The sequence below is a fragment of the Musa acuminata genome, chromosome BXJ1-11 (assembly GCF_036884655.1).
Source record: "Musa acuminata AAA Group cultivar baxijiao chromosome BXJ1-11, Cavendish_Baxijiao_AAA, whole genome shotgun sequence".
NCBI classification, from domain to species: Eukaryota; Viridiplantae; Streptophyta; class Magnoliopsida; order Zingiberales; family Musaceae; genus Musa; species Musa acuminata.
This window is the reverse complement of record NC_088337.1, coordinates 18,084,723-18,228,901: the sequence shown is the minus strand read 5'-3', so window position 1 is coordinate 18,228,901 and position 144,179 is coordinate 18,084,723.

Sequence of the window (144,179 nt, the reverse complement as noted above, 5' to 3'; positions counted from 1 at the left end):
AATAGCCATGTATTTCTCCTCTTTTGATAGGTAATAGATGAATCTTTTCTGTAGCATTTGAGCAGTAACTTTGAGGGAGGAACCCCTATAGAGTTCCAAGGAGGTCGATCCCCTAAAGAGATCAACCCCAAGTTTAGAATCTGCAAGGGTTCTAATACCTAGTATCAGAGCAGCGTTTTTGGCGTCTCGCTGCCCTTCCATAGCCATCCATCAACCCTCCACAACCGCCCAAAGCAATTCCTACAATTGCTTAAGAGATCGTTGCCAAATTCCGCCGTCATCTCCACCACCACGGATTATCCTTTGATCTCCCCGTTGTCAAAGGGACCAGTAGGAGGAGATTGATTACCCCTAAATATTGGTATTTTAGGTTTTGGTTCAGGTAGAAGGGGATTAGTCCTTCTAGGTAATCTAGTCCATATCTCATTTCTAAATATACACCTTAATCTTCAAAGTAGGTTTCTATTTATGACATTAAATTTATCTAGTTTCATAACTTCTTCGTCAAGTAGGATAACTATGTCATAAGCATGGATTAGTTTTATGATCAGGCCACCATATGGAAGCATCATATCCTTTTTTGATAGTTCAATCATATTTTGTTGAATTAGGTAGCCAAAACAAATTTTATATCCTTTCATAATCCAATACATCGTTCCTACTTCCATTTGGTTAACTTTATCATAATGATATTATTTTGGAATTATAATGCTTATTAAGATGCGATGAAGTAGTTTGGTGTTAAAAGGTAATAAATGTTCACAGCTTTTAGGAAGAATAGATAAGTTAGGATTACCAAAAATGGTTCCTAAGGCATCAGTATAAGTAGTCCCAACTAATTCTTCATCCTATTGTCCTCTAAAACAATAATCTTTTTCTTTCTCCGTAATTCCTATGAGGTTACAAATTATGCTATCTGAAATGAGTATATGATGTCCTAAAAGATAGGTAGATACCATTTTGTTTTCATCTACATGTAAATTATTGTAAAATAGCCTAACAATTCTAGGGTAGATAGGTTCACTTATTTGAAGGATTGGGAGAATGTCTAAATTAACAAACCATTGAATGAGTTTCAAATCACTTAATTCCTCTAAATCAACATATTTACCCTTTTGAATATTTCTATACTCTATAGATGAAAATTTAAGGGTATATTGATGAGAATAAAAAAGTAGGGAGTCATAGTTTTCATCTAATCTCCTCTTCCCTTTGTCCCTAGAGGATCTTCTAGAACTCATGGAGACTACAATTATGAAGACAAATAAGTGGCAAAAATAAGTAATACAAAGGGGAAATCAATTTGGTTTAATGATTACCTTAGTAGTTTTTCCTTGTGATTTCCAAAAGGATGTTGGAGATTGATCCTTGATTTAGTAGAAAGTGGGGAATTTTTTATTTTTAGTTGCTAGAGGGAGAGCAAGAGATTCAAGAGTTTTGGGCCACTTATAATGGGTTAGGGTCGGTTCTACGATCGGCCCTAACTTGAGCACTACTCCAATTGTGATGTTGTGGTGCTGACATTGAGTGGTTCCATCTTGCAGAATTTTTATCATTGTAAAGTGCACACACACTCATTTACACATTATAAGCTCATCATGTAAAGATTTGCAACACGTAAAAATTTGCACCTACATTCATGATTCATGATATCAAATTTTTATGCAAACATCGTAAAAAAAATGCGTATGATAAGATTCATATGACTTATTGCGCAATTCATGATTCAAGTGAATGATAAAAAATCGAGAAAGTTTGAAATTCAACAAATTCATGCATTCGGACAATTCAACATCCCTAATTCCCTTCTAATAAAATCAAATTATTCTTCATTTAAAGGTTTTATAAATATATCGACTAATTGATGTTTTATATCAATAAACTCTAAAATTACATCATGATTATTAACAATATCTCATATAAAGTGATGCCTAATGTCAATGCATTTAGTTCTAGAGTGTTGAATAGAATTTTTTGTTAAACATATTGCACTTGTATTATCACATTTTATAAGAATATTCTTAATGTAAATTTTATAATCTTCTAATGTATTTTTCATCCATATAACTTGCGCACAGCATGCACCTACTGTAATATACTCAGCTTCGGTTGTGGATAATGTAATCAAGTTTTGTTTCTTAGAAGACCAAGAGACAAGTGAGTGTCCTAAAAATTGACATGTTTCGGATGTGCTTTTTCTATCTATTTGACAGCTAGGGAAATCAGCATCGGCATAAACGAGCAATTCAAAATTTTTAGATTTTGGATACCATAGTCCTAGCTTAATAGTTCTTTTTAGGTATCTAAAAATCCTTTTAACAACTTTTAAATGAGATTTCTTGGGGTTAGATTGAAACCTAGCATAAAGTCCTATGCTAAACATGATGTCTGGTCTAGTTGCGGTGAGATATAGTAAACAACCTATCATATCCCTATAAGCATTTTGATTAAAGCTATCTCCACTTTCGTCAATGTCTAACTTAGTGGAGGTACTCATAGGAGTATTGATAGCCTTCAAACTATCCATATTAAATAATTTTAGCAAGTCTAATGCATATTTTGTTTGACTAATGAAAATACCATCATTAAGTTATTTGATTTGTAAGCCTAAAATGAAGGTTAGTTCCCTCAGCAAACTCATTTCAAATTCTAGACTCATACTCTTTGCAAACGATTCACATAAAAATTCATTAGTAGACCCAAAAATAATATCATCAATATAAATTTGAATAATAAAAAAATTATTTTTAGAATTTTTAATAAATAATGTGGTATTGACCTTATCTTTAGAGAAATTATTTTGAAAAAGAAATGAGCTAAGTCTCTCATACCAAGCCCTTGGGGCTTTTTTCAATCCACAGAGAGCTTTAGTCAATTTAAACACATGATTAGGAAACTTATCATTCTCAAATCTGGGAGGTTATTCAACATAAACTTTTTCAAAAATAAAGCAATTAAGAAAAGCACTTTTAAAATTAATTTGAAATAACTTAAAATTATTACTACTATCATAGGTAAAGAGCATCCTTATAGCTTCTAATCGTGCCACAAGAGCGAATGTTTCTTCATAATCGATACCTTCTTCTTGGTTGAAACCCTTGGCCACTAATCTAGCGTTGTTTCTAACTACGATACCAAATTCATCTTGCTTGTTTCTAAAGACCCATTTAGTACTAATAACTAAATAGTCATTTGGCCTCGGAACAAGCTTCCACATCTCATTTCTCTCAAATTAATTCAACTCTTCTTACATTGGGATAAGCCATGAATCATCTTTCAAGGCCTCGTCAATGCATTTAGGTTCAATTTGGGAGAGAAAAGCGGTGTTTACATAAAAATTCTTAAGAGAAGAATGAGTTTAAACCCCTTTTAATGTGTCTCCTATGATTAGCTCCTTAGGGTAAGGATGTTTTGGAAGAAGATGCATCCAAGTTGCTAGATGGAGAAAGAGTTTCATTTAAATTCAAAGTATCAAAATTAAGATCATCATCAAAATTATTTTTCTTAACTCCGAAAACTTCAGTAAAAACAACATGAATAGATTCTTCTATAACCAAAGTTCTTTTGTTAAAAATACGAAATGCTTTAGAAATAAAAGAATAGTTAAGAAAAATTCCTTCATCAAATTTTGCATCAAACTTTCCTAAGGCATCTTTTTCATTCTAGATAAAACATTTACACCAAAAAACTTTAAAATATGAAACATTAGGTTTTTTGTTGTTCCACAACTCATAAGGAGTTTTGAAGAGTAATGGTCTTATTAGAACCCCATTCATGACATAGCATACCATATTTACAGCTTCGGCCTAAAAATATTTGGGTAAGCTATGTTCGTTTAACACAGTTCTAGTCATTTCTTGTAACTTTCTATTTTTTCTTTCTACTATATTTTGTTGAGGATTTCTTGGAGTAGTGAAATTGTGGTTGTATCCATTAGATACATAAAATTCATAGAAATCACGGTTTTGAAATTTACCACCGTGATCACTTCAAATTGATGAAATCATAAAGCCCTTTTCATTTTGAATAAGTTTACAAAACTTAGAAAAATACCTAAAGCAATCACTTATGTATGCCAAGAAGTATGTCCAAGTGTATCTACTATAATCATCCACGATGACAAAGGCGTACTTGCTACCCCTAGGCTTGATGTATCAATTGATGAATATCAGATTTTGATGATGAAGTCAATTATAATTTATTTGATCTAATCTATATACTAAGAAAAGTGTGTAGGATTAACTATGATAGCAGTAAGACATAAAGCAAGTATTGTGCCGGAGTCAAGATCGAGATCTCATTGGGAGTTCGAGAGTTCGACGGAAGTCCGGACATTTGTCGGAAATTCTGCCGGAACCAACCAAGAAGTCCAAGAGCTTGCCAAAGAAGCTCATCAGAACTCACCAAGAAGATCGTCATAAAGTCCAGGAGCTTGCCGGGAGTCTGTTGGAACATTGTCGAGAGTTTGTCGGATGTTCGCCGGAAGTATGCCGGAAGCTCGCAGGAAGAGCAATTGACGCACCGAAACAAGCAGCACTATAATCATGACTTAATTATTATAGTTAGAGTGTAAATTAAGTTAGGATTGGAAGGTGATCCCACTAACTTAATTAGGGGCCAATTGGGCCCTTAATAGGACTGAATTGGGTCGAATTGAGCACTGGTGCAATTCAGCCCCTAAAAACATAGTCGGCGGTGGCACCGCTTGGAAAGTAGTGCCCCTGGTTTTTTAGGCGGTGGTACCACCCAGACTGGGCAGTGGTACCACTAGCAACAGTGCCGCCAGCGGTGGTACCGTCTAGTGTCAGATAAGTGGTGGTAGTACCGCCTAGTAACAACGGTGGTACCGCCAATACCCCGGATTCTGGGGATGTGATACTTTTTGTCTCCAATTTTGAAGCTATTGGGGCCTATAAAAACCCCACCCTTTTCTACATGAAAGACATGAAAATATTGGCTTAATATTGAATTCTTGAGTCATAAAAGTGTTGTAAAAGTCAGAGTTCTCCTCCTTTATCTCTTAGCCTTGTAACCATCTAAGAAAGAGGAGTAAGACTTGTAAGGGTTATCTCCTAAACCCGGGAAAAGGAGAAAGTGCTGTAAAGAGGTGTTCGTTCTTCACCTATTGAAGGAAGGCTATTAGTGGACGCCAGTGATCTCGTTAGAGGAGGAATCCAAAAGTGGATGTAGGTCACCTTGACCGAACCGCTCTAAATTCAAGTTTGCTTTTCATTTGTGCAATTTACTTTACTACAAACCTCCTTAATCTTCTCTTGCACTTTTACAAAAGCTTTCAAGTTCAACTTCTCTCCAAAACAAATTGAATCAAAATCATTTTCGTCGGAATCGATTTTAAATGAAACGAATAATTTTCTGAAATCGTGAAAGTTTTCCTCTGCACTAATTCACCCCCCTCTTAGTGCCGCTCTTGATCCAACAATTGGTATCAGAGCAAGGTTCAATCTCATTTGGTTTTAAACCTAAGAGAGTGTTAGGATCGGAGCGGCACTAAGAGGGGGGGGTGAATTAGTGTAGTAGATTAAAACTTGTAAGTTCAAAAATGATTCCGTAAAATGTAAGGAGATTTCACTTTGATTGTAACTTGAGTAAAGTAAGAAACCAGAAACGATTGCAGAAAGGTAAGTACTCACAGATTCAATGAACACGCCAATTTAAAGTGGTTTGGTCAAATGACCTACATCCACTTACGAAGCTTTCTTCAATGAGGCTTCCAACTTTCACTAGCAAATCACTTTGTAGGGGAAGGACTATGTTAGAACCCTTGCAGATTCTAAACTTGGGGTTGATCTCTTTAGGGGATCGGCCTCCTTGGAACTCTATAGGGGTTCCTCCCTCCAAGTTGCTGCTCAAAGGCTGCAGAAAAGATTCATCTATTGCTTAAGAAAAGAGAAGGAATACATGGCTATTTATAAGGCTTCTAAACCCTAACTCCTAATAGGACTCCTACTTAAGACTCTTACTTCTAACCAACTCCTAATAGGACTCCTACTCAAGACTCCTATTCCTTTACAACTCCTAATTCTTCTCTAAGAAAAAACCTCCTACATGAATGCCCCTCACAATTAGGACTCTCCTAGCTAGAGTCCTAACAGAATGTCCCTCTCAATTAGGACTCTCCTAGCTAGAGTCCTAACATTTTTACATGAATATCCCTCTCAATTAGGACTCTCCAAGCTAGAGTCCTAACAGACCTGCCCTCTTCAAATCAGCCTTGTCCTCGAGGCTGATGATTCATAAATTCTGGGAATTTGATCTTCAAGTCGTCATAATTCTCCCAAGTGGCATCTTCTTTTGGTAGGTTCGCCCACTGTATTAGCACTTAATTAGTGGGTCGTCGTCGTCGAGTCACGATCCGTCGATCAATAATGGCACTTGGCTGGGTCTGGAGTTCTCTTTGGGTAGTCATATTTGGTGGGTGGCTTTGGGCTGTCTCCAAGCACTTGTTTAAAACTTCCGGTTGGCTGTTGGTTTGTGGGTGATATGTCGTACTCCTTTTCAATTTAGTACCCTGCATATAGAATAACTTTGTCCAAAATCTGCTATTGAAGATGCAAGTAGAATTTATCACAAGCACAATGCGTCCCTTATAGTGTAATTCTTTTGAGTCCCAATTGTAATGAGCCATGGGGCTTGGTGCTTCCTCCAATTTTTTTATAATCTTACTAGTATCTGAATCTTCCTGCCATTCCATCTTAATATCCTCAAGGAAGTCGCTGGTCGGAAGTGAAACGGTCGAAACTTCAACTTGCTCGGGTAGCCGCGAAAGCGCATCTACAAGAACATTCTCTTTCCCCTTTTTGTAAATTATTTCAAAATCAAATCCAAGAAGTTTTGTTACCCATTTTTGCTGCTCGGGGGAAGATATCTTCTGCTCCAAGAGATATTTTAGGCTTTTATGGTCGGTCTTGATTTGAAAGTATCGCCTGATCAAGTACAATCTCCACCTCGTTGCTGCGCGCACAATGGCGAGCATCTCCTTATCATATGTTGACATATTTTGATCAGAGGGAGATAATGCCTTGCTAGTGTATGCGAGTGGTCGACCATCTTGCATGAGAATGGCTCCAATTCTGACTCTAGATGTGTCGGCCTCAATAATGAAGGGTCGGTTGAAATCTGGTAGTGTTAGCACCAGCGTCGTCGTCATGGCTGCCTTAAGTTTGTCGAAGGCAGCGGAGGCTCTGTCCAACCATTGGAAGACATCTTTTTCTAGTAAGGAAGTAAGTGGTGCACTGATCTTTCCATAGTTTTTCACGAACTTGCGGTCGTAGCCTGTTAAACCCAGAAAGCCATGTAGCAATTTTATGTTTCTCGAGGTCGGCCAGTTTTGCATTGCTCCAATTTTGATGGGGTCCACTGCCACACCTTCATCTGATATGATATGCCCAAGATATTCCACCTTTTGTTGAAGAAAGCAAAAATTCGTGGTTGTTGTGTGTTCAAAAGGTGGTTTTCCGTATGTCTTCTTCGCATGCTCGTATTTGATGATACCCGGATCAAAGGTCCAGCTTTGTAAAGATTTGTGCTCCCTTTCATCTAGCAATTCATGTACTATTGGAATAAAGTATTTGTCCTTGATGATTATTCCATTGAGAGCTCGGTAATCAACACATATTCGCCTTGTTCTGTCCTTCTTGCGTACAAGTAGCACCGGCGAAGAGTAGAGGTTGCAACTTGGCCGAATAACTCCTGTTTCGAGCATCTCTTTTATAATCCTTTCTATTTCATCCTTCTGGAGATGTGGATATTGATATGGCTGAGCATTTGCTGAAGATTTGCCTGGAAGAATCATTATACAATGATCATGCCGACAGGTAAGAGGTAGGTTGCGCGGTTCGTCAAATATATTTGAAAATTCAGCAAGCAAAGGAAGTAGATTTGGATCTTCAAATTCTGTTGGCTCTCCCTTAGTTTGCTGCTCAAGTTGTACCAAAAAGCCGCTGCATGCTTTATGCAAAACATTCTCCATTTGTTGTGTGCAAATCATTGTTATGTCGCCCCCACGTTTCCCGTGCAATGTCACCTGTTTCTCCTTACTGTAAAATTTCATAATTAGTTTCATAAAATTCCAAGAAATATCACCTAATGTCGTTAACCATTTAATTCTGAGCATGGCCTCATGATTGTTAAGAGGGAGAAGGAAGAAATCTACAATTATCTCTTGGTCCTGCAGCAATAGTTTCTCCTGCAAGCGCCTATGATCACAATTCAAAATCCGTCCGTCGGTGACCTTAACATCAAACCTGCAGCGATTCTCTATAGGTAATGATATCCGAACAGCAAGCTTACTATTTAAGAAGTTAGTAGTCCTGCCCGTGTCGATGAGAACAGTGATTGGCTGTTGTTTGAGAAGGCCTCCAATTTTCATCGTTTGCGGGTTTGAGTAGCTAGCTAGTGTATGTACCGTAACTTCGGTCGGTTGTGGCTCTTCTTCTGCATCTTCTTCTTCATGTTCAAGGCTCTCTTTTGGATGTTCAATGACCTCTTCTTCTATCGGTTCATTCATAAGAAGTCCCCCTTTACTACAGCGATGCTCACGGCTCCACGGCTCGTCACAATGCCAACATAACCCCTTCGCATATCGCTCCCGAAGCTCTTCTCTTGTTAACCTCATTAGTGTAGGGACTTGGTCGATAGTAGGGGGGGCTAAGGGCTTCGATATTGCTGGTCGAGGAGAGACCCTAGTCCTTCGAGCTTCATGGTTCAATTGCTCCTCTTGATGTCGTGCGAAAGAGATGGCTGCCATAAGCGTATACGGTTGTCGCGCTTTAACTTCTCCTCGGATCTCCGGCTTCAAGCCCTCAATGAAGGTCCGCAATAGCTGTTTTTGAGACCAATCATGAGTTTGATTAGATAACCTTTCAAACCTAGTTTGGTACTCCTGAATGGTGGAGGTTTGTTGGATCTTTGCTAGTTGTTCGTTAATATTCTCGTAATCGGTTGGTCTGAAGCGAATCAGCAGTCCTTCTTTGAATTGTCGCCATGAAAGGACTCCATAAGTATGTTCAAACTAGTCAAACCACTGTATAGCATCCCCTTCAAGATGTATAGCTGCAATTTTCACCATAGATACATCCGCGGTTTTGTGGTACCGAAAATATCGCTCCGCGCGCGAGATCCAACCAATCGGGTCTCCTTCTTCCCATCTAGGGAAGTCCACTCTCATGCATGGATAGTTGGGGTTGGTCATAGAGCCTACCCTCCCTTGGAAGTCATCTCTTCGGGCTTGGTGTGATTGGGCAAAGCTCTCTCCTTGATATGATTTCTTCGGGCTTAGTGGTCGGCCCAATCTGAGTTCGGCAAAGAGCGTCCGAATCTTATCCTCCATTCGTGCCTCCAAGGCTTCGAATTTAGCATTGATTGCCTCCTTAGATATCATAGTATATGGCCCCAAATCAATGATGTTAAGATCTCTCTTTTGCTGTTGGGTTAAAGGCATGTATAGGTTGAGAGAAGTGATGGTCGAAAGTGTTGGTGGATTGGTGGATGTAGGCTGCGGTTTAGGCTTATTTTGTGGCTGTTTTGGGTGCAGTTTGAGGGTGTGGTTTGGTAGAGTTTTAGGGCTGTGGATGAAAGTTTTGGATCTGTGATAGATGGTAGCAAAGGTTTGACAGAAATCCGTGGAAGTTGCAGCAAGTATGTGCTGTCTTGTAAGAGTAGAATTGTCGTCGAAGAAATAACGGTTTCTCGACATAATTTCCACCAAAAATTTGAGAGAATTGAGGAGGGAATTGATAGCAAAATCACAGTTTATATGACAACAAGGATATCTAATTTAATCAAGAAAATTTCGGTAGTATAACAGCAAGGAAATTGGTGCAAGTTGCAATTGCAGAATTATCGTCGAAAAATTTCAGCGGGCTACGATGAAAATTTACAGCAACATAAAATCATTTTTAGAGATGAATTTCTTAATAGATCAATCTTAGATGGAAGCCATGATGATCTATGAAGTGTATAAGAAATTTCATTCAAAAAAGATTGCAAATAGATGGGTTAAGGCAACGATATGCAGCTGAAATTTTCTGCAGCATAGATTTTCAAGTGCAGCAGATTGGACATAAAAGATCAGTAGTTTATATTGAGAATTTTTCGATGAAACCAAAGGGAAATCTACTGTTAGGAAGTGTCAAAGATGTCATAAAAATTTCGTAGAAATTTGGATAGAAAAAGCACAGTAGCAAGATCAAATAGATGGTGCTATGCGGCTTGAATTCTGCAATTCAAGTGCAACAGATTGGATATAAAAGATCAGTAGTTTATATTGAGAATTTTTCGATGAAACCAAAGGTAAATCTACTTTTAAGAAGTGTCAAAGATGTCATAAAAAATTCGTAGAAATTTGGATAGAAAAAGCACAGTAGCAAGATCAAACAGATGGTGCTATGCGGCTAGAATTCTGCAATGTATCTTTCGTCGTAGAGATGAAAACTTTGTGACGAAAAGTTTATGCAGCAATATAGGAACGATTTTTTTTTTTGGATTTTCGAATAAGGATAACTAAATTGCAGCAGCAGTAAGGTAGGAAACCAGAACCTGTTGCAATTCACGGGGAGATCAAAGGATGATCCGTGGTGGTGGAGATGATGACGGAATTCGGTGACGATCTTTTAAGCAATTGTGGGAATTGCTTTAGATGGTTGTAGAGGGTTGATGGATGGCTGTGGAAGGGCAGCGAGACGCCAAGAACGCTGCTCTGATACCAGGTGTTAGAACCCTTGCAGATTCTAAACTTGGGGTTGATCTCTTTAGGGGATCGGCCTCCTTGGAACTCTATAGGGGTTCCTCCCTCCAAGTTGCTGCTCAAAGGCTGCAGAAAAGATTCATCTATTGCTTAAGAAAAGAGAAGGAATACATGGCTATTTATAGGGCTTCTAAACCCTAACTCCTAATAGGACTCCTACTTAAGACTCTTACTTCTAACCAACTCCTAATAGGACTCCTACTCAAGACTCCTATTCCCTTACAACTCCTAATTCTTCTCTAAGAAAAAACCTCCTACATGAATGCCCCTCACAATTAGGACTCTCCTAGCTAGAGTCCTAACAGAATGTCCCTCTCAATTAGGACTCTCCTAGCTAGAGTCCTAACATTTTTACATGAATATCCCTCTCAATTAGGACTCTCCAAGCTAGAGTCCTAACAGACTAATACCCCTCTTTCAACTTTTACAAGTGGTTCACACTTTTACAATTTTTCAACAAGAAGAAAGAAGGTGAACACTCAAGCAATTTGAAAACAAGACTTGCTAAGACTTTGCTAAGGCTCTTATCTCAAACTAATGCTTTGCAAAAGTTGTATTCTCTACTGAGAATTGAGGGGTATTTATAGGCCCCAAGAGGATTCAAATTTGGGCTCCAAACATTGAATTCTCTTGGGTTTCTGAGACTAGCGGTGGCACCGCCACCGAGCGGTGCCACTGCCTGTCGGTGGCGGTGCCACCGCCTGATCTCGGGTGCTGGGCGGTGCCACCGCTTGACACTTCGGGCTCTAGGCGGTGCCACCGCCCAGTCCGGCAGTTCCACCGCCCATCCCTATAGATTTCTAGTTGGGCATTAATTCCGTCCCAAACTAGGTCACTTTTGGGCCCAGTTGGCCCCTAACCAAGATATAGGATCGTCCCTTAATCCTAACCCTAATTACATGTGAACTACATACCCAAAAACATAATCCTAAGCAAGTTTTCAACTAGCAAATGTCGAGTTTTGTTTTGGCGAGCTTTCCTGCGACCTTCCGGCGAACTCCCAGCAGGCTCCCGATCTTGTGACGAATTCAAGATCTTGTGACGGGCTCCCGATCTTGTGACGAATTCAAGATCTTGTGACGAATTCAACGAGTAGCTGAGCCTTCTCGGTGATCTCTGCGAACCAAAATACTTAAGCGGGAGTTAACGTAGTGGGTAGCCCTTTCCTACTCGAGCCCTCTCACCCTACCCAAATGCTAGGTCGGCTTTGATACCAAATGTCACGACCCGAGTCTAATGAGCCAACTGGCCAATAACTCCATTTTGGTCCTTCAACCATGGACCAAAATGCTTAAGTGGGAGTTAACATAGTACACTCATCAGGCCCATATAAGCCAATCATACACATTGCCCACTTCTGATATGGGACTAATGGGATGTTACATCAAACATCCATCGAACTTGACTCCGGTATCCTTGCTTTATGTTTTTAGGCTATCGTAGTTAATCCTACACACTTAACTTAAATAATATGGATTAGATCAATTAACCCATCAATTGATTTCATTATCAAAATCCGAGATTCAACAATCTCCCCCTTTTTGATGATGACAATCAATTGATGACGGAGTTAAACATAACTCCCCCTATCTATATGCCATATTGGGAGCAGATAAAACCACTTGAATTCCATCCCTTTGAATTCAAGTATAAATCGATAAGTTCTAACCGTTGAACTTATCGTTGTCTTATTAAGCATGAGCAAATACAAAATTTCGTATTTCTCATAATTTTCAGCTATTGAAAATTATTTTTAAGTCAAATGATGAGAGACAATTTTTATTACTACAAGAGATAAAAAAATTTCAAAATGATAAAGATTTTCAACATGAATTTCATGACATAAATGTGAGAAATAATTTCATATGATCAACCAATCTTGCAATATACTCAAAGATTTTGCAAGGCATATAAGACAAGCTTTTATAATTCATATAAGTCATGCTATCGATGCACATAAGTTATTTTTATTCATGATACGTACAAGTCATCACTTCTCCCCCTTTGTCATCAACAAAAAATAAGGAGATGAGATTTGAAACACATAGTTTGTGATCATATCATACAAAATTCGAATTCATCATATAAAGTTAATCTCGCAAGAAATATTTATCCAGATTCCAAAACAAATTAGCAATTATCTAGAATTTAACAATACATCTCAACAAAGGTTCAGTTTTTGTTCAAAAGAAGATGACAAACTTCTAACTCGATATTAAGAGTAATCAGAACAGAATAAGAAACTACATCGATTAATCCTTAGGAGGTAATCCACAGTGCTGATATATGACATCTATTTTTTGATTCATTTGTCGTAGTTCCTTCAAAATTTCAATTAGTTGGATTTGAATTTATTCTTGCTGTGATTTGATCTGAGACAATTCTGCCATAATGAGTTCTTCGGAGGATGAAACAGGAGCTGAAGATGCTGCGCTAAAGGGACTAGGAGGAGGAGATTGATTTCCCCTAAGAATTGGTGTTTTAGGGTGTTCTACTGGTGGGGGAATTGGATCAGTCCTTCTAGGTTGCCTAACCCATATATCGTTGCTAAATGTGCACCTAAGTCTTTTCAGCAGATTTCTATTGATGATGTTATACCGATCATTTTGAATTGTTTCTTCATCGGGTGGGATACAAATGTCATGGGCAAGTAGGAATCGAGTGATTAACCCTCCATATGGCAACATAGTGTCTTTAGCTATAATATCCTTCATGTGTTGCCGTATTGAGTATCCAAAACAGTTATGTTGACCGATCATAATCCAATACATGGTGCTTATTTCTACTAGACTCATTTCATCAAGATGAAATTGCTTAGGGAATAGTATGCTTGTTATGATATGATGAAGGATTTTAGAGTTAAAGGACAGTAAGTGCTCACAACTCTTGGGTATTATGCCGAGGTCCGGATTTGCAAAAATGGTTTCGACGGCTTCGGAGTAAGTTGCTCCGATTATATTGATATCCCATTTACCTCTAAAATAGCATCCCCTATCTTTTTCAGTGATTCCAATTAGTTCACAAATAGTACTATCAAAAATTCTAATTTGTGTTCCTAGTAGGTAAGTACTTAAGCTATCATTATCCACATATAAGTTTACATAAAATAGCCTAACTAACCTAGGATAAATTGGTTCATTTATTTGTAGCAGAGGTAGGGCATCTAGATGTGCAAACTACCTAATGGGTTCTAGGTTTCCTAGTTCATTGAGATCAACGTGTTTACCCTTATGGATACATCTTGTTTCGAAGTTTGGAAACATAAGAGCTACTTCTTTGGATCTAAAAAGGTCTTGGTCATATGAATCTCCTTCAACCCTTTTCCCTTTTGATCTCTTAGGAGCCATTATCTAGACAAGATGATAGATGAAACTGTAAAGAGTAGGTAAAATAATGAGAAGAGAGGAAGGATTTTAGATTTTACCTTATTGAGGATTTCTTGGAAGATGGAGAGCTTGGACCAACAAGAATCCCTCTCCAAGGCTTCTAAATGCTGGAATGAAGGTTTAGAGAGGTTGTGGGAGAGTTTGAAGCAGGTTCTCACGGGTTGGGGGCGGTGTCACCGTCGGCCCTAACCCTTCGGCTTATAAAGGGGCTCTCGGGCGGTGCCACCGCCAAAACGAGCGGTGCCACCGCCTAGTGCCCGAGCGCTCAAGCAGTGCTACTACCGATTCTGGCGGTGCCACCGTTGGCTTGCCGCGGAAGAGAACAAAAAAAAAATTCTTTCTTCCCCCCTTTTGTTTTTCGGAGGTGTTTGACTCAAGATATGTTGAGATATTGAGTTGTACTTTAATATATCATTTGGAATCGAAAGAGAAGGATGAAATCAACTCCACAAAAGAACGGAACAAGGATAATACATTTTTTGAAAAATACATTCAAACAAGCTTATTTTCAGGGACAATTTAACATGCCTAGTTCCCTTCTAATGAATTCAAATTGGTCTTCATTTAAGGCTTTTATGAAAATGTCGACTAATTGATGCTTTGTGTCAATAAATTCTAGAACGACATTATTGTTAAGGACATAATCGCGTATGAAATGATGCCTAATATCAATATGCTTAGTTCTAGAGTGCTGAATTAGATTTTTGGTAAGACATATGACACTTGTATTATCACATTTTATGGGAATGTTTTTCAAGTGAATTCCATAGTCTTCTAATGTATTTTTCATCTAAACAACTTGTGCACAGCATGCACTTGCAGTAATGTATTCGGCTTCCGCCGTAGATAGTGCAACTGAATTTTGTTTCTTGGAAGTCCAAGAAACAAGTGCATGTCCTAAAAATTGACATGTTCCAGATGTACTTTTTCTATCTATCCTGCATCCGCCAAAATCGGCATCTGCATAAGCTATTAAATCGAATTTATCAGATTTTGGATACTACAATCCTAAATTTGGAGTTCCTTTAAGATATCTAAATATTCTTTTAACACTCTTAAGATGAGATAATTTAGGATTGGATTGAAATCTAGCGCAAAGTCCTACGCTGAACATGATATCCGGTCTAGTCGCGGTGAGGTAGAGTAGACTACCTATCATTCCCTTATATGTTTTTTGATCAAAATTTTCACTATTTTCATCCATATCTAACTTAGTCGAAGTACTCATAGGGGTGTTTATCGCTTTTAAATTATTCATGTTAAATCATTTTAACAATTCTAATGTATATTTAGATTGGTTAAGAAATATACCATCACTAAGTTGTTTGATTTGTAACCCTAAAAAGAAGGTTAATTCACCCATTAAACTCATTTCAAATTCATGACTCATACATTTGGCAAATGATTCACATAGTGATTCATCCGAAGAACTAAAAATAATATCGTCAACATAAATTTGCACAATAAGAAAATTATTTTTAAAATGTTCGATAAATAATGTAGTATCAACCTTGCCTTTGGTAAAATTATTTAAAATAAGAAAGAAACTAAGCCTTTTGTACTAAGCTCTAGGAGCTTGTTTCAAGCCATAGAGAGCCTTAGTCAATTTGAATACATGATTAGGAAGAAGAGAGTTTTCAAATCCAGGAGGTTGTTCGACATATACTTTTTCGGAAATAAAGCCATTCAAGAAGGCACTTTGACATCCATTTGAAATAGTTTAAAATTATTACTACTAGCATAGACAAGGAGCATCCTTATGGCTTCTAATCTTGCCACAGGAGCGAAGGTTTCTTCGTAGTCGATACATTCTTCTTGGTTGAAACCTTTAGCCTTGTTTCTAACCACGATACCGCATTCGTCTTGCTTGTTTCTAAAGACCTATTTAGTACTAATGACTAAATGGTCACTAGGAACAAGCTTCCATACCTCATTCCTCTTAAATTGGTTCAATTCCTCTTGCATTGCAATGACCCAAAAATCATCTTTTAAGGCATTGTCAATGCATTTAGGTTCGATTTGAGAAAGGAAGGCGGCGTTAGCACAAAAATTCTTGAAAGAAGAACGAGTTTGAACCCCTTTTGATGTATCTCCTATAATTAGCTCCTTTGGATTAGCATCTATATACTTCCATTCCTTGGGTAAGGAAATTTCGAAAGAAGATGCCTCCAAGTTGCCATTTTTAGGAGGGGGTTCATTTAAATTCAAATTATCAAAGCCAAAATCATTTTTCTTTAAATTAGAAATTTTATTAAAAACTATATGAATAGACTCTTCTATAACTAAGGTTCTCTTGTTGAAAACACGAAAAGCCTTAGAAATGGAAGAATAACCAAGAAAGATGCCTTCATCGAATTTAGTATCAAATTTTCCTAAGGCATCCTTTTCATTCAAAATAAAGCATTTGTAACCGAAAATTTTAAAATAAGAAACATTTGGTTTTTTGTTATTCTATAATTCATAGGGAGTTTTTGATGAAGACGGTCTTATTAGAACCCTATTCATGATATAACAAGCCATATTCACGGCTTCGGCCCAAAAATACTTGGGTAGACTATGTTCATTTAACATAGTCCTTGCCATTTCTTTTAGGTTTTTATTTTTTCTTTCAACTACTCCATTTTGTTGAGGATTTCTTGGAGTGCAGAAGTTATGATTGTATCTATTAACTTCACAAAGATTTGGAAATCATGGTTTTGAAATTCACCACCGTGATCACTCCGAATTGATGAAATTATAAAGTCTTTTTCATTTTGAGTGAGTTTACAAAATTTGGAGAAACACTTGAAACAATCACTTTTGTGAACTAAGAAATAGGTCCAAGTGTACCTAGTATATAGTCATCCACAATTACAAAAGCATATTTGCTTCCTCCTAAACTTGTCGTGTCAATTGGTCCAAATAAGTCCAAATGGATCAATTGTAATGGTCTAGTGGTGCTAATTTTATTTTTTAGTTTGAAACTAGTTTTTATTTGTTTACCTAGTTAACATGCATCGCATACTTTGTCCTTATTAAACTTCATATATGGAATCCCTCGTACTAATTCTCTAGATGAGATCTTAGATATCAGTTTCATGCTTGCATGGCCTAATCTCCTATGCCAAAGCCAAGCATCATCATTTAGAGCAGAGAAGCACATCTCATTACTTAGTTCATCAAGGTTGATGGTGTAGACATTATTTTATTTTAATGCAATCATAGTCATGTTATTATTTGGTTTTTCAATAATACACATATTTGATTCGAATATAATGATATAACCTTTATCGCATAATTGACTAATACTCAAGAGATTATGTTTCAATCCATCAACTAGTAAAACATCATCAATAGAAAAACTTAATTTGTTACCTATAGTTTCCTTGCCAATGATTTTGCCTTTGTTGTTATCTCCGAAGGTGACGTACCCTTCTTCTTTGCTAGTGAGCATAGAGAAATGAGATGGATCTCCAGTCATGTGTCTTGAGCATCCACTATCGAGATACCATCTCTTGCTCATAGCTTGTGGGTTTGTCTACAAAAGATGATGATTTTTAGGTACCCATTTGATTTTGGGTCCCTCAAAAATTGATCCACTAATTTTGTTATTCATTATTGAATTATTTATAGTTCCTTTAGGAACCCATATTAATTTATGTGGACTAATTTTCCTAAATGGACATTTGTAGGCAATATGTCCGGATTTGCAACAAAAGTTGCATTTCATATAAGATGAAACATGTAATATAAGTCCTTTTATGAAAGTGGTAGGATTTTGATGTGATCCTTTTACAAATCCAATTCCACTTCTATTTGCAATGTGACCCTTGTTTGCAAGGATCAGGTCTAATCCTTTGCTACTGACCTTAAACTTGTTTAAGGTTTCTTTAAGAAGCAAATTTTCATTTTTTATTACTTCTAAATGCTCACACTTAGAGTATGGAGGAGTTTGAAGACTATCAAACTTATTTTGTAGTAAAACATGCTCTTTCTTTAAGATATTTAACTTCTTACTAATAGTTCTACATTCATCAAATAATTCATGAAAAGCGATAGAGAGTTCTTCAAAAGATAAATCTTCATTAATTAAATCACATACCTCTTCTCCTAAAGCCATTAGCGTGAATTTTGCCTCCTCTTTGTTGCTAGCTTCTTCACTTTCGGAATCACTTGAATCGTCCCAAGTTGCCTTTAGAGCTTTCTTCTTCTTTGGTTGCTTCTTCTTGGCTTGGGGGCATTCATTTTTGAAATGCCCTAGCTTCTTGCATTCATAGTATATCACTTGATCCTTTTTATATTCAAGTCTGTTTTTGGTGTTATTTTTAAATTTGTTCTTTCTTAAATTTTTTTTAAATTTTTAAGTCAAGAGTGCAATGTCATTTTCACTGTCCTCATCACTTGATGTTCCTTTTAAGTGATCTTCTTGTGATGTGAGTGCCATATCCTTCCTGTTCTTTGGAAGGGGGTTCTCAAGTTCGTCATGATCTTGACACGTCATTTCGTAGGTCATTAGAGACCCAATAAGTTCTTCAAGAGGGAATGTTTTAAGGTCCTTGGCCTCTTGAATGGCCGTAACTTTTGGATCCCAACTTTTAGGAAGGGATCTTAAGATTTTATTTACTAGTTCGAAGTTAGAGAAATCTTTACCAAGAGCTTTGAGTCCATTGATGACATCCGTGAAATGGGTGTACATGTCTCCGATGGACTCACTTGGTTTCATTCGGAAGAGTTCATAAGAGTGCACAAGGATGTTGATTTTGGACTCTTTCACTCGGCTAGTGCCTTCATGAGTGACCTCAAGAGTTCTCCAAATATCAAAAGCCGAATCACAAATTGAAACACGATTAAACTCATTTTTGTCTAGTGCACAAACAAGGCATTCATAGCCTTTGCGTTTAAAGCAAAAACCTTCTTCTCTGATTCATTCCATTCGCTCATCGGAAGAGAAGATTTTTGAAATCCGTTTTCGACAATAGTCCAAAGCTCGAAATCCATGGAAATGAGGAAGATCCTCATACGAGTCTTCCAATACGTGTAATCCGACCCATTAAACATAGGTGGACGTATGATAAAATGACCCTCATGCATGCCGGAGTAAGCCATCTCTCTTGGGTATTAAACCAAATATGAGAGTGAGCCTTGCTCTGATACCAACTGTTAGGATCGGAGCGGCACTAAGAGGAGGGGTGAATTAGTGCAGCGGATTAAAACTTGTAAGTTCGAAAATGATTCCGTAAAATGCAAGGAGATTTCACTTTGATTGTAACTTGAGAAAAGTAAGAAATCGGAAACGATTGCAGAAAAGTAAGTACTCACAGATTCAATGAACACGCCAATTTAAAGTGGTTCGATCAAATGACCTACATCCACTTGCGAAGCCTTCTTTAATGAGGCTTCCAACTTCCACTAGCAAATCACTTTGTAGGGGAAGAACTAATACCCCTCTTACAACTATTACAAGTGGTTCACACTCTTACAAATTTTCAACAAAAAGAAAGGAGGTGAACACTCAAGCAATTTGAAAACAAGACTTGCTAAGACTTTGCTAAGGCTCTTATCTCAAACTAATGCTTTGCAAAAGTTGTATTCTCTGCTGAGAATTGAGGGGTATTTATAGGCCCCAAGAGGATTCAAATTTGGGCTCCAAACTTTGAATTCTCTTGGGTTTCTGAGACTGTCGGTGCTACCTATCGGTGGCGGTGAGTTAGAACCCTTGCAGATTCTAAACTTAGGGTTGATCTCTTTAGGGGATCGGCCTCCTTGGAACTCTATGGGGGTTCCTCCCTCCAAGTTGCTGCTCAAAGGCTATAGAAAAGATTTATCTATTGCTTATGAAAAGAGGAGGAATACATGATAATTTATAGGGCTTCTAAACACTAACTCCTAATAGGACTCCTACTCAAGACTCCTACTTCTAACCAACACCTAATAGGACTCATACTCAAGACTCCTATTCCTTTACAACTCCTTATTCTTTTCTAAGAAAAAACCTCCTAACCCTAGCTGGCTGTTAGAACCCTTGCAGATTCTAAACTTGGGGTTGATCTCTTTAGGGGATCGACCTCCTTGGAACTCTATAGGGGTTCCTTCCTCCAAGTTGCTGCTCAAAGGCTGCAGAAAAGATTCATCTATTGCTTATCAAAAGAGGAGGAATACATGGCTATTTATAGGATTTCTAAACCCTAACTCCTAATAGGACTCCTACTCAAGACTCCTACTTCTAACCAACTCCTAATATGACTTCTACTCAAGACTCCTACTTCTAACCAACTCCTAATAGGACTTCTACTTAAGACTCATATTCCTTTAAAACTCCTAATTTTTCTCCAAGAAACTACCTCATAACCCTAGCCGGCCTCTTCACCTCTTTAATAGGGGTCGGCCTAGGTAGGTTTTACATGAATGTCCCTCTCAATTAGGACACTCCTAGCTAGAGTCCTAATAGACCCGCCCTCTTCAAATCAGCCTTGTCCTCGAGGCTGACAATTCATGTATTTTGGGAATTTGATCTTCAAGTCCTCATAGTTCTCCCAAGTGGCATCTTCTGTTAGTAGGTTCATCCATTGTATTAGCACTTTAGTAGTGGGTCGTCGTCGTCGAGTCACTATCCATCGATCAATAATGGCACTTGGCTGAGTCTGGAGTTCTCCTTGGATAGTCATATTTGGTGGGTGGCTTTGGGCTGTCTCCAAGCACCTATTTACAACTTCTGTCTGGTCGTCGATTTGTGGGTGATATGCCATACTCCTTTTCAATTTAGTACCCTTATAGTATAATTCTTTTGAGTCCCAATTGTAATGAGCCATGGAGCTTGGTGCTTCCTCCAATTTTTTTTTGATCTTACTAGTCTCCGAATCTTCCTGCAATTTCATCTTAATATCCTCAAGGAAGTCGTTGGTTGGAAGTAAAACGACCAAAAATTCAGCTTGCTCAGGTAGCTGTGAAAGTGCATCTGCAACAACATTCTCTTTCCACTTTTTGTAAGTTATTTCATAATCAAATCCAAGAAGTTTTGTTACCTATTTTTGCTGCTCGGGGGAAGATATCTTCTGCTCCAAAAGATATTTTAGACTTTTATGGTCAGTCTTGATTTGAAAGTATCGCCTGATCAAGTACGATCTCAAACTCGTTGTTGCGTGCACAATGGCGAGCATCTCCTTATCATATGTTAACATGTTTTGATAGGGGGGAGACAATGTCTTGCTAATATATGTGAGTGGTCGACCATCTTGCATGAGAACGTCTCCCATTTTGTCTCCAGATGCATCGGCCTTAATGATGAAGGGTCGGTTGAAATCTGGTAGCGCTAGCACCGGCATCGTCGTTATGGTTGCCTTAAGTTTGTCGAAGGCAGTGGAGGCTCTGTCCGACCATTGGAAGACATCTTTTTCTAGTAACGAAGTAAGTGGTGCACTGATCTTTCCATAGTTTTTCATGAACTTACGGTAGTAGCCTGTTAAACCTAGAAAGCCATGTAGCAATTTTATGTTCCTTGGGGTAGGCCAGCTTTGCATTGCTTCAATTTTGAAGGGGTCCACCATCACACCTTCCTCTGATATAATATGCCCAAGATATTTCACCTTTTGTTGAAGAAAGTAAAAATTCGTAGTGGCCGTTGTGTGTTCGAAAGACGGTTTTCGGTATGTTTTCTTCGCACGCTCGTATTTGATGATACCTGGATCAAAGGTCCAGCTTTGTAAAGATTTGTGCTCCCTTTCATCTAGCAATTCATCTACTATTGGAATAAGGTATTTGTCCTAGATGGTTATGCCATTGAGAGCTCGGTAATCAACACATATTCGCCTTGTTCCGTCCTTCTTGCGTACAAGTAGCACCGGTGAAGAGTAGAGGTTGCAACTTGGCCGAATAACTCCTGTTTCAAGCATCTCTTTTACAATCCTTTCTATTTCATCCTTCTGAAGATGTGGATACTGATATGGCTGAGTATTTGCTGGAGATTTGACTAAAAAAATCATTATACAATGATCATGCCGACGAGTAAGAGGTAGGTTGTGCGGCTCATCAAATATATCTAAAAATTCAGCAAGCAAAGGAAATAGGTTTGGATCTTCAAATTCTATTGGCTCTCCTTTAATTTGCTGCTCAAGTTGTACCAAAAAGCCCCTGCATGCTTTATGCAAAACCTTCTCCATTTGTTGTGTGCAAATTGTCGTTACGTCGCACTCACGTTTCCCGTGCAGTATCACCTATTTCTCCTTACTGTAAAATTTTATAATTAGTTGCATAAAATTCTAAGAAATATCACATAATATCATCAACCATTTAATTCTGAGTATGGCCTCATGATCATCAAGAGGGAGGAGGAATAAATCTACAATTATCTCTTCGTCCTGCAGTCACAGTTTCACCTGCGGGCACCTATGATCACACTTCAAAATCCGTCCGTTGGCGACCTTAACGACAAACCTGCTGCAATTCTCAATAGGTAAGTTCATATGGACAGCAACCTTACTATTTAGGAAGTTATTAGTGCTGCCCGTGTCGATGAGAACAGTGATCGGTTGTTGTTTGAGAAGGCCTCCAACTTTCATCGTTTGTGGGTTTGAGTAGCCAGCTAGTGTATGTACCGTAACTTCGGTCAGTTGTGACTCTTCTTCTGCATCTTCTTCTTCATGTTCAAGGCTCTCTTTTGGATATTCAATGACCTCTTCTTCTATCGGTTCAATTATAAGAAGTCCCCCTTTACTACAGCAATGCTCACGACTCCACGGCTCGTTACAATGCCAACATAACCCCTTCGCATATCGTTCCCGAAGCTCTTCTCTTGTTAACCCCTTTGGTGTATGGACTTGGTCGACAGTAGGGGGGGCTGAGGGCTTCAATATTATTGGTTGAGGAGTGACCCTAGTCCTCCGTGCTTCATGGTTCAATTGCTCCTCTTGATGTCGTGCGAAAGAGATGGCTGCCATAAGCGTATACGGTTGTCGCGCTTTAACTTCTCCTCGGATCTCCGACTTCAAGCCCTCAATGAAGGTCCTCAATAGCTATTTTTGAGACCAATCACGAGTTTGATTAGATAACCTTTCAAACCTGGTTTGGTACTCCTGAATGGTAGAGGTTTGTCGGATCTTTGCTAGTTGTCCGTCAATATTCTCGTAATCGGTTGGTCTGAAGCAGATCAACAGTCCTTCTTTGAATTTTTACCATGAAATGACTCCATAAGTATGTTCAAACTAGTCAAACCATTGTATAGCATCCTCTTCAAGATGTATAGCTGTAATTTTTACCATAGATGCATCCGCGATTTTATGGTACCGAAAATATCGCTCCGCGCGCGAGATCCAACCAATTGGGTCTCCTTCTTCTATCTAGGGAAGTCCACTCTCATGCATGGATAGTTGGGGTTGGTCATAGAGCTTTCCCTCTCTTGGAAGTCATATCTTCAGGCTTAGTGTGATTGGGCAAAGCTCTCTCCTTGATGTGATTTCTTCGGGCTTAGTGGTCGGCCCAATCTGAGTTCGGTAAAGAGCATCCGAATCTTATCCTCCATTCGCACCTCGAAGGCTTCAAATTTAGCATTGATTACCTCCTTAGATACCATCGTATATGCCGCCAAATCTGTGATGTTAAGATATCTCTTTTGTTGTCGGGTTAAAGGCATGTATTGGTTGAGAGAGGTGATGGTCGAAAGGGTTAGTGGATTGGTGGATGTAGGCTACAGTTTAGGATTGTTTTGTGACTATTTTGGGTGCAGTTTGAGGGTGTGGTTTGGTGGAGTTTTAGGGCTGTGGATGAATATTTTGGATCTATGGTAGATGGTAGCAAAGGTTTGATAGAAATCAGTGGAAGTTGCAGCAAGTATGTGCTGTCTTGTAAGAGTAGAATTATCGTCGAAGAAACAACGGTTTCTCAACGTAATTTCCACCAAAAACTTGAGAGAATTGAGGAGAGAATTGATAGCAAAATCACAGTTTATATGACAGCAAGGATATCTAATTTAACCAAGAAAATTTTGGTAGTATAACAGCAAGGAAATTGGTGCAAGTTGCGATTGTAGAATTCTCGTCGAAAAATTTCAGCTGGTTACGACGAAAATTTACAACAACATAAAATCATTTTTAGAGATGAATTTCTTAATAGATCAATCTTCGATAGAAGCCAAGATGTTCTATGAAGTGTATAAGAAATTTTATTCAAAAAAGATTGCAAATAGATGGGTTAAGGCAACAATATGCGGCTGAAATTTTCTGCAGCACAGAATTTTAGGTATAGCAAATTGGTCGTAAAAGATCAGTGGTTTATATTGAGAATTTTTTGATGAAATCAAAGGTTAATCCACTGTTAGGAAGCGTCAAAGCTATCATAAAAATTTCATAGAGATTTGGATAGAAACAACGTAGTATCAAGATAAAAAAACAGTGCTATGCGGCTGAAATTTTACAGTGCAGATTTTCAAGTATAACAGATTAGATGTAAAATATCAATGGTTTATTTTGAGAATTTTTTGACAAAATCAAAGGAAATCTGCTGTTAGGAAATGTCAAAGATGTCATAAAAAATTTGTAGGGATTTGAATAGAAAAAACATAGTAGCAAGATCAAACAGACGGTGTTATACGGTTGGAATTCTACAATGTATCTTTCGTCGTAGAGAAGAAAACTTTATGATGAAAAGTTTATGCAAAAATATAGGAACAATTTTTTTGAGATTTTCAAATAAGGATAACGAAATTGCAGCAGCAGTAAGGTAGAAAACCAGAACCTGTTGTAATTCACGGGGAGATCAAAGGATGATCCGTGTTGGTGGAGATGACGGCGGAATTTGGCAACGATCTCTTAAGCAATTGTGGGAATTGATTTGGGCGGTTGTGGAGGGTTGATGGATGGCTGTGGAAGGACAGCAAGACGCCAAGAACGCTGCTCTTATACCAAGTGTTAGAACCCTTATAGATTCTAAACTTAGGGTTGATCTCTTTAGGGGATCAGCCTCCTTAGAACTCTATAGGGGTTTCTCCCTCCAAGTTGCTACTCAAAGGCTACACAAAAGATTTATCTATTGCTTATCAAAAGAGGAGGAATACATGGCTATTTATAGGGTTTCTAAACCCTAACTCCTAATAGGACTCATACTCAAGACTCCTACTTCTAACCAACTCCTAATAGGACTTCTACTCAAGACTCCTACTTCTAACCAACTCCTAATAGGACTTCTACTCAAGACTCTTATTCCTTTACAACTCCTAATTTTTCTCTAAGAAACAACCTCCTAACCCTAGCCGGCCTCTTCAACTCTTTAATAGGGGTCGGCTTAGGTAGGTTTTACATGAATGTCCCTCTCAATTATGACTCTCCTAGCTAGAGTCCTAACACCGGCCTCTTCACATCTTTAATAGGGGTCGGCTTAGGTAGGTTTTACATGAATGTCCCTCTCAATTAGAACTCTCCTATCTAGAGTCCTAACAGACCTGCCCTCTTCAAATCAGCCTTGTCCTCGAGGCTGATGATTCATAAATTTTGGGAATTTGATCTTTAAGTCGTCATAGTTCTCCCAAGTGGCATCTTCTGTTAGTAGGTTTACCCACTGTATTAGCACTTCAGTAGTGGATTGTCGTCGTCAAGTCACGATCCGTCGATCAATAATGGCACTTGGCTGGGTCTGAAGTTCTCCTTGGGTAGTCATATTTGGTGGGTGGCTTTGGATTGTCTCCAAGTACCTATTTACAACTTTCGTCTGACCGACAGTTTGTGGGTGAAATTTCGTACTCCTTTTCAATTTAGTACCCTGCATATGGAATAACTTCGTCTAAAATCTACTCATGAAGATGCAAGTAGAATTTATTATAAGCACAATGCATCCCTTATAGTATAATTTTTTTGAGTCCCAATTGTAATGAGCCACGGAGCTTGGTGCTTCCTCCAATTTTTTTATGATCTTACTAGTCTTCGAATCTTCCTGCCATTCCATCTTAATATCCTCAAGGAAGTCACTAGTCGAAAGTGAAATGGCTGAAAATTCAGCATGCTTAGGTAGCCGTAAAAGCGCATCTGCAACAACATTCTCTTTCCAGTTTTTGTAAGTTATTTCATAATCATATCCAAGAACCTTTGTTACCCATTTTTGCTGCTCGGGGGAAGATATCTTCTGCTCCAAGAGATATTTTAGGCTTTTATGATCGGTCTTGATTTTAAAGCATCGCCTGATCAAGTACGATCTCCACCTCGTTACTGCGTGCATAATGGCGAGCATCTCCTTATCATATGTTAATATGTTTTGATCGGGGGGAGACAATGCCTTGCTAATGTATATGAGTGGTCGACCATCTTGCATGAGAATATCTTCCATTCTATCTCCAGATGCATCGGCCTCAATGATGAAGGGTCGGTTGAAATCTGGTAGCGCTAGCACCGGCGTCGTCGTTATGGCTGCCTTTAGTTTGTCGAAGGCAGTGGAGGCTCTGTCCGACCATTGGAAGACATCTTTTTCCAGTAAGGAAGTAAGTGGTGCACTGATCTTTCCATAGTTTTTCATGAACTTACGGTAGTAGCCTGTTAAACCCAGAAAGCCATGTAGCAATTTTATGTTCCTCGAGGTAGGACAGTTTTGCATTGCTTCAATTTTGAAGGGGTCCACCGTCACACCTTCCTGTGATATGATATGCCCAAGATATTTCACCTTTTGTTATAGAAAGTAAAATTCGTAGTGGCCGTTGTGTGTTCGAAAGACGGTTTTTGGTATGACTTCTTCACACACTCGTATTTGATAATACCCAGATCGAAGGTCCAGCTTTATGAAGATTTGTGCTCCCTTTCATCTAGCAATTCATATACTACAGGAATAGGGTATTTATCCTTGATGGTTATGCCATTGAGAGCTCGGTAATCAACGCATATTCGTCATGTTCCGTCCTTTTTGCGTACAAGTAGCACCGGTGAAGAGTAGAGGTTGCAACTTGGCCGAATAACTCCTGTTTCAAGCATCTCTTTTACAATCCTTTCTATTTCATCCTTCTGGAGATGTGGATACCGATATAGCTGAGTATTTGCTGGGGATTTGATTGGAAAAATCATTATACAATGATCATGCCAACGAGTAAGAGGTAGGTTGTGCGGCTAGTCAAATATATCTGAAAATTCAACAAGCAAAGGAAATAGGTTTGGATCTTCAAATTCTATTGGCTCTCCTTTAATTTGTTGCTCAAGTTGTACCAAAAAGCCCTAGCATGCTTTATGCAAAACCTTCTCCATTTGTTGTGTGCAAATCATCGTTACATCGCCCTCACGTTTCCCGTGCAGTATCACCTGTTTCTTCTTACTGTAAAATTTTATAATTAGTTGCATAAAATTCCAAGAAATATCACCTACTGTCATCAACCATTTAATTCTGAGTATTGGCCTCATGATCATCAAGAGGGAGAAGGAAGAAATATGTAATTATCTCTTGGTAAGGCCTCATGATCAACAATAGTTTCCCCTACGGGCACCTATGATCACACTTCAAAATCTGTCCGTTGGCGACCTTAATGACAAACCTGCTGTAATTCTCAATAGGTAAGTTCATATGGATAGCAACCTTACTGTTTAGGAAGTTATTAGTGCTGCCTGTGTCGATGAGAACAGTGATCGGCTATTGTTTGAGAAGGCCTCCAACTTTCATCGTTTGCGGGTTTGAGTAGCCAGCTAGTGTATGTATCGTAACTTCGGTCGGTTGTGGCCCTTCTTCTGCATCTTCTTCTTCATGTTCAAGGCTCTCTTCTGGATGTTAATGACCTCTTCTTCTATCGGTTCAATCATAAGAAGTCCCCCTTTACTACAGCGATGCTCACGGCTTCACGGCTCATCACAATGCCAACATAACCCCTTCGCATATCGCTCCCGAAGCTCTTCTCTTATTAACCTCTTTGGTGTAGGGACTTGGTCGATAGTAGGGGGGGCTGAGGGCTTCAATATTACTGGTTGAGGAGCGACCCTAGTCCTTTGAGCTTCATGGTTCAATTGCTTCTCTTGATATCGTGCGAAAGAGATGGCTACCATAAGCGTATACGGTTATCGTGCTTTAACTTCTCCTCGGATCTCCGGCTTCAGGCCCTCAATGAATGGTGGAGGTTTGAGACCAATCACGAGTTTGATTAGATAACCTTTCAAACCTAGTTTGGTACTCCTGAATGGTGGAGGTTTGTCGGATCTTTGCTAGTTGTCCGTTAATATTCTTGTAATCTATTAGTCTGAAGCGGATCAATAGTCCTTCTTTGAATTGTTGCCATGAAAGGACTCCATAAGTATATTCAAACTAGTCAAACCATTCTATAGCATCCCCTTCAAGATGTATAGCTGTAATTTTCACCATAGATGCATCCGCGGTTTTGTGGTACCGAAAATATCGCTCCGCGCGCGAGATCCAACCAATCGGATCTCCTTCTTCCCATCTAGGGAAGTCCACTCTCATGCATGGATAGTTTGGGTCGGTCATAGAGCTTCCCCTCTCTTGGAAGTCATATCTTCGAGCTTGGTGTGATTGGGCAAAGCTCTCTCCTTGATGTGATTTCTTCGGGCTTAGTGGTCGGCCCAATCTGAGTTCGATAAAGAGCGTCCGAATCTTATCCTCCATTTGTGCCTCGAAGGCTTTGAATTGATTATCTCCTCAGATGCCATAGTATATGCCGCCAAATCTATGATATTAAGATCTCTCTTTTGTTATCGGGTTAAAGACATGTATTGGTTGAGAGAGGTGATGGTCGAAAGGGTTGGTGGATTGGTAGATGTAGGCCACGGTTTAGGCTTGTTTTGTGGCTATTTTGGATGCATTTTGCGGGTGTGGTTTGGTGGAGTTTTAGGGCTGTGGATGAAAGTTTTGGATCTGTGGTAGATGGCAGCAAAGGTTTGATAGAAATCAGTGGAAGTTGCAGCAAGTATGTGCTATCTTGTAAGAGCAGAATTATCGTCGAAGAAACAACAGTTTCTCGACGTAATTTCCACCAAAAACTTGAGATAATTAAGGAGGGAATTGATAGCAAAATCATAGATTATATGATAGCAAGGATGACTAATTTAATCAAGAAAATTTAGGCAGTATAATAGCAAGGAAGTTGGTGCAAGTTGCGATAGCAGAATTCTCGTCGAAAAATTTCAGCGGTTTACGATGAAAATTTGCAGCAACACAAAATCATTTTTAGAGATGAATTTCTTAACAGATCAATCTTAGATAGAAGCCAAGATGATCTATGAAGTGTATAAAAATTTTGTTCAAAAAAGATTGCAAATAGATGGGTTAAGGCAACAATATGCGGCTCAAATTTTCTGCAGCACAGATGTTTAAATATAGCAGATTGGACGTAAAAGATCAGTAGTTCATATTGAGAATTTTTTGATGAAACCAAAGGAAAATCTACTGTTAGGAAGTGTCAAAGCTATCATAAAAATTTCGTAGAGATTTGAATAGAAACAATGTAGTATCAAGATCAAACAAACAGTGCTATGCGGCTGAAATTTTACAGTGCAGATTTTCAAGTATAGCAGATTAGACGTAAAATATCAATGGTTTATATTGAGAATTTTTTGACAAAATCAAAGGAAAATCTGATTTTAGGAAGTGTCAAAGATGTCATAAAAATTTCGTAAAAATTTAGATAGAAAAAACATAGTAGCAAGATCAAACAGATAGTGCTATGCGGTTGGAATTCTGCAATGTATCTTTCATTGTAGAGATGAAAACTTTGTGACGAAAAGTTTATGTAGCAATATAGGAATAATTTTTTTGGGATTTTTGAATAAGGATAACTAAATTACAGTAGCAGTAAGGTAGGAAACTAGAACCTGTTGCAATTGATGGGGAGATCAAAGGATAATCCACGGTGGTGGAGATGACGATAGAATTTGACGACGATCTTCTAAGCAATTATGGGAATTGCTTTGGGTGGTTGTGGAGGGTTGATGGATGGCTGTGGAAGGGTAGCGAGATTCCAAGAACGCTGCTCTGATACCTGATGTTAGAACCCTTGCAGATTCTAAACTTGGGGTTGATCTCTTTAGGAGATCGGCCTCCTTAGAACTCTATAGGGGTTCCTCCCTCCAAGTTGCTGCTCAAAGGCTGCAGAAAAGATTCATCTATTGCTTATGAAAAGAGGAGGAATACATGACTATTTATAGGGCTTCTAAACCCTAACTCCTAATAGGACTCATACTCAAGATTCCTACTTCTAACCAACTCCTAATAGGACTCCTACTCAAGACTCCTATTCCTTTACAACTCCTTATTCTTTTCTAAGAAACAACCTCCTAACCCTAGCCGGCCTCTTCACCTCTTTAATTGGGGTCGGCTTAGGTAGGTTTTACATGAATGTCCCTCTCAATTAGAACTCTCCTATCTAGAGTCCTAACACGGTGCCACCGCCTGTCAATGTTTGTCAGACGGTGTACTGCGGTGCCACCGCCTGTCGGTGGCTGTGCCACCGCTTGATCTCGGGTGCTGGGCGGTGCCACCGCCTAGTCTGGCGATGCCACCACCTGACACTTCAGGCTCTGGGTGGTGCCACCGCCCAGTCCGGCGGTTCCACCGCCCATCCCTACAGATTTCTGGTTGGGTTTTAATTCTGTCCCAAACCAGGTCGCTTTTGGGCCCAGTTGGCCTCTAACCAAGATATAGGATTGTCCCTTAATCCTAACCCTAATTACATGTGAACTACATACCCAAAAACATAATCCTAAGCAAGTTTTCAACCGGCAAATTTCGAGTTTTGTTTCGGCGAGCTTTCCTGCGATCTTCCGGCGGACTTCCGATACGCCCTCGGGTTTCTTTCGGCGGACTCCCAGCAGGCTCCTGATCTTGTGACGAATTCAACGAGTAGCCGAGCCTTCTCGGTGATCTCTGCGAACCTCTGACGATCTCTTCGGCAGACTTCCAAAAGTTCCGATATGTCTTCGATCTTTCTTGGTTGGTTCCGACAGCATCACCGACGAATCTTCGGACTCTCAAACGTCTATCGAACTTGACTCCGGTATCCTTGCTTTATGTTTTTAGGCTATCATAGTTAATCCTGCACACTTAACTTCAATAATATGGATTAGATCAATTAATCCATCAATTGATTTCATTATCAAAATCCGAGATTCAACAGAGAGATGGCATTTGCCGGCAATCTAGTGGGCCATTCAATTATACGTCTATGTTAGGACCCTTGCAGATTCTAAACTTGGGGTTGATCTCTATAGGGGATCGGCCTCCTTGAAACTCTATAGGGGTTCCTCCCTCCAAGTTGCTGCTTAAAGGCTGCAGAAAAGATTCATCTATTGCTTAAGAAAAGAGAAGGAATACATGGCTATTTATAGGGCTTCTAAACCCTAACTCATAATAGGACTCCTACTTAAGACTCTTACTTCTAACCAACTCCTAATAGGACTCCTAGTCAAGACTCCTATTCCCTTACAACTCCTAATTCTTCTCTAAGAAAACACCTCCTACATGAATGCCCCTCTCAATTAGGACTCTCCTAGCTAGAGTCCTAACATAATGTCCCTCTCAATTAGGACTCTCCTAGCTAGAGTCCTAACAGTTTTACATGAATATCCCTCTCAATTAGGACTCTCTTAGCTAAAGACCTAACAGTTTTACATGAATGTCCCTCTCAATTAGGACTCTCCAAGCTAGAGTCCTAACAGACCCGTCCTCTTCAAATCAGCCTTGTCCACGAGGCTGATGATTCGTGAATTCTGGGAATTTGATCTTTAAGTTGTCATAGTTCTCTCAAGTGGCATCTTCTATTGGTAGGTTCGCCCACTGTATTAGTACTTCATTAGTGGGTCGTCGTCGTCGAGTCATGATCCGTCGATCAATAATGGCACTTGGCTGGGTCTGGAGTTCTCTTTGGGTAGTCATATTTGGTGGGTGGCTTTGGGCTGTCTCCAAGCACCTATTTAAAACTTCTGTCTGGCTGTTGGTTTGTGGGTGATATGTCGTACTCCTTTTCAATTTAGTACCCTGCATATGGAATAACTTTGTCCAAAATCTGCTCTTGAAGATGCAAGTAGAATTTGTCACAAGCACAATGCGTCCCTTATAGCATAATTCTTTTGAGTCCCGATTGTAATGAGCCACGGAGCTTGGTGCTTCCTCTAATTTTTTTTGTATCTTACTGGTCTCCGAATCTTCCTGCCATTCCATCTTAATATCCTCAAGGAAGTCGCTGGTTGGAAGTAAAATGACCGAAAATTCAGCTTGCTCAAGTAGCTACGAAAGCGCATCTGCAACAACATTCTCTTTCCACCTTTTGTAAGTTATTTCATAATCAAATCCAAGAAGTTTTGTTACCCATTTTTGCTGCTCGGGGGAAGATATCTTCTGCTCCAAGAGATATTTTAGGCTTTTATGGTCGGTCATGATTTGAAAGTATCGCTTGATCAAGTACGATCTCCACCTCGTTGCTGCGTGCATAATGGCGAGTATCTCCTTATCATATGTTAATATGTTTTGATAGGGGGGAGATAATGTCTTGCTAATGTATATGAGTGGTCGACCATCTTGCATGAGAACGTCTTGCTAGTCATTGGTGCCCAGCAAGCCAATCACGTGAGTGATGGCACGTGTGACTTGATACAGAATCTTTTTGCTTATTATATTTTGGCGTATATCACTTTATAACTATTGCATAAATGCATATATATATTGTGATGTCCTTGGATTTGTGCAATGGGAATCGAATCGTGATGAGATCACGATAATGAGATCGATTCACCTTTAAACACTTATCCTAAATAATCCCGGTCATAGGTTACTCGAGAGGGACATCATGATAACCGGATAGACTGGTGTGCTGTATACCCGTCCATATGATGGATGCAGTTGGTCTCATAGCTGCTCGTGTAGGGACACTAGGGATACAGTACAGGTGCTCATTAGAGAATGAGTTCACTGATTGATCCGCTTACGGAATGCTGGATGGTTGATGATGCCTTATTGTCAGACAGCGATTCCGTAGTCCTAGTGGTGTATCTGGTCCTTAGACTTGAGACACCAAGGATGTCCTGTATGAGTGCTCCACTCTTTGATACCAGACTTATAGGTTTGGCTGTTCCCAGTTCTAGTACACCTGGTCATTGGGAGTGGTAGTCGACCTTACGAGGGCTATTGAGTGTCAATAGAGGATCATCCACTCTCGGCGTCATGAGAGGAATATCCTATGTGTTCTTGCTCAAACAAATCCTTGGCCAGGGTCATTCGGGTTGAGAGAGAAAGAGTTCTCCGGGAGAATCCGATTAGAGCGAGACTCGAGTAGAAACCGTATGGGTCTGACAACACCATGCTCGATATACGGTCTCTAGGATATTAGATGGATGAGGGACTATAGGTACATGGTAACTGAGGATAGACAGGTCCAATGGATTGGATTCCCTTGTATCGTCTGGGGACTACGGCGTAGTGGCCTAGTACGTCCGTAGTCGATGAGTCAAGTGAATTATTACAGAGATAATAATTCACTGAGTTAGAAGGAGTTCTGACAGGTATGACTCACGGCCAGCTCGATATTGGGCCTAGAGGGTCACACACATATGGTAGGCATTGCGATGAGTAGAGGTTCGGATATGAGATATCCGACGGAGCCCTTGTCTTATTGGATGCAGATCCAATACCCACTAGGGAAGGACCCATTAGGGTTTGACACGGGATCTCTATAAATAGGAGGGATTCACAGCCTCATAGGCTAGAGTCTTTGCTTGCCTTTCCTATTCTCCTCTCCCTCTCCACCTCAGAGCAGGCCTGGAGTTTTGAGGAGTGTCGTCGCAACCCTGCTATGTGGATCACCGCTAGAGAGGAGGACGCTTGACCTCCTTCACCCTCTCCTAAGGATCTGCAAGGAAACAGGGATATACGATCTCCCTAGGTAACACAATCTCTATACGCAGTTTTGTGTTTTGCGGATTTTTGCGCATCAATCTTCGCACGACGACGAACATCTTTTTGGGAATCGGGGATTTTGTTTTCTTGTTCTTCCGCTGCGCATATGATGTCCACCCCCAATGATTTCCCAACAGTGGTATTAGAGCCAGGTTGTTCGTGCGAATGATTGGTTTTGAACTGCGTGTATTGAGTTTAGGAAGAATTTTGATGTCAAAATCGTTGACGCAAAAGCGAGGAAGGGCAGCAACAGTTGCTGCCCTCGATCTGCATGCCTGCAGCCACCTGCAGCGGCAGCCGCAATCGCAGCCAGGCAGCACAGCGCCGGCGCATGCGCAAGCGCTATGCCTGCAGCAGCCGGCCGGCGGTCTGCTTGCAGCAGGCTTGCTGCTGGCGGGGCTGGCAACCCACAGGCAGAGGCGCCGTAGGGCAGCGGCGCCTGCCGCCGAAAGGAAGCGGCGCCTGCCGCCGTAGGGCAGCGACGCGCGACGCCTGCCGCCGCTGCTCCCACGGGCGAAACCCCCCCCACAGGGGCGGCCGCCCGGCGGTACAGCACCGCCTACGGAGGCAGCGGCGCCCGAAGGGGGTGCCCACCCGCAGCGGCATCGCCGCCAGCGGGCGTGCCGCCTGCAGGCGAGGGCAGTGCCCTCGCCCCGCCGCACAGGCCGCCGCCGGTAGGGTGGCGACGGCGGCAGCAGCGAAAGGGGGAAAGGGCATTAGGGTTTTCTGGGAAAAAGATAGTTTTGCCCCTCGGAATTTGAGAAATTCCAGTTTCTATCTTTTATCCAAATTACGAAAATACCCTTAGGAATTGAGAAATTCCCTACATGTCCCTGATTTCAGAAAAATATTAATTAATTAAAAGGTTTAGTTGATTATTATTTTTATTATTATCTAGTAGTCCTACATGATGATGATTATTTATACATGTGATGTATGATGTGTGGACGGATGATCATGGACCGTGTGATGTGTGTACTTGTGATTATTATTATTGAGGTCTGCGAACCTCTATTATATTTCTCGTTTATTGTCGGGCCTGCGTGCCTATGATTAAGTTGTAATCACATGAGGAGGCGCAACGGGAGCGTGGATGCGATAGCGGGACCCACAAGACTGACGATCGTGATGCATGGAGATGCATCAAGATATCGACGAAACCGACGAGGACGAGATGGACGATCACAGGGCATGGAGATGCACCGTTGCACACATAGATCTTGATGTGAGTGATTAGGCCTACTGGCTCGGGCCTAATCATATTAGGTTGTGGTCCATGATCATCTGGTGTGATTGCTTATACACATACTAGATATGTATATATATTTGCATGCGATGTAGATATATATTAAATATGTATATGTGTGACATGTCATATTAGGAGACCAAATCATAGAAACATCTCTCGATAATATTAAGTCGGTAAACGTGAGGCAATTAGATTGACCCACGTGGCCTTCCATCGTTATGAGTAGGAACCGATTCCCGGTGTAGGTTGAGTTGGTCGAGTCCCTCGAGACTCACCTATATCGCGATTCGCTATCTTGCTTACGACATAGAGATGTCACCGGTGACCTGAGGGCATGGTATGCTTGGTCGAGTCCCTCGAGGGTATATCATCAAATCAGACTCATCTTGTAACGAAGGTGTTGACTTAACCGAGCATCATGGTTGGTCGAGTCCCTCGAGGCCGTGGTGATTCGGAGGCCGAACAGGACGGGAATCCCAAGGAGTTGTGATCGGCAAGAGTTGCCTACCTTTTAGGCTTAGTGTGATTGGTCGAGTCCCTCGAGGTTACACTAAGACGCTGATTGGATCCTGATCCCCACTAGAAGTCTGCCGGAGACTTCCGTTTCACGTGTTGAGGGTGTCGCGTGACTCGTTAGTAAAATAGTGGGAGCATATTAAGATAGAAGTCCATATCTTGATAGTTTATTTCTTGCAAAATCTGCATGTTATACATTTCTGCTACATCTTTATTTTCAGAAAATGTCGCTTTCAAATCCCTTACGTGGCATACTTGATGTCAACCGCCTCACTGGTTCAAATTATACGGATTGGCTCCGTAACTTGAGAATTGTTCTCACAGCGGAGAAAATCGTGTACGTCCTTGATACAGTGATGCCTATGCCCGAAGAAGGGGCAAGCGAGGATGAGATCGCTCGCTACGTGAAGTACATTGATGACTCCACTCTTGCTCAGTGCTATATGTTGGGCTCTATGACTCCAGAGTTACAGAGACAACATGAAAAGATGGATGCCAGATCCATTCTCCTACATGTCCACAAATTGTTTGAGGAACAGGGAAGGACTCAACGATATGAGATATCCAAGAGCCTTTTCCGCGCTAGGATGACTGAGGGGACACCGGTTCAATACCATGTCCTAAAGATGATTGAGTGGATAGAGAAACTCACAGGTCTAGGAATGGTCCTAGAGGATAACTTGTGTGTGGACATTGTGCTTCAGTCCCTACCAGATTCCTTTTCACAGTTCATAATGAATTTTAATATGAACAAGCTTGAGGTGACTCTCCCAGAGCTCCTCAATATGTTGAGGGAGGCAGAGAGTACTATTAAGAAAGAGAAGCCAGTTCTCTACACTGGTGAGACCAGAAAGAAAAGGAAAGCAGAAAGGTCCCTTAAGAAGGGAAAGGGCAAGGGCAAACAAGGTAAAGCAAAGGTTGCTAAGAAAGACCCAACAAAGGACAAAGGCCAGTGCTTCCACTGTGGTAAAGATGGGCACTGGAAGAGAAACTGCAAAGAGTACCTTGCAGAAAGGGCGAAACAAAAGCTTGATGAAGCTTCAGGTACATTCATGATCATTCTTCATTTGTCAGAATCTTATGATAACACATGGGTATTGGATACCGGTAGTGCTTATCATATATGCAATTCGTTGTAGGTTCTAGCAAGGCCTAGGAGACTAGAGAGAGGCGAGATGGACCTCAAGATGGGTAATGGAGCAAAAGTTGCTGTATTAGCTGTTGGCGAGGTCGCCCTACATCTGCCTAGTGGAGCTTTTATTGCATTAGATGCATGTTATTTTGTTCCTTCTATTATCAAAAACATTATCTCCATTTCATGTTTAACAGTTAGTGGATATAAATTTGTTTTTGAGAACAATGGTTATACGATATTATTAGATGATAAGATCATCACGAAAGGAACATTGCATAATGGTTTATTTATGTTAGACACTACTCCACATATCATGAATGTAAATGTGTCTAAGAGGAAACGAGATGAGGTGAACAGTGCATACCTGTGGCATTGTAGGCTAGGTCACATCCATGAAAGAAGGATTCAAAAGTTGCTAAATGATGGATATCTAGATCCATTCGACTATGTGTCTTATGCAACTTGTGAGCCTTGCATTCGTGAAAAATTGACCAACTCTCCATTTAGTGGAACTGGAGAGAGAGCCACTGAGTTGTTGGAACTCATACATAGTGATGTATGTGGATCCATGTCAACTCATGCCATTGGAGGTTACTCCTACTTCACTACATTTACTGATGATTTCTCAAGGTATGGATATGTGTACTTAATGAAGTACAAGTCCGAGGCCTTTGAGAAATTCAGAGAGTATAAGAATGAGGTGGAGAACCAGACTGGAAAGAGTATCAAAACTCTTCGATCAGATCGAGGAGGTGAGTACTTAAGTACAGAGTTTTCTCAGTTCCTCAAGGACCATGGGATATTATCCCAATGGACACCTCCTTACACACCTCAGCTCAATGGTGTCTCTGAAAGGAGAAATCGTATGTTATTAGATATGGTACGGTCCATGATAAGTTTCGCTGACCTACCTATCTTATTCTGGGGATATGCCCTAGAAACCGTAGCTTACCTTCTGAACAGAGTTCCAACTAAGTCGGTAGTGTCTACACCATATGAGATATGGAAAGGGAAGAAGCCTGATCTTAAGGTTGTTAAGATTTGGGGCTGCCCTGCCCACGTTAAAAGACACAACCCCGATAAGTTAGAATCAAGGACAGAGCGATGCATATTTGTGGGATACCCCAAGGAAACTTGTGGGTATTATTTCTATCATCTCGAGGACATAAAGGTCTTTGTAGCTAAGAGAGCAGTGTTCCTTGAGAAGGAACACATTCTTGGCGGAGACAGTGGGAGAATGATAGAGTTGAGCGAAGTTAGAGAACCAAGCTCAAGCACCACTCTACAGCCCGAGTCTGTTCAGGTACCTAATACACAAGTTTCAACTTTATGCAGGTCTGATAGAGTATCTCATCCTCCTGAGAGATATGTGGGACATATTAGAGGAGAGGATGCTAAGGATATTGATCCTCAGACCTACGAGGAGGCTATTATGAGTATAGACTCCGGGAAGTGGCAAGAAGCCATGAATTCTGAGATGGATTCTATGTACTCCAATAAGGTTTGGAACCTAGTTGATGCGCCCGAAGGTATTGTACCCATCGGTTGCAAATAGATCTTTAAGAAAAAGATCGGAGTAGATAGAAAGGTAGAGACCTATAAAGCAAGGCTAGTGGCTAAAGGGTATCGTCAAAGGCAAGGTGTTGACTACGACGAAACCTTCTCACCCGTAGCAATGCTAAAATCCATCAGAATTCTATTGGCTATTGCAGCACACTATGATTATGAGATCTGACAGATGGATGTGAAAACCGCATTCCTCAATGGGAACCTCGAGGAGGAAGTGTATATGATGCAACCTGAGGGATTCGTGTCCAAGAACTGCCCAGATAAGGTGTGTAGGTTGCTTAAATCCATTTATGGACTAAAGCAAGCTTCCCGAAGTTGGAACATAAGATTTGATGAGTCAATCAGATCTTATGACTTCGTTAAGAACGAAGATGAGCCTTGTGTATACAAGAAGGTAAGTGGGAGCGCTATCACCTTTTTGGTGTTATATGTGGATGACATCCTCATCATTGGGAATGACGTAGGAATGCTATCCACAGTAAAGACTTGGTTATCTAGACACTTCTCCATAAAGGACTTAGGGGAAGCATCCTATATCTTGGGGATTAGAATCTATAGAGATAGATCCAAGAGGATGCTTGGCTTGCCCCAGTCCATGTACATAGAAACCATTGTCAAAAGGTTTGGCATGGAAAATTCCAAAGGGCAAACATGAATATGATACCTTATGCCTCAGCAATAGGGTCTATCATGTATGCCATGCTATGTACTAGGCCTGATATAGCGCATGCTCTGAGTGTCACGAGCAGGTATCAGGCGGATCCAGGCTTGGAGCACTGGAAAGCAGTAAAGTGTATCCTTAAGTACTTGAGAAGGACTAAGGATCTTTTACTAGTATATAGAGGTAATAGCCTTAAGGTTGAAGGCTACACTGACTCAAGTTTTCAGTCTGATGTTGATGATAGCAAGTTGAATTCAGGGTATGTGTATACCTTGAATGGAGGAGCAGTGTGCTGGAAGAGTTCCAAGCAAGATACCATTGCTGACTCGACCACAGAGGCGGAGTACATTGCTGCATTAGATGCAGCAAAGGAGGGAGTCTGGGTGAAGAAGTTCATAACAGATTTGGGAGTCGATACAGATAGCGACAAGTTGACTTCCTTATATTGCGACAACAACGGGGCGATTACTCAAATAAGGGAACCCGGGTCTCATCAGAAGTGTTCTGAGGAGGCTCCAACTTATCAGAGAGATCGTAACCCGAGGAGAAATAGCAGTGGAAAGAGTTCCATCCGAAGATAACATTGCAGATCCACTGACAAAGCCGTTGTCTCAGATTGTCTTTGAGCGTCACAGGAGTCTGATGGGGATCAGACACATAGGTGATTGGCTTTAGGTCAAGTGGGAGATTGCTAGTCATAGGTGCCCAACAAGCCAATCACGTGAGTGATGGCACGTGTGACTTGATACAGAATCTTTTTACTTATTATATTTTGGCGTATATCACTTTATAACTATTGCATAAATGCATATATATATTGTGATGTCCTTGGATTTGTGCAACGGGAATCGGATCGTGATGAGATCACGATAATGAGATCGATTCACCTTTAAACACATATCCTAAATAATCCCGGTCATAGGTTACTCGAGAGGGACATCGTGATAACCGGATAGACTAGTGTGCTGTATACCCGTCCATATGATGGATGCAGCTGGTCTCATAGCTGCTCGTGTAGGGACACTAGGGATACAGTACAGGTGCTCATTGGAGAATGAGTTCACTGATTGATCCGCTTACGGAATGCTGGATGGTTGATGATGCCTTATTGTCAGACAGCGATTCCGTAGTCCTAGTGGTGTATCCAGTCCTTAGACTTGAGACACCAAGGATGTCCTGTATGAGTGCTCCACTCTTTGATACCAGACTTATAGGTTTGGCTGTTCCCAGATCTAGTACAGCTGGTCATTGGGAGTGGTAGTCGACCTTACGAGGGCTATTGAGTGTCAATAGAGGATCATCCACTCTCGGCGTCATGAGAGGAATATCCTATGTGTTCTTGCTCAGACAAATCCCTGGCCATGGTCATTCGGGTTGAGATAGAAAGAGTTCTCCGGGAGAATCCGATTAGAGCGAGACTCGAGTAGAAACCGTATGGGTCTGACAACACCATGCTCGATATATAGTCTCTGGGATATTAGATGGATGAGGGATTATAGGTACATGGTAACTGAGGACAGACAGGTCCAATGGATTGGATTCCCCTGTATCGTCTGGGGACTACGGCGTAGTGGCCTAGTACGTCCGTAGTCGATGAGTCAAGTGAATTATTACAGAGATAATAATTCACTGAGTTAGAAGGAGTTCTGACAGGTATGACTCACGGCCAGCTCGATATTGGGCCTAGAGGGTCAGACACATATGGTAGGCATTACGATGAGTAGAGGTTCGGATATGAGATATCCGACGGAGCCCTTGTCTTATTGGATGCAGATCCAATACCCACTAGGGAAGGACCCATTAGGGTTTGACACGGGATCTCTATAAATAGGAGGGATTCACAGCCTCATAGGCTAGAGTCTTTGCTTGCCTTTCCTATTCTCCTCTCCCTCTCCACCTCAGAGCAGGCCTGGAGTTTTGAGGAGCGTCGTCGCAACCCTGCTGTGTGGATCACCGCTAGAGAGGAGGACGCTTGACCTCCTTCACCCTCTCCTAAGGATCTGCAAGTAAACAGGGATATACAATCTCCCTAGGTAACACAATCTCTATACGCAGTTTTGTGTTTTGCGGATTTTTGCGCACCAATCTTCGCACGACGACGAACATCTTTTTGGGAATCGGGGATTTTGTTTTCTTGTTCTTCCACTGCGCATATGATGTCGCCCCCCAATGATTTCCCAACACGTCTCCCATTCTGTCTCCAGATACATCGGCCTTAATGATGAAGGGTCGGTTGAAATATGGTAGCGCTAGCACCGACGTCGTCGTTATGGCTGCCTTAAGTTTATTGAAGGCAGTGGAGGCTCTGTCCGACCATTGGAAGACATCTTTTTCCAGTAAGGAAGTAAGTGGTGCACTGATCTTTCCATAGTTTTTCACGAACTTACGGTAGTAGCCTATTAAACCCAAAAAGCCATGTAGCAATTTTATGTTCCTCGGGGTAGGCTAGTTTTGCATTGCTTCAATTTTGAAGGGGTCCACTGTCACACCTTCCTCTGATATGATATGCCTAAGATATTTCACCTTTTGTTGAAGAAAGTAAAAATTCGTAGTGGCCGTTGTGTGTTCGAAAGGCGGTTTTCGGTATGACTTCTTCATACACTCGTATTTAATAATACCCGGATCGAAGGTCTAGCTTTGTGAAGATTTGTGCTCCCTTTCATCTAGCAATTCATCTGCTATTGGAATAAGATATTTGTTCTTGATGGTTATGCCATTGAGAGCTCGGTAATCAACGCATATTTGTCATGTTCCGTCCTTCTTGTGTACAAGTAGCACCGGTGAAAAGTAGAGATTGCAACTTGGCCGAATAACTCCTGTTTCAAGCATCTCTTTTAAAATCCTTTCTATTTCATCATTTTGGAGATATGGATACCGATATGGTCGAGTATTTGCTGGAGATTTGACTAGAAAATCATTATACAATGATCATGTCGACGAGTAAGAGGTAGGTTGTGCGGCTCGTCAAATATATCTGAAAATTCAGCAAGCAAAGGAAATAAGTTTGGAACTTCAAATTCTATTGGCTCTTCTTTAATTTGCTGCTCAAGTTGTACCAAAAAGCCCCTGCATGCTTTATGCAAAACCTTCTCCATTTGTTGTGTGCAAATCATCGTTACGTCGCCCTCACGTTTCCCATGTAGTATCACCTGTTTCTCCTTACTGTAAAATTTTATAAATAGTTGCATAAAATTCAAAGAAATATCACCTAATATCATCAACCATTTAATTCTGAGTATGGCCTCATGATCATCAAGAGGGAGGAGGAAGAAATCTGTAATTATCTCTTGGTCCTACAGCAATAGTTTCACCTGCGGGCACCTATGATCACACTTCAAAATTCGTCCGTTGGCGACCTTAACGACAAACCTGCTGCAATTCTCAATAGGTAAGTTCATATGGACAGCAACCTTACTGTTTAGGAAGTTATTAGTGCTGCCCTTGTCGATGAGAACAGTGATCGGTTGTTGTTTGAGAAGGCCTCCAACTTTCATCGTTTGCGGGTTTGAGTAGCCAGCTAGTGTATGTACCGTAACTTCGGTCGGTTGTGGCTCTTCTTCTGCATCTTTTTCTTCATTTTCAAGGCTCTCTTCTGAATGTTTAATGACCTCTTCTTCTATCGGTTCAATCATAAGAAGTCCTCCTTTACTACAGCGATGCTCACGGCTCCACGGCTCGTCACAATGCCAACATAACCCCTTTGCATATCGCTCCCGAAGCTCTTCTCTTGTTAACCTCTTTGGTGTAGGGACTTGGTCAATAGTAGGGGGGCTGAGGGCTTCAATATTACTAGTTGAGGCGTGACCCTAGTCCTCCGAGCTTCATGGTTCAATTGCTCCTCTTGATGTCGTGCGAAAGAGATGGCTGCCATAAGCGTATATGGTTGTCGCGCTTTAACTTCTCCTCGGATATCCGGCTTCAAGCCCTCAATGAAGGTCCTTAATAGCTGTTTTTAAGACCAATCATGAGTTTGATTAGATAACCTTTCAAACCTGGTTTGGTACTCCTGAATGGTGGAAGTTTGTCGGATCTTTGCTAGTTGTCCATCAATATTCTCGTAATCGGTTGGTCTGAATCGGATCAGCAGTCCTTCTTTTAATTATTGCCATGAAAGGACTCCATAAGTATGTTCAAACCAGTCAAACCACTGTATAGCATCCCCTTCAAGATGTATAGCTGCAATTTTCACCATAGATGCATCCGCGGTTTTGTGGTACTGAAAATATTGCTCCGCGCGCGAGATCCAACCAATCGGGTCTCCTTCTTCCCATCTAGGAAAGTCCACTCTCATGCATGGATAGTTGGGTTCAGTCATAGAGCCTCCCCTCCTTTGGAACTCATCTCTTCGAGCCTGGAGCGATTGGGCAAATCTCTCTCCGTGATATGGTTTTTTTGGGCTTAGTGGTCGGCCTAATCTGAGTTCGGTAAAGAGCGTCCGAATCTTATCCTCCATTCGCGCCTCCAAGGCTTCAAATTTAGCATTGATTGCCTCCTTAGATGCTATAGTATATGCCTTCAAATATATGATATTAAGATCTCTCTTTTGTTGTCAGGTTAAAGGTATGTATAGTTGAGAGAAGTGATGGTCGAAAGGATTGGTGGATCGATGGATGTAGGCTATGATTTAGGCTTGTTTTGTAGCTGTTTTGGATGCAGTTTGAGGGTGTGGTTTAGTGGAGTTTTAGGGCTATGGATGAATGTTTTGGATCTGTGATAGATGGTAGCAAAGGTTTGATAGAAATCAGTGGAAGTTGCAGCAAGTATGTGCTGTCTTGTAAGAGTAGAATTATCGTCGAAGAAACAACGGTTTGTCGACGTAATTTCCACCAAAAACTTGAGAGAATTGAGGAGGGAATTGATAGAAAAATCACAGTTTATATGACAGCAAAGATATCTAATTTAATCAAGAAAATTTCGGCAGTATAACAGCAAAGAAATTGGTGAATGTTGCGATTGCAGAATTCTTGTCGAAAGATTTCAGCGGGTTACGACGAAAATTTGTAGCAACATAAAATCATTTTTAGAGATGAATTTCTTAATAGATCAATCTTATATGGAAGCCAAGATGATCTATAAAGTGTATAAGAAATTTCATTCAAAAAAGATTACAAATAGATGGGTTAAGGCAACAATATGTGGCTGAAATTTTCTACAGCACAGATTTTTAGGTATAGCATATTGGACGTAAAAGATCAGTAGTTTATATTAAGAATTTTTTGATGAAACTAAATGGAAATCTACTGTTAGGAAGTGTCAAAGCTATCATAAAAAATTCGTAGAGATTTGGATAGAAAAAATATAGTATCAATATCAAACAAACAGTGCTATGCGACTGAAATTTTACAGTGCAGATTTTCAAGTATAGCAGATTTGACGTAAAAGATCAATGGTTTATATTGAGAATTTTTTGAAAAAACTAAAGGGAAATCTGCTGTTAGGAAGTGTCAAAGATGTCATAAAATTTTCATAGAAATTTGGATAGAAAAAGCGTGGTAGCAAGATCAAACAGATGGTACTATGCGGCTGGAATTCTGCAATGTATCTTTTGTCATAGAGATGAAAACTTTGTGACGAAAGGTTTATGCAGCAATATAGGAACAGTTTTTTTTTTTTTTTGGATTTTCGAATAAGGATAACTAAATTACAGTAGTAGTAAGATAGAAAACCAGAACCTGTTGCAATTCACGGGGAGGTCAAAGGATGATCCGCGGTGGTGGAGATGATGGCTAAATTCGACGACGATATTTTAAGCAATTGTGGGAATTGCTTTGGGCGATTGTGGAGGGCTGATGGATGGCAGTGGAAGGGAGCGAGATGCCAAGAATGCTGCTCTGATACCAGGTGTTAGAACCCTTGCAGATTCTAAACTTGTGGTTGATCTCTTTAGGGGATCGGCCTCCTTGGAACTCTATAGGGGTTCCTCCATCCAAGTTGCTGCTCAAAGGCTGCAGAAAAGATTCATCTATTGCTTAAGAAAAGAGAAGGAATACATGGCTATTTATAGGGCTTCTAAACCCTAACTTCTAATAGGACTCCTACTAAAGACTCTTACTTCTAACCAACTCCTAATAGGACTCCTAGTCAAGACTCCTATTCCCTTACAACTCCTAATTCTTCTATAAGAAAATACCTCCTACATGAATGCCCCTCTCAATTAGGACTCTCCTAGCTAGAGTCCTAACAGAATGTCCCTGTTAATTAGTACTCTTCTAGCTAGAGTCCTAACAGTTTTACATGAATGTCCCTCTCAATTATGACTCTCCAAGATAGAGTCCTAACAGTCTGCCCATATTCAATGGGACGGATTACACATATTGAAAGACTAGAATGAGGATCTTCCTAATTTCAATGGATTTGAATTATGGAATATTGTAGAAAATGGCTTTCAAAAGTCTTCTCTTCCAATGAACAATTGGAATGAGTTGGAGAAGAAGACTTTCACTTTAAACGCAAAGCCTATGAATGCCTTGTTTTGTGTATTAGATAAAAACAAGTTTAATCGAGTATCGATTTATGAAATGACTTTTGACATTTGGCACACACTCGAAGTGACTCATGAAGGCACTAGTAGAGTGAAGGAGTCAAAAATTAATCTTTAAGTGCATTCATATGTGTTGTTTCGAATGAAACTGATCGAGACCATTGGAGACATGTACACCCGATTTACGGATGTCGTCAATGATCCCAAAGGACTTAGTAAAAGTTTCTCGGATTTTGAACTTGTTAATAAGATTTTAAGATCCTTTCCAAAAAGTTGGGACCCTAAAGTAACAGCCATTCAATAAGCCAAAGATCTAAATAATTTTTCTCTTAAAGAACTAATTGGGTTACTAATGACCTATGAAATGACATATAAAGCTCATGAAGAGCTTAAGGACACCCTTCCAAAGAACAGGAAGGATATGATACTGAGAACACAAGAAGACAACTTGAAAGAAAACTTAAGTGATGAGGACCTTGATGAAGACTTGGCACTCTTAACATGAAAATTAAAAAAATTCATTAAAAGGAATAAATTTTAAAATGATACTAAAAATAAAATTTGAATATAAGAAAGAATAAGTGATTTGTTATGAATGCAAGAAGCCAAGACACTTCAAGAGTGAATGTCCCTAAGCAAAGAGGAGGTAACCAAAGAAGAAGGCTCTCAAAGCTACATGGGACGACCAAGTGCTTTCAATGAAGAGGAGCCAACCAACACTAAGCAAGTTGCTCACTATGTGCTAATGGCTATTGGAGATGATATAACTAGTTCATTAGACTCAAATTTAACTTTCGATAAGCTTTTAAATGCTTTTCATGAATTGTTTGATGAATGTAGAATCTTGAGTAAAAAATATAAATTGTTAAAAAAGGAGCATGATTATCTTGTTAGTGATTATGACAAATTAAATGTTGAGCACAATGATAGTTTAGCTTCATGTACGAAATGTGATGAACTAGAATTACTTCAAAAGGAAAACTTGCTACTTAAGAAAACCTTAGAAAATTTTGAGTTTGGTTGCAAATCCTTGAACATGATCCTTGCCAACAAGAGTCACCTTCATAGAAAAGGCAGAATCAGATTTGTGAGTAGCTCTCACCAAAATTCAACCACCTTTGTTAAAAGCCCTACTTTGCATGTTTCACCTCGAAAGAAATGCAACTTTTGTTACAAATTTGGGCATGTAGCTTATCATTGTCCATTTAAGAAATGTAGTCCACATAAATTAATTTGGGTTCCTAAAAGAACCTTAAATGACTCAATGCAAAATGATAAACTATGTAGATCAATTTTTGAGACACCCAAGGTTAAATGGGTACCTAAAAATCATCTCTTTTTGTAGAAAAATGCACCATTATAAGCTACGAGCAAGAGATGGTACCTTTATAGTGGATGCCTAAGGCATATGACTAGAGATCCATCTCAATTCTCTAAGCTCACTAGCATAGATGAAGGATATGTCACATTCGGAGACAACAACAAGGGTAAAATCATTGGCAAAGGAATCATAGGTAACAAATCCATCTTTTTTATTGAAGATGTGTTGTTAGTTGATGGCTTAAAGCATAACCTTTTGAGCATTAGTCAATTGTGTGATAAAAGATATATCATTAAATTTGAATCTAATGCTTGTATTATTGAAAAACCACACAAAAACACATCTATGATTGTACTAAAATAAAATAACGTATATACTATTAACATTAATGATCTTTGCAATAAATATGTTTTTCGATTTTGAATGATGATGCTTGGCTTTGGTATAAGAGATTAGGTTATGCTAGCATGAAACTAATCACTCAAATTTCATCTAAAGAACTTGTTAGAGGAATTCCTCAAATCAAGTTTGTCAAAGATAATGTGTGTAATGCATGTCAACTAGGAAAATAAATAAAAAGTAGCTTCAAACCTAAGAACCAAATAAGCACCTCTAGACCTTTGCAATTGATCCATATGGACTTGTTCGGACCAATTGCTACATCAAGCCTAGGAGGTAGCAAATATGCATTTGTCATCGTGAATGATTATAGTAGATACACATGGACTTATTTTTTGGTACACAAAAGTAAATGCTTTAGGTATTTCTCTAAGTTTTGTAAACTTGTTCAAAATTAAAAGGGTTTTATGATTTCGTAAATTTGAAATGATTATGGTAGTGAATTTCAAAACTATGATTTCTAAGAATTTTGTGAATCTAATGGATATAACCACAACTTTTCTACTCTAAGAAATCCTCAACAAAATGGAGTAGTAGAAAGAAAGAATAGAAACTTACAAGAAATGGCAAGAACCATGTTGAATGAACATAGTCTACCCAAATATTTTTGGGCCGAAGCCATAAACATAACATGCTATGTCATGAATATAGTTCTAGTAAGATCCTTATTCACCAAAACTTCTTATGAGTTGTGGAACAATAAAAAACCTAATGTTTCATATTTTAAAGTTTTTGGGTGTAAGTGCTTTATCTTGAATGAAAAAGATACCATAGGAAAATTTGATGCTAAATCCGATGAAAATTTTTTTTGTTAGCTATTCTTCTATTTCTAAAGCATTTCATTTCTTTAATAAAAGAACTTTGATTATAGAAGAATCTATTCATGTTGTTTTTAATAAAGTTTCTGAAGTTAAGAAAACTGATTTTGATGATGATATTAATTTTGATACTTTGAATTTAAATAAAACCATTTCTCCATCTAGCAACTTGGATGCATATACTTCCGAAACATCCTTACCCAAGGATTGGAAGTATGTAGATGCTCATCCTAAGGAGCTAATCATAGGAGACACATCTAAAGGGGTTCAAACTCGTTCTTCTCTTAAGAATTTTTGTGCAAACACCGTTTTTCTCTCCCAAATTGAATCTAAAAGCATTAAGGAGGCCTTGAAAGATGATTCATGGGTCATTGCAATGCAAGATGAGTTAAATCAATTTGAGAGAAATGAGGTGTGGAAGCTTGTTCCTAGGCCAAATGATCATTTAGTTATTGGTACTAAATGAGACTTTAGAAACAAACAAAGATAAATTTGGTATCGTGGTTAGAAACAAGGCTAGATTAGTGGCCAAAGGTTTCAACCAAGAAGAAGGGATTGATTATGAAGAGACTTTCGCTCTTGTGGCACGATTAGAAGCCATAAGGATGCTCCTTGCCTATGCTAGTAGTAATAATTTTCAGTTGTTTCAAATGGATGTTAAAAGTGCTTTTCTTAATGGCTTTATTTCTGAAGAAGTTTATGTTGAACAACCTCCGGGATTTGAAAATGATAATCTCCCTAATCATGTGTTTAAATTGACTAAAGCTCTCTATGGATTGAAACAAGACCCAAGGGCTTGGTATGAGAGACTTAGCTCATTTCTTATCGAAAATAATTTTTCTAAGGCCAAGGTCGATACTACATTGTTTATAAAAAGTTTTAAAAATAATTTTCTTATTATTCAAATTTATGTTGATGATATTATTTTTGATTCTACGAATGAAACTCAATGTGAGTCATTTGCTAAAATTATGAGTCTTGAATTTGAAATAAGTTTGATGAGGGAATTAACTTTCTTTTTAGGCTTACAAATCAAATAACTAAGTAATGGTATATTTCTTAGTCAAATAAAATATGCTTTAGATTTGCTAAAAATGTTTAATATGGATAGCTCAAAAGCTATCAACACTCCTATGAGCACCTCCACTAAGTTAAAAATTGATGAAAGTGGAGAAAGCTTTGATAAAAAAGCTTATAGGGGTATGATAGGAAGTTTACTTTAACTCATCACAACTAGACCGGATATCATATTTAGTATAGGACTTTATGCTAGGTTTCAATCTAATCCTAAGATATCTCATCGTAAAGCAGCTAAGAGAATACTTAGATATCTTAAAGGAACCATAAATCTAGGATTATAGTATCCAAAATCTGAGAACTTTGAACTAATTACTTATGCTGATGCAGATTTTGCAAGATGTAGATTAGATAGAAAACGCACATATGAAACATGTCAATTTTTAGGACATGCACTTGTTTCTTGGTCTTCTAAGAAACAAAATTCAGTTGTACTATCTACAACTGAAGCCGAGTACATTGCAACTAGTGCATGTTTTGCACAAGTTGTGTAGATGAAAAACACTTTAGAAGATTACAAGATTAATCTTAAAAACATTCCCATAAAATGTGATAACACAAGTGCAATATGTTTAACAAAAAATCCTATTCAAAACTCTAGAATTAAATATTAGGCATCACTTTATACGAGATTATGTTAATAATCATGATGTAATCTTAGAGTTTATTGATACAAAATATCAATTAACCGATATTTTTACAAAGCCCTTAAGTGAAGAATAATTTGATTTTATTAGAAGGGAATTAGGAATGTTAATTTATCTGAATGCATAAATTTGTTAAATTTTGTTTTTGGACTTTTTTGATTCTTTGGATCACTCACTTAAATTCTATGCTGATAATTTTATGATGCGAATTTTACATGATGATAAGGTTGTGTGCGTCAATAAAATGTTTACTTTGATATTGGAATTTTATGCTTTGATGCTGAAAGTTCTATGATGTTGTGATCTCTTTAAATGATGAGCATGTTATCATACAATGATGCAATATCATATTTACTTTGATGATTATGATTTCTATTGAATATTGAGAAGTTTTAATCATACATCGGATTCATAACTATTGAGTGCTACAAGCACTAATGATATGACCTCATGCATATAGTGATGAAAGGCTATGACAAAACATTTTATAAATGCATAAAGTGTTTATACATATCTTGATGTTTGATACATGGAAGTAATTGACAAATGCATCTCTCACGGATTTCACTTTTATGAATTTTTAATGAGAAATGGATTTGATATAATGTTCTTCTCACTATGAAGTATTATTCGTGAATTTCTCCTTCATGTGATACTCCTCTCCCATGAATTCTTCTCATGAAAATTGAAGGAATTCCAATGGATATATTAATCCTTGAAAGATGAATTCTCATGTGTGATAATGAAAGCATGTGTGTGATAATTTTCGTGGGGATTTGATTTCATATGGATATGTCGATCCTTTTTATGAATCCCTTCTCTTTGTCAAAATAAAAGCATGTTTTAATGTTTTTGACTTGATTTAAATAATTTCACAAACTTAGTTCTTAATAGATTCCCTCACATTCTTTCCTCTTTTTCATGAAAATTGTGATGATAAGGGGGAGAAGTTGTTGGAATCTATTGTTTTAATATTGATTACATTTAATGATGAGAACTTTTGAATGTGAAACTTGCTTAATATTTTTTTACTACACTTGCATTGTTGAATTGTTCTCCTTTTTATTGATGACAAAGGGGGAGAAATAATATTAAAATATGGTAAATTGATGATAAATGTATGTAATGTATTTCATCATATATACTTGAAATATTTGTTTGATAAGTTTCTTTCATTATGATAAGATATCTAGAGCTTAACTTGCTATTTAGGAATTGATATCTTGCCAAAGAATGATGAATTGCTATCTTTGTCATCTTTTATATTTGAAATATCATACTTGAAAATGGATGTCATGCCTTGATATCATTTTGAGAAATACTTGATATCATTATGAGAAATACTTGGCATCATATTTTGAGAATGATAGATCATAATAGGAATCATGATATGCATGTTGATAAGTTTAATTAACTTATCTTTTCGGTTTGTTTCTTGAATTCAAAGGCTTTGAATTCAAGAATGTCTTTTCTCAAGTATGGCATATAGATAGGGGTAGATAGGGGGAGTTAAGGTTAACTCTGTCATCAATTGATTGTCATCATAAAAAAAGGGGAGATTGTTGAATCTCGGATTTTGATGATGAAGTCAATTGTAATTTATTTAATCTAATCTATATATTGAGAAAAGTGTGCAGGATTAACTATGAGAGTAGTAAGACATAAAGCAGGTGTTGTGCTAGAGTCAATATCGAGATCTTATTGGGAGTTCGAGAGTTCGATGGAAGTCCGGACATTCGTCAGAAGTTCTATTAGAACTAACCGAGAAGTCTAGGAGCTTGCCAAAGAAGCTCATTGGAACTCACCAAGAAGATTATCGTAAAGTCCAGGATATTGTCGGGAGTCCGCCAGAACATTACCGAGAGTTTGTCGAATGTTCACCGGAAGTACGCTGGAAGCTTGCCGGAAGAACAATTAACACACCGAAACAAGCAGCACTATAATCATATCTTAATTATCGTAGCTAGAGTGTAAATTAAGTTAGGATTGGGAGGTGATCCCACTAAATTAATTAGGGGCCAACTGGGCCCTTAACAGGGCTGAATTAGGCCGAATTGAGCACCCAATTCAGCCACTGAAAACATGGCCAGCGGTGGCACCGCTTGGAGGCAGTGCCCCTTGTTTTCTGGGCGGTGGTACTGCCGGCAATAGTGCTGCCAGCTGTGGTACCACCTAGTGTCAGATAAGCGGCGGTAGTATCGCCTAGTAATGACGGTGGTGCCACTAGTACCACGGATTCCAGTGATGTGATACTTTTTTGCTCCAATTTTAAAGCTATTGGAGCCTATAAAAATCTCACCCTTTTCTGCATGAAAGGGTATGAAAGTATTGGCTTAATCTTAAATTCTTGAGTCATAAAAGTGTTGTAAAAGTTAGAGTTCTCCTCCTTCATCTCTTAGCCTTGTAACCATCCAAGAAAGGGGAGTGAGACTTGTAAGGGTTATCTCCTAAACCCGAGAAAAGGAGAAAGTGCTGTAAAGAGGTGTTCAGTCTTCACCTATTGAAGGAAGGCATTTAGTGGATGTCGGTGACCTCGTCGGAGGAGGAATCCGAAAGTGGATGTAGGTCACCTTGACCGAGCCACTCTAAATTCCGGTTTGCTTTTCATTTGTACAATTTACTTTACTACAAACCTCCTTAATCTTCCCTTGCACTTTTACGAAAGCTTTCAAGTTCAACTTCTCTCAAAAATAGATTGAATCAAAACTATTTTCATCGGAATCGGTTTTAAATAAAACAACCAATTTTATGAAATCGTGAAAATTTTCCACTGCACCAATTTACCCCCCTCTTAGTGCCGCTCTTGATCCTAATAGCAATTGATCCGAACAAGTCCATATGGATCAATTGTAATGGTCTACAGGTGATTATTTGGTTCTTTATTTTAAAACTATATTTTATTTGTTTTTCTAGTTGACATGCATCACATTAATTGTCTTTAACGAACTTAATATGAGGAATTCCTCTTACAAGTTTTTTAGATGATATTTGAGGGATTAGTTTCATACTAGAATGACTTAATCTCCTTTGCGAAAGCCAAGCATCATCGTTCAAAATCGAAAACACATTTCATTATAAAGATCATCAATGTCGATAGTGTATATATTATTTTATTTTAGAACAATCATAGATGTGTTTTTGTGTGGTGTTTCAATAATACAAGCATTGGATTCAAATCTAATGATGTAGATGTATCCTTTATTACACAATTGACTAATGCTCAAAAGGTTATGTTTTAAGCCATCAACTAACAATGCATCTTCAATAAAGTGTTGGATTTGTTACCTATGGTTCCTTTGCCAATGATTTTACCCTTGTTGTTGTCTCCGAATGTGACATATCCTTCATCTAGGCTAGTGAGCTTAGAGAATTGAGAAGGATCTCCGATCATGTGCCTTGAGCATCCACTATCAAGGTACCATCTCTTGCTCCTAGCTTGTGATGGTAAACATTTCTATAAAAAATAGTGATTTTTAGGTACCCATTTGACCTTGGGTGCCTCAAAAATCGATCTACATAACTTATCATGTTGTATTGAGTCATTTGAGGTTTCTTTAGGAACCCAAATCAATTTATGTGGACTATATCTCTTAAATGGATATTTGTACGCAACATGTCCAAATTTGTAACAAAAATTACATTTGTCTTGGGGTGAAACATACAAGGTAGGGCCTTTAATAAAGATGGTTGGATTTTTATGAGTGTTACTCACAAAGCCGATTCTATATCTTCTTTTGTGAACGTGACCGTTATTGGCAAGGATCATATTCAAGGACCTGCTACCAATCTCAAATTTTTCGAAGGTTTCTTTAAGTGGCAATTTTTCCTTTCTAAGCATTTCTAATTGATCGCATTTTGTGCAAGGAGCTAAACTATCATCATACTCAATTTTTAGTCTATCAAAATTAGTAACAAGAGAAGCATATTCCTTTTTTAATAATTTATATTTTTTACTAACTAATTTACATTCATCAAATAAATCATGAAAAGCACATAGTAATTCATCAAAAGATAAACTTGCATCTAATGAATTGCTTACCTCATCTCTAATATGTTGAATCTCGGATTTTGATGATGAAGTCAATTGTCATTTGTTATCTAATCTATATGTTGAGATAAGTGTGCAAGATTAACTACGATGAAAGTGAGACATGCAGCAGGAGTTGCGCCGGAGTCAAGACAATGATCACGTTGGGAGTTCGAGAGTTTGACGGAAGTTCGGACAGTCGTCGGAGGTTCTGCGGGAACAAATCCGAGAAGTCCATAAGCTTGCCAAAGAAGCTTGTCGGAACTCGCCAAGTGAATCGTCGCAAGTCCAGGAGTTTGCCAGAAGTCCGTAGGAGCATCACCGAGGGTTCATCGGATGATCGACGGAAGTTCACCGGAAGCTCGCCGGAAGAAGCGATTGACGCACCGGAGCAAGTTGCAGTAAATGTCTTAGGAAAAATCATAGTTAGCATATTGATTAAGTTGGAAATGGGAGGTGATCCCATTAACATAATCTTGGGGCAATTGGGCCCCTGAAAAACCCAAATTGGGCCGAATGGATCAACCCATTCAAACCCTGATTTCTGCTAGGCGATTGAACCGCCCAAGGCAGGAGGTTGCACCACATGGGCTCAGTCTCCGAGCAAGACTAGGAGGTGCAACCACTCCAGCCAGGCGGTGGCACCGCTTGGGGCTCAGTCTTCGAGCGAGACTGGGCGGTGCATCCTCCCCTGACAGGAGGTGGCACCGCTTGAGCTCAGTCTTCGAGCTTTGCCAGGCGGTACAACCGCCTCAGTCAGGAGGTGCAACCGCCTGAGCTCGGTCTTCGAGCTCTGGCAGGAGGTGCAACCGCCCCTGATAGGAGGTAGCACTGCCCAGAGGCTCAGTCTTCGAGCTCTGCCAGGCGGTGCAACTGCTCCAATCAGGAGGTGCTACCGCCTGATCCCGGAATTCCGGGAATTGACAGTTTTGAGCTCCAAATTTGAACTGGGTTGGGGCCTATAAATATCCCACCCATTCAGCACTGAAAGGGTATGAACTTACACCGAAATCTTGATCCTTTTCTGTGATTCTTAGAGCTCAAAATTGTTGTAAAGGCCAAAAGTTCTTCTCCCTCTGTTCTTCCAAGTTCTGAGTTGTAAAGAGAGGAGAGAAAATTCTGTAAGGGTTGTCTCCTAAGCCCATCAAAAGGAGTGAAACTGTAAAAGGGTGGTTGGCCTTCGCCTATTGAAGGAAGGCCTCTAGTTGACGTCGGTGACCTCGTCGGTGGAGGAAGCCAAAAGTGGAGTAGGTCAAGATTGACCGAACCACTCTAAATCTCGGTTTACATTTACTTTGAGCATCTTATCTTTACTGCAAACCTCCTCAATAGCTTACTGCCTTCTGTGTTTTTACGAACGTGTTTCAAAGTTCAGTGCTTTCCGAATCGAGGTTTAAGACGCAAATCAGTTTTATCATACGAACGTCGTATTTCAGTTTGCGCTTACGTTCTGATTTCCATTATAACTGCAAACTGACTTTATATCTTTGCTTTAACTGCGTCTCACCTTATCTTAAGTTAAAGTGGTTTACGAATAAGCTTTTATACCGAAATCGCTTTTATCGTACGAAAGTCGTATTTCAGTTTGCGCTTATATTCTGATTTCCATCATAACTGCAAACTGTGTTCATATCTTTGCTGCATCTCTCCTAGTCAAAAGTTGAGGTGAGTTACAAATTGGCTTTCTTACCAAAATCACTTCTATCGAACGAAAGCAGTTTTCGATTTTAATCGCAGAAGGTTTTCCTCTGCACTAATTCACCCCCCCCCCCTCTTAGTGCTCTTGATCCTAACAATTTGTATCAGAGCGGGGTTAACTCTCTAACGGATTAAAACCCAAGAGAGATGGCATACGCCGGAAACCAAGAGGGCCATTCTATTACACATCCACCCATGTTCAGTGGGACGGACTACACCTATTGGAAGACCCGAATGAGGATCTTTCTTATTTCTATGGATTTTGAACTTTGGAATCTTGTCGAAAACGGATTTTCGAAGTCTTCTCTTCCAAAGATCGATTGGAATGAATTGGAGAAGAAGGCTTTCGCTCTTAATGCAAAGGCTATGAATGCCTTATTTTGTGCATTTGATAAAAACGAGTTTAATCGTGTTTCAACTTGTGAAACCGCATTTGATATTTGGCACACACTCGAAGTGACTCACGAAGGCACAAGTAGAGTGAAAGAGTCAAAAATTAATCTTCTGTTACATTCTTTCGAACTTTTCCGGATGAAACCGAGTGAAACCATTGGCGACATGTTTACCCGTTTCACGGATGTCGTCAACGGTCTAAAAGGACTCGGAAAAAGTTTTTCATATTTTGAGCTCGTAAATAAGATTCTAAGATCCCTTCCTAAGAGTTGGGATCCTAAAGTCACTGCTATTCAAGAGGCGAAAGATCTAAGCAACTTCCCTCTTGAAGAACTAATTGAGTCATTAATGACCTACGAGATGACTTGCAAAGCTCATGAAGAGCAAGAAGACATCCTTCCAAAGAACAGGAAGGATATGACACTTAAAACTTCAGAAGACCACTTGAGAGAAAACTCAAGTGATGAGGACTGTGATGATGACTTGGCACTTCTAACAAGAAAATTTAAAAAATTCATTAAAAGAAACAAGTTTAAGAATGACGCAAAAAATAAACTTGAACCCAAGAAGGACCAAGTTATTTGCTATGAATGCAAAAAGCCGGGACACTACAAGAGTGATTGTCCCTAAGCCAAAAAGAGAACATCAAAGAAGAAGGCGCTCAAAGCAACGTGGGATGACTCGAGCGCGTCCGAAGAAGAGTCCAACACCGAGCAAGTTGCTTACTACGCCTTAATGGCCATCGGAGAGGAGGTAACAAATTTAATGGATGCAGATTTATCATTTGATGAATTATTAAATGCCTTCCATGACTTATTTGATGAATGCAAGATTATTAGTAGAAAATATAAATTGCTAAAAAAAGAGCATGATAGTCTTACTTGTAATTTTGATAAGTTAAAAACTGAATATCATGATAGTTTAAGTTCATGCATAAAATGCTATGATCTAGAAACTCTCCAAAAAGAAAACTTGCTACTTAAGGACACCTTGAAGAAATTCGAGGTTGGTAGCAAGTCATTGAACATGATCCTTGCAAACAAGGGTCACGTTCCCAAAAGAAGTGGAATTGGATTTGTGAGAAGTCCTCACCAAAATCCAACCACCTTCATAAAAGACCCCATCTTACATGTTCGACACCAAAGCAAATGCAACTTTTGTTACAAACTTGGACACAAAATGCATTGTCCATTCAAGAAAATTAGTCCGAATAAATTAATTTGGGTTCCTAAAGGAACCATGACAAATTCTATGCAACATGATAAACAATGTAGATCTATTTTTGAGGCACCCAAAAGCAAATGGGTACCTAAAAATCATCCTTTCCTGTAAAAACAAAAAAAAAAATTTATAAGCTGGAGTAAGAAATAACATTCTGCTCCTTGGATTCTCGATATTCATGACCCAAGATCCAAAAAGAACTCGCAATGCTCTCTAGCCTAAATAAGAGATAAAGATTAAAATCACAAATGCGATTTAGATACAATCCTATTTGATTTTTCAGAATTAGAAATGCATGATTCTCAATTCACATATCCTCTGGATTTTCGAACCCATCAATTTAATCCGTTCATAACTTTCGAATCCAACTCTATATCATGAACTGACTATGTCTATCATGAACTTGCAAGGCTTACCAACTTGAACAAATGGTCACAAACATGTGTACGACATTGAGAGTATGCACGTTAAAAGATCTATCTTGATCGTGCAAAAGTTCTTGTCTTAAAATGAAAACTCTTACGTAATTACGTAAGTAAAGTTGATTGCTCTGAATGAAAATTCTTCTCAAGACAAAAACTCTCAAATCAGATTACACTGCGATCAGAACAAGTGCTCACCGCCTGCAAGCGGTGGCACCGCCCCAACTGGAGGTAGCACCTCCGGCTGTCACGTGTTGCAAGCGGTTGCACCGCCCCAGCTAGAGGTGCAACTGCCCGCAACTCTGCCCTTTTTAACCCAAGCTAGGGTCGGCGGTGAAACCGACCCCAACTCACTCCCTTCCCCTCTCTATTCTTCCAAGGCTCCTCCATCCCCATTTCTCCCCTCATAGCATCCAGAATATCTCTCATTTCGGAGCAAAACATCAATAATCCTTCTCTCTCTTGAAGATCTCACTAAGGTATTCTCTAAGAAGCCCTTAAATTCTATTTTTTGATTCATTTACTCTTGCTCATCACTATTCTTCTAAACAGTAGTAGTTATGGGATCTAGAAAATCCTCAAGGGACAAAGGAAAGAGGAGATTAGTAGAAGATTTTGATCTCACCCTTTTCGATTCAAAATACCATGCTGAAAAGTTTTCCTCTTTCGAACTTAGGAGTGTCAATAAGGGAAAATATGTAGATTTAAATGAACTAAGAGACTTAGAGACAATCCAATGGTTTGCAAACTTAGATCTACTCCCTATTTTGTAAATTAATGAGCCCATCTATCATAGACTTGTTAGATTGTTTTATAACAACATACAAATAGATAAAGAAGAAAGAATGTCTACCTATCTTTTAGGACAACACATCTCAATTACAGATAAATTCATTTGCGATATGATAGGCATTCCCATAAAAAGTAGAGGACTTTACTTCAGAGGATCATGGGATGATGAAACTGTTGGAACAACATATGTTGAAGCCTTAGGAACAATTTTTGCCAATCCCAACTTAGCATTTGTTCCTAAAAGTTGTGAACATCTACTGCCTCTAAACACTAAGGTACTTCATCATATCCTAACTAGCATCATTCTCCCTAAACAATACCATCATGATGAAGTAAGCCAATTAGAATTAGGAACTATGTATCTGATCATGAAAGGACATGACATCTGTCTTGGTTATCTTATCCAACAAAACATGTTAGAACTATCTAAGAAAGACATGATGCTCCTATATGGTGGTATAATCACTAGAATAATGAAAGCCTACGATATTCTAATACTATCGGAAGAAGAAGTAATAAAAGTAGATAGATTTAGCATAATAAATAAAAATCTACTTCACCGATTAAGATATTTTTATAGAAACGGTAACTGGGTTAGAATGCCAAGAAGAACCGATCCCCCTCAACCTGAACCAGAACCGAAAACACCAGTCTTTAGGGGTACCCAATCTCCTCCGATCTGTCCCTTTGAGGAAACACATCCATTTGAGCAAACTCATACATCATCTATCGAAGATATTGGGATTCGGATGGACCGATTTGAACAAAGACAAGAACGGCTTGAACATTGACAAGATCAAATCCTATCTGAGCTGTAGCAAATTCATCGATAATTTGACTCTTTGTTTAGGCACTTTAATTTTTCACCTCATGAATGAGCTTGTATGAACACAATCATCTGTTGTTATTGTAAACTCCTTATGTTACTCACCATGATGGGCTTTGCCTTGATCCTTGATATGGTTACCTGATATATTTTTTGAGCATATGCAGAGTTGTAAACATCTCTCGTTGTTTATCTCGGATTTTACATTGAAACTAAATATTTTGAAAACCTTGTGCCTTAATTTCCATGATAAATATAATTTGAAAATGTGATATACCAATGCAGTTGATAAGTCATGACATTGCCATGATATTGCCATGATATTAACACTAAACATCAACTAGCTGACATTTACAAAACCTCTAAGTGAAGAACAATTTGATTTCATAAGAAGAGAATTAGGAATGTTGATGTGTCCGAATAGATAAACTAGTTAAAATTATTTTTCGGACTTTATTGAATGATCAAATCACTTGATTGCCATTACATAACATGTGTTGAAATGTTTTGTCTTCATGATTGTATTTGAAAATCTGTAGCATAGTCTTGTCCGAATACATGAAAGTGTTCATTTCATTTTCGGATTCGCTTAACAATTGGAATGCTAAAAATCAAATTTTTTCATACACTCTTATGAAAAATATTTTTTTCTGAAATGGATTTGATGATATGATTCCTGCTTATGAATTCCATCTTGAAATATGGATGATAGTATTTTTACTTGTAAAAAGCTGTTTCAAACACATATCTTGACTCAAAGTAAACTCACAAATAGCTGGTATCACAAGTGGCTTTCCTCCTTCATGCAAAAAGGATTATAACAAAAAGGAGGAAGAAGTATTCAAAGCAATCTACGTATCATGCCTTTCTTTATATGCTTGATAATTTGCTTATATTGTTCTCCTGGTATCACAATTACCATGCTTTTTGTTGATGACAAAGGGGGAGAAATATATGAATTGATGCTATAAACACTGATGCTATGATTATACCATTCTTGCATCACCAAGAGATATATGAATAGATGCTATGATTAATTTGCATTATACCTTATTTATATCGCATCAAGATATCAAACAAAAAACTTGCATCGTAATTCTACATGTTGAATTGATGCTATAAACACCGATGCTATGATTATGCCATGCTTGCATCACCAAGAGATATATGAACAGATGCTATGATTAATTTGCATTATACCTTGTTTATATCGCGTCAAGATATCAAACAAAAAACTTGCATCGTAATTCTACATGTTGATATCTTACAATATGATGAATTGTTACAATTACCATCATTCAAACTTGTTATATTTGAAAATGAAAGTCAAGCCTTGACATCATCTTCAGAGAGATACATCATGATGGGAATCATGATGTGAGTATTGATAAGTTCAAATGATTTTAACTTATCAATATATCTCTTGAATTCTTAGGTCTTGAATTCAAGAATGACTTATCTCAAGTATGGCATATAGACAGGGGGAGTTAAGGTTAACTCCATTATCAATTGATTGTCATCATAAAAAAGGGGGAGATTGTTGAATCTCAAATTTTGATGATGAAGTCAATTGTCATTTGTTATCTAATCTATATGTTGAGATAAGTGTGTAGGATTAACTACGATAAAAGTGAGACATGCAGCAGGAGTTACGCCAGAGTCAAGACAATGATCACGTTGGGAGTTCGAGAGTTCGACGGAAGTTCGGACAGTCGTCGGAGGTTCTACGGGAACAAATCCGAGAAGTCCATAAGCTTGCCAAAGAAGCTCGTCGGAACTCGCCAAGTGAATTGTCGCAAGTCCAAGAGTTTGTCGGAAGTCCACAGGAGCATCACCGAGGGTTCATCGGATGATCGACGGAAGTTCGCCGGAAGCTCGCCGGAAGAAGCGATTGACGCACCGGAGCAAGTTGCAGTAAATGTCTTAGGAAAAATCGTAGTTAGCACATTGATTAAGTTGGAAATGAGAGGTGATCCCATTAACTTAATCTTGGGGCAATTGGGCCCCTGAAAAACCCAAATTGGGTCGAATGGATCAACCCATTCGGACCCTGATTTCTGCCAAGCGGTTGAACCGCCCAAGGCAGGAGGTTGCACCGCCTGGGCTCAGTCTCTGAGCGAGACTGGGAGGTGCAACCGCTCCAGCCAGGCGGTGGCACCGCTTGGGGCTCAGTCTTCGAGCAAGACTGGGCGGTGCAACCTCCCCTGACAGGAGGTGGCACCGCCTGAGCTCAGTCTTCGAGCTCTGCCAAGCGGTGCAACCGCCTAAGTCAGGAGGTGCAACCACTTGAGCTCGGTCTTCGAGCTCTAGCAGGAGGTGCAACCGCCCCTGACAGGAGGTAGCACCACCCAGAGGCTCATTCTTTGAGCTCTGCCAAGCGGTGCAACCGCTCCAGTCAGGAGGTGCAACCGCCTGATCCCGGAATTCCGGGAATTGACAGTTTGAGCTCCAAATTTGAACTGGGTTGGGGCCTATAAATACCCCACCCATTCAGCACTGAAAGGGTATGAACTTACACCGAAATCTTGATCCTTTTCTGTGATTCTTAGAGCTCAAAATTGTTGTAAAGGCCAAAAGTTCTTCTCCCTCTGTTCTTTCAAGTTCTGAGTTGTAAAGAGAGGAGAGAAAATTCTGTAAGGGTTGTCTCCTAAGCCCGTCAAAAGGAATGAAACTGTAAAAGGGTGGTTGGCCTTTGCCTATTGAAGGAAGGCCTCTAGTTGACGTCGGTGACCTCGTCGGTGGAGGAAGCCAAAAGTGGAGTAGGTCAAGATTGACCGAACCACTCTAAATCTCGGTTTGCATTTACTTTGAGCATCTTATCTTTACTGCAAACCTCCTCAATAGCTTACTGCCTTCTGTGTTTTTACGAACGTGTTTCAAAGTTCAGTGCTTTCCGAATCGAGGTTTAAGACGCAAATCAGTTTTATCACACGAACGTCGTATTTCAGTTTGCGCTTACGTTCTGATTTCCATTATAACTGCAAACTGACTTTATATCTTTGCTTTAACTACATCTCGCCTTATCTTAAGTTAAAGTGGTTTACGAATCAGCTTTTATATCGAAATCGCTTTTATCGTACGAAAGTCGTATTTCAGTTTGCGCTTATATTCTGATTTCCATCATAACTGCAAACTGCGTTCATATCTTTGCTACATCTCTCCTAGTCAAAAGTTGAAGTGATTTACGAATCGGCTTTCTTACCAAAATCACTTCTATCGAACGAAAGCAGTTTTCGATTTTAATCGCAGAAGGTTTTCCGCTGCACTAATTCACCCCCCCCACTCTTAGTGCTCTTGATCCTAACACAATAGCCATTAGCACATGGTGAGCAAATTACTCGGTGTTGGTTTGCTCGTCTTCTTCGGTTGCACTTGAGTTATCCCACGTTACTTTAAGAGCCTTCTTCTTCTTTGGTTGTTTCTTCTTTGCTTAGGGACATTCGCTTTTGAAATGTCCCGGCTTCTTGCATTCGTAGCATATGACTTGTTCTTTCTTGGGTTCAAATTTATTTTTAGTGTCATTTCTAAATTTATTCCTTTTTATGAATTTTCAAAACTTTCTTGTCAGGAGTGCCAAGTCATCATCAAGGTCCTCATCACTTGAATTTTTTTTCAAGTGGTCTTCTTGAGTTCTTAGTGTCATATCCTTCCTATTCTTTGGAAGGTTATTCTCAAGTTCTTTATGAGCATTACAAGTCATCTCATAGGTCATTAGTGACCCGATTAGTTCTTCGAGAGGAAAGTTATTTAAATCCTTGGCCTCTTGAATAGCCATTACTTTAGGATCCCAACTCTTTAGAAGGGATCTTAAGATTTTATTAACAAGTTCAAAATCTGAGAAACCTTTACCAAGTCCTTTTAGACCATTGACGACATCCGTAAATCGGGTGTATATGTCTCTAATGGTCTCACTCGGTTTCATTCGAAACAACTCATAAGTATGGACTAAAAGATTAATTTTTGACTCATTTATTCTACTAGTGTCTTCGTGAGTCACTTCGAGTATATGCCATATATCAAAATCCGTTTCACAAATGGACGCTCGATTGAACTCATTTTTATCCAAAGTACAAAATAAGGCATTCATAGCCTTGGCATTTAAAGCGAAAGTCTTCTTCTCCAATTCATTCCAATCGATCATTGGAAGAGAAGACTTTTGAAAACCATTTTCTATAAGATTCCATAACTCAAAATCCATTGAAATTAGAAAATCCTCATTCTAGTCTTTCAATAGGTGTAATCCATTCCATTGAACATGGGTGGATGTGTGATTACATGACCCTCTTGATTGCCGAAAAATGCCATCTCTCTTGGGTTTCAAACCAAATGAGAGTGACCGAGCACTGATACCAATTGTTAGGATCAAGAGCGGCACTAAGAGGGGGCGGGGGGGGGGGGGGAGGGGTGGGAACGAATTAGTGCAGCGGAAAACTTTCCCATTTCAAAAGTCTTCGTTTCGATTAAACCAAATTATTTTGTAAAGATTTTAACTTAAAAGCATATGGGAGTGTAGAGAAAGCAGTGAAAAGGTAAAGTAACTTACAAGAAAGGTAAATAGCTCAAGACAAAATGCAAACCAAAATTTAGAGTGGTTCGGTCGTTGTGACCTGCACCACTTTCGGATTCCTCCTTCGTCAAGGTCATTGGTGTCCACTGATGGCCTTCCTTTAATAGGCAAAGACCAACCACCTTTTACCGCACTTTCTCCTTTTCACGGGCTTAGGAGACAACCCTTACAAGTCTCACACCTCTCTTGAATGATCTCAACACTTTGAAAGGGAGGAGGAGGACTCTAGCACTTTTTATAACACTTTAACACTCAAGAATTCAGGATTATACCAATTCTTTCATACCCTTTCATGCAGAAAATGGTGGCATATTTATAGGCCTCAATTGGCTTCAGAATTGGAGCAAAAAATTATCACATCCTTGGATTTCGGGGTACTGACGGTACCACCATCATTATTAGGCAGTACTACCGCCTGCCTGTTAGGACTCTAGCTAGGAGAGTCCTAATTGAGAGGGACATTTATGTAGGAGGTTTTTTTCTTAGAGAAGAATTAGGAGTTGTAAGGGAATAGGAGTCTTGAGTAGGAGTCCTATTAGGAGTTGGTTAGAAGTAAGAGTCTTAAGTAGGAGTCCTATTAGGAGTTAGGGTTTAGAAGCCCTATAAATAGCCATGTATTCCTTCTCTTTTCTTAAGCAATAGATGAATCTTTTATGCAGCCTTTGAGCAGCAACTTGGAGGGAGAAACCCCTATAAAGTTCCAAGGAGGCCGATCCCCTAAAGAGATCAACCCCAAGTTTAGAATCTGCAAGGGTTCTAACACCTGGTATCAGAGCAGCATTCTTGGCATCTCGCTGCCCTTCCATAGCCATCCATCAGCCCTCCACAGCCGCCCAAAGCAATTCCCACAATTGCTTAAAAGATCATCGCCAAATTCCGCCATCATCTCCACCACCGCGGATCATCCTTTGATCTCCACGTGAATTGCAACAGGTTCTGGTTTCTTACCTTACTACTGCTGCAATTTAGTTATCCCTATCCGAAAATCCAAAAAAAAAAAAAATTTTTCCTATATTACTGCATAAACTTTTCGTCACAAAGTTTTCATCCCTACAACAAAAGATACATTGCAGAATTTTAGCCGCATAACACTGTTTGTTTGATCTTGATACTATATTTTCTCTGTCCAAACCAATCCCCCAACCCTTTTAACCATCACTTCTCTCAACCTATACATGCCTTTAGCCCGTCAACAAAAGAGAGATCTTAACATCACAGATTTGGAGTCATATACTATGGCATCTGAGGAGGAAATCAATGCAAAATTTGAAGCCTTCGAGGCACAAATGGAGGATAAGATTCAGACTCTCCTTACCGAATTCAGTTTGGGTAGACCACTAAGCCCGAAGAAATCACATCAAGGAGAGAGCTCTAACCAATCACATTATGCCCAAAGAGATGACTTCCAAGAGAGGGGAGGCTCTATGACCGACCCCAACTATTCGCGCATGAGAGTGGACTTCCCTAGATGGGAAGAAGGAGACCCAATTGGTTGGATCTCACGCGCGGAGCGATATTTTTGGTACCATAAAACTGCGGATGCATCCATGGTGGAAATTGCAGCTATACATCTTGAAGGGGATGCCATACAGTGGTTTGACTGGTTTGAACACACATATGGAGTCGTTTCATGGTGACAATTCAAAGAAGGACTGCTGAACCGCTTCGGACCAACTTATTACGAGAACATTGACGGACAACTAGCAAAGATCCGACAAACCTCCACCATTCAGGAGTACCAAACCAGGTTTGAAAGGTTATCTAATCAAACTTGTGATTGGTCTGAAAAACAGCTATTGGGGACCTTTATTGAGGGCTTAAAGCAGGAGATTCGGGGAGAAGTTAAGGCGCGACAACCATACACGGTTATGGCAGCCATCTCTTTCGCACGACTTCAAGAGGAGCGATTGAACCATGAAGCCTGGAGGACTAGGATCACTCTTCGACCTACAATACTAAAGCACTTAACCCCCCCATACTATCAACCGAGTCCCTGCACCGAAAAGGTTAACAAGAGAAGAACTTCGGGAGCGATCTGCGAAGGGGTTATGTTGGCATTGCGACGAGCCGTGGAGCCATGAGCATCGCTGTAGAAAAGGGAGACTTCTTATGATTGAACCAGTAGAAGAAGAGGTTATTGAACATCCAGAAGAGAGCCTTGAATATGAAATAGAAGATATGGAAGAAGAGCCACAACCGACCGACATTATGGTACATGCACTAGCCGGCTACTCAAACCCGCAAACGTTGAAAGTTGGAGGCCTTCTCAAACAACAGCCGATTACTGTTTTCATCGACACGAGCAGCACTAATAACTTCCTGAATAGTAAGGTTGCTGCTCGAATGACACTGCATATTGAAGGTTGCTGCAAGTTCGATGTAAAGGTGGCCGATGGTAGAATCCTAAAGTGCGACCAAAGATGCCCGCAGGTGAAACTATTACTACAAGACCAAGAAATTATCACCGATTTCTTCCTCCTGCCACTTGATGACTATGAGGCAGTGCTTGGTATAGAATGGCTGACTACACTAGCTGATGTCTCTTGGAACTTTTCTAAATTAATTATGAAATTCTACTGTAAGGGCAAACAGATCATCCTACGCGGGAAGCGCGAAAGTAACGTTACCACTGTTTCGACCCAACGAATGGAGAAAGTTTTACACAAGATAAATGGTGGCTTTTTGATGCACCTCTAGCAGCAACCAGAGGGGAAGAAAATAGAAATTGAAGATCAAAATCTTGCCCAATTGCTTACTGAATTTGCCGACATTTTTGCTGAACCATGCGGTCTTCCTCCTTCTCGACAACATGACCATCGAATTCCAATCCTTATGGGCAAGCCACCAGCGAACACTCGATCGTACCGATATCCTCACCTCCAAAAAGATGAAATTGAAAAGATCGTAAAGGAGATGCTTGAAACAGGGGTGATTCGGCCAAATTGCATCCCCTATTCCTCACCAGTGCTACTTGTACACAAGAAGGACGGAACTTGGCGGATGTGCATCGACTACTAAGCTTTAAATTGCATCACCGTAAAGGATAAGTACCCAATACCAGTGGTGGATGATCTTCTTGATGAATTAAAAGGAGCTCGAGTCTTCACGAAGTTGGACCTCTGATCTGGTTACCACTGTTAGGATCGGAGCGGCACTAAGAGGGGGGGGGGGGGGGGGGGGGGGGTGAATTAGTGTAGCGGATTAAAACGTCGGTTTTGACAAAATCTTTCGTACGATAAAAAATCGAACTTGAAAAGCTTAATAACTTAGAAGCGTATGGAAGCATAGTGACTAAGTAAAGTAGTTTGCAGTATGTAAATGACAAGAATAAAATGCAAACCAGAGAAGACGATAGTTTATAGTGGTTCGGTCAATCGTGACCTACATCCACTCCTCCGATTCCTCTTCCGTCGAGGCCACCGGCATCCACTAATGATCTTCCTTTACTAGGTGAAGATCAACCTCCTTCTTACACCCCTCTTACAACCTCTTACAAGTGGTTCACCCTTTTACAAAGATTTCAATGAAAAGAAAGGAGGTGAACACTCAAGCTATTGAAAACAAGACTTTTCCTAAAGCTTTTCTCAACTTCTAGCTTCTCAAAAGGTTGTATCCTCTACTGAGAATTGAGAGGTATTTATAGGCCCCAAGAGGATTCAAATTTGGGCTCCAAAATTTGAATTCTCTTAGGTTTCCGAGGTTGGCGGTGCCACCGCCTGTTAATGGCGGTGTCACCGCTTGTCAGTGTCTGACACTAACAGTGGACTGGCGGTGCCACCGCCCAGTCAAGCGGTGCCACCACCCAGCTCTCAGGTGCTGGGCGGTGCCACCATCCAGTCTAGGTGGTGCCACCGCCTAGGCCAATTCAGCTCACTGGTTAGGCTCCAAACTTGGCCCAAACCAGTCCGAACTCGGGCCCAATTGGCCCCTACTTGGGTTATAGGATTAATACCTAATCCTAACCCTAATTAATGTGCTAACTACGAATTTAAAGACATTTTCTAAGCTATTACAAAGTTCGTAAGTCAAGACTTCTTCCGGCTAGCTTCCGACGAACTTCCGACGGTCTTCCGATAAACTCTCGGAAACCATTCTGCGGACTCCCGGCAAGCTCCTAGACTTCACGATTTGATCTTGGCGAGTTCAAACGAGCTTCTTCGGTAAGCTCCAATATTTCTCAGTGAGCTCCATGAACTTCCAATGAACCTTCTGGCGAGCTTCCGAAAAACCCTTCGGCAAGCTCCCTACTCATTCTTGGCTAGTTCCGACAGCATTCTCGATGAACCTTCGGACTTCCGTCGAACTTTCGAACTCGCAACAAATCCTTTACGCTTGACTCCGACACTTTGTTTCGCTTTATGTCTTCGTCATTATCGTAGTTAATCCTGCACACATAAGCCAAAACTCTACTCCGATCTAGACAATTATTACAACGTGAATTGACATTCTGTTGCCCGGCACGTTATTGGTTAGTGCTTCGTCCGATTCTTCAGCGCATCATCCTCTCTTGCGGCTTGTTGCCCAATCGGCGGTTGACCTTCGCAACCCCGATATCCTTGGCGCAATTCCGCTCTTGGCCCGATGCCTGACGTTCGAAGTCTTCTGCCATCCAATATCCTAACGTGATCTCCTCCGGCGCAACGTCAATTCCTCCTGCGTTAACTGTCTAATCCTGATCGAGTAGACCTGCATCACTCAAAATGCAGTTAAACATCTAAACACATATCAAGTGGTTTCATCATCAAAATACGAGATTCAACAACCACCAAATTCAGGTATGTGAAGATGACATTCCAAAAACTGCATTCCGCACACATGATGGTCATTATGAATTCTTGGTAATGCCTTTTGGACTCACTAATGCTCCTTCAACCTTTCAAAGTCTCATGAACGATATTTTTCAGAGATTTCTTCGTAAATTTGTGCTGGTATTTTTCGATGATATTCTCGTTTACAGCCCTTCTCTTGAGACTCACTTTCAGCATTTACGGATTGTTCGGACGACCCTTCGGGAGAATACTCTTTTTGTTAAGCAACCAAAGTGTAGCTTTTGCTAGCAAAAAGTAGAGTACCTTGGGCACATAATATCAGAAGGAGTGGCGGTAGACCCAACAAAAATTGAGACAATGCAAGGCTGGCCGAAACCTACAAACGTGAAATTACTACGCGGGTTCCTTGGACTAACAGGCTACTACCGAAAATTTGTTAAAGACTATGGGAAGATCAGTGCACCACTCACTTCTCTACTGAAAAAAAATACTTTCAAATGGTCGGACAAAGCCTCTGTTGCCTTCGAAAAACTTAAGGTAGCCATGACAACGACGCCGGTGTTAGCGCTACTAGATTTCAGCCGACCCTTCATCATTGAGACCGACGCATCTGGAGTCGGAATTGGAGCCATTCTCATGCAAGATGGTCGACCACTCACATACACTAGCAAGGCATTATCTCCCTCTTATCAAAACATGTCAGTATATGATAAGGAGATGCTCACCATTGTACACGTAGTAATAAGGTGGAGACCCTACCTGATCGGCCGGCTATTTCAAATTAAAACCGACTATAGAAGCCTCAAGTATTTTTTAGAGCAAAAGATATCATCCCCTGAGCAACAAAATTGGGTAACCAAACTTCTTGAATTCGATTATGAAATTATTTACAAAAAGGGGAAAGAAAACGTTGTTGCAGATGCACTCTCACGGCTACCTGAGCAAGCTAAGGTTTCAGCCATCTCCCTTCCTACCACTAGTCTCCTCGTGGACATTAGGGAAGAATGGAAGAAGGATCCAGAGATCAGCAACATTATAAAAAAATTGGAGGAGGATCCAAGTGCAATAGCCCACTACACTTGGGATTCGAGGGATCTACGCTACAATGGTCGTATTGTGCTTATACCTAACTCCCCTTGTATCACAATCATCCTGCATGAAATGCACTCCATACCTTCAGCAGGGCACTCTGGATTCCTAAGAACCTACAAAAGAGTGAAGCAAAATTTTTATTGGAGAGGGATGAAAAAAATTATTGCTGAATATGTGGCATAATGTGATGTATGTCAACAGCACAAGGGTGAAACTGTGGTAAATCCAGGGAAACTACAACCACTACATATACCGGACTCGGTATGGACTGACATCTCCATGGACTTCATTGAAGGTCTGCCACCTGCCAAAGGTAAAAGCACAATTCTCGTGGTGGTTGATCGACTTACGAAATATGCTCATTTTTGTTTTGTGAGAAGTCCCTACACTGATGCTAGTATTGCCCAAGTTTTCATAGAAAATATTGTTAAACTGCATGGGATGCCAAGGTCCATTGTAAGTGATCGTGATAGGATCTTCACTAGTAAATTTTGGACCGAGTTATTCCAGTGACAAGGCACCAAACTCAAGATGAGCATAGCGTATCATCCACAAACTGATGGCCAAACAGAGGTGGTAAACAGGTGTTTAGAGACATACCTTCGGTGTTTCGCTAGCGACCGACCAAAAGAGTGGGCAAAATGGCTTCCCTGGGCCGAATGGTGGTATAATACTACATATCATTCATCTACAAAATGTGCCCCTTATGAAGCATTGTATGGTCGGCCAGCCCCTGTGATTCCAAAGTATGTAATTGGCTCGGCCAAGGTAGATCAGGTTGAACAAGAATTGATTGATAGGAACAAACTCTTACAATTGTTAAAAGATAATCTCTCTATAGCTCAAGCCAGAATGAAGTAGCAAGCCGACACACGATGAAGAGAAAGAGAATTTTCAGTAGGAGATTGGGTTTATCTTCGCCTACAACCATACAAGCAACTCTCCATCAACACTCGAGCCTCCATGAAGCTATCTCCATGATTTTTTGGGCCCTATCAGATCACAGAGCGTATTGGAACAGTGGCGTATAGACTTAAATTACCTGAGGATGCCAAAATTCACCCTGTCTTCCACGTGTCATGCCTGAAGCCCAAGTTGGGAGAACACGAGTCACCCCAGATCAAACTGCCCAACACCACTGAGGATGGAGTTATTCAAGCTCAATCACAAGCCATCCTCGATCGTAGGATCGTGATGCATTGCTGACATCCCTCTACTGAAGTACTAGTGCATTGGAATAATTTACCACTTGAAGACGCCACATGGGAACCATATGAGGAGCTGAAGACCCGGTTCCCTGAGTTCATGGAATCTCAGCCTTGAGGACAAGGCTGATTTGAAGAGGGCGGATCTATTAGGACTCTAGCTAGGAGAGTTCTAATTGAGAGGGACATTCATGTAGGAGATATTTTTTTTAGAGAAGAATTAGGAGTTGTAAGGGAATAGGAGTCTTGAGTAGGAGTCCTATTAGGAGTTGGTTAGAAGTAAGAGTCTTAAGTAGGAGTCCTATTAGGAGTTAGAGTTTAGAAGCCCTATAAATAACCATGTATTCCTTCTCTTTTCTTAAGCAATAGATGAATCTTTTCTGCAGCCTTTGAGTAGCAACTTGAAGGGAGGAACCCCTATAGAGTTCCAAGGAGGCCGATCCCCTAAAGAGATCAACCCCAAGTTTAGAATCTGCAAGGGTTCTAACACTACTACCTGACATTAGGCGATACCACCGCCCAGTCTGGGTGGTTCAAGCTCTAGTGGTACCATATCACCGCTGGCAGCATTAACTGCCAGCGGTACCACCGCCCAAACCACATGGGAGACTGGGTCTCCCAGGTGGTGCCACCACTGGCCATGATTTTAGGTGCTGAATGGGTTATTCAATCTAGCCCAATTCAGCCCTGTTAAGGGCCCAATTGGCCCCTATCTAAATTAGTGGGATTACCTCCCAATCCTAACTCAACTAATATACTAACTATGATTAAGGCAAACAATTAGTCCGATATGTTGATTTCTCTCAACGGCGAACTTCTTGGCGAGTCTTTTGGCATGCTTTTGGCTAACTCCCGACGAACTCTCGGTGATCTTTCAACGAGCTTCCGGCGATGAACTCTCGGCAATCTTCCAACGAACTCTCGACGATCTTTGAATGAGCTCACGGTTCATCGTCTGAATCTTCGAATCTGGCATATCATTTGCTTTACACCTTACTACTATCGTAGTTAATCCTACACACTTATCTAAACATATAGATTAGGTCTAACAATTTACCAATTGATTTCATCATCAAAATCCGAGACTTAACAAAGATATGAACTTCTATCTTAATATGCTCCCACTATTTTACCGGCAAGTCACGCAATACCCTCAACACATGAAACAAAAGTCTTCGACAAACTTCTGTTAGGGATTGAGATCCAATCAATGTCTTAATGTAACCTCGAGGGACTCGACCAATCACACTAACCCTGAAAGGTAGGTAACTCTTGCCGATCACAACTCCTTGTGATTCCTATCCTATTTGGCCTCCGAATCACTATGGTCTTGAGGGACTCGACCAACCATGATGTTCGGTTAACTCAATACCATCGTTACAAGATGAGTCTGATTTGATAATATACCCTCGAGGGACTCGACCAAGTTACCGGTGATATCTCTATGTCGTAGGCAAGATAGTGAATTACGATATGAGTGAGTCTCGAGGGACTCGACCAACTTAACCTATACCGAGAATTGGTCCCTACCTATAACAATGGAAGGCCACGTGGGTCAATCTAATTGCCTCATGTTTACCAACTTAATATTATCAAGAGAGGGGTTTCTTTGATTTGATCTTCTAATATGACATGTCATATACATACATATTTAATATATATCTACATCGCATGCAAATATATATATATATATATATTTATATATGTATATATATGTATATATATATTATGTATATGTATATATATATATGTATATATATATGTATATATATATGTATATATATATATAGTAGGTCTATAAACAATCACACATCACATGAGCAATTACACCAGATGATCATGGATCACAATCTAATGTGATCAGGCCCGAGCCAGTAGGCCTAATCACTCACATCAAGATCTATGTGTGCAATGGTGTATCTCCATGCCCTGTAATCGTCCATCTCGTCCTCATCGGTTCTATCGGCATCTCGATGCTATTAGGATCAAGAGCGGCACTAAGAGGGTGGGTGAATTAGTGCAGCAGAAAATTTTTTGAATTTGAAAGACTTTTGTTTCGATTAAAACTGATTAGGACGAAAATGGTTTCAATTCAATCTGTTTTGGAGAGATTATGAACTTGAAAGCTTTCATAAAAATGCAAGAGAGAATTAAGTAGATTTGTAGTAATGTAAATTGATTAAATGAAAAGCAAACCAGGATTTAGAGTAGTTCGATCAACATGGCCTACATCCACTTTTGGATTCCTCCTCCGACGAGGTCTCCGACATCCATTAAAAGCCTTCATTCAATAGGTGAAGACCAACCACCACATTTACAGTGCTTTCTCCTTTTCATGGGTTTAGGAGAGAACCCTTATAAGTCTCACACCTCTCTTGAATGATCTCAAAACTTAGAAAAGGAGGAGGAGAACTGTAGCACTTGTTTACAACATTTTTACACCCTAACAACTCAAGATTATCTCAATGTTTTCGTGCTCTTTCATGCAGAAAAGGTTGAGATTTTTATAGGCCCCAATGATTTCAAAAATAGAGAAAAAAGTGTCTAATCCCATATTTCTGGGGTCCTGGCGGTACCACTGTCATTACCGGGCGGTACCACCACTTGACACTTGATACTAGGTGGTACTACCACTCAGTCTAGGGGTACCATCGCCTGGCAGGGGTGGTACCACCGCTGGCAACAATAACTGTCGACGGTACCATCGCTCAGATTTCTTGGGGCACTACTTTCCATGCGGTGCCACCGCCGGCCAAGAATTTAGGGGCTGAATTGGGTGATCAATTCTGCCATATTAAGGGCCCAATTGGCCCCTAATTAAGTTAGTAAGATTATCTCCCAATCTTAACTTAATTTATGCTCTAACTACGACAATTAAAACATGTTTACTGCGCTTATTATTCCGGTGCGTCAATTGCTCTTCCAGCGATCTTCCGGTGTACTTCCGGAGAACATCCGACGAACTCTTGGCAATGCTCTAGTGGACTCCCAACAAGTTCCTGGACTTTATGATGATCTTCTTGGTAAGTTTCGACGAGCTTCTTTTGCAAGCTCCTTGACTTCTCAATTGGTTCCGGTAGAACTTTCGACGAACATCCGAACTTCCGACGAACTCTCGAACTCCCAACATGATCTCGATCTTGACTCCAACACAATACATGCTTTATATCTTACTGCTATCATAGTTAATCCTACACACTTTTTTGAACATATAGATTATATCAAATAAATTTAATTGACTTTGTCATTAAAATTCGAGATTCAACAATCTCCCCCTTTTTGATGATAACAATCAATTGATGACGGAGTTAACCTTAACTCCCCCTATCTATATGTCATACTTGAGAAAAGACACTCTTGAATTGAAAGCCTTTGAATTTAAGTATCAAAATGATAAGTTAGATTCATTTAAACTTATCAACATGCATATCATGATTACTATCATGATCTAACATTCTCAAAATAATGTTAAGGCATGACATCCATTTTCAAATATAATATTTAAAATATGAAAGATGACAAAGATAGCAATTCATCATTCTATGACAAGATATCAATTGTAAAATCGTAAGTTAAGCTCTAGATATCTTATCATAATGAAGAAAATTTATCAAGCAAATACTTCAAGTATATATAATGAATTACATTACATACATTTATCATCAATTTACCATATTTTGGTATTATTTCTCCCCCTTTGTCATCAGCAAAAAGGAGAACGATTCAATAATGCATGTGTGGTAAAAATTCATGCTACATTTCAATTTGTATTTGATGATACCAATCATATTTCAAGCATTCAGGAAATGATATCATTCTAAAGTTCTCACATTAAAAGTTATAAACATTTAAAGAGATGGCTTCCATCAACTTCTCCCTTTTTATTTTTCATCAAAATTTCGCATGAAGAAGGAAAGTAAGGAGGAAAATCCATTGAGAACAAACTTTTTGAAATGATTTGAATTAAGTAAAAAATAATAAAAGAGTTTCACTAAATCATGCTTCAATTTTCATAAGGATCAAGATATTCATGTGAAACCAAATCCTCACTTTTGCAAGTGTTCATCTCATATTAAAAAATTTATAAAAATTCTTCATTAAGAAAGAATTCATATGAAAGAATCATCAAATGAAGGATAAAAGAAATTTCAATAAAAGAAATTCCATGATCACATCAATTCCATTTCTCATTAAAAATTCACAAGAGATAAACCCGTAAGAGATGCATTTGTCAATTAATTTCATGTATCAAAAATATAGAGCAAGGATATGAAATAAACTTTATATGACATTGACTCATGAAAGCTCCATTCAAAGAATATATTAGTGAAAGATAGTTGGGAAAAGATATACATCAAATTCATGCATTCGAATAAATTAACATTCCTAACTATGTAAATGATCATAATACATCAAGTCATACATACCAACAGTTAAATGTATCAAGGATTTTATCTATTTAAAAGATATATCAAGTCTAATTCTTAGAGTGATATATTCATTAAAGTAAGCTCAGAATTTAACCATCAAGGTAGTTAGCGCAGAATTTTACTATCAAAGTAAGTAGCATTTTAGTCATCAAAGTTCTACATTGCGCTCATCAAAGTAAGTAGCATTTTAAGTTTATAACATTAAGGTAAACAACATATGATTACAACATAACAAAGAGAAATTGTGTCCACTTCTCCTCAAATACATACACAGCTTATTCAGGTGGTAGAAAGTTCAAATGTCTAAACAAAGTATTAAACTGTTAATGAATTTGCTGCAACTCAGTTAAAATTTGATCTTGGCATTGTTTAAGTTGATCTTGTCATTGTTCAAAACGATCCATCTAAGTCCCTATGTCGTCGATAGATGAGGGAGGTGCTTGCTCTACTGGAGGTGATTCCTCAAAGGGACTAGTTGGAGGAGATTGATTACCCCTAAAAATTAGTGTTTCAGGTTCTCGTTCAGGTTGGAGGGGGTTAGTCCTTCTAGGCAATCTATTCCATATACCATTTCTAAATGTACATCTCAACCGTCGAAGTATGTTTTTATTTATGATACTAAATATATATAGTTTTATAATTTCTTCATCGGGTGGAATGGCAATATCATAAGCATGGAGTAGTCTTGTGATTAAGCCACCATAAGGAAGCATCATGTCCCTTTTTGATAGTTCAATCGTGTTTTGTTGGATTAGGTAACCAAAACAATTGTTATTGTAACATCCCTTATTTCTGAATTTTCGTATAAGTTTCTAGTTGTAATATAAGTATCTATTTTAAACTTGATAAAAAGTCAAAGTATGAATCTGAGAACTTATTCATAAGATTTGGAGGATTTGTTCAAAAAAAAATCTGAGGACCTATATGTAAACCCTGAGGACCTAATCGTAAATATAATAATACAAGGACTAAACTGCAAAATGCACAAAAATATAAATCCCACCGTTTAAGCCTCTCTGCCTTCGTCCTTAAGGAAGCAGAGAAGGCAGCTGCGTGGATGATCAGGGAAAGAAAGAAAGAAGAAGAAGAAGAAGAAGAAGAAAAAAAAAAAATTGGGGCTTTAAGGTTTCTTGCTCAAATCTTCTCATTTAGGGCTATAATTCTCAAAGACAAGCGTTCTAACCCCATCCTATAGAAGTATTAGTCTATGTTCCTATATTGATTCTGAAAGATTTATGCTTAGGATCTGATATTTCTCTCTTTGGACATAAAACTAAGGATCTGAAAATTTTTCGGTAAACTGACCCCTATACACTGTTTCAGCTATAATTTTTAGCACCAAATGTGGATTCAGGCAAAACCTAGTTCGTTTGAAATTAGACTCTTATATCTTTCTTTTGACACTAATTTTGTAGATTTTGGATACCGAATATTTATCCAAACGTCTGTTTCAAATGAGCCTATAGATGCTGCAGAACAGGGATCAATATTTCTGACCTTTCGATACTAAAATACCTATAAGTCCCTGTTGGAAATTCTGATTTATACCAAACTGATTTCGTTCGAAACTAGACTTGTAGACCTTTCTTTTGAAATATAGATTGAAAAATTTGGAATTCAAATGCCTACCCTATTATCTGTTGAATCTGACCCTATGAATTATGCAAGACAATGATTTTGTTTTGACCTTGTGTTACCAAATCAAAGGTAACTCCTTGTTGGAAACCATGATTCATACGAAACTTATTTCAACAGAAAATAGATTGATATATCTTTTGACAATAGCCTTCTTGAGGGTATTGGAGCATAATTGACAATCTGAATCATTTGTTCAATGTGCCTCTTGAATTCTGCTAGAAATCGAGCTTTGATCGATTTCGTATCTTCTGTTTTCGTTCGTTTGGAAATAGATTTTGTTCAGTTCCCTTCACTCAATTGTGGCTTATATTAATGTTTGAATTTTCGTTTGCTCTTGTCTATAAATTATTACCATTCCTGAACATATTGTGTAACGTTTATGCTATATCACATTGACTTATATAGGCACATGTATAACTCATTGTTCCGCATTTACTTTCGATGTGTGCCTCTTCTAGTTTCTTTCCTTTGGGTATTGAATTCATCTAACCTTCTTATTTAAATTGAGTTGTATGTGATTGCTTGGATTCCATATGTGCCCTTGCTTTCAATTCCTTTCAAATCTGAATATAATTGTGAAAGATTATTGCTTACTTCGGATTAACTCGTAAAGGCACATGTACGTTTTGTTGTTCCGCGTGTGCTTCCGATATGTGCTATCATACTATCCTTTTGTACTCTGGTGTTTGTGGGATTTGTGAACCTTTGCCAGAAATGGTAAAGGGAGTTATGCATAGAGCCTGCGATGCTCTGCCGGCCCCCTCTGACTTCACCTAAACGTGGGTGGATGGAGCTCCCAAACGTGGGAGACTTCTGTTTGGTGGTCATTCAGAAATGGATGAATCACATTCTGTCTGTGGTCCCACTACACCTTCTGTATGATTGATATGGTATCCAAAGCTTTGGTTATGTGTTTCTGTACATGCTTTGGATAAGAATGATATGAATGCAACGTCAACTACGACGTTTGAGCTTCTGTTTGGTATTTGTTATTGATATGTTCCGAAATGTTTCATTTGTTATTGATATGCTCCGAAACATTTCATACCCCATTGATATGCTCCGAAATGCTTCATCTGCTACTATCTCAAATTATTGTTCACAATACCCTTTTGTACTCTGGTGTTTGTGGGATTATTTGGACCTTTGCCAGAAATGGTAAAGGGTTTGTGCTTAGAGCCTGCGATGCTCTAGATTATGTTTGGTGGTCATTCAGAAATGGATGGACCATATTATGTTTGGAATCCCACTTCACATTCTATCTGTTTCATCTGTTATTGTTACGCTTCGAAATGTTCCTTATGTCATTGATATACTCTGGAACATTTCATACGCTATTGATATGCTTCAATTACTCTGTGTTCCATTTGCTATGACCTGATATGTTCTGAAATGTCCTATTTGCCATTGATATGCTCCGAAAACATTTCATTTGTTGTTGAAGCAACTCTGTGTTCCATTTGCTATGGCCTGATATGTTTTGAAATGTCCTATTTGCCATTGATATGCTCCGGAACATCTCGTACGCTATTGATATGCTCCAATTACTCTATGCCCCCTCTGTTATAAACCAAATATGTTTGATTGAAATGACAATTGTGATTCTGCACCTAATGATATTACGTCTATGAATTCTTATATTCTGCCTTGTATTTCGAAACTTTATCTCTTTCGAAATTGTCCTCTTTTAACATGGATGTGTTAGTCACTTGCTGAGCTCTATATGCTCACCCCGTTGTTGTATAAATTTTTCAGGATAGCTTGTCGCTTGCTTAAATGTTAAGATTGGGTTGAGGTAGTGGAAAGCGAAAAGATTTTGGGCAGATCTTTATTAGTATATATGTTTTTGTTGTATAAGCACACGCTGCATCTAATGAAATGTTGACGATGAATCTAAACTTGTGGATTTTGTATAAGTTTAAAGGACCTCTCATGTTTAAGATTCTGGAATGTTAAGTTTAATGTATGATGATATGAACTTGTGGTGAATAGTTGGAGGACTGATTGTATAATTTATTTAGCTTGTAGATTTATAAATGTTGTTCATATTTGTTAAGTTGGCTTTGGTTGCCATAAATGTGAATTATCGAGTGATGTGATATATGATTATAAACTGCACAGGTTTTATAGATGTGAATTTGATAGAATGTTTTTCAGTGTCCTCAAATGTGTGTTTGGATCCTGGATTGGATTTGTGATGAAAGTTTTAATAATATCGATATATTTTGAGGGGCGTGACAGTTATATCCCTTCATAATCCAATACATGGTACCTAATTCCATTTGGCTTACTTCATCATGATGATATTGTTTTGGAAGAATGATACTTATCAGGATGTAATGAAGTATTTTGGTGCTTAAAGATAGTAAGTGTTCGCAGCTTTTTGGAAGAATGGTTAAGTTAGGATTATAAAAAATTATTCCCAAGGCATTATCGTAAGTAGTCTCAACCGATTCTTCATCTCATTGTCCTCTAAAATAACACCCTCTTTTTTTTATTGGAATTCCTATGATGTTACAAATTGATCTATCCGTAATGGGTATATGATATCCTAATAGATAGGTAGATACTCTTTCTTCTTCATCTACTTGTAAATTGTTGTAGAATAGCCTAACAAGTCTAGGGTAGATAGGTTTACTCATTTGAAGAATTGGGAGAATGTCTAGATTTGCAAGCCATTAAATAGGTTCCAAATTACTTAATTCATCTAAATCAACATATTTTCCCTTATGAATATGTCTAGACTCTATGGATGAAAATTTTAGGGCATGTTGATTAGAATAAAAAATTATGGAGTCATAATTTTCATCTAATCTCCTCTTCCCTTTGTTCCTAGAGGATCTTTTAGAACCCATTAAGACTACAATAATGAAGGCAAATAAGGAGCAAAAACAAGTAATACAAAGGAGAATCAATTTGGTGTAGAGATTACCTTAGTAGTCCTCCTTTCTAGTGATCTTTAAAAGAATGTCAGAGATTGATCCTTGATCTAGTGGGAAGTGGGGAGTTTTGGGTTGCTAGAGGGAGAGCAATGGGTTTGGAGCTGTTTGGAGGAGTGTAAAATGAGTTGGGGTTAGTTCTACTGCCGACCCTAACTTGGGGTTTATAAGGGGCAGGTTGCGGGCGATGACACCGCTAGTTGGCCGGTGCTATCGCCTGCCACCCATGACAACTAGTGGTGCCACTGCCAGTTGGGCGGTGCTACCACCTGCCACTCATGACAACTAGCGGTGCTACTGCCAACTGGGCAGTGCCACCGCCTACAAGCAATGAGCACTGCTCACATAGTTGTGTGGGGGAAGGGGGGTGACATCAACGTTATCATGCAGTGAGCACTGCTTGCATGTAACCACACAACCTTATTGTGAAATATTTTTATTGTTATAAACCACACAACCTTATCATCATAAGAAAAGAAAATTCCTATTGAAGACTCTACGTTCATGATTCATCATATAAAATGCACACCATACGCAAATGTTATATTGAACTCGTATTGTAAAAGGCCTACCATAAGTTCATGATTCATCATTTGTATGCAAATATCATAAAAACTCATATAGAAAAATGCATATGGCTCATTATGCACACTATAAGATCATGATTCAGGTGAGTGATCAAGAAAGTCCAAAAACAAAAATTTAACAAATTCATGATCTTGTTAGATAGAATTCAATCTGAAAAAAAAAAAATTGGGAGGGAATGTATCCTAGAAATTCAGAACTTCGGACGAAGTTAGAAAGGGAACTTGTGCATAAGAATTTTCAGATTTGAGAGATCAAAATCAAGTGCTTATCACACAAGATTTCAAATAATTATTGCATCATGATCTTATAAGTATCATTTTGTAACTAACAGTTTTAATTCTTATGATCCCCTTTTTATTATTTTGGCTAGAGAGCTTTATGGGTTATTTTGGATCTTTGGTCATAAGCTTTGAGCATCCAAAATCAAAGTATCATCTCTTATTCCTAGCTTGTAATAGTACATTTTTCTACAAAAAGAGATGATTTTTAGGTACCTATTTGACTTTGGGTGCTTCAAAAATCGATTTACATAGTTTATCATGTTGCATTGAGTCATTTGAGGTTCTTTTAGAAACCCAAATTAATTTATATAGACTACATTTCTTGAATGGACAATGATAAGCTACATGCCCAAATTTGCAACAAAAGTTGTATTTGTTTCGGGATGAAACATGCAAAGTAGGGCCTTTAACAAAGGTTGTTGGATTTTGGTGAGAGCTACTCACAAATCCAATTTTGCCTTTTCTATGAACGTGACCCTTGTTGGCAAGGATTATGTTCAAAGACTTGCTACCAACCTCAAATTTTTTTAAGGTTTTTTTTAGTAGCAAGTTTTCCTTTTAAAGTATTTCTAGTTCATCATATTTTGTACATGGAGCTAAACTATCATTGTGCTCAACTTTTAATCTATCGAAATTACTAACAAGAGAAGCATGCTCCTTTTTTAATTATTTATATTTTCTACTAATTAATTTTTATTCATCAAATAAATCATGAAAAGCATTTAATAATTCATCAAAGGATAAATTTGTATCAAATGAACTTATTACCTCATCTACAAAGGCCATTAATGTATAGTGAGCAACTTACTCGGTGATAGTAGGCTCCTCTTCTTCGGATACACTTGAGTCGTCCCATGTAGCTTTAAGAACCTTCTTCTTTGCTTGGGGACATTCACTCTTGATATGTCCAAGTTTCTTGCATTCATAGCATATCACTTGTTCTTTCTTAGGTTCAAATTTATTTTTAGTATTATTTTTAAATTTATTTCTTTTTATGAATCTTTTGAACTTCTTTGTTAAAAGTGTTAAGTCATCATTAAAGTCCTCGTCACTTGAGTTTTCTTTCAAGTGGTCTTCTTGTGTTCTTAGTACTATATCCTTCCTGTTCTTTGGAAGGGTATCCTCAAGCTCTTCATAAGCTTTACATGTCATTTTATAGGTCATTAGTAACCTAATTAGTTTTTTAAGAGGAAAATTATTTAGATCTTTGGCCTCTTGAAAGGCCATTACTTTAGGATCCCAACATTTTGGAAGGGATCTTAAAATCTTATTAACTAGTTCAAAATCTGAGAAACCTTTGCCAAGTCCTTTTAGACCATTGACAATATCCGTAAATCAAGTATACATGTCTCCAATGGTCTCACTCGGTTACATTCGAAATAACTCATAAAAATGCACTAAAAGATTAATTTTTGACTCCTTCACTCTACTAGTGCCTTAATGAGTCACTTCGAGTGTGTGCCAAATGTCAAAAGTTGTTTCACAAAATGATACTCGATTAAACTCGTTTTTATCTAATGCACAAAACAAGGCATTCATAACCTTGGCATTTAAAGTAATAGTCTTCTTCTCTAACTCATTCCAATCGTTCATTGGAAGATAATACTTTTCAATAATGTTCCAAAGCTCAAAATCTATAGAAATTAGGAAGATCCTCATTCTAGTCTTCGAATATGTGTAATCTATCCTATTGAACATGGGCGGATGTGTAATTGAATGGCCATCTAGGTTGCCGACAAATGTCATCTCTCTCGGGTTTAAAACCAAATGAGAGTGAATCTTGCTCTGATATCAATTGTTAGGATCAAGAGTGGCACTAAGATGAGGGTTGAATTAGTGCAACGGAAAACTTTTCGAATTCGAAAGACTTTTGTTTCGATTAAAATTGATTCGGACAAAAATGGTTTCGATTCAATCCGTTTTGGAGAGATTATGAACTTGAAAGCTTACATAAAAGTGCAAGAGAGAATTAAGGAGATTTGTAGTAATATAAATTGCTCAAATGAAAAGCAAACCAGGATTTAGAGTGGTTTGGTCAACGTGACCTACATCCACTTTTGGATTCCTCCTCCAATAAGGTTTCAGGCATCCACTAATGGCCTTTCGTTAATAGGTGAAGACCAACCACCTCTTTTACAGTGCTTTCTCCTTTTCATGGGTTTAGGAGAGAACCCTTACAAGTCGCACACCTCTCTTGAATGATCTTAAAACTTAGAAAGGGAGGAGGAAAATCTAGCACTTATTTACAACACTTTTACACCCCAACAACTTAAGATTATCTTAATGTTTTTGTGTCCTTTCATGCAGAAAAAGGTGGAGTTTTTATGGGCCCTAATGGCTTCAAAAATGGAGCCAAAAATTGTCTTATCCCGGATTTTCGAGGTCCTAGCAGTACCACCACCATTACTGGGCGGTACCATCGCTTGACAGGGGCGGTACCATCACTGGCAGCAATAACTATCGGCGGTACCATCGCCCAATCTGGGTGGTACCACTGCCCAGATTTCCTAGGGCACTGCTTTCCAAGCGGTGCCACCGCCGGCCAAGAATTCAGGGGCTGAATTACGTGCTCAATTCGACCCAATTCAGCCCTATTAAGGGCCAAATTGGCCCCTAATTAAGTTAGTGGGATTAACTCCTAATCCTAACTTAATTTACACTCTAACTATGACAATTAAGATATGTTTACTACACTTCTTGTTCCGATGTGTCAATTGCTCTTCCGGCGAACATTCGACGAACTCTCGGCAATGCTCTGGCGGACTCTTGGCAAGCTCCTGGACTTTACGACGATCTTCTTGGCAAGTTCTGATTAGCTTCTTTGGCAAGCTCCTGGACTTCTCGGTTGGTTCCGGTAGAACTTTCGACGAAAGTCCGGACTTCCGACGAACTCTCAAACTCTCAAAGTGATCTCGATCTTGACTCCGGCACAACACTTGCTTTATGTCTTACTGCTATCGTAGTTAATCCTGCACACTTTTCTCAACATATAGATTAGATCAAACAAATTACAATTGACTTCATTATTAAAATCCGAGATTCAACAGAGGCATCTCCATGCATCTCGATCGTTTGTCTCGTGGGTCCCGCTATCACTTCCATGCTCCTGCTACGCCTCCTTATATGATTACAACTTAATCATAGGCACACAGGCCCGATAATAAATGAGAAATAAAATGGAGGCTCGTAGGTCCCAATAATAATAATCACAAGTACACACATCACATGGTCCATGATCATTCATCCACATATCATACGTCACATATATAAATCATCATCATGTAGGACTATTAAATAATAATAAATAATAATAATAAATTAAATCTTTTAATTAATTAATATTTTTTTGAAATTAGGGATATATAAGGAATTTTCTAATTTATGAGGGTTATTTTCAAAATTTGGACAAAAGAAAGAACTTAGAATTTTTGAAAATCTAAGGGGTAAACTATCTTTTGGCCAGAAAACCCTAACCCCTCTCTTCTCCCTGCTTGGAGGCATGGGGCACCTTGCTTGCCTGCGGGCACTATGCTTGCGGACAACGACACCCTTGCGGTTGGGCGCCCCTATGAGGACTATCGCCCCCGCAAGCGGTTGTGCTCGCTACTGGCAGCTCGTACACAGGCCCAACAGTGACAAGCATTGTTGAATCTCAGATTTTGATTATTTGATATGCATTTTGAGTGATGCAGGATGCTTCGATCAGGAAGAGACAATTAAAGCAGGAAGAATCATGTTGGGCCGGAGAAACATGTCAGAAGATTGGACATCACGCCGGAGGATCGATCAACGTATCGACAGAAGGCTTCGGGCCATGGATTTGGGCATCGGGCCAAGAAGAGCGGATATTGCGCTAAGGATATCGGAGTTGTGAGGTCAACTGGCCAATTGGGCAATAGGCCGCAAGAGAGGATGATGAGCCGAAGAGTCAAACGAAGCGTCGATGGACCAATGACATGCCGGATGACATGATTCATGCTTAGTAATAATTGTCTAGATCGAAGTGTGTTTTTATGTGTGTAGGATTAACTACGATAGCAAGACATAAAGCAAAATGAAGTCCCGGAGTCATGAACGCGATTTCGTTGGGAGTTTGAGAGTTCATCGGAAGTTCGGACGTTCATCGAAAGTTCTGCCAGAATTGATCGAGAAGTCCTGTAGCCTGCCAAGGAAGCTCATCGGAACTCACCAAGAAGATCATCATGAAGTCTAGAAGCTTACCAAGAGTCCATTGGAACATTGCTGAGAGATCGTCGGAAGTTCGCCGAAAGATTGCCGGAAGCTCGCCGGAAGAAACCAGATGTATTTTGCTTAGAATATGTTTGAGAAATCATAGTTAGCATATAATTAGAGTTGGGATTGGGAGGTAATCCCATTAACTCTGTTAGGGGCCAATTGGGCGCGAAGTTGGGTTGGTTTGGGCCAGATTCAAGGCCCAACTAAGATGTTGAAACCTTGGTCGGTGGTGGCACCTCTAGGGCCGGCGGTGGCACCACCTAGGGAACAGCACTCCAGGAAATCTGGGCGGTGGTACCGCTAGCAGTAATGCTGCCAGCGATGGTACCACCCCTGTTCGGCGGTGGTACTACCTGTTAGGATCGAGAGCACTAAGAGGGGGGGGTGAATTAGTGCAGCGGAAATCTTACAGCGATTAAAACCAAAAGCTGCGTTCGTTCAATAAAAACTATTATGATGCAAAAGCTAATTCTCAGTTTGTATCTAAGTGCAGTTTGCGTCTAAGCGCAGATTGCGTCTAAGCGCAGTTTGCGTCTAAACACAGTTTGCGTCTAAGCGCAGTTTGCGTCTAAGCGCAGTTTGCGTCTAAACACAGTTTGCGTCTAAGCGTAGTTTTGCGTCTAAGCGCAGTTTACGTCTAAACGCAGATTTACGTCTAAACTCATATTTACGTCTAAACGCAGTTTTACGTCTAAACGCAGATTTACGTCTAAACGCAGTTTTACGTCTAAACGCAGATTTACGTCTAAACTCAGATTTACGTCTAAACGTAGTTTTACGTCTAAACGCAGATTTACGTCTAAACGCAGTTTTACGTCTAAACGCAGATTTAAGTCTAAACGCAGATTTACGTCTAAACGCAGTTTTACGTCTAAACGCAGTTTTACGTCTAAACGGAATCAAGACGTAAACGAAAACTGCACAGAACCTTGTTCGTAAAAACGCAGAAGACAGTTTGCAGTTGTAAATGAAATCAAGACGTAAACGTAAACTGCACAGAACCTTGTTTGTAAAAGCGCAGAAGACAGTTTGCAGTTGTAAATGAAATCAAGACGTAAACGTAAACTGCACAGAATTCGTTCGTAAAAGCGCAGAGAGCAGAGGCTAAGTAGGAGGTTTGCAGTAATGATAAGGTGCTCAAAATAAACGCAAACCAGAGATTTAGAGTGGTTCGGCCAGTCTTGACCTACTCCACTTTTGGCTTCCTCCACCGATGAGGTCACCGACGTCAACTAGAAGCCTTCCTTCAATAGGCGAAGGCCAACTACCCTCTTACAGATTCACTCCTTTTGATGGGCTTAGGAGACAACCCTTACAAATGTTTTCTCTCCTCTCTTTACAACTCAAACTTGAAGAACAGAAGGAGGAGGAAAACTAGCAGTTTTGAGCTCTAAGAACCACTGAAAAGATCAAGATTTCGGCTTGAGTTCTTGCTCTTTCTGTGCTGAATGGGTGGGGTATTTATAGGCCCCAACCCAGTTCAAATTTGGAGCTCAAAACCATCAAATCCCGGAATTCCGGGATCAGGCGGTTGCACCTCTGACTGGAGAGGTTGCACCGCCTGGCAGAGCTCGAAGACTGAGCCTCTGGGCGGTGCCACCTCTGTCAGAGGCGGTTGCACCTCTCTGCCAGAGCTCGAAGACCGAGCTCAGGCGGTTGCACCTCCTGACTGGAGAGGTTGCACCGCCTGGCAGAGCTCGAAACTTGAGCTCTGGCGGTGCTACCTCTTGACAGAAGAGGTTGCACCGCCCAGTCTCGCTCGGAGACTGAGCCTGGGCGGTTGCACCTCCTGGCTGGGGCGGTTGCACCTCCCAGCCTCGTTGGAAGACTTAGCCTGGGCGGTGCTACCTCCTAGCCTGGGCGGTTGCACCTCTTTCACTATTTCAGCTCACTTGGTTTGGCTCCAAACTTGGTCCAAACCAGTCCGAACTTGGGCCTAATTGGCCCCTACTTGGGTTATAGGATTAACACTTAATCCTAACCCTATTTAACATGCTAACTATGAATTTAAAGACATTTTCTAAGCTATTACAAAGTCCGCAAGTCAAGACTTCTTCTGGCGAGCTTCCGGCAAACTTCCGACGGTCTTCCGATGAACTCTCGGAAACCATTCTGCGGACTCCCGGCAAGCTCCTAGACTTCACGATTTGATCTTAGCGAGTTCCAACGAGCTTCTTCGGCAAGCTCCGATCTTTCTCGGCGAGCTCCGCGAACTTCCAACGAACCTTCCGGCGAGCTTCCGAAAAACCCTTCGGCAAGCTCCCAACTCATTCTCGGCTAGTTCCGGTAGCATTCCCGACGAACCTTCGGACTTCCGTCGAACTCTCGAACTCGCAACAAATCCTTCGCGCTTGACTCCAACACTTTGTTTCGCTTTATGTCTTCATCGTTATCATAGTTAATCCTGCACAACAAAACAAAACTTCGATCGAGACAATTAATACTAAGCATTAATCATGTTGTCCGACATGTCATTGGTCCCTCGACGCTTCGTCCGATTCTTCGGCACATCGTCCTTTCCTGCAGCCTATTGCCCAATCGGCCAGTTGACTCCGCAACTCCGATATCCTTGGTACAATACCCGCTCTTCTTGGCCCGATGCCCGAGTCCACGACCCGAAGCCTTCTGTCGATACGTCGACCGATCCACCGGCCCGACGTCCAATCTTCTGACATGTTCCTCCGGCACAACATGATGTTCTTGCTTTAATTGTCTCATCCTGATCAAAGCATCCTACGTCACTCAAAACGCAGATTAAATCATAAACATATATCAAGTAGTTTCATCATCAAAATACGAGATTCAACACTAACCAGCCACAGATCCTGTGACGGTAGTACCGCCTAGGAACGACGGTGGTACTGCCAGTACCTAGGAAACCTGGGATGAGACCTTTTTAGGCTCCAAGTTTGAATCAACTTGAAGCCTATAAATATCCCTCTCATCTCTGGTTAACATACACAAGCATAGAGAGTTTTAAAGTGAGAAAACACTATAGAAATTGTTGAATCTCGGATTTTGATGATGAAACCAATCAATGTGTTTATGTTTTAATCTGCGTTTTTGAGTGACGCAGGATGCTTTGATCAGGATGAGATAATTATAGTAGGAAAATCATTTTGTGCCGAAGGAATATGTCAGAAGATTGGACGTCAGGCCGGTGGATCGGTCGACGTATCGACAGAAGGCTTCGGGCCGTAGATTCGGACATCGGGCCAAGAAGAGTGGGTATTGCGCCAAGGATATCGGAGTTGCAGAGTCAACTGGCCAATTGGGCAATAGGCTGTAAAAGAGGATGATGCGTCGAAGAATCAGACGAAGCGTCGAGGGACCAATGACATGCCGGACAACTTGATTGCTTAGGAGTAATTGTCTAGATCGAAGTTTTGCTTTACTTATGCAGGATTAACTACGATAGCTTGAAGACATAAAGCAAGTCTGCCGGAGTCAAGTTCGATGGGTGTTCAAGAGTCCACTGAGAGTTTGAAGATTTGTCGGAAGTGCTACCGGAACCAACCGAGAAGGAATCGGGGACTTGCCGAAGTTTTCGGAAGTCCGCCGGAGAGATCGTTGGAGGTTCGCAGAGATTACCAAGAAGGTTTGGCTACTTTCCAAAGACTCGCTAAACTTGCCACAAGACCGGGAGCCTGCTAGGAGTCCGCTAGAAGAAATCCGAGGGTGTATCGGAAGTCCACCGGAAGTTCGCCGAAAAGCTCACCGGAAGGAAACTCGACGTTGCCGGTTAAAAACTTGCTTAGGACTATGTCTTAATTTCATAGTTTGCATGTAATTAGGGTTAATCCTATAATCCGGTTAGGGGCCAATTGGACCCAAGTTCGGACTGGTTTGGGCTAAGTTTGGAGCCCAACCAGTAAGCTGAAATAGTCTAGGCGATGGCACCGCCCAAAACCCGAGAGTTCCGACGGTGGCACTGCCAGCAAACTGTTGGATTTGGTGGTGGCACTGCCCAGCACTTGAGAGGTCTGGCGGTGGCATCGCTGGACTGGGTAGTGGCATCGCTAGTACACTGTTAGTGTCAGACACTGACAAGCGGTGGCACCGCCAGCATCGAGAAACCCAAAAGTTTCGAGAAACAAAATCTCTACGCATTTACAAAATCATTTTCAAACTTATGAGTTTTAATCCGCTGCACTAATTCCCCCCCCCCCCCCCCCTATTAGTGCCGCTCCGATCCTAACAATTGGTATTAGAGCCACGGTTTTCTACTTTGGTTTAACATCCAAATAGAAATGGCTCTTTTCGGCCTTCAAGAGGGTTACTCTCTCATTCGTCCTCCCTTTTTCAATGGAATGAACTACACTTATTAGAAAACTCGAATGAGAGTTTTCTTACTTTCTTTGGATTTGAATTTTTAGCACATAGTCGAAAATGGATTTTAAATATCTTCTCTTCCAATGAACCATTGGAATTATTTGGAGAAGAAGATGTTTTCTCTAAATGCAAAGGCTATGAATACGTTATATTGTGCACTTGACAAAAATAAATTTAATCGCATTTCGAATTGTGATTCAGCTTTTGATATTTGGAGAACTCTTAGGGTCACTCATGAAGGCACTAGTTGAGTGAAAGAGTCCAAAATCAACATTCTTGTGCATTCTTATAAACTTTTTCGGATGAAACCAAGTGAGTCCATCAGAGACATGTACACCCATTTCACAGATGTCATCAATGGATTCAAAGCTCTTAGTAAAGATTTTTCTAACTTTGAATTAATAACTAAAATTCTAAGATCCCTTCCAAAGAGTTGGGATCTAAAAGTTATGGTCATTCAAGAGGCCAAGGATCTTAAAACATTTCCACTCGAAGAACTAATTGGGTCTCTAATGACCTACGAAATGAATAATGTGATAAAAAGGAAACTCGAGAATAACCTTCCAAAGGACAGGAAGGATTTGAAACATAGAACATATGAAGACCACTCGAGCATAAGCTCAAGTGTTGGTGAACTTAAACTACAAATGAAACAAAAATTAAAAAGTAAAAAGAATAGAACTACTTGCTTTGAATGCAAGAAGAAAAAAAATTGGGATTAATTAAGCTCCTCCAAAGACGAGGAAAAAATCAAAAAAGGCAAGGTGGCAAACTATGCCTTAACGGCTTTCAATGATGAGGTAATCGAAACCCCCTTAATTTATTTTGAAATTACTTGATGTTTTCCGTGATGTATTTTTTTTTAGAATAATTATTTTTCTTTAAAATTGCATGTTTTATGTTTATAGAATAAAATGTTAGATTTAAATCTAATGATCATATGTATGTTTTTCTTAAGAAGAAAAAATGTGTATCTTGATGATTTTCGATTTTGATTGAAACCATGCTTGATGTCTTAATGAAAATATTAAGAAATTTAACATCATGCTTAATGATAATGCATGGCTTTTGTATGGAAAACTAAGCATAAAAAGATAGATTAATCTAAAAAGAAAAATGCATGACTATAACAAATAACAAAATTATTTTGGTTAAAAATACCTTATGCTCAATGAAACCTTGATTGATAAATATGCTTTATGTTTAATGATTTCTTTGCCTTGTATGTCCTATCATGATAAATATTTTGAAAATAAATGAAATCATGTTTGATTTGAAGTAATGCAGAATTATCATGCTTAATGAGTTTTATTTCGAAATGATGCATAATGATTTTTGTGATTTATGGATTATCGATTTTCATGATATTAAAAGTGGCTTTTTTAGTTTTAAAAAAAATTGATGCATGTTTTGATTTGACATAAATGAAATAGGCATGCTTATATGAAATAGTATAAGTGTCATGCTTGACGATTGTATACTTAATAATGCTTGATGTTGTAATGAAAATATTGAAGTTTTAATACCATGATTGATAACTTTATGCATGAGATTTTAAAGTAATACATAATGATTTTTGTAATTTATTGGTCTTGATGGTTTTATGACGAAATTCATTTTTTGATCCTAAACGTTGATGCATGTTTGAAAAGCATGTTAACATGAAATCAATCACTTAAAATGAAACACTTTAAAAAAAAAGAGAGAAAATCTATTATCAATGAAATCATGAATCTACTTATCTTATGAATTTTGTGAACCATAAAAATGATTTTGATAATTTGAATTTGAAATGAGTTTTATTAAAATCATGATCTTGAATTTTTGGAATAATATGAGATTTCCTTTGATGATCATTTTGATTATTTAAAAGGATATTTGTTGAAATGATTCATGGAATTTTGGATTCATGACTTGATCCTTCATTTTTTTATGAGATGGTTGAAATCTTTATACCTTTGAATTCTTCCCTTCTTTCAATTTTTGAATTCATGCATGTTATATGTTGAAGATTTAAAATCGTGTTTTGATATCATGCATACCCAAGAAATGTTGATTTGACAAATTGAATGATTTGAAAATGAATGATGATTTTTCTCTTGAATGTAACTTGTGATATTTTTTATGAATCATCATCTTGATTTCTCGATATTCGATACATGAAATTTTATTGTAAATCAAGATCTTGTTCTTTGAACTCCCATGTTTCTTCTTATTGTTTACTAAAGAAGAAAATTTCTGAAATGAATCATGATTTTTTTTGAAATTATAATTTTTATGATTCATAAAGAATTGAGAGATTAAAAAATCTATCTATGTTTTTCTTTTTATGAATCTCTTGAAAATGATTTTGATTTGATGATTTGAATTTGAATAAGACTTATCTTGATTTTTCAAAATTTATAACTTAAGACTTCTTATGCAAGAATCAAGGTACTATAACATTTTATCTCCTACATTTCTTTTTGACATTTATAAAAATAAAGGAGATCTATTGAAATAAATCATGTCTTTTGGTATTCAAATGGTCTTATCTTTGATGATATGATTTCTTTGTATCTATGATACAAATGTCTTTATATGATTGAATCACTGTTATAAAAGAAAAAGGAAATTGTTAGCTTGCTAATTGCAAAAATATACGCTAGCTTGAATGATAAAACATGAGATTGTCTATAGTGCAAATTTATTGTTATCATGATGTGTAGATTGAAATAATGATTAGAATATTGATATAATTATAAATGATGATTTGGTATTATGTATAAAATACTCTTGATATTATTTTGATGCATACAAATGAAAAGTTATGATCATGCATGGTACGATGCAATTTGACAAATTAATACCATCATGATTTGAAATATTTATGATTTGGAATGATGCATGCAATACTTATGCTTTTTATTATGATAATGTATGTGATGTATTGCATATGATGTTTATCTTGAATGCTTTAAATGATAAATGTTTTGATATCATGATTAATGATTTTGTTCTATGCGTGAGATTTTCAAAATTATGCATGATGAATCTTGTGATTTACGGATTATCGATTTTTACTATAATGAAAGTGCCTTATTGATCCTTGTCGTAATAAATCTTGCACTTTCGACTTTAAACATGATACATATTTTTATTTGACATAAATAAAAAGGGCATGCTTGAATGAAATAAATCACATGAATTGAAACAACTAAAAGAGGAACATTTTTCTTGAAAATTATTTTTCTCTATCTTATTGATTTTGATGAATCCATTTGTATTATTTTTATGAATCTCATGGATTATAAAAATGATTTGAATTTAATGGGTTTTATTGAAATCATGATCTTGATTTCTTGCAATTATAATTTGAATTTTCTATTGAATGAATCAAGATTGTTTTCTATTTAAAAGGAGATTTGTCGAAATGTTTCATGGTCTTTTAGTATTAATGATCTTGATAATTATGTTTTGAAACTTTATGTAAATCAAAATTCTTCATCATGATTCTCTTGTTTTATGAAAGAGGAGATCTTCTATGTGAATCATAAGATTTTATATGTATAAATTGAGATTTTGTTCTCCTACAATTCTTTTTGCTATTAACTAACAAGAAACTTGTTTTTGTAAAACCATGATATGTTACTTGACATCTTGATAATTTATAACTTGAGTTTTCTCTTTGAATCAAGATTGTTTCCTATCATGCTTTCTATTTACAAAAGAAGAAATTTGTCAAAATTGATTTATGTCTTTTGACATTTATTTTTCATCTTTGTTATTTACCCTTGTCATGATTTGAAGATTATAATAAAGGGAAATGAATTACATGATTGTATTATTATTCCCTTCTATTTGACAATGACATAGGGGGAGCAAATTTTGCTACCTTGCTAGCTAGCTTGCATACTTCAAGAAGAAGCAAAAGTGCTATCTTGCAAATCTCAAAAGAAGCAATATGTGCCAAGTTACACATTTCAAAAAGAGGCAAAATAGTCCATCTTGCCCATCTTTTTGCTAACTTTTTATGAGTAAAAGTTGATATCTTGCATACTATAAATTTGCATACCAAAAGTGCAATCTTGCCTATCTCAAGATACAAAACATACTAACTTGCACTTTGCAATGGAAGCAAAATTGCTAGTTCAAATATTGCAAAGGAAGCAAAAATTTGCTAGCTAGCATGATGTAGAACTTGCTATCTTGAATATTACAAAGAAATGCTATCTTGCACATCGCAAAGAAAAGCAAATATGCCAACTTACGGATCTTTAAATTTGCTAGCTTGTATGTTGTAAAACTTTCATATCTACAACTTGATAGCTTGAATGTTCTATGCACGATGTAACACTTGCTAAATTTTCAAGCTTACAACTTGAATAATGATAAAAATGGATATTATATTTTTCACGCAATGAGTTGAACTTGTATATAACAAACACTTGATTGTGGTACTTCTCCTTTTTGTTGATGACAATGGGGGAGAAGTATTTTGATTATATGTAATGATTTTATCATGACATGTTGCTTGGATTTTTGAATCCAAGAGTTTCTATCAATATGGGATATTGATAGGGGGAGTTTGTTTAAACTCTGGGAGTTAAGGTTAACTCCGTGATCAAGTGGTTGTCATCATAAAAAAGGAGGAGATTGTTGAATCTCATATTTTGATGATGAAACCACTTGATATGTATTTATGATTTAATCTGCGTTTTGAGTGACGCAGGATGATTCGATCAGGATGAGACAATTAAAGCAAGAAAATCATGTTGTGCCGGAGGAACATTGGACGTCGGGCCGGTGGATCGGTCGACGTATCGATAGAAGGCTTCGGGGCGTGGATTCGGGCATTGGGCCAAGAAGAGCGGGTATTATGCCAAGGATATCAGAGTTTCAGAGTTAACTGGTTGAATGGGCAATAGGCCATAAGAGAGGACGATGCACCGAAGAATCGAACGAAGCGTCGAGGGACCAATGACATACCGGATAACTTGATTGCTTATGAGTAATTGTCTAGATCAAAGTTTTGCTTTACTTGTGCAGGATTAACTATGATAGCTTGAAGACATAAAGCAAGTCTACCGGAGTCAAGTCTGAGGGGTATTCGAGAGTCCGCTAAGAGTCCGAAGATTCGTCGGAAGTACTGTCGGAACCAACCGAGAAGGAATCGGGGACTTGCCGAAGTTTTCGGAAGTCCGCCGGATAGATCGTCGGAGGATCGCGAAGATCACCGAGAAGGTTCAGTTACTTACCAAAGACTCGCTGAACTCACCACAAGACCGGGAGCCTGCTGGGAGTTCATCGGAAGAAATCCGAGGGTGTATCGGAAATCCGCTAGAAGTTCGCCGAAAAGCTCGCCGGAAGGAAACTCAACATTGCCGGTTAAAAACTTGCTTAGGACTATGTCTTAATTTTATAGTTTATATGTAATTAGGGTTAGGATTAAGGTTTAATCCTATAACCTGGTTAGGGGCCAATTGGGCCCAAGTTCAGACTGGTTTGGGCCAAGTTTAGAGCCCAACCAGTGAGCTGAAATAATCTAGGTGGTGGCACCGCCAGATTGAGTGGTGGCACCGCCCAGAACCCGAGAGTTCCGGTGGTGGCACCACCAGCTCCGGGAAACACAAAAGCAATTCAAATTTGGAGCCCAAATTTGAATCCTCTTAGGGTCTATAAATATCCCTCAATTCTCAGCAGAGAACACAACCTTTGAGAAGTTAAAGATTGAGATAAAGCCTTAACAAAGTCTTTAGCAAGTCTTGTTTTCAATAGCTTAAGTGTTCACCTCCCTCTTTCTCTTTGAAAATTTATAAGAGTATAAACCACTTGTAAAAGGTTGTAAAAGGGGTATTTGTCCTTCCCCTTCAAAGTGATTTGCTAATGGAAGTTGGGAGTCTCATCGAAGAAGGCTTTGCAAGTGGATGTAGGTCATTTTGACCGAACCACTTTAAATTGGTATGTTCCTTGAATGTGTGAGTGTTTACCTTTCTTAAACTATTATTTACATAGCAGCAAGCTTTCGATTTTTATCTTCTCACTTTACTCAAGCTACTTTCACCAAGTCATTCATTATCGAATCGAAATCTCTATGCATTTACGAAATTATTTTCAAACTTACGAGTTTTAATCCACTACACTAATTCACCCCCCCTACTCTGATCTTAATAGAAATCACTGTTGAATCTCGGATTTTGATGATAAAATCAATTGATGGGTTAATTGATCTAATCCATATTATTGAGTTAAGTGTGCAGGATTAACTACGATAACCAGAAAACACAAAGCAAGAATACCGGAGTCAAGTTCGATGGACGTTTAAGAGTCCGAAGAATCGTCGGAGATGCTGCCGGAACCAACCGAGAAGAAATCGGGAACCTGTCGGAATTTTCGAAAGTTCGCCGAAGAGATTGTCGGAGGTTCACGGAGATCACCTAGAAGGCTCGGCTACTCGTTAAAGTCATCACAAGTTTGGGAGCTTGCTGGGAGTCCGTCGGAAGAAGTTCGTCGGAAGGCTCGTCCGAACAAGACTCGACGTTCGCGGTTGAAAACTTGCTTTGGATGTATTTGTGTTATGTAGTTCACTTGTAATTAGGATTAGGATTAAGATATAATCCTATATCCTAGTTAGGGGCTAACTGGGCCCAAAATTAGACTTGGTTTGGGCTAAATTTGAAGCCCAACAAGTGAACCAAAGGGTCTAGCGGTGGCACCGCCAGACTGGGCGGTTGCACCGCCCAACACCCGAGAGCCAGGCGGTGGCACCGCCTGGGCTGGGTGGTGGCACCGCCCAGCATCCGAGAGCTAGGCGGTGGCACCGCTTGGTTGGGCGATGGCACCGCTAGTCCATTGTCAGTGTCTGACACTAACAGGTGGTGGCACCGCCACTGATAGGCGGTGGCACCGCCAGTATCGGGAACCCAAAGAGAATTCAAATTTTGGAGCCCAAATTTGAATCCTCTTGAGGCCTATAAATACCCCTCAAATCTCAACTGAGATTACAACTTTTTGAGAAGCAATTGATTGAGAGAAAGGTCTTAGAAAAGTCTTTGCTAGTCTTGTTTTCAATTTGCTAGTGTTCACCTCCTTCTTTCTTGCTGAAAATCTGTAAGAGAGTGAACCACTTGTAAAAAGTTGTAAGAGGGGTATTTACCCTTCCCCTTCAAGAGATTTGCTAGTGGAAGGTGGGAGCCTCATCGAAGAGGGGCCTCGCAAGTGGATGTAGGTCATTTGACCGAACCACTGTAAAATCGGCGTGATCTCTGGTTTGTATTTACTTATTGTCATTTACATTACTGCAAACCATTTACACTTTAATGCTCTACTTCTTTATCTCCGTCTTACTTATCCCTTCAAGTTAAAACGCAATCGAAACGGTTTCAAACGAAAACGTTACTTTTATCATATGAAGTTTCCGAAAGTGTTTAAATCGTCAAAAGTTTATCGCACTTTACTGCTGCACTAATTCACCCCCCCCCCCCTCTTAGTGTCGCTCCGATCCTAACAATCACTTGAGAAATCCTTTCTCTAGATCTAACTTTAGAATTCTGTTTAGAGAGCAGTGTGTTTGCTTGTAAGGGTTGTCTCCTAAACCCGGTAAAAGGAGAAGAGGGGTGTAAGAAGGAGGTTGATCTTCGCCTATTAATGGAATATCGATAGTGGATGCCGGTGGCCTCGATGGAAGAGGAATCAGAGGAGTGGATGTAAGTCACGATGACCAAACCACTATAAATCGGTTTGCCTTTTCTTTTGTGCAATTTATCTTACTACAAGCCTCCTTACTTACTTACTGCTTTCAATACGTTTATGAATACGCTTTCATATTGAGCAAGTTTCTGAAATTAGTTTTATCATACAAAATGAAAAGGTTTTTAGAACCGACATGATTTTTACCACTGCACTAATTCACCCCCCCCCCCCCCCCCCCTCTTAGTGTTGACTTGTTCCTAACAAGCACCGCCTGCGCCCATGGGTCAAGTACCCGCAGGCGTCGCCCTTGCACGCTGGCGTAATGCCCGTGTGCAAGTGGCCATCATGCTTGCGGCCCTACCTGCGATTGCTATTGCAGGCACCCATACTTGTGCACGTAGTGCTCACGCATAGGTTGCTGCCACTACAGCAGCCCGTCGATTGCTTGCCGAGAGCCTACACGCAGATGGCAGCGCTGCCAAGGGCAGTAAGGGCAGCAATAGTTGCTGCCCTTTCTCGCTTTTGTATCATTGATTTTTGTTGAATCTCATATTTTGATGATGAAACCGCTTGATATGTGTTTATGATTTAATATACATTTTGAGTGATGCAGGATGCTTCGATCAAGATGAGACAATTAAAGTAGGAAAATCATGTTGTGTCGGAGGAACATTGTACGTTGGGCCGGTGGATCAGTCAACGTATCGACAGAAGGCTTTGGGCCATGGATTCGGACATTGGGCCAAGAAGAGCGGGTATTGTGCCAAGGATATTGGAGTTGCGGAGTCAATTGGCCGATTGGGCAATAGGCCATAAGAGAAGACAATGCGCCGAAGAATCGGACAAAACATCGAGGGACCAATGACATACCGAATAACTTGATTAATTGCTTAGGAGTAATTGTCTAGATCAAACTTTTGTTTTACATATGCAGGATTAACTATGATAGCTTGAAGACATAAAGCAAGTCTACTGGAGTTAAGTTTGATGGGTGTTCGAGAGTCCGAAGATTCGTCGGAGATGCTGCCGGAACCAATCGAGAAGAAATCGGGGACTTGTTAGAGTTTTCGGAAGTCCGTCGAAGAGATCGTTAGAGGTTCGTGGAGATCACCGAGAAGGCTCAGCTACTCGCTGAATTTGCCACAAGATCGGGAGACTGCTTTGAGTCCGCCGGAAGAAATCTAAGGGTGTATCAGAAGTCTACCTGAAGATCGCCGGAAAGCTCGCCGGAAGGAGGCTCGACGTTTGCTGGTTGAAAACTTGCTTGGGACTATGTTTTCAGTTGCGTAGTTTGCATGTAATTATGGTTTGGATTAAGGGATAATCCTATATCCTGGTTAGGGGCTAATTGGGCCCGATATTACCTAGTTTGGGTCAGATTTGAAGCCCATCTAGTGACTCGTAGGACCGGGTGGTGGAACCGCCAGACTAGGCAATGGCACCGCCCAGAACCCGAGGATCGGGCGGTGGTACCGCCGGACTGGGCGGTGGCACCGCCCAACACCCGAGAGGTCCGGTAGTGGCACCATTGGACTGTACAATGGCACCGCCAGTACACTATCAGTGTCAGACACTAATAGGCGATGACACCGCCACTGAGAGGCGATGACACCTCCAACATCGGGAACCCAAGAGAATTCAAAATTTGGAGCTCAAATTTGAATTCTCATAGGGTCTATAAATACCCATCAATTCTCAGCAGAGAATACAACATTTGAGAAGTAATAGATTGAGATAAAAGTCTTAGCAAAGTCTTTAGTAAGTCTTGTTTTCAATTGCTTGAGTATTCATCTCCTTCTTTCTCATTGAAAATTTGTAAGTGTGAACCACTGTAAAAGTTTGTAAGAGGGGTATTTGTCCTTCTCCTTCAAAGTGATTTGCTAGCGAAAGTTGGGAGCCTCTTTGAAGAAGGCTTCGCAAGTGGATATAGGTCATTTTGACCGTACCACTTTAAATTGGTGTGTTCCTTGAATGTGTGAGTTCTTACTTTCCTGAAATTGTTATTTACACTACTACTAGCTTTCGGTTTTCATCTACTCAAGTTACTATCGAAATGAAATCTCCTCGTATTTATGAATTCGTTTTTAAACTTGCAAGTTTTAATCCGCTGCACTAATTCACCCCACCCCCCCCCCCCCCCCCCTCTTAGTGCCACTCTGATCCTAACAATTAGTATCAGAGTCACGATTTTTTACTTTGGTTTAACACCCAAATAGAAATGGTTCTTTTCGGCCTTCAAGAGGGTTACTCTCTCATTCATCCTCCCTTTTTCAATGGGATGGACTACACTTTTTGGAAAACTCGAATGAGAGTTTTCTTACTTTTGTTGAATCTCGAGCTTTGGAATATTATCGAAAATGGATTTCAAAAATCTTCTCTTCCTATGAGCGAATGGGATGAATCGGAGAAGAAAGTTTTTGCTTTAAATGCAAAGGCTATGAATGCTTTATATTATGCACTTGACAAAAATGAATTTAATCGTGTTTCGATTTGTGATTTGGCTTTTGATATTTGGAGAACTCTTGAGGTCACTCATGAAGGCACTAGCCGAGTGAAAGAGTCCAAAATCAACATTCTTGTGCACTCTTGTGAACTTTTCCGAATGAAACCAAGTAAGTCCATCGGAGACATGTACACCCGTTTCATGGATGTCATCAATGGACTCAAAACTCTTGGTAAAAGTTTTTCTAACTTTGAACTAGTAACTAAAATCTTAAGATCCCTTCCAAAAAGTTGGGATCTAAAGTTACGGTCATTCAAGAGGCCAAGGACCTTAAGACATTTCCTCTCGAAGAACTAATTGAGTCTTTAATGACCTACGAAATGAATAATGTGACAAAAAGGGAACTCAAGAACAACCTTCCAAAGGACAGGAAGGATTTGGGACATAGAACACATGAAGACCACTCGAGCATAAGCTCAAGTGATGGTGAACTTAAACTACAAATGAAACAAAAATTAAAAAGCAAAAAGAACAGAACTACTCGCTTTGAACGTAAGAATAATAAAAATTGAGATGAATTGAGCTCCTCCGAAGACGAGGAGAAAATCAAGAAAGGCGAGATGACAAACTACGCCTCAACGACATTCAATGATGAGGTAATTGAAACCCCTTTTAATTTATTTTGAAATTACTTGATGTTTTCCATGATGCATTTTATTTTTTTGAATAATCATTTTTCTTGAAAATTATATGTTTTATGATAATGGAATAAAGTGTTAGATTTAAATCTAATGATAAAATTTAACATCATGCTTAATGATGATGCATGGCTTTTGTATGGAAAACTAAGCATAAAAAGATAGATTAATCTAAAAAGAAAAATGCTTGACTACAACAAATAACAAAATGATTTTGGTTCAAAATACCTTATGCCCAATGAAACCATCATTGATGAATATGCTTTATGTTTAATAGTTTTTTTGGCTTATATGCCTTATCATGATAAATGTTTTGAAAAGTTTGTATCATACTTGATGATTATTATGCATGATGATTTATTGGTCTTGAAGTTATTCAATTTTGATTAAATGAAATCATGTTTGATTTGAAGTAATGAGTTGATTTTTTTTTTTTTTTTGAACTATGTGTTGCACTTTTTTTTTTCTTGATGATTTTTTATCTTTCCGTTTTAAACAATGATGCATGGATTAAAAAAGGACATGCATGTATGGAATCAATCAATAAGTTGAAACAAAAGGAGGAAATATTTTTTTATTAAAAATTTTCTTTTTCTCTATCTTATTGGTTTCTACCTAAGAGACCAATAAAATTATTTATGCTATTTTGAATCTCTTGAAAGAAATGTTGAGATTTTGATGATTTGGACGATTTGAATTTGAATGAGTTTTATCCAAAATCATGATCTTGATTCCGTGATATTTACAAATTAAGATTTATTATGAATCAAGAATTTTTCATTATTCGATCTCCTAAGATTTTCTTTTGATTATTTATGAGTAGGTTTTTCAAAAAGAAATCATGCCTTTTGGTATTCACATGTTTTAATATTTCATGATATGATTTTTATGCAATTCCTTGTATTCATGAAATATATATCTAATCACCCAATTATTTTCTTCTTGATATTCCTTATGTGGTGATATAAAATTATGCATGAAATACTCTTGATATTATTTTGATGCATACAAATGAAAAGTTATGATCATGCATGGTAGGATGCAATTTGACAAATTAATACCATCATGATTTGAAATATTTATGATTTTGAATGATGCATGCAATACTTATGCTTTTTATTATGATAATGTATGTGATGTATTGCATATGATGTGTATCATGAATGCTTTAAATGATAAATGTTTTGATATCAGGGTTGATGATTTTGTTCTATGCATGAGATTTTTGAAATTATGCATGATGAATCTTATGATTTACGGATTATCAATTTTTACCATAAAGAAAGTGCCTTATTGATCCTTGTCATAATAAATCTCGCACTTTCAAATTTAAACATGATATATGTTTTTATTTGACATAAATAAAAAGGACATGCTTGAATGAAATAAATCACATGAATTGAAACAACTAAAAGAGAAGAACATTTTTCTTAAAAATTATTTTTCTCTATCTTATTGATTTTGATGATTCCATTTGTATTATTTTTATGAATCTCATGGATTATGAAAATGATTTGAATTTAATGGGTTTTATTGAAATCATGATCTTGATTTCTCGTAATTATAATTTGAATTTTTTATTGAATGAATCAAGATTGTTTTCTATTTAAAAGGAGATTTGTCGAAATGTTTCATGGTCTTTTAGTATTCATGATCTTGATAATTATATTTTGAAACTTTATGTAGATCAAGATTCTTCATCATGATTCTCTCATTTTATAAAAGAGGAGATCTTCTATGTGAATCATAAGATTTTATATGTATGAATTGAGATTTTGTTCTCCTACAATTCTTTTTGCTATTAACTAACAAGAAACTTATTATTGTAAACCATGATATGCTACTTGACATCTTGATAATTTATAACTTGAGTTTTCTCTTTGAATCAAGATTGTTTCCTATCATGCTTTCTATTTACAAAAGAAGAAATTTGTCAAAAATGATATATGTCCTTTGACATTCATTTTTCATCTTTGTTATTTACCTTTGTCATGATTTGAAGATTATAGTAAAGAAAAATGAATTACATGATTGTATTGTTATTCTCTTCTATTTGATAATGACAAAGGGGGAGCAAATTTTGCTACCTTGCTAGCTAGCTTGCATACTTCAAGAAGAAGCAAAAGTGCTATTTTGCAAATCTCAAAAGAAGCAATATGTGCTAAGTTACACATTTCGAAAAGAGGCAAAATAGTCCATCTTGCACATCTTTTTGCTAACTTTTTATGTGTAAAAGTTGATATTTTGCTTACTATAAATTTGCATACCAAAAGTGCAATCTTGCCTATCTCAAGATACAAAACATGCTAACTTGCACTTTGCAATGGAAGCAAAATTGCTAGCTCAAACATTGCAAAGGAAGCAAAAATTTGCTAGCTTGCAACTTGCATATTTCAAGAAGCAAGAGTTGCGTTCTTGAACATCTCTAATTTGCTAGCTAGCATGATGTAGAACTTGCTATCTTGAACATTACAAAGAAATGCTATCTTGCATATCGCAAAGGAAAGCAAATATGCCAACTTACATATCTTTAAATTTGCTAGCTTGTAAGTTGTAAAACTTTCATATCTACAACTTGATAGGTTGAATGTTCTAAGCACGATGTAATACTTGCTAAATTTTCAAGCTTACAACTTGCATGATGATAAAAATGGATATTATGTTTTTCACGCAATGAGTTGAACTTGTATATAACAAACACTTGATTGTGGTACTTCTCCTTTTTGTTGAAGACAAAGGGGGAGAAGTATGTTGATTATATGTAATGATTTTATCATGACATGTTGCTTGGATTTTTGAATCCAAGAGTTTCTATCAATATGACATATTGATAGGGGGAGTTTGTTTAAACTCCATGAGTTAAGGTTAACTCCGTCATCAAGTGATTGTCATCATAAAAAAGGGGGAGATTGTTGAATCTCATATTTTGATGATGAAACCACTTGATATGTATTTATGATTTAATTTGTGTTTTGAGTGACGTAGGATGCTTCGATCAGGATGAGACAATTAAAGCAGGAAAATCATGTTGTGCTAGAGGAACATTGGACATCGGGCCGATGGATCGGTCGACGTATCGACAGAAGGCTTCTGGACATGGATTCAAACATCGAGCCAAGAAGAGCAAGTATTACGCCAAGGATATCGGAGTTACGGAGTCAACTGACCGATTGGGCAATAGGCCACAAGAGAGGATGATGCGCCGAAGAATCGAACGAAGCGTCGAGGGACCAATGACATGCCGGGCAACTTGATTAATTACTTCGGAGTAATTATCTAGATCAAACTTTTGTTTTACATGTGCAGGATTAACTACAATAGCTTGAAGACATAAAGCAAGTCTACTGGAGTCAAGTTGGATGGGTGTTCGAGAGTCCGAAGATTCGTCTGAGATGCTGCCGGAACTAATCGAGAAGAAATCGAGGACTTGTTAGAGTTTTCAAAAGTCCGTCGAAGAGATCGTCAGAGGTTCGTGAAGAAATCCGAGGGTGTATCGGAAGTCCGCCAGAATATCGCTAGAAAGCTCGCTGGAAGGAGACTCGACGTTTGCCGATTGAAAACTTGCTTAGGACTATGTTTTTAGTTGCGTAGTTTGCATGTAATTAGGGTTAGGATTAAGGGATAATCCTATATCCTGGTTAGGGGCCAACTAGGCTCGATATTACCTAGTTTGGGCTAGATTTGAAGTCCATCTAGTGACCCTTAGGACCGGGCGATGGAACCGCCGGACTGGGCGGTGGCACTACCTAGAATCCGAGGATAGGGCGATGGTACTGTCGGATTGGGCGATGGCACCACCCAGCACCTGAGAGGTCTAGCGGTGGCACCGCTAGTACACTGTCAGTGTCAGACACTGACAGGCAGTGGCACTGCCAACACCGGGAACCCAAGAGAATTCAAAATTTGGAGCCCAAATTTGAATCCTCTTAGGGTCTATAAATACCCCTCAATTCTCAGCAGAGAATACAACCTTTGAGAAGTAATAGATTGAGATAAATGCCTTAACAAAGTCTTTAGTAAGTCTTGTTTTCAATTGCTTGAGTGTTCACCTCCTTCTTTCTCGTTGAAAATTTGTAAGAGTGTGAATCATTGTAAAAGTTTGTAAGAGGGGTATTTGTCCTTCCCCTTCAAAGTGATTTGCTAGTGGAAGTTGGGAGCCTCTTCGAAGATGGCTTCACAAGTAGATGTAGGTCTTTTTGACCGAACCACTTTAAATTGGTGTGTTCCTTGAATGTGTGAGTTCTTACTTTCCTGAAATTGTTATTTACACTACTGCTAGCTTTTGGTTTTCATCTACTCAAGTTACTATTGAAACAAAATCTCCTCGTATTTTTGAATTTGTTTTTAAACTTACAAGTTTTAATCCATTGCACTAATTCATCCCTCCCCCCCCCCCCCTCTTAGTGCCACTCCGATCCTAAAAGTTTTGAAGTCAAAAGCTTCTCCAAAACACAACACACGTAGTTCAAAACCAATTTTCGCACGAACAACCTAGCTCTGATATAATCATCGGGAAATCATGGGGCCACCATCACATGCGTAGTAGAAAAACAGAAAATAAAATCCCCAACTCCCAAAGATATGTTCGTCATCGTGCGAAGATTGGTGCACAAAATCAACGAAATAGAAAACCATATATGAGATAGATTATGTTACCTAAGGAGATCATTTATCCCCAAATCCCTATAGATCTTTAGGAGAGGGTGAAGGAGGTCAAGCGCCCTCCTCTCTAGTAGTGATCCACACAGTAGGGTTGTGATGATGCTCCTCAAAACTCCAGGCCTGCTTTGAGTTGGAGAGGGGAGAGGAGAGTAAGAGTAACTCTAGGCCTGCTTTGAGTTGAAGCAAAAGCTCTAGCTATAAACTATTGAAGCCCTCATATTTATAGAGGTCTCTTGTCAATTTAACTCTAATGGATCCTCTCCTATTAGGTAATGGATCCTCCCCTATTGGGTATTGGATCTCCATCCAACTACCCAAGCCTCTTAGATTAATAGATCTCTATCTAGTGATCTCTCATGGGCCCTTATTGAATCTCATCCATAGGATCCAATAATTCAGGGGCTTATTGGACATCCAATAAGATAAGGGCTCCAACGGATATCTAATATCTGAACCTCTACTTATCACAATGCATACCATATATGTGTGGCCCTCTAGGCCCAATATCAAGCTGGCCATGAGTCATACATGTCAGAACTCCTTCTGGCTCAGTGAATTATTATATCCATAATAATTCACTCGACTCATCGACTGCGGATGTACTAGGCCACTACGCCATAGTCCCTAGATGAAATAGGAGAATCCAATTTATTGGACTTGTCTATCCTCAGTTACCATGTACCTATAGTCCCTCATCTATCTAATATCTCAAAGACCGTATACCGAGCATGGTGCTGTCAAACCCATACGGTTTCTACTCGAGTCTCGCTCTAATCGGATTCTCCCGAAGAACTCTTTTTCTCTCAATCTGAATGACCCTAGCTAGGGATTTGTCTGAGCAAGAATATATGGGACATTCCTCTCATGACACCGAAAGTGGATGATCCTCTATCGATACTCAATAGCCCTCGTAAGGTTGACTACCACTCCCGATAGCCGATATGCTAGATCTGGGACATCTAAACCTATAAGTTTGGTATCAAAAGTGAAGCATTCATACAGGACCTCTTTGGTATCTCAAGTCTAAGGAACAGATACACCATTGGGACTACGGAATCATTGTCTAACAATAAGGCATCTTCAACAATTCAACATTCTGTAAGTGGATCAATCAGTGAACTCATTCCTCAATGAGCACATGTATTGTATCCAGAGTGTCTCCACATGAGAAGCTATGAACCAGCTGCATCCATTATATGGACGGGTATACAACATTCTTGTAACATCCCCCATTTTTGAAAATTTAGTAAAAGATTTGTTTATAAAAATAAGGATTATTTAATAATTATTTTATATTAAATGATATTATATTAAAAGTTTATGGCTAGGGACCTAAGAGTAAATATTAGAAGTTTGATATAATTTATGAAAGATTTAGATTTAAGTTAAAAAAAAAAAAAGAAATATAGTGGACATGTGTCACTAGCTAACCTAAGGTTGGTGCCACTTATCTTTGCTCTAAAGATGACACCTAGCCTCTTTCATGCATGCATGACACCTTGTAACTTTTGCATTAGCCAAAACCCAAATAATTAGATGAAAGGTTAAAGAAAATAAACCTGAAGAGTTGCAGCCAACGTGAGTTTGAGAAGAGAAGGGAAGAAGAAAAAGAAGAAGAAGAAGAAGAAGAAGAAGAAGAAGAAGAAGAGCTTGAGGTTTTTCATCAATTTTCCCACATTTGGGATTCAAATAATTTTAAGGCAAGTGTTCTAACCCCATCCCACAGTAACCTTAATCTCTGTTTCCATTTTTATTCTGCAAAATTTGAAAGATTTCAACTGAGAACTAGACCTTCTTTCATTTTGATATAAAGCTATGAATCTGTAATTTTTCGGTAATCTGACCTTTATGCAATGTTTCGGTCATAACATTTTGTAATAAACTCTGATTTAGACAAGACCTATTCCATTTGAAAGTAGACAAAAAAAAGCTTTATTTTGATACTAAAATCGAATGATTTGGAGTTTAAATGCCTACTAAGACTTCTATTTAAATTAACCCTACAGATTCTGAAAAATAGGGACTGAAATTTCTGGCCTCTTGTTGCTTAACTACTTATAACTTTCTGCTGTGAACTCAGATTCATACAAAGTATGATTTATTCGAAGATAGACTCAAAATTATTTCTGTATATATCTGATTTGAAATTTTTGGATTAGAATTGCTAACTGAAACATCTGCTTTCATCGACCCTATGGATTCAATAAAACAGAGCTAATATTTTCAGACCTTTCTCTACAAAATTATCTGTAACTCCTTGTTGTAAATTCCAATTCTTGTAAAACTTGATTTTCCTAAAACTAGATTAACAAATCTTTCTAATGACACCTATTTTGTATAAATTGGAGCATAATTGGTTATCCAAATAGTTCATAGAATGTTCCTATCAAATTCTGCTAGAATCGAGCTTTGGTCGATTTCGGCTTTCCTTGTTTCTTCTCTTTGGAAATTGATTTCGGCAAAAACTCTTACTTCAGTTAAGCTTTACATTATTACCTTAAATTCCTGTATACTTTTGTCCTTTATTTATTTGTACATCTGTAGCTATCATCTAAAGTTCATGTTTGCATCGTAATGATTCGGCACATGCATCCCATTGTTCCGCATTTGCTTTCGATATGTGCCTCTTCTAGTTTCATTTCTTTGGATATTGAATTTATCTAACTTTCTTATTTCAATTGAGCTATATGTGATTTCTTGAAATCCTTGTATGCTCTTGCTTTTGTTTCCTTTCAAATCTGAATACATTTGTGAAAGATTATGTTTGTATCGTATTGACTCGAAAGGCATATGTACATTTCGTTGTTCCGCATGTGCTTCCAATATATGCTAATTTCATTATTCATACTATCCCTTTATACTCTGGTGTTTGTGGGATAAATGTGAACCTTTGCCAGAAATGGTAAAGGGAGTTATGCTTAGAGCCCGCGATGCTCTGCCGACCCCCTATGGCTTCAATCAGACGTGGGTGGATGGAGCTCCCAAACGTGGGAGACTTATGTTTGTTGATCATTCAGAAATGGATGAACCATATTATGTTATGATCCCACTTCACCTTCTATGTGTTTGATATGATATCCAAAGCTTTGGCTATGTTTCTATGCATGCTTTGTATAAGAATGAAATGAATGCATCGTCATGTGACATTTGAGCTTCTATTCATGTTTTGTTCTTTGATATATTTCCGTAATGTTATAAGCCTTTGTTATACCTTGAAAACTACCATATGTCATCGATATACTTCTTATGCCAATGATATGCTCTAATTATCTTTCCTCGATTGTATGAATAAAACGTGCTTCGAATGAAATGACATCGTAATTCTGCATTCATGATATCCAAAATGCTCCTTACGTCTTTGTTATGCCTTGAAATTACCATATGTCATCGATATGCTCCTTATGCCAATGATATGCTCCAATTACCTTTCCTCGATTGTATGAATAAAACGTGCTTCAAACGATATGATATTGTAATTCTGCATTCAAACAAAACATGCTACTGTATCATCCTGTATCTCTGCTTTGCATTTTGATACCTCATTTGTTTGAAAACTGTCCTCTTTGCTATGGATATGTTAGTCATTTGCTGAGCTTTATATGCTCACCCCGTTGCTATATAAATTTTTCAAGATAGCTTATCTCTCACTAAAATGTGTAAATTGGGTTTAGGAAGTGGAAGACTAGAAGATTTTGGGGCAAATATTTTGTACTTGATAGGTTGATGTTGTATAAGTTCTTTTTGGGTGTAATGAAATATCAATGACAAATCTAGATTGATGTATCTTGTAAATATTTGAAATGTACCTCTTACGTCAGGATATTGGAAATGTTAAGTCTAAACTGTGTACTGATATAAACATGAAGTACATGTTGGTTTTGTGATTGCATTAATTGCCGCGCTTATGGATTTATGATATAGTTATGGTTTAGTTAAGTTGAGTTTTGGATTTTAAGAATCATCTAGTGACATGATGTATGATTATAAATTGCACAGGTTTTGTGAATTGTGGATTGTAGAGGTGAATGACTTGAATGTTTTTCTTAGTGACCTCAAATATGTGATTGGATCCTGGATTGTTTGTTGAATTAAATATTATCAATCTTGAATTAGGTTCACACCTCCTAAATGAGAATTAAATTCGGGAGGGGCGTGACAGAGTGGTATCAGAGCATGGTTTGAGGATCACTAAAATATTTGATATGTTGATGTGCAAAATATATTGAGGTCTAGTGAACTATTGTGATCGGTAGAAATTTTCTTTGATTCATTTTAGGAATCTAGGATGACGAGGACATTTAGTCCTCCTACTTCATCTGCTTTTGATTAATTAAGTGTGATAAAAGGGTTGATCGGGGATATTAAATCAGAGTGGCGTAATAGAAGCGTGGTGAACCTAATACATTGGTAGCAGAAAAATAGATGATGTGATTGGAGAAGATATTTGATGTACGAAATTTTTCTGATGATCAAAAGAATTTCTTGAGATCAAGAACAGTAATAGCAAGGACAAGTTTACAAAAAAAAAAAAAAAAAAGATTAGAAATGAATTAGAATGTGATAACAAGAGGGTCAAGACATCATCAATTTAAAAAGGGAAGTCACTACAAAAGATTCAATCCTGTGTACGATGTGAGTTAAATTATGAAATAAGTTTGTATTTGTAGGTGAATGGAGCCTATTTTGCTTGTGGAAATTTGGATCATAAAAATAAAAGACTACCCTTTGAAGAAGAAGAAAGAATCACTGCTTTATAAATCATCAGCCTATGTCAAAGTGTATGTTATCACGGAATATGATTCTAAAGCTTCTGAATTAGTGGTCGAAGGTACTATTCATGTTTCTGAAAGAATGCAAATATTTGTTTGACCATGTGTCTCATCTATGATTTGATTCGCAATATTTTGCTTATCACATGGGCATTCAACCTAAACCACTGGATTGTATGCTATATGTAAATATGGCTATTGGGGATTGTTTGATAACAAACTCGATCTAGTCATCTTGTTTGATTTCTATTGGAGAACATAAACTTCTTGCTGATTTGGTTCTCCTAGATATTTAGAGTTTTGATATTATACTAAGTATGGATTGACTCTCTTCCAATCATACCAGTATAGATTGTTATACAAAATGATCGCTTTTTGTATACTAAATCATCCCATCTTTTATTTTTAGAGTATTGGCATGATTTACCTCCTTGCCTAATGTAGTTCCAGATGACTTGCCTGGTTTACCTCCAGATAGAGATGGTGGATTTACTTTTGATTTGGTCCTTAGGACAATCCTAATATCTAAGCCTCCTTACAGAATGGCACCACTCGAGCATGAGGAACACTTAAGAAATATATTATCCATACTAAGAGAAAAGAAATTATATGCAAAGTTCAGCAAATGTGAATTTTGGTTAAATGAAATTGCTTTCTTAGGCCATGTGATTTCAGGGAAGGGTATATCTGTTGATCCAAAGAAAGTGGAAGCTATTGTTAAGTGGGAAGTATCAACAAACGTGACAGAAGTTAGAAGCTTCTTGGACATGGTAGGTTATTATAGGAGATTTATGGAGGGATTTTCTCGAATCGCTCAACCTCTCACCAAACTCACTCAAAAGAATGTGAAATTTGTATGGGGTGATGATTGTGAGCAAAGTTTTCAAGAGTTAAAAAGGAGATTGACTAGTGCCTCTATTCTCACTATTCCAAGTGGTGATGAGGGATTTATGGTTTACAATGATGCCTTAAGAAAGGGCCTTGGATGTGTTTTGATGCAAGAAGGGAAAGTGATTGCTTATGCTTCTAGACAACTAAAGAGTTATGAACTGAATTATCCAACTCATGATTTGGAATTGGTAGCAATTGTTTTTGCTCTAAAGATTTGGAGGCATTACTTGTATGGATGAACATTTGAAATCTTTACTAATCATAAGAGTTTAAAGTATATTTTTACTCAAAAAGAGTTAAACATGAGACAACGGAGATGGATAGAACTTTTGAAGGATTATGATTGTACCATTCGTTATCACCCGGGTAAAGCTAATGTTGTAGCATATGCCCTTAGTAGAAAATCTACAAGTTTTATGGCGACTTTGGTTGTGAAGCAATGGAAGTTATTAGAAGAGAATTATGATTCGAATGTTATGAGAAAAGGGCAAGACTCAATGATATTAATGGCCTCCATCCAAGTGCAATCTGATCTCATTCAACAAATTAAAGAAGGACAACTACGAGATCGACGCTTGATCTGCTTAAGGAAGGAAGTAGAAAAGGGATTGAAAACTGAATTTATGAGTTTCAGAGGATGGCCTATTGAGATTTGGGGATAGAATATATGTTCCAAATGACTCAGATATCAAAAATTAAATCCTAAGGGAAGGTCATAATTCAAAGTACACCATGCATCCTGGTAGCACTAAGATGTATATGCTAGTCATAGGTGCCCAGCAAGCCAATCACGTGAGTGATGGCACGTGTGACTTGATACAGAATCTTTTTGCTTATTATATTTTGGCGTATATCACTTTATAACTATTGCATAAATGCATATATATATTGTGATGTCCTTGGATTTGTGCAATGGGAATCGGATCGTGATGAGATCACGATAATGAGATCGATTCACCTTTAAACACATATCCTAAATAATCCCAGTCATAGGTTACTCGAGAAGGACATCGTGATAACCGGATAGACTGGTGTGCTGTATACCCGTCCATATGATGGATGCAACTGGTCTCATAGCTGCTCGTGTAGGGACACTAGGGATACAGTACAGGTGCTCATTGGAGAATGAGTTCACTGATTGATCCGCTTACGGAATGCTGGATGGTTGATGATGCCTTATTATCAGACAGTGATTCCGTAGTCCTAGTGGTGTATCTGGTCCTTAGACTTGAGACACCAAGGATGTCCTGTATGAGTGCTCCACTCTTTGATACCAGACTTATAGGTTTGGCTGTTCCCAGATCTAGTACAGTTGGTCATTGGGAGTGGTAGTCGACCTTACGAGGGCTATTGAGTGTCAATAGAGGATCATCCACTCTCGGCGTCATGAGAGGAATATCCTATATGTTCTTGCTCAGACAAATCCCTGGCCAGGGTCATTCGGGTTGAGAGAGAAAGAGTTCTCCAGGAGAATCCGATTAGAGCGAGACTCGAGTAGAAACCGTATGGGTCTGACAGCACCATGCTCGATATACGGTCTCTAGGATATTAGATGGATGAGGGACTATAGGTACATGGTAACTGAGGACAGACAGGTCCAATGGATTGGATTCCCCTGTATCGTCTGGGGACTACGGCGTAGTGGCCTAGTACGTCCGTAGTCGATGAGTCGAGTGAATTATTACAGAGATAATAATTCACTGAGTTAGAAGGAGTTCTGACAGGTATGACTCATGGCCAGCTCGATATTGGGCCTAGAGGGTCACACACATATGGTAGGCATTGCGATGAGTAGAGGTTCGGATATGAGATATCCGACGGAGTCCTTGTCTTATTGGATGCAGATCCAATACCCACTAGGGAAGGACCCATTAGGGTTTGACACGGGATCTCTATAAATAGGAGGGATTCACAGCCTCATAGGCTAGAGTCTTTGCTTGCCTTTCCTATTCTCCTCTCCACCTCAGAGAAGGCCTGGAGTTTTGAGGATCTCTATAAATAGGAGGGATGCAGAGCGTCGTCGCAACCCTGCTGTGTGGATCACCGCTAGAGAGGAGGACGGTTGACCTCCTTCACCCTCTCCTAAGGATCTGAAGGAAACAGGGATATACGATCTCCCTAGGTAACACAATCTCTATACGCAGTTTTGTGTTTTGTGGATTTTTGCGCACCAATCTTCGCATGACGACGAACATCTTTTTGGGAATCGGGGATTTTGTTTTTCTTGTTCTTCCGCTGCGCATATGATGTCGCCCCCAATGATTTCCCAACAGTGGTATCAGAGCCAGGTTGTTCGTGCGAATGATTGGTTTTGAGCTGCGTGTATTGTGTTTAGGAAGAATTTTGACGTCAAAATCGTTGACGCAAAAGCGAGGAAGGGCAGCAACAGTTCTGCCCTCGATCTGCATGCCTGCAGCCACCTGCAGCGGCAGCCGCAGCCGCAGCCAGGCAGCACAGCGCCGACGCATGCGCAAGCGCTGTGCCTGCAGCAGCCGGCCGGCGGTCTGCTTGCAGCAGGCTTGCTGCTGGCGGGGCTGGCAACCCACGGGCAGAGGCGCCGCAGGGCAGCGGCGCCTGCCGCCGAAAGGAAGCGGCGCCTGCCGCCGCAGGGCAGCGACGCGCGACGCTTGCCGCCGCTGCTCCCGCGGGCGAAACCCCCCCACAGGGGCGGCCGCCCGGCGGTACAGCACCGCCTGCGGAGGCAGCGGCGCCCGAAGGGGGCGCCCACCCGCAGCGGCATCGCCGCCAGCGGGCGTGCCGCTTGCAGGCGAGGGCAGTGCCCTCGCCCCACCGCACAGGCCGCCGCCGGCAGGGTGGCGGCGGCGGCAGCAGCAAAAGGGGGAAAGGGCATTAGGGTTTTCTGGGAAATAGACAGTTTTGCCCCTCGGAATTTGAGAAATTCCAGTTTCGGTCTTTTTTTTCTAAATTACGAAAATACCCCTATAAATTTAGAAATTCCCTACATGTCCCTGATTTCAGAAAATATTAATTAATTAAAAGGTTTAGTTGATTATTATTTTTATTATTATCTAGTAGTCCTACATAATGATGATTATTTATACATGTGATGTATGATGTGTGGACGGATGATCATGGACCGTGTGATGTGTCTACTTGTGATTATTATTATTGAGGTCTGCGAACCTCCATTATATTTCTCGTTTATTGTCGGGCCTGCGTGCCTATGATTAAGTTGTAATCATATGAGGAGGTGCAGCGGGAGCGTGGATGCGATAGCGGGACCCACGAGACGGACGATCGTGATGCATGGAGATGCATCAAGATGTCGACGAAACCGACGAGGAAGAGATGGACGATCACAGGGCATGGAGATGCACCGTTGCACACATAGATCTTGATGTGAGTGATTAGGCCTACTGGCTCGGGCCTAATCATATTAGGTTGTGGTCCATGATCATCTGGTGTGATTGCTTATACACATACTAGATATGTATATATATTTGCATGCGATGTAGATATATATTAAATATGTAAATGTGTGACATGTCATATTAGGAGACCAAATTATAGAAACATCTCTCGATAATATTAAGTCGGTAAACGTGAGGCAATTAGATTGACCCACGTGGCCTTCCATCGTTATGAGTAGGAACCGATTCCCAGTGTAGGTTGAGTTGGTCGAGTCCCTCGAGACTCACCTATATCGCGATTCGCTATCTTGCTTACGACATAGAGATGTCACCGGTGACCTGAGGGCATGGTATGCTTGGTCGAGTCCCTCGAGGGTATATCATCAAATCAGACTCATCTTGTAACGAAGGTGTTGACTTAACCGAGCATCATGGTTGGTCGAGTCCCTCGAGGCCATGGTGATTCGGAGGCCGAACAGGACGGGAATCACAAGGAGTTGTGATCGGCAAGAGTTGCCTACCTTTTAGGCTTAGTGTGATTGGTCGAGTCCCTCGAGGTTACACTAAGACGCTGATTGGATCCTGATCTCCACTAGAAGTCTGCCGGAGACTTCCGTTTCACGTGCTGAGGGTGTCGCGTGACTCGTTAGTAAAATAGTGGGAGCATATTAAGATAGAAGTCCATATCTTGATAGTTTATTTCTTGCAAAATCTGCATGTTATTCATTTCTTCTGCATCTTTATTTTCAGAAAATGTCGCTTTCAAATCCCTTACGTGACATACTTGATGTCAACCGCCTCACTGGTCCAAATTATACGGATTGGCTCCGTAACTTGAGAATTGTTCTCACAGCGGAGAAAATCGTGTACGTCCTTGATACAGTGATGCCTACACCCGAAGAAGGGGCAAGCGAGGGTGAGATCGCTCGCTACGTGAAGTACATTGATGACTCCACTCTTGCTCAGTGCTATATGTTGGGCTCTATGACTCCAAAGTTACAGAGACAACATGAAAAGATGGATGCCAGATCCATTCTCCTACATGTTCGCAAATTGTTTGAGGAACAGGGAAGGACTCAACGATATGAGATATCCAAGAGCCTTTTCCGCGCTAGGATGACTGAGGGGACACCGGTTCAGAACCATGTCCTAAAGATGATTGAGTGGATAGAGAAACTCACAGGTCTAGGAATAGTCCTAGAGGATAACTTGTGTGTGGACATTGTGCTTCAGTCCCTACCAGATTCCTTTTCACAGTTCATAATGAATTTTAATATGAACAAGCTTGAGGTGACTCTCCCAGGGCTCCTCAATATGTTGAGGGAGGCATAGAGTACTATTAAGAAAGAGAAGCCAGTTCTCTACACTGGTGAGACCAGAAAGAAAAGGAAAGCAGAAAGGTCCCTTAAGAAGGGAAAGGGCAAGGGCAAACAAGGTAAAGCAAATGTTGCTAAGAAAGACCCAGTAAAGGACAAAGGCCAATGCTTCCACTGTGGTAAAGATGGGCACTGGAAAAGGAACTGCAAAGAGTACCTTGCAGAAAGGGTGAAATAGAAGCTTGGAGAAGCTTCAGGTACATTCATGATCAATCTCCAATTGGCAGATTTTTGTGATAGTGCATTGGTATTGGATACCAGTATTGCTTATTACATCTACAATTTATTGTGAATTCTAGCAAAGCCGAGGGGAGATTGACGAGAGGAATATTGCATAAAGGTTTGTTTATGTTAGATACTACTCCACATATCATGAATGTAAATGTGTCTAAGAGGAAACGAGATGAGGTGAACAGTGCAATACCTGTGGTATTGTAGGCTAGGTCACATCCATGAAAGAAGGATTCAAAAGTTGCTAAATAATGGATATCTAGATCCATTCGACTATATGTTTTATGCAACTTGTGAGCCTTGCATTCGTGGAAAATTGACCAACTCTCCATTTAGTGGAACTGGAGAGAGAGCCACTGAGTTGTTGGAACTCATACATAGTGATGTATGTGGACCCATGTCAACTCATGCCATTGGAGGTTACTCCTACTTCATTACATTTACTAATGATTTCTCAAGGTATGGATATGTGTACTTAATGAAGTACAAGTCCGAGGCCTTTGAGAAATTCAGAGAGTATAAGAATGAGGTGGAGAACCAGACTAGAAAGAGTATCAAAACTCTTCGATCAGATCGAGGAGGTGAGAACTTAAGTACAGAGTTTACTCAGTTCCTCAAGGACCATGGGATATTATCCCAATGGACACCTCCTTATACACCTCAGCTCAATGGTGTCTTTGGAAGGAGGAATCATACGCTATTAGATATGGTACGGTCCATGATGAGTTTCGCTGACCTACCCATCTCATTCTGGGGATATGCCCTAGAAACCGCAGCTTACCTTCTGAACAGAGTTCCAACTAAGTCGGTAGTGTCTACACCATATGAGATATGGAAAGGGAAGAAGCCTGATCTTAAGGTTGTTAAGATTTGGGGCTACCCTGCCCATGTTAAAAGACACAACCCCGATAAGTTAGAATCAAGGACAGAGCGATGCAAATTTGTGGGATACCCCAAGGAAACTTGTGGGTATTATTTCTATCATCTCGAGGACCAAAAGGTCTTTGTAGCTAAGAGAGCAGTGTTCCTTGAGAAGGAACACATTCTTGACGGAGACAGTGAGAGAATGATAGAGTTGAGCGAAGTTAGAGAACCAAGCTCAAGCACCACTCTACAGCCCGAGTCTGTTCAGGTACCTAATATACAAGTTTCAACTTTACGCAGGTCTGATAGAGTATCTCATCCTCTTGAGAGATATGTGGGACATATTAGAGGAGAGGATGTTGAGGATATTGATCCTCAGACCTACGAGGAGGCTATTATGAGTATAGGCTCCGGGAAGTGGCAAGAAGTCATGAATTCTGAGATGGACTCTATGTACTCCAATAAGGTTTGGAACCTAGTTGATGCGCCCGAAGGTATTGTACCCATCGGTTGCAAATGGATCTTTAAGAAAAAGATCGGAGTAGATGGAAAGGTAGAGACCTATAAAGCAAGGCTAGTGGCTAAGGGGTATCGTCAAAGGCAAGGTGTTGACTACGACGAAACTTTCTCACCCGTAGCAATGCTAAAATCCATCAGAATTCTATTGGCTATTGCAGCACACTATGATTATGAGATCTGGAAGATGGATGTGAAAACCGCATTCCTCAACGGGAACCTCGAGGAGGAGGTGTATATGATGCAACCTGAGGGATTCGTGTCCAAGAACTGCCCAGATAAGGTGTGTAGGTTGCTTAAATCCATTTATGGACTAAAGCAAGCTTCCCGAAGTTGGAACATAAGATTTGATGAGTCAATCAGATCTTATGACTTCGTTAAGAACGAAGATGAGCCTTGTGTATACAGAAAGGTAAGTGGGAGCGCTATCACCTTTTTGGTGTTATATGTGGATGACATCCTCATCATTGGGAATGACATAGGAATGCTATCCACAGTAAAGGCTTGGTTATCTAGACACTTCTCCATGAAGGACTTAAGGGAAGCATCTTATATCTTGGGGATTAGAATCTATAGAGATAGATCCAAGAGGATGCTTGGCTTGTCCCAGTCTAGGTACATAGAAACTATTGTCAAAAGGTTTGGCATGGAAAATTCCAAGAGAGGTCTCATACCGATGAGACATGGGATATCGTTTTCTACGAGTATGTCCCCAAAGACTCTAGAAGAAAGGGCGAACATGGATATGATACCTTATGCCTCAGCAATAGGGTCTATCATGTATGCCATGCTATGTACTAGGCCTGATATAGCGCATGCTCTGAGTGTCATGAGCAGGTACCAGGCGGATCCAGGCTTGGAGCACTAGAAAGCAGTAAAGTGTATCCTTAAGTACTTGAGAAGGACTAAGGATCTTTTACTAGTATATGGAGGTAATAGCCTTAAAGTTGAAGGCTACACTGACTCAAGTTTTTCAGTCTGATGTCGATGATAGCAAGTCGAATTCAGGGTATGTGTACACCTTGAATGGAGGAGTAGTGTGCTGGAAGAGTTTCAAGCAAGATACCACTGCTGACTCGACCACAGAGGCGGAGTACATTGTCGCATTAGATGCAGCAAAGGAGGGAGTTTGGATGAAAAAGTTCATCACAGATTTGGGAGTCGTGCCGAGTAACGAGGAGCCGACTTCCTTATATTACGACAACTACGGGGCGATTACTCAAATAAGGGAACCCGGGTCTCATTAGAAGTGTTCTGAGGAGGTTCCAACTTATCAGAGAGATCGTAACCCGAGGAGATGTAGCAGTGGAAAGAGTTCCATCCGAAGATAACATCGCAGATCCACTGACAAAGCCGTTGTCTCAGATTATCTTTGAGCGTCACAGGGGTCTGATGGGGATCAGACACATAGGTGATTGGCTTTAGGTCAAGTGGGAGATTACTAGTCATAGGTGCCCAGCAAGCCAATCACGTGAGTGATGGCACGTGTGACTTGATACAGAATCTTTTTGCTTATTATATTTTGGCGTATATCACTTTATAACTATTGCATAAATGCATATATATATTGTGATGTCCTTGGATTTGTGCAATGGGAATCGGATCGTGATGAGATCACGATAATGAGATCGATTCACCTTTAAACACATATCCTAAATAATCCCGGTCATAGGTTACTCGAGAAGGACATCGTGATAACCGGATAGACTGGTGTGCTGTATACCCGTCCATATGATGGATGCAACTGGTCTCATAGCTGCTCGTGTAGGGACACTAGGGATACAGTACAGGTGCTCATTGGAGAATGAGTTCACTGATTGATCCGCTTACGGAATGCTGGATGGTTGATGATGCCTTATTATCAGACAGTGATTCCGTAGTCCTAGTGGTGTATCTGGTCCTTAGACTTGAGACACCAAGGATGTCCTATATGAGTGCTCCACTCTTTGATACCAGACTTATAGGTTTGGCTGTTCCCAGATCTAGTACAGCTGGTCATTGGGAGTGGTAGTCGACCTTACGAGGGCTATTGAGTGTCAATAGAGGATCATCCACTCTCGGCGTCATGAGAGGAATATCCTATGTGTTCTTGCTCAGACAAATCCCTGGCCAGGGTCATTCGGGTTGAGAGAGAAAGAGTTCTCCGGGAGAATCCGATTAGAGCTAGACTCGAGTAGAAACCGTATGGGTCTGACAGCACCATGCTCGATATACGGTCTCTAGGATATTAGATGGATGAGGGACTATAGGTACATGGTAATTGAGGACAGACAGGTCCAATGGATTGGATTCCCCTGTATCGTCTGGGGACTACGGCGTAGTGGCCTAGTACGTCCGTAGTCGATGAGTCGAGTGAATTATTACAGAGATAATAATTCACTGAGTTAGAAGGAGTTCTGACAGGTATGACTCATGGCCAGCTCGATATTGGGCCTAGAGGGTCACACACATATGGTAGGCATTGCGATGAGTAGAGGTTCGGATATGAGATATCCGACGGAGTCCTTGTCTTATTGGATGCAGATCCAATACCCACTAGGGAAGGACCCATTAGGGTTTGACACGGGATCTCTATAAATAGGAGGGATTCACAGCCTCATAGGCTAGAGTCTTTGCTTGCCTTTCCTATTCTCCTCTCCCTCTCCACCTCAGAGTAGGCCTGGAGTTTTGAGGAGCGTCGTCGCAACCCTGTTGTGTGGATCACCGCTAGAGAGGAGGACGGTTGACCTCCTTCACCCTCTCCTAAGGATCTGTAAGAAAATAGGGATATACGATCTCCCTAGGTAACACAATCTCTATACGCAGTTTTGTGTTTTATGGATTTTTGCGCACCAATCTTCGCACGACGACGAACATCTTTTTGGGAATCGGGGATTTTGTTTTTCTTGTTCTTCCGCTGTGCATATGATGTCGCCCCCAATGATTTCCCAACAGTATAGAGATCTCCAAAGTCATTATTGGTGGGAAGGCATGAAGAAGGAGATTGCAATATATTTTTCAAAGTGTTTGACTTGTCAGCAAATCAAAGCAGAACACCAAAGACCTGGAGGTTTGTGCAACCTTTAGATATTCCTGAATGGAAATGAGAATGTATTACCATGGACTTTATTTCAGGACTACCTCGAACTTCTAGAAAGCATGATACTATTTGGGTTATCATTGATAGGTTAATAAAATCTGTACATTTCCTACCGACCCATATGACTTATTCTCTTGATAGGCTTGCAGATTTATATATCAATGAAATAGTAAGACTTCATGTTGTTCCAAAGGAGATCATCTCTGACAGAGACTCCAGATTTCTATCTAGATTTTGGAGAAGGTTACAGGAATCTATTGACACTAAAGTCAAGTTTAGCACTGCTTATCACCCTTAAACTGATGGTCAATCAGAAAGAACAATTCAAACACTTGAGGATTTGCTTCGAGCCTATGTTATGGATTGGAAAGGTGAATGAGATAAAGATATTTCTCTTATTGAGTTCACTTACAATAATAGTTATCGTTCAAGTATTCAGATGGCTTCTTATGAAGCTTTAATTGGGCGAAAGTGCAGGACGCCTATACATTGGGAAGAAATTGATGATAGAAGGTTATTAGCACTAGCAAAAGTATAAGAGACTACTGAGAAAATTCAACTTATAAGAAAAAGGTTAAAGACTGGAGATATCATTCTAGAGAGGAAACAATCTGGGAGCTAGAGGAAGAAATGATGAAAGCTTATCCTCATCTTTTCGTCAAATGAGGTATGATAAATTTAGAGGACTAAATTTTCTTTAAGGAGGGGAGAGTGTAACATCCCCCATTTTTAAAAATTTAGTAAAAGATTTGTTTATAAAAATAAGGATTATTTAATAATTATTTTATATTAAATGATATTATATTAAAAGTTTATGGCTAGGGACCAAGAGTAAATATTAGAAGTTTGATATAATTTATGAAAGATTCAGATTTAAGTTAAAAACAAAATATATATATATAGTGGACATGTGTCACTAGCTAACCTAAGGTTGGCGCCACTTATCTTTGCTCTAAAGATGACACCTAGCCCCATTCATGCATGCATGACACCTTGTAACTTTTGCATTAGCCAAAACCCAAATAATTAGATGAAAGGTTAAAAAAAATAAACCTAAAGAGTTACAGCTAACATGAGTTTGAGAAGAGAAGAGAAGAAGAAGAAGAAGAAGAAGAAGAAGAAGAAGAAGAGCTTGAGGTTTTTCATCAATTTTCCCACATTTGGGATTCAAATAATTTTAAGGCAAGTGTTCTAACCCCATCCCACAGTAACCTTAATCTCTGTTTCTATTTTTATTCTGCAAAATTTGAAAGATTTCAACTGAGAACTAGACCTTCTTTCGTTTTGATATAAAGCTATGAATCTGTAATTTTTCGGTAATCTGACCTTTATGCAATGTTTCGGTCATAACATTTTGTAATAAACTCTGATTTAGACAAGACCTATTCCATTTGAAAGTAGACAAAAAAAAGCTTTATTTTGATACTAAGATCGAATGATTTGGAGTTTAAATACCTACTAAGACTTCTGTTTAAATTAACCCTACGGATTCTGCAAAATAGGGACTGAAATTTCTGACCTCTTGTTGCTTAACTACTTATAACTTTCTGCTAGGAACTCAGATTCATACAAAGTATGATTTATTCGAAGATAGACTCAAAATGCTTTCTGTATATACCTGATTTGAAATTTTTGGATTAGAATTGCTAACTGAAACATCTGCTTTCATCGACCCTATGGATTCAGTAAAACAGAGCTAATATTTTCAGACCTTTCGCTACGAAATTATCTGTAACTCCCTGTTGTAAATTCTAATTCTTGTAAAACTTGATTTTCCTAAAACTAGATTGACAAAGCTTTCTAATAACACCTATTTTGTATAAATTGGAGCATAATTGGTTATCCAAATAGTTCATAGAATGTTCCTATCAAATTCTGCCAGAATCGAGCTTTGGTCGATTTCGGCTTTCCTTGTTTCTTTTCTTTGGAAATCGATTTCGGCAAAAACTCTTACTTCAGTTAAGGTTTACATTACTACCTTAAATTCCTGTATACTTTTGTCCTTTATTTATTTGTACATCTGCAGCTATCATCACTCAGACGTGGGATAAATGTGAACCTTTGCCAGAAATGGTAAAGGGAGTTATGCTTAGAGCCCGCGATACTCTGTCGGCCCCCTATGACTTCACTCAGACGTGGGTGGATGGAGCTTCCAGACGTGGGAGACTTATGTTTGTTGGTCATTCAGAAATAGATGGACCATATTATGTTATGATCCCACTTCACCTTCTATGTGTTTGATACGATATCCAAAGCTTTGGCTATGTTTCTATGCATGCTTTGGATAAGAATGAAATGAATGCATCGTCATGTGACATTTGAGCTTCTATTCATGTTTTGTTATTTGATATATTTCCGTAATGTTATAAGTCTTTGTTATACCTTGAAAACTACCATATGTCATCGATATGCTTCTTATGCCAATGATATGCTCTAATTATCTTTCCTCGATTGTATGAATAAAACATGCTTCGAACGAAATGACATCGTAATTCTACATTCATGATATCCAAAATGCTCCTTACGTCTTTGTTATGCCTTGAAATTACCATATGTCATCGATATGCTCCTTATGCCAATGATATGCTCCAATTACCTTTCCTCGATTGTATGAATAAAACGTGCTTCGGACGATATGATATTGTAATTCTGCATTCAAACAAAACATGCTACTGTATCATCCTGTATCTCTGCTTTGCATTTTGATACCTCATTTGTTTGAAGACTGTCCTCTTTGCTATGGATATGTTAGTCATTTGCTGAGCTTTATATGCTCACCCCGTTGCTATATAAATTTTTCAGGATAGCTTATCGCTCACTAAAATGTGTAAATTCGGTTGAGGCAGTGGAAGACTAGAAGACTTTGGGGCAAATATTTTGTACTTGATAGGTTGATATTGTATAAGTTCTTTTTGGGTGTAATGAAATATCAATGACAAATCTAGATTGATGTATCTTGTAAATATTTGAAATGTACCTCTTACGTCAGGATTTTGGAAATGTTAAGTCTAAACTGTGTACTGATATAAACATATAGTACATGTTGGTTTTGTGATTACATTAATTACCGCTCTTATGGATTTATGATATGGTTATGGTTTAGTTAAGTTGAGTTTTGGAATTTAAGAATCATCTAGTGACATGATGTATGATTATAAACTGCACAGGTTTTGTGAATTGTGGATTGTAGAGGTGAATGACTTGAATGTTTTTCTTAGTGATCTCAAATGTGTGATTGGATCCTGGATTGTTTGTTGAATTAAATATTATCAATCTTGAATTAGGTTCACAACTCCTAAATGAGAATTAAATTCGGGAGGGGCGTGACAATTCTAGTCTGTCCGGTTATCTCAATGTCCCTCTCAAGTAACCTATAACCTGGATTAGGGATTATTTAGGATCTATTTTTAAAGACAAATCAGTCTCATTATCGTGATCTCATCATGATCCAATTCTCATTGCACAGGTCCAAGGACATATAATAAGCAAAAAGATTGTGTGTAAAGTCACACGTGCCATCACTCAAGTGAATGGCTTGTAGGGCATATATAACTAGTAAAGTTAAATGTTCAAAAATTCATTTTTTAATGTATGATTTTGAATTGTTTCACATGAAACCAAGCGAGACCATTGGAGACATATAGCGAGACCATTGGAGACATATACACCCGATTTATAGATGTCGTGAATGGTCCAAAACACTTGGTAAAAGTTTTTCTAATTTTGAACTTGTTAACAAGATATTAAGATCCCTTCCAAAGAGTTGAGATCCAAATGTGATGGAAATACAAGAAGCAAAGGACCTAAACAACATTGTTCTTGAAGAATTTATAGGGTCATTAATGACCTATGAAATGACATGCAAGGCACATAATGAACTTAATGAACATGAGAACAACCTTCCAAAGAATAGGAAGGATTTGACACTTAGAACAAAAGAAGACCACATAAGAGAAAACTCAAGTGATGGTGATAATGATGATCATGATGATCTTGAACTCCTAACAAGAAAATTTAAAAAGCTTATAAAACAAGAATCAAAAAATAAAAATAAAATTGAAAAGACAAAGCTGCCAAAGAAGAATAAAGCTACCAAAAAAGGTGGCTTGGGATGAAATGAGTGCATTCGAAGACGAGGAGCAAACCGATAAAGACGAAGTGACGAACATCACTTTGATGACTCTCGACAATGAGGTAAACAACTCATATGAATCTCCTTTATCTTATTTTGAAATTATTTGATGCTTTTCATGAGTTGTTTTAAATTAGTTAGTAAAAAAAATTTTAAAAAAATATCATGCTTCTCTCTCTAGTGATTTTGAAATAATAATAATTAAAATTTGAGCATGACAAGTACATGTTAACTCGTAGCATTAAGTATGAAAAGTTAGATTCATTTAAAAAGAAAAATACATTACAAACAAAATGATTTTGATTGAAAATGCTTTATGTTTAATGAAATCATATTTGATGATTTAATGATGCATAATGATGTAAGACATAATTAAAATGTTAAAAGTTTTGGTACCATGTTTAATCTTGTCTTTGTCTTTTGGTTTTAAACGATGATGCATGTATTGATTTGGCATAAAAAGTTGGGCATGCTCGTAAGAAATCAAATCACTTAAATTGAAACAACTAAAATGAGGAAAGCATTTTTCTTGAAATTTTTTTTCTCTATCTTATTGATTTTTTAAAAAATGAGATTAATTAATCTATTTATGTTATTTTATGAATCTCTTGAACTATTAAAATAATTTTGATGATTTAGATTTGAATGAGTTTTATCCAAATCATGATCTTGATGATTGAAGATTTTATATGCATGAATTGAGATCTTTTTCTCCTATGTTTCTTTTTGTCATTTACTAAAGATAAAAATTATCATCATGAATGTTCTTTTGATTACAACTTGAAAGTTTTCGATAAATCAAAATTTTTCATATTTTGTTCTCTTACGATTCTTTTTGCTATTCACTACAAAGGAGACTTATCCTAATAAACCATGATATATCCAACTAAATCATTTATCCTATTTATGACTTGCGATATATTCAACATGAAACATCTTTCTTGATGCACATATGATTCACTCTTTTAAGAGAATATTTATCAAATCGTGATAAGTTGAGATTATCTTTATATGAATCGAGATTTTTCATTATTCTCCTATGATTCTATTTGTTATATATTAAAGAGAAGCATTATTGAAATCATGATCTTGAATTTTCGAAATCAAAACTTGATATTTTATGTAAATCAAGATCCCTCACTTTTTATTCTTGAATGACTTATTGCATTTTATTAAAGAGAATATTTATCAAAATGAATCGTGTCTTTTGGTATTCACATGATTTTATCTTTCATGATATGATTTTTTTATATATATAAATCATTGTATTCATGAAGTATATCTTATCACCAAATTTTTCTTGATATCTTCCGTGTGATGACTTGAATATTTACACCTTTGTGCTATTACCCTCTTTTTGCCTATGACAAAGGGGGAGAAAAAATTGCTAGTGTGCATATCTTAAGAAAAGCATATTGCTAAGAAAGGCAAAACTTGCAAGCTTGCACATCTCAAGGGAGATAGTTTTGCTAGCTTGGATAAATTGGTGTAAAACTTACTTGACATGCTTTTAAACACTTGCATTGTTGAATGATTCTCCTACTTGACGATAAAAGAGGAGAAAATAAATGATGAATGTTTTGTATCATGATCAAAATATTGATTTAATGCATGAAGTGATAAATGCTTAAAAATTTTAATTTCATAGCATCATGAATGTTATGCCCAAAATGATGTATCATGAATACTTGAGTATCATGTATGATATGCCCATAGTGATGATTGATTTATTTTTGGTATCATGTATGAAGTAAGGACGAAATGTAAGATTTTAAAATTGTGCATGTTTTAATTTGAAACTATAATTATCTACAAATATATTGAAATAAGAATAATACTTTATCTTTATCATTATTTAAAAATTGATGTAAAAGGAAAAGAATTATAACATTGTATACTTCCATTCTTTTTTACAATGACAAAGTAGGAGATAAAGTTGCTAGCTAACATGCTCTAAAATATTGTAAAATTTGCTAGCTTGCATATTCGAAAATGATGTAAAACTTGCTAAATTTGTTAGCTCGCACATTGCAAAAGGAAGAAAAACTTGCTAGGAAGTAAAATCGCTAGCTTGCACTTCTCAAAAGAGAAGATAGAACTTACTATCTTGAATATCACCAAGAATTGCTAGCTTGCAATCTCAAAAGAAGCAAAAGTGCTATCTTGCCTATCTGAAGAAGCTAAATTTGTAAACTTGCATAACTTAAAATTGTTGCTAGCTTGTATGATTGTAAAACTTACATATCTCAAAAACTTGCTAGTTGCACTTCTCCTTTTTATTGATGATAAAGGGGAAGAAATTATGATGATGATCATAAATAAAATGATGATTTAAAATCAAATAAAATGATTTGGAATCATGCATGTAATGATGATTTTATATATGATGATTTGGTATTATGTATGCAATACTTCAACTTATTATAATAATGCATGCAATGATGAAATATTCATGATTAAATTTGCTTTGACTTGAATTCAATTTGAATTTAAGATTCTATTAATATGGCATATTGATAGGAGGAGTTAAGGTTAACTCCATCATCAATTGGTTGTCATCATCAAAAAGGGGGAGATTGTTGAATCTTGGATTTTGATGATGAAACCAATGTTGTGATTTAATCTACGCTTTGAGTAACGCAGGACTAGCTTCGATCAAGAAAGATAATTAAAGTAGGAAGAATCAATGTTGGGCTAGAGTGTAATATGTCAAAAGATTAGACGTCGAGCTAGAGGATCGGTCGATGTCTCGACAGAAGGCTTCGGGCCATGGGTTCGGGCATCGGGCCAAGAATAGCAGAAATTACACCAAGGAAATCGGAGTTGCAAAGGTCAACTGGCCGATTGGGCAATAGGCCGCAAGAGAGGATGATATGCCAAATAATCAGACGAGGCGTCGATGAACCAATGATATGTCGGACAAAATTTGATTCAAGCTTTATAATAATTGTCTAGATCGAAATAGGTTTTAGGCATAATTGGGTTGGAATTGGACCAACTCAATTAAGGGCCAATTGGGCCCAAGTTTGGGTTGTGTTGGGCCAAGTGATGTCCATGGATCCATGTAATGGGAATCGGATCATGATGAGATCACGATAATGAGACCGATTCACCTTTAAACACAAATCCTAAATAATCCCGATCACAGGTTACTCAAGAGGGACATCGAGATAACCGGATAGACTGTTGTGCTGTATACCCATCCATATGATGGATGCAACTAGTCTCATAGCTGCTCATGTGGGGACACTAGGGATACAATACAAGTACTCATTGGAGAATGAGTTCACTAATTGATCCACTTATGGAATGATAGATGGTTGATGATGCCTTATTGTTAGACAATGATTATGTGGTCCTAATGGTGCATTTGGTCCTTAGATTTGAGACAGCCAGGATGTCCTGTATGAGTACTCCACTCTTTGATGTCGGATTTATAGGTCTGGAGGTTCCAGATCTAGCACAGCCGATCATCGGGAGTGGTAGCCAACCTTACAAGGACAATTAAGTGTCAATAAATGCTTTGTGTTATGAGAGGAATATCTCATGTATTCTTGCTCAAACAAATCCCTAGCTAGGGTCATTCAAATTGAAAGAGAAAGAGTTCTCTGGGAGAATCTGATTAGAGCGAGACTCGAGTAGAAATAGTATGGGTCTAACAACACCATGCCCAGTATACAATCTCCAAGATATTAGATGGATGAGAGACTATAGGTATACGGTAACTGAGGACAAACAAGTCCAATGGATTAAATTCCCCTGTATCATTTGGGGACTACGACGTAGTGGCCTAGTACGTCCGTAGTCGATGAGTCGAGTGAATTATTATGGAGATAATAATTCACTAAGCTAGAAGGAGTTTGATAGGTCTAACTCATAGCCCGCTTGATATTGGGCCTAGATGGTCACACACATATGGTAGGCATTGCAATGAGTAGAGGTTCGGATATAAGATATCCGTCGGAGCCCCTATCTTATTGGATATCTAATAAGCACCTAAATTATTGAATCCTATGGATGAGATCCAATAAGAGCCAATGAGAGATTATTGGATACAAATCTATTAATCTAAGAGGCTTGGGTAGTTGGATGGAGATCAAATACCTAATATGGTAGGATCCATTAGGGTTAAATTGACAAGGGACCTCTATAAATAGGATGGAACCAATGGTTCATAGGCTAGAGCTTTTTGGGTTGCCTCTCCTATTCTCCTCCCCTTCTCCTCCTCAGATAATAGGCCTAGAGACTTAAGAAGCATCATCACAGCCTTGCTATGTAGATCACCGCTAGAGAGGAGGACGCTTGACCTCCTTCACCCTCTCCTAGAGATCTGTAGGGATTCAGGAATATACGATCTCCCCATGTAACACAATCTTTCATATACATAATTTTAAGTTTCATGGTTTTTGCACACCAATCTTCGCATGACCACAAACACATTTTTTAAAAAATTAGGGATTTTGTTTTTATGTTCTTCCACTATGCATGTGATATGGCCCCCCATATTTTCCAACATTAATGTCGATATTTATTGGAGGTCCTTAGTTCTACTCCGACAGATGGGAACCACACAAGGGTCATTGCCTCCCATCAGACATAGGGCATTCAGTAATGTCATGGGTGCCCAACTTTGCTGTATGCATGAATTCTATTCCGAGAATTACTTGGAAGTCATCTATTGGTATCGCCATTATATTTGTGCTTCCGTTCCATGTCCCAATCTTGATAAGGACTCCCTTTGCCAGCTCGGAGATCCGCTTGGCCTCCGAGTTCACTACCTTCATCCGACTTGGGTTGTGGGTAACGCCCGTGTCTACCATTGCATGTGTTGTTTGGCCATTGAGCTTAATGTCCACATACATTAGCTTACTACTCCTTGCTTTTTGTGACTTTGTCTTTGTGTTCTCCCCCATTTGAGTATTTAACAAATGTATTGCTCCTATCCAGGGTCCTTGCGACTCCTCATCGTCGTTGCTGGATTCTGAACTACTCGAACTAAGAGTGATGGCCTTGCCCTTGTCCGATTTGGGAGGGTGGATTGAAGCTATTAAGGCATTGAGTGCTTATTTCTATGGGCACTCCCTCACCATGTGCAGTCCTCCACACAAGAGGCATCCGCTAGGTTTTGGGGCATTACCTTTTGAGCTTGGCCCTTTGTGGGAACTGTTAGGAAAAAAGTCGGCACTAAGAGGATGTAAAGCAATAAAAATTATTTCTGACGGTTCAAAACTTCATTGCGATTAAATTCATTTCCGATGAAAAATTATTCCATAAAGGTATTAACTTTGAAAGTGTACGGAAGAGTATAGGGGATGTAAAGCAAGTAAAGTGGTTTGCAGTAAAGTAAATTGCATAAGAGAAACACAAACCAGATTTTTATAGCAGTTCGGTCATGTGACCTACATTCACTTTACCGATTCCTCTTCTGTCAAGGCCACCAACATCTACTATCAGTCTTCTTTCAATCGGCAAAGACCAACTACCCTTTTACACCTCTCTTCTCTTTTTCATAGGTTTAGGAGACAACCTTTTACAACCCTCTTTTATAATGTATCCCTCTCACACCTCCCTTAGAACTCTCTCTAAGTTTTGGGATGAGGGAACTCAACTTTCTAAGGTTTACAACTTTAGAATCATAGGATTTTTCTCAATATTTCTTACATATCTATACAGGAATAGCTAGGGTATTTATAGGCACCAAATGAATTCAAATTTGGAGCCCAAAATGCAAACCCTCGAAATTTTAGGGTATGGGCGGTACCACCGCCTACAGCCTGACACTGGGTGGTTGCACTGCCCAAAGAGTCTTGAAGAGTGAGTCTAGGTGGTACCACCACCTGCATAATCTCGGAGGCTGTGCCACAATGGTTTCACCTGTTTGGCCATTGTTTGAGCCTTTCTCTTGGCCCAACACAACCCAAACATGGCCCAACTGTCCCCTAATTGGGTTGGCCCAATTCTAATCCTAATTATGTGCTATCTATGAATTTTAAGAATTTACTAAGCTAAACAAAGTCCGTAAGTCTAGGTTTCTTCCGGTGATCTTTCGACGATCTCTTGGCAATGTTCCAATGAACTCCTAGCAAGCTCTTGGACTTCATGATGAACTTCTTAGTGAGTTCCGATGAGCTTCTTTGGCAAGCTCTGGGACTTCTCGATCAATTCCAACAGAACTTCTGATGAACGTCCAGATTTCCGACGAACTCTCGAACTCCCAACGAAATCGTATTTTTGACTCCCGGACTTCATTTTCCATTATGCCTTGCTATCGTAGTTAATCCTGTACATGTAAAAACATACTTCGATCTAGACAATTATTACAAAGCATGAATCATGTTGTCTCGCATGTCATTAGTCCATCGACGCTTCGTTCGATTCTTTGACACCTCGTCCTCTCTTGCAGCCTATTGCCCAATCGGCCAATTAACCTCCACAACTCCGATATCCTTGGTGTAATTTTCACTCTTCATAGCCCGATGCCCGAATCATATGGCCCGAAGCCTTCTGTTGATACGTCATCCGATCCTCCGGCTAGACGTCCAATCTTCTGACATGTTCCACCAGCCCAACATGATTCTTCCTGTTTTAATTATCTCATCCTGATCGAAGCATCTTGCGTCACTAAAAACGCAGATCAATTCATAAACACTTATCAATTAGTTTAATCATCAAAATTCGTATTCAACAATCTCCCCCTTTTTGATGATGACAACCAATTGATGACGGAGTTTAAACAAACTCCCATAGTTTAAACAAACTCCCCCTATTAATATGTCATATTGATAGAGACTCTTGATTCAAAAATCCAAGCAACATGTTATCATAAACTTATGTATAACATCATATTTCTCCTCCTTTGTCATCAACAAAAAGAAGAAGTGCAACTAGCAAGTGTTTTTAGACATCCAAGTTCAAATCATTGCATAATAAATCTCAAGTTTTATCATCATTGGAAGCTAGCAAAAATTTTGAGTTTTACATCATGTAAGCTATAACTATTTAAGATCTTCGAGAAGGCAATTTTTGCTTCTTGAAATATGTAAGTTAGCAATCTTTGCTTCTCTTTTGAGATGAGCAAGCTAACATGTTTTTGCATCTTCTTGACTTGTGCAAGCTAAAAAGTTTGCCTCTTTTTATGATGTGCATACTAGAAATTCTTTCTCCCCCTTTATCATTGGTAAAAAGAGAGGAATAACAAAACAATGGTGCAATTCATCAATTTTTAAATTATGACAAAAATAAAGTGTCATTCTTATTTCAATATGTCATAATTGAGATAAACCTTGAATTTAAATTTAATTCAAGTCAATGCAATTTTAATCATGATTCTCATACATGATATGCAATACATCAAATATATCATCATAATAAAATCATAAGTATTGCATGCATCATTTTTTAATAAGCTAGCAACTTTGCCTCCTAGAAAGTTTTTCTCCTTGCAATTTGTGAGCTAGCAAATTTTACACATGAAAGTTGGTAAAATTTTTTACAGCTTTTGGGATGAGCAAACTTTTTACTTCTTCTTGAAGTATGCAAGCTAGCAAAATTTCTCCCCCTTTGTCATTATCCAAAAAGAAGGGAAGAAAATAATTTTGTAATTCTTTTTTCCTTTACAATAATTTTAAATCATGACAAAGGTAAATAACAAAGATGAAAAATCAAGTCATGAATGTCAAAACAATTTTTTTATCATGAATATTTCATCGTTGCATGCAACAATATCATAAGTTGAAGTATTGCATGCATAATACCAAATCACCATTCATAATTACATCAATATTGTAGTCATTATTTCAATCATCAAAAAATTAAGTCATGAATGTCAAAATCATAGTATTGCTTGCATTCATATCATCACATGAAGAATATCAGGAAGAACTTGATGATGAGATATACTTCATGAATACAAGAAATTTTACATAATAAAATTCAAGTCATAAACCTTAAAAAATGTCAAGTAGCATATCATGGTTTATTAGAATAAGTCTTCTTTTTAGTGAATAGTAAAAAGAATAGTAGGATAACAAGATCTCAATTCATGCATATCAATAGATATGATTTACTTTGACAAATCTCATTTTAGTAAAAAACAAAAAGAATCATGGGAGTTCAAAAACAAGATCTTGATTCATAGAAAAATTTCAAGTATCAATATCGAGAATTCAAGATCATGATATATAGATGAAGACATTCTTATAGCAAAAAGATGTTATGAGAGAAAACATAAATAATCTCGATTCATGTATAATATCTCTTAATTCATTATAAATCATAAAAATTATAATTCTGAAAAATCATGATTCATTTAGAAAATCTCCTTTTAAGAAAATACCAACTAAAATCTATCGAATCTCGGATTTTGATGATGAAGTCAATTATCATTTGTTATCTAATCCATATGTTGAGATAAGTATGCAGGATTAACTATGATGGCAGTAAGACATACAGCAGGAGTTGCACCGGAGTCAAGACTATGATCACGTTGGGGGTTCGAGAGTTCGACGGAAGTCCGGACGGTCGTCGGAGGTTCTACGGGAACAAATCTGAGAAGTCCAGGAGTTTGCCAAAGAAGCTCATCGGAACTCGCCATGTGGATCATCGCAAGTCCAAGAGTTTACCGGAAGTCCACCGGAGCATCGCCGAGGGTTCGTCAGATGTTCGCCGAAAGTTCGTCGGAAGCTCACCGGAAGAAGCGATTGACGCACCGGAGTAAGTTACAGTAAATGTCTTAAAAAATATCATAGTTAGCATGTATATTAAGCTAAGAATCAGAGGTGATCCCATTAACTTAATCTAGGGGCAATTGGGCCCTTGATAGACCCAAATTGGGCCGAATGGATCAGCCCATTTGGACCCAGATTTCCTGGCCAACGGTGGTACCGCTTGGGTCGACGGTGGCACTGCCTAAGAGCTCAGGAAAGCTGGGCAGTGCAATCACCCAGGTCAGGCGGTGGTACCGCCTGGGTTCAGTCTCCGAGCGATTGGGCGGTGGTACCGCCCCTATCAGGTAGTGGTACCACCTGGGCTCAGTCTCCAAGCGAGACTGGGTGGTGCTACCGCCCTTGTCAGGCAGTGGTGCCGCCTGAGCTCGGTCTCCGAGAGGTAGTACCACCCAGTTTTGGTGGTAGTACTGCCAGGACCCCGAAAATCCACGAGATGATATTTTTAAGCTCCAAATTCAAACTAGTTTGGGGCCTATATAAACCCCACCCTTTGCTGCATGAAAGGGCACCGAAAATCCAATTTACTCTATGATTTTTAGATCTCAAAAGTGTTGTATAAGCTAAAAGTTCTCCTCCCTCTTTTCTTCCAAGTTTCGATCATTCAAAAGAGGAGTGAAAATTCTGTAAGGGTTGTCTCCTAAGCCCGTCAAGAGGAGTGAAACTATAGAAGGGTGGTTGGCCTTCGCCTATTGAAGGAAGGCCTCTAGTGAACGTCAGTGACCTCATCGGAGGTGGAAGCCAAAAGTGGATGTAGGTCAAGATTGACCGAACCACTCTAAAATTGTAGTACTCTCTGGTTTGCATTTCTTCTTGCTGCTTATCTTACTACAAACCTCCATATGTGCTTTACTTCCTTATTACTTTTGCTGCACTCCCTTATGAACTCCCTTTTAAGTTAAGTTTCTGAAAATGATTTTACATCGGAAATGATTTCATCGTACGAATGTAGTTTTAATCGTCAAAAGTTTTTTTGTTGCACTAATTCACCCCCTCCTCTTAGTGCTCTTGATCCTAATAATTGGTATAAGAGTGGGGTTAACTCTCAAATGGATTAAAACCCAAAAGAGAGGGCATACACCGGAAACCAAGAGGGCCACTCTATTACATGTCCACCCATGTTCAATGGGATGGATTACACCTATTGGAAGACCCGAATAAGGATCTTCCTTATTTCAATAGATTTTGAACTTTGAAATCTTGTCGAAAATAGATTTTTGAAGACTTCTCTTCCAATGATCGATTGGAATGAATTGGAGAAGAAGACTTTCGCTCTTAATGCAAAGGCTATGATTGCCTTATTTTATGTGCTTGATAAAAATGAGTTCAATCGTGTTTCGGTTTGTGAAACCGCATTTGATATTTGGCATATACTCGAAGTGACTCACGAAGACACAAGTAGAGTGAAAGAGTAAAAAATCAATCTTTTGATACATTCTTTTGAACATTTCCAAATAAAACCGAGTGAGACTATTGGCGACATATACACCCGTTTCACGGATGTCGTCAATGGTTTAAAAGGACTCGGCAAAAGTTTTTCAGATTTTGAGCTCGTAAATAAGATTCTAAGATTCTTTACTAAGAGTTGGGACCCTAAAGTCACTGATATTCAAGAGGCTAAAGATTTAAATAACTTCCCTCTTAAAGAACTAATCAGGTCATTAATGACCTATGAAATGACTTGCAAAGCCCATGAAAAACAAGAAGACATCCTTCCAAAGAACAGGAAGGATATGACACTTAGAACTTTAGATGATCACTTCAGAGAAAACTTAAGTGATGAGGATTGTGACGATGACTTGGCATTTCTAACAAGGAAATTTAAAAAATTCATTAAGAGAAACAAGTTGAAAAATGACACAAAAAATAAATTTGAACCCAAAAAGGACCAAGTTATTTACTACAAGTGCAAAAAGTCAGGACACTAAAAAAGTGATTGTCCCCAAGCCAAGAAGAGAACATCAAAGAAGAAGGCGCTCAAAGCAACGTGGGATGACTCAAGTGCGTCCGAAGAAAAGGAGTCCAACACCAAGCAAGTTGCTCATTATGCCCTAATGGCCATTGGAGAGGAGGTAACAAATTTAATTGATGCAGATTTATCATTTGATGAATTATTAAATGCCTTCCATGACATATTTGATGAATGCAAAACAGTTAGTAGAAAATATAAATTGTTAAAAAAGAAGCATGATAGTCTTATTAGTAATTTCAATAAATTAAAAACTGAATATCATGATAGTTTAGCTCCATGCATAAAATGTCATGATATAAAAACTCTCCAAAAAGAGAACTTGCTACTTAAGGACACCTTGAAGAAATTCGAGGTTGGTAGCAAGTCTTTGAACATGATCCTTACAAATAAGGGGGATGTTCCCAAAAAAAGTGGAATTGGATTTGTGAGAAATCTTCACCAAAATCTAACCACCTTCATAAAAGGCCATATCTTACATGTTCGGTACCAAAGTAAATGCAACTTTTGTCGCAAACATGGACATAAAACATATCATTGTCCATTCAAGAAAATTAGCCCGAACAAACTAATTTGGGTTCCTAAAGGAACCATGATAAACTCTATGCAACATAATAAACAATGTAGAATAATTTTTGAGGCACAAAAAAGTAAATGGGTACCTAAAAATCACCCTTTATTGTAGAACAATTTTTGAGACACCAAAAAGTAAATGGGTACCTAAAAATCATCCTGCTTTTTGGGTACTCGATATTCATGACTCGAGATCCAAAAGAACATGTAATGCTCTCAAGCCTAAATAGTAAAAAGAGGATTAGAAAATTAATATTACAGTGTGATACTGATACAATCCTGTTTGATCCCTCAGATTTCGAAACACATAATTCTCCCTTCACATATCCTCCGGATTTCTGAATTCATCGAATTGATTTCTTCTTTACCTTCGGATCCAACTATATCATGAACTTATGTCTTGCAAGCAAAGTTTGTCATAATTTTGCGAAGCTTACCAACTTGGATAATAAGTCATGAACATGTCTAAAATTGTGTACGACATTTAAAGTAGAGTATGTGCATCACAAGATCTATCTTGAACGTATAAAATTTCTCATCTTGAAATGGAAACTCTTACATAATTATGAAAGTAAAGTTGATTGCTCCACAAATGAAAACTCTCCTCAAGTCAAAAACAACCAAACTAGCCCATACAGCCCTAAAACAAGTGCTCAACGCTTGTAGGCGGTGGCACTGCCCAGTTGGCGGTAGCACTGCCGGCTGTCACGAGTTGCAAGCAGTTGCACCGCCCAGCCAGCGGTGCCACTACCCGCAACTTTGCCCCCTTTTAAACTAAGCTAGGGCTGGTGGTGGAACCGACCCCAACTCACTCCCCTCTCCTTCTAGCAGCTCCAACACTTCTCCACCTCCATTTCTTCCCTTTAGCTGCCCAAATACTGCCCATTTCAAAGCAAAGATCAACAATCTCTCATTCTCTTGAAGATCTCACTTAAAGTATTCTCTAAGAAGCTTTTGATTTCTATTTACCCTTGCTCATTACTATCTTCTTAAATAGCAGTAGTTATGAGCTCTAGAAGATCCTCTAGGGACAAAGGGAAGAGGAGATTATAAGAAGACTTTGATTCCACCCTTTTGGATTCAAAACTTCATGCCTAAAAATTTGCTTCCATAGAGTTTAGAAATGTCCATAAGGGAAAGTATGTTGATCTAAATGAACTAAGTAATTTAGAGACAATTCAATGGTTTGTAAATTTAGATCTACTCCCAATACTACAAATTAGTGAACCCATCTACTCAAGATTTGTTAGGTTGTTTTACAACAATCTACAAGTAGATGAAAAAGAAAGAGTGTCTACCTATCTTTTAAGATAACATATTTTCATTACAGATAGATTCATTTGCGACATGATAGGCATTCCCATAAAAGATAGAAGTCTTTATTTTACAGGATTGTGGGATGATGAAACAATTGAGACAACTTACGTCGAAGCCTTAGGAACAATTTTCGGTAATCCCAACTTAGTGATAGTTCTTAAAAGCTATGAGCATCTACTACCACTAAACACTAAAGTACTTCATCATATTCTAACTAGCATCATTCTCTTTAAACAATACCATCATGATGAAGTGAGTCAAATGGAATTAGGAACCATATATTGGATCATTAAAGAACATAACATCTGTTTTGATTACCTTATCCAACAGAACATGATAGAAATATCTAAGAAAGATATAATGCTTCCATATGTTAGTATAATCACTAGAATACTTAAACCCTATGATATTCCTATACCACTCGACGAAGAGGTAATAAAAGTAGATAGGTTTAGCATAATAAATAAAAATCTAATTCATCTATTGAGATGTCTTTATAGAAATGGTAATTGGGTTAGAATGCCTAGAAGAACCAATCCCCCTCAACATGAACTTGAACCAGAAACATCAATCTTTAGGGGTACTCAATCTCCTCCGATCTATCCCTTTGAGGAAACACATCCATTTGAGTAAGCTCCTGCATCATCTATCAAAGACATAGGGATTCGGATGGACCGATTTGAACAAAGACAAGATCGGCTTGAACATCGACAAGATCAAATCCTATCTAAGCTGTAGCAAATTCAATGACAATTTGACTACTTATTTAGGCATTTTAATTTTTTACCTCCTGAATGAGCTTGTATATGTAAATGTGGTCACAATTTCTTCTTGTCTTGTTGTAATAATTATGTTGTTATAAACTCTTTATGCTACTCACCTTGATCACAATGCCCCTTGCCTTGATAACTACTAATCCTTGATATGTTTTACTTAATGTATTATTTGGTGAGCATTTGCAGAGTTAGGAATATTAATATAGATTGAACATCATTTTTGGATTTTCCTTGAATCTCTTTATGCTACTCGTTTTCAAAATTTTCTTGATCACTTAAGTTTCACGTTGAGATTGAATGCTTCTATAACATGCTTGCTTTATAAGTTGAAAATCTTGTGCCTTGATTTCCATGATGAGCATGTTATACTCTCATTGTGATTTGAGAAGATTCATACATCAAATTCTTAATCCTTGAGCACTACAAAATTATGTAAAAATGAAGCGTGCTTTAATATCTTATCAATTTTAACTTCGGGTAAACTCACAAATGACTTTCCTCTTTCATGCAAAAAGATAATAACAAATAAAGAAGAAGAAGTAATGAAAGTTATCTCCATGTCATGTTTTCCTTGAGATATTTGTATAATTGGTATCCTATCCCTCATTGTTGAAAAATGACATAAACCAAGTTAAAATTTGCTTATATTGTTCTCCTTTTTGTTGATGACAAAGAGGGAGAAATATATGAATTGATACTATGAGTGCCATATTTGAATGAGAAATATATAAATTGATGCTATGAGTGCCATATTTGAATTTAATGCTATATGAATTGATGCTATGAGTGCAATACTTAAATTTGAATTATGTTGAGATATCAAAAGCTTGCATCGAAATATATGATAAATTGGTGACAGAATTGCTATAATTGTCATATTTGCACTATGTTATTACCATATTTGAACTATGTTAAGATATCTAGAGCCTACATCACAATTCTACAAATTGATATCTGGTCATGTGATGAAATGCTACGATTGCTAAACACTTGAAATATTTGCATTATGTTAAGATATCAAGAATTTACATTGCAATTTTTACATGTTGATATCTTACCATATGATGAATTGCTACGAATGCTATCTTTCACATTTGAAATGTAAAACCTGAAAATGGATGTCAAGCCTTGACATCATTTTCAGAGAAATACATCATGATAGGAATCATGATGGGAGTATTGATAAGGTTAAACGATCTTAACTTATCAATATGTCTTTTGAATTCAAAGGCTTTGAATTCAAGAATGACTTATATCAAGTATGGCATATAGATAGGGGGAGTTAAGATTAACTCCATTATCAATTGATTGTCATCATCAAAAAGGGGGAAATTGTTGAATCTTAGATTTTGATGATGAAGTCAATTGTCATTTGTTATCTAATCCATATATTGAGATAAGTGTGCAGGATTAACTACGATGGCAGTAAGACATGCAGTAGGAGTTGCGCCGGAGTCAAGACCATGATCACGTTGGGGGTTCGAGAGTTCGATGGATATTCAGATGGTCGTCGGAGGTTCTGCGGGAATAAATCCGAGAAGTCTAGGAGTTTGCCAAAGAAGCTCGTCGGAACTCGCCAAGTGGATTGTCGCAAGTCTAGGAGTTTGCCGGAAGTCCACCGGAGCATCGCCGAGGGTTCATCGGAAGTTCGCCGGAAGCTCGTGGAAGAAGTGATTGATGCACCAGAGCAAGTTGTAGTAAATGTTTTAAGAAATATCATAGTTAGCATGTAGATTAAGCTAGGAATAGGAGGTGATCCCATTAACTTAATCTGGGGGGAATTGGGCCCTTGACAGACCCAAATTGTGTCGAATGGATCAGCCCATTCGGACCCAGATTTCCTAGCTTACGGTGGCACTGCTTGGGTCGGTGGTGGCACCGCCCAAGAGCTCAGGAAAGTTGGGTGGTGCAACCACCCAGGTTAGGCAATGGTACCCGCCTGGGTTCCGTCTCAGAGTGAGACTAGGCGGTGGTACCGCCTGGGCTCAGTCTTTGAGCGAGATTGGGCGGTGGTACCGCCTAAGCTCGGTCTCCGAGAGGTAGTACCACCTAGTTATGGCGATAGTACCGCCAAGACCCTGGAAATCCGAGTGATGACATTTTTGAGCTCCAAGTTCAAACCAATTTGGGGCCTATATAAACCCCACCCTTTCTTGTATGAAAGGGCATCGAAAATCCAATCTTACTCTATGATTTTTAGAGCTTAAAAGTGTTGTATAAGCTAAAAGCTCTCCTCCCTCTTTTCTTCCAAGTTTCGATCATTCAAGAGAGGAGTGAAAACTCTGTAAGAGTTGTCTCCTAAGCTCATTAAAAGGAGTGAAATTGTAAAAGGGTGGTTAGCCTTCGCATATTGAAGGAAGGCCTCTAGTGGACGTCGGTGACCTTGTCGGAGGAGGAAGCCAAAAGTGGATGTATGTCAAGATTGACCGAACCACTCTAAAATTACGGTGCTCTCTGGTTTGCATTTCTTCTTGCTGCTTACCATACTGCAAACCTCCATATGTGCTTTACTTCCTTATTACTTTTGCTGCACTCCCTTACGAACTCGCTTTCAAGTTAAGTTTCCGAAAATGGTTTTATGTTGGAAACGATTTCATCGTAGAAACGTAGTTTTAATCGTCGAAAGTTTTTTCGCTATACTAATTCACCCCCCCCCCCCTCTTAGTGCTCTTGATCCTAACAAAATCATAGGAGAATAATTAAAAAAAATCTTGATTCATAATAAATCTTAATTTGTAAATATCAAGGAATCGAGATCATGATTTAGATAAAAAAATATTCAAATTTAAATCATCAAATCATCAAAATCACTTTCATAGTTCAAGAGATTCAAAATAATATAAATATATATCTTAATCCCTTATTCAAAACTCGATAAGATAGAGATGTTTTATTTTAAGTTGTTAGTTTCATACAAGTATGCCTTTGTCTTTTTATGCCAAATAAGAACATGCATAAATCTTTTAGGATCGAAAAATAAATTTCATCATAAAAACCATCAAGATCAATAAACCATAAATTACCCAAAAATCATCATTTCTTCAAATCATCATGCATAGATTCATATTAAGCATGATATCAAACCTCTTAATAATTTAATTAAGACATCAAGCATAGTTTCAATTAAAATCGAAAATCATCAAGATACACATTATTTCTTCTTGAAAAAACATACATAGGATTATCATTAGATTTAAATCTAACATTTTATTCATAAAACATGTAATTTTCATGATCATTACTAGAAGGATAAGCATGATTCCTAAAATTTTTATTTTTACCATTATTCATTACATTATTAAACATGCAATTTTCAAGAAAAATAATTTTTCTAAGCTAAATTAAAAATAACTCATGCAAAGCATCATGTTATTTCAAGATAAACTAAGGGGGTTTCGTTTGAGTATTTTACCTCATTATCGAAAACCGTTAAGGCATAGTTTGTCACCTCGCCTTTGTTGGATTGCCCTTCATCTTCGGATGAGCTCATTTCGTCCAAGATTGCTTCCTTCTTCTTGTATTTATAGCAAGTAGTTGTATTCTTTTTAAGTTTATTTTTGTTCTTCAATTTTTGTTTAATGAACTTTTTAAATTTCATAGTGAGGAGTTCAAGTTCACTATCACTTAAGCTTATGCTCGAGTAGTCTTCAATTGTTCTAAGTCCGAAATCCTTCCTGTTCTTTGGAAGGATGTTCTCAAGTTCATTTTGTAGATTGTGCGTCATTTCGTATATCATTAATGAACCAAAAAGTTCTTCAAGTAAAAAATTATTAAGATCTTTTGCCTCTTATATTGTGGTTATTTTCGGATCCCAGTTCTTATTAAGAGAACGTAAAATTTTGTTTATAAGTTCAAAGTCAAAAAAACTTTTATCAAGTGCTTTTAAACCATTGACGACATCCGTAAAACGGATGTACATATCTTCAATAGTTTCGCTTAGTTTCATATAAAAAAAGTTCAAAATCATGCATCAAAAAGTTGATTTTTGAATCTTTAACTTTGCTAGTGCCTTAATGTGTGATTTCAAGAGTATGTCAAATGTCAAAAGCCGTTTCGCAAGTAGAAACCCGATTAAATTCAATTTTATCTAAGGTGTAAAATAGAGATTCATAGCTCTAGCATTTAAAGAAAAAGTTCTCTTCTCCAAATCATTCCAATGGTTCATTGGAAGAGAAGACCTTTGAAAACCATAAGAAAACTCTCATTCAAGTTTTTTAATATGTGTAGTCTGTCCCATTGAACAAGGGAGGACGAATGAGAGAAAGTCCCTCTTGAAAGCCAAAAAGAGTCATTTTTCTTAGGTGTTATACCAAATGAGAAATAATGAAGCTCTGATACCAATTGTTTGGAAAAGAGTCGGCACTAGGGGGGGGGGGGGTGAATTAGTGTAGTGGTAAAAATTACGTCAGTTCAAAACTCCATGGCGATTAAATTCTTTTCCGACGAAAAACCGTTTCATAAACGTATTAACTTTGAAAGCATACGGAAGAGCATAGTGGATGTAAAGCAAGTAAAGTGGTTTGTAGTAAAGTAAATTGCATAAGAGAAACACAAACCATATTTTTTTAGTGGTTCGGTTATCGTGACCTACATCCACTTTGTTGATTCCTCTTTCGTCAAGGGCACCGGCATCCATTATCGGTCTTCTTTCAATGAGCGAAGACTAACTACCCTTTTACACCCCTCTTCTCCTTTTCACAGGTTTAGGAGACAACCTTTTACAACCCTCTTTTACAAGGTATCCCTCTCACACCTCCCTTATAACTCTCTCTAAGCTTTGGGAGGAGGGAACTCAATTTTCTAAAGTTTACAACTTTAGAATCATAGTGTTTTTCTCAATATTTCTTGCTTATCCATGCAGGAATAGGTGGGGTATTTATAGGCCCCAAATGGATTCAAATTTGGAGCTCAAAATTCAAACCCTCGAAATTTCAAGGTACGGGCGGTACCACCACCTGCAGCCTGACACTAGGTAGTACCACTACCCAGACAGTCTCGGAGACTGAGTCTAGGTGGTACCACTGCCTGACATAGTCTCAGAGACTGTGTCACGACAGTTTCACCTATTTGGTCACTGTTTGAGCTTTTCTCTTAGCCTAACACAGCCCAAACTTAGCCCAATTGTCCCCTAATTTAGTTAGCCCAATTCTAATCCCAATTATGTGATAACTATAAATTTTAAGACATTTACTAAGCTAAACAAAGTCTGTAAGTCTAGGTTTCTTTCGACGATCTTCCGGCGAACTTTCGATTATCTCTCGACAATGTTCCAACGGACTCTCGGGAAGCTCCTGGACTTCATGATGATCTTCTTAGTGAGTTCCGACAAGCTTCTTTGGCAAGTTCTGGGACTTCTCGATCAATTCCAACAGAACTTCTGATGAACGTCTGGATTTCCGACGAACTCTCGAACTCCCAACGAAATCGTATTTTTGACTCCCAGACTTCATTTTCCATTATGCCTTGCTATCGTAGTTAATCCTGTACATGTAAAAACATACTTCGATCTAAACAATTATTACAAAGCATGAATCATGTTGTCTCGCATGTCATTAGTCCATCGACGCTTCGTTCGATTCTTTGACGCCTCGTCCTCTCTTGCAGCCTATTGCCCAATCGGCCAATTGACCTCCACAACTCCGATATCATTGGTGTAATTTTTGCTCTTCATAGCCCGATGCCCGAATCATATGGCCCGAAACCTTCTGTTGATACGTCATCCGATCCTCCGGCTAGACGTCCAATCTTTTGACATGTTCCACCAGCCCAACATGATTCTTCCTATTTTAATTATCTCATCCTGATCGAAGCATCTTGCGTCACTAAAAACGCAGATCAATTCATAAACACTTATCAATTAGTTTAATCATCAAAATTCGTATTCAACAATCTCTCCCTCTTTTATGATGACAACCAATTGATGACGGAGTTTAAACAAACTCCCCCTATCAATATGTCATATTGATAGAGACTCTTGATTCAAAAATCCAAGCAACATGTTATCATAAACTTATGTATAACATCATATTTCTCCTCCTTTGTCATCAACAAAAAGAAGAAGTGCAACTAGCAAGTGTTTTTAGACATCCAAGTTCAAATCATTGCATAATAAATCTCAAGTTTTATCATCATGGGAAGCTAGCAAAAATTTTGAGTTTTACATCATGTAAGCTATAACTATTTAAGATCTTCGAGAAGGCAATTTTTGCTTCTTGAAATATGTAAGTTAGCAATCTTTGCTTCTCTTTTGAGATGAGCAAGCTAACATGTTTTTGCATCTTCTTGACTTGTGCAAGCTAACAAGTTTGCCTCTTTTTATGATGTGCATGCTAGAAATTCTTTCTCCCCCTTTATCTTTGGTAAAAAGAGAGGAATAACAAAACAATGGTGCAGTTCATCAATTTTTAAATTATGACAAAAATAAAGTGTCATTCTTATTTCAATATGTCATAATTGAGATAAACCTTGAATTTAAATTTAATTCAAGTCAATGCAATTTTAATCATGATTCTCATACATGATATGCAATACATCAAATATATCATCATAATAAAATCATAAGTATTGCATGCATCATTTTTTAATAAGCTAGCAACTTTGCTTCCTAGAAAGTTTTTCTCCTTGCAATTTGTGAGCTAGCAAATTTTACACATGAAAGTTGGTAAAATTTTTTACAGCTTTTGGGATGAGCAAACTTTTTACTTCTTCTTGAAGTATGCAAGCTAGCAAAATTTCTCCCCCTTTGTCATTATCCAAAAAGAAGGGAAGAAAATAATTTTGTAATTCTTTTTTCCTTTACAATAATTTTAAA